Source organism: Pseudomassariella vexata (assembly GCF_002105095.1).
Source record: "Pseudomassariella vexata strain CBS 129021 chromosome Unknown BCR38scaffold_7, whole genome shotgun sequence".
Classification (NCBI taxonomy): Eukaryota; Fungi; Ascomycota; class Sordariomycetes; order Amphisphaeriales; family Pseudomassariaceae; genus Pseudomassariella; species Pseudomassariella vexata.
This window is the reverse complement of record NW_024467962.1, coordinates 1,770,340-1,892,235: the sequence shown is the minus strand read 5'-3', so window position 1 is coordinate 1,892,235 and position 121,896 is coordinate 1,770,340. Positions and strand designations below refer to the sequence as shown.

At 49.6% G+C, this 121,896-nt stretch overlaps 28 protein-coding genes and 2 non-coding genes across 30 annotated transcripts; 12 read left to right on the top strand and 18 right to left on the bottom strand.

Annotated features, from left to right (window-relative positions):
- Positions 1-372: 372 nt before the first annotated feature.
- Positions 373-1,762, bottom strand: BCR38DRAFT_485475 (endonuclease/Exonuclease/phosphatase; the record flags this gene model as incomplete). Its single annotated transcript, XM_040863887.1, has 2 exons — positions 373-1,473; positions 1,541-1,762. 2 exons carry the CDS (start codon positions 1,760-1,762, stop codon positions 373-375), a joined length of 1,323 nt encoding a protein of 440 aa, XP_040715728.1.
- Positions 1,763-3,906: 2,144 nt separating this feature from the next.
- Positions 3,907-4,627, bottom strand: BCR38DRAFT_434792 (uncharacterized protein). The gene has a single exon (XM_040860319.1). The coding sequence runs from the start codon at positions 4,454-4,456 to the stop codon at positions 4,124-4,126; it is 333 nt and encodes a 110-aa protein (XP_040715727.1). The 5' UTR covers positions 4,457-4,627; the 3' UTR covers positions 3,907-4,123.
- A 10,839-nt stretch (positions 4,628-15,466) lies between these two features.
- BCR38DRAFT_434785 (CipA protein) lies at positions 15,467-17,206 on the bottom strand. Its single transcript, XM_040860318.1, has 5 exons — positions 17,136-17,206; positions 16,739-17,068; positions 16,393-16,670; positions 16,016-16,244; positions 15,467-15,948 (listed from the first exon to the last, which is right to left on the bottom strand). The coding sequence occupies exons 2-5, from the start codon at positions 16,781-16,783 to the stop codon at positions 15,526-15,528; spliced, it is 975 nt and encodes a 324-aa protein (XP_040715726.1). The 5' UTR covers positions 16,784-17,068; positions 17,136-17,206; the 3' UTR covers positions 15,467-15,525.
- Positions 17,207-22,925: 5,719 nt separating this feature from the next.
- Positions 22,926-27,473, bottom strand: BCR38DRAFT_392971 (uncharacterized protein; the record flags this gene model as incomplete). The annotated part of the gene is made up of 3 exons (XM_040857589.1): positions 26,751-27,473; positions 23,688-26,683; positions 22,926-23,618 (listed from the first exon to the last, which is right to left on the bottom strand). The coding sequence occupies exons 1-3, from the start codon at positions 27,019-27,021 to the stop codon at positions 22,926-22,928; spliced, it is 3,960 nt and encodes a 1,319-aa protein (XP_040715725.1). The 5' UTR covers positions 27,022-27,473.
- Positions 27,474-27,603: 130 nt separating this feature from the next.
- Positions 27,604-29,181, top strand: BCR38DRAFT_434742 (UbiA prenyltransferase family-domain-containing protein). The gene has a single exon (XM_040860317.1). It carries the CDS (start codon positions 27,895-27,897, stop codon positions 29,107-29,109), a length of 1,215 nt encoding a protein of 404 aa, XP_040715724.1. The 5' UTR covers positions 27,604-27,894; the 3' UTR covers positions 29,110-29,181.
- Positions 29,182-30,394, bottom strand: BCR38DRAFT_434741 (40S ribosomal protein S23-like protein). The gene is made up of 3 exons (XM_040860316.1): positions 30,230-30,394; positions 29,803-30,067; positions 29,182-29,626 (listed from the first exon to the last, which is right to left on the bottom strand). Exons 2-3 carry the CDS (start codon positions 30,059-30,061, stop codon positions 29,448-29,450), a joined length of 438 nt encoding a protein of 145 aa, XP_040715723.1. The 5' UTR covers positions 30,062-30,067; positions 30,230-30,394; the 3' UTR covers positions 29,182-29,447.
- Positions 30,395-30,475: 81 nt separating this feature from the next.
- Positions 30,476-31,778, top strand: BCR38DRAFT_211701 (uncharacterized protein). Its single transcript, XM_040854162.1, has 2 exons — positions 30,476-30,509; positions 30,569-31,778. The coding sequence occupies exon 2, from the start codon at positions 30,652-30,654 to the stop codon at positions 31,543-31,545; it is 894 nt and encodes a 297-aa protein (XP_040715722.1). The 5' UTR covers positions 30,476-30,509; positions 30,569-30,651; the 3' UTR covers positions 31,546-31,778.
- Positions 31,779-34,438: 2,660 nt separating this feature from the next.
- On the bottom strand, positions 34,439-36,864 carry BCR38DRAFT_434732 (uncharacterized protein). The gene is made up of 5 exons (XM_040860315.1): positions 36,734-36,864; positions 36,481-36,665; positions 35,707-36,419; positions 35,387-35,650; positions 34,439-35,331 (listed from the first exon to the last, which is right to left on the bottom strand). The coding sequence occupies exons 1-5, from the start codon at positions 36,787-36,789 to the stop codon at positions 34,531-34,533; spliced, it is 2,019 nt and encodes a 672-aa protein (XP_040715721.1). The 5' UTR covers positions 36,790-36,864; the 3' UTR covers positions 34,439-34,530.
- Positions 36,865-41,014: 4,150 nt separating this feature from the next.
- Positions 41,015-43,220, bottom strand: BCR38DRAFT_458027 (uncharacterized protein; the record flags this gene model as incomplete). Its single annotated transcript, XM_040862112.1, has 2 exons — positions 41,015-42,922; positions 43,209-43,220. The coding sequence occupies 2 exons, from the start codon at positions 43,218-43,220 to the stop codon at positions 41,015-41,017; spliced, it is 1,920 nt and encodes a 639-aa protein (XP_040715720.1).
- A 723-nt stretch (positions 43,221-43,943) lies between these two features.
- BCR38DRAFT_211548 (cfem domain-containing protein) lies at positions 43,944-46,262 on the top strand. Its single transcript, XM_040854160.1, has 6 exons — positions 43,944-44,515; positions 44,580-44,712; positions 44,770-44,954; positions 45,008-45,112; positions 45,163-45,545; positions 45,618-46,262. The coding sequence occupies exons 1-6, from the start codon at positions 44,408-44,410 to the stop codon at positions 46,048-46,050; spliced, it is 1,347 nt and encodes a 448-aa protein (XP_040715719.1). The 5' UTR covers positions 43,944-44,407; the 3' UTR covers positions 46,051-46,262.
- Positions 46,263-48,415: 2,153 nt separating this feature from the next.
- BCR38DRAFT_458026 (uncharacterized protein) lies at positions 48,416-49,791 on the bottom strand (the record flags this gene model as incomplete). The annotated part of the gene is made up of 2 exons (XM_040862111.1): positions 48,416-49,382; positions 49,451-49,791. The coding sequence occupies 2 exons, from the start codon at positions 49,789-49,791 to the stop codon at positions 48,416-48,418; spliced, it is 1,308 nt and encodes a 435-aa protein (XP_040715718.1).
- A 236-nt stretch (positions 49,792-50,027) lies between these two features.
- BCR38DRAFT_524383 (uncharacterized protein) lies at positions 50,028-50,717 on the bottom strand (the record flags this gene model as incomplete). Its single annotated transcript, XM_040865295.1, has 2 exons — positions 50,028-50,460; positions 50,664-50,717. 2 exons carry the CDS (start codon positions 50,715-50,717, stop codon positions 50,116-50,118), a joined length of 399 nt encoding a protein of 132 aa, XP_040715717.1. The 3' UTR covers positions 50,028-50,115.
- A 2,913-nt stretch (positions 50,718-53,630) lies between these two features.
- BCR38DRAFT_369865 (uncharacterized protein) lies at positions 53,631-54,892 on the top strand. The gene is made up of 2 exons (XM_040857269.1): positions 53,631-54,259; positions 54,325-54,892. The coding sequence occupies exons 1-2, from the start codon at positions 53,842-53,844 to the stop codon at positions 54,810-54,812; spliced, it is 906 nt and encodes a 301-aa protein (XP_040715716.1). The 5' UTR covers positions 53,631-53,841; the 3' UTR covers positions 54,813-54,892.
- A 4,960-nt stretch (positions 54,893-59,852) lies between these two features.
- On the top strand, positions 59,853-63,230 carry BCR38DRAFT_409677 (uncharacterized protein; the record flags this gene model as incomplete). The annotated part of the gene is made up of 1 exon (XM_040858394.1): positions 59,853-63,230. One exon carries the CDS (start codon positions 59,853-59,855, stop codon positions 63,228-63,230), a length of 3,378 nt encoding a protein of 1,125 aa, XP_040715715.1.
- A 1,851-nt stretch (positions 63,231-65,081) lies between these two features.
- BCR38DRAFT_485459 (uncharacterized protein) lies at positions 65,082-65,648 on the bottom strand (the record flags this gene model as incomplete). The annotated part of the gene is made up of 1 exon (XM_040863886.1): positions 65,082-65,648. The coding sequence occupies one exon, from the start codon at positions 65,646-65,648 to the stop codon at positions 65,082-65,084; it is 567 nt and encodes a 188-aa protein (XP_040715714.1).
- A 4,256-nt stretch (positions 65,649-69,904) lies between these two features.
- Positions 69,905-72,009, top strand: BCR38DRAFT_434699 (uncharacterized protein). Its single transcript, XM_040860314.1, has one exon. It carries the CDS (start codon positions 69,929-69,931, stop codon positions 71,777-71,779), a length of 1,851 nt encoding a protein of 616 aa, XP_040715713.1. The 5' UTR covers positions 69,905-69,928; the 3' UTR covers positions 71,780-72,009.
- A 709-nt stretch (positions 72,010-72,718) lies between these two features.
- On the top strand, positions 72,719-74,275 carry BCR38DRAFT_392949 (uncharacterized protein; the record flags this gene model as incomplete). The annotated part of the gene is made up of 1 exon (XM_040857588.1): positions 72,719-74,275. The coding sequence occupies one exon, from the start codon at positions 72,719-72,721 to the stop codon at positions 74,273-74,275; it is 1,557 nt and encodes a 518-aa protein (XP_040715712.1).
- Positions 74,276-75,068: 793 nt separating this feature from the next.
- On the bottom strand, positions 75,069-75,911 carry BCR38DRAFT_409673 (uncharacterized protein; the record flags this gene model as incomplete). Its single annotated transcript, XM_040858393.1, has 3 exons — positions 75,069-75,149; positions 75,262-75,444; positions 75,648-75,911. The coding sequence occupies 3 exons, from the start codon at positions 75,909-75,911 to the stop codon at positions 75,069-75,071; spliced, it is 528 nt and encodes a 175-aa protein (XP_040715711.1).
- A 592-nt stretch (positions 75,912-76,503) lies between these two features.
- On the top strand, positions 76,504-77,710 carry BCR38DRAFT_458024 (putative endo-1,3(4)-beta-glucanase; the record flags this gene model as incomplete). Its single annotated transcript, XM_040862110.1, has 3 exons — positions 76,504-77,278; positions 77,333-77,406; positions 77,576-77,710. The coding sequence occupies 3 exons, from the start codon at positions 76,504-76,506 to the stop codon at positions 77,708-77,710; spliced, it is 984 nt and encodes a 327-aa protein (XP_040715710.1).
- Positions 77,711-78,061: 351 nt separating this feature from the next.
- BCR38DRAFT_474793 (homoserine O-acetyltransferase) lies at positions 78,062-79,268 on the top strand (the record flags this gene model as incomplete). Its single annotated transcript, XM_040862983.1, has 1 exon — positions 78,062-79,268. Exon 1 carries the CDS (start codon positions 78,138-78,140, stop codon positions 79,266-79,268), a length of 1,131 nt encoding a protein of 376 aa, XP_040715709.1. The 5' UTR covers positions 78,062-78,137.
- Positions 79,227-80,741, bottom strand: BCR38DRAFT_434695 (phosphoglycerate mutase family protein). Its single transcript, XM_040860313.1, has 2 exons — positions 80,257-80,741; positions 79,227-80,206 (listed from the first exon to the last, which is right to left on the bottom strand). The coding sequence occupies exons 1-2, from the start codon at positions 80,455-80,457 to the stop codon at positions 79,610-79,612; spliced, it is 798 nt and encodes a 265-aa protein (XP_040715708.1). The 5' UTR covers positions 80,458-80,741; the 3' UTR covers positions 79,227-79,609.
- A 2,577-nt stretch (positions 80,742-83,318) lies between these two features.
- Positions 83,319-83,421, bottom strand: BCR38DRAFT_t180. The gene has a single exon. It is a non-coding gene; the product is annotated as a tRNA-Thr (tRNA).
- Positions 83,422-88,243: 4,822 nt separating this feature from the next.
- BCR38DRAFT_458021 (coproporphyrinogen III oxidase) lies at positions 88,244-89,498 on the top strand (the record flags this gene model as incomplete). Its single annotated transcript, XM_040862109.1, has 2 exons — positions 88,244-88,420; positions 88,482-89,498. The coding sequence occupies 2 exons, from the start codon at positions 88,244-88,246 to the stop codon at positions 89,496-89,498; spliced, it is 1,194 nt and encodes a 397-aa protein (XP_040715707.1).
- Positions 89,499-90,011: 513 nt separating this feature from the next.
- BCR38DRAFT_211414 (uncharacterized protein) lies at positions 90,012-91,147 on the top strand. Its single transcript, XM_040854159.1, has one exon. The coding sequence runs from the start codon at positions 90,186-90,188 to the stop codon at positions 91,071-91,073; it is 888 nt and encodes a 295-aa protein (XP_040715706.1). The 5' UTR covers positions 90,012-90,185; the 3' UTR covers positions 91,074-91,147.
- Positions 91,148-91,744: 597 nt separating this feature from the next.
- On the bottom strand, positions 91,745-92,853 carry BCR38DRAFT_343274 (putative proteasome regulatory particle subunit; the record flags this gene model as incomplete). Its single annotated transcript, XM_040856019.1, has 2 exons — positions 91,745-92,338; positions 92,398-92,853. 2 exons carry the CDS (start codon positions 92,851-92,853, stop codon positions 91,745-91,747), a joined length of 1,050 nt encoding a protein of 349 aa, XP_040715705.1.
- An 834-nt stretch (positions 92,854-93,687) lies between these two features.
- BCR38DRAFT_211274 (adenylate kinase-domain-containing protein) lies at positions 93,688-95,264 on the top strand. The gene is made up of 4 exons (XM_040854158.1): positions 93,688-94,190; positions 94,293-94,345; positions 94,403-94,557; positions 94,670-95,264. The coding sequence occupies exons 1-4, from the start codon at positions 94,043-94,045 to the stop codon at positions 95,115-95,117; spliced, it is 804 nt and encodes a 267-aa protein (XP_040715704.1). The 5' UTR covers positions 93,688-94,042; the 3' UTR covers positions 95,118-95,264.
- Positions 95,265-96,119: 855 nt separating this feature from the next.
- On the bottom strand, positions 96,120-98,967 carry BCR38DRAFT_343864 (uncharacterized protein; the record flags this gene model as incomplete). The annotated part of the gene is made up of 5 exons (XM_040856068.1): positions 96,120-96,314; positions 96,547-96,633; positions 96,870-97,180; positions 97,239-97,375; positions 97,451-98,967. The coding sequence occupies 5 exons, from the start codon at positions 98,965-98,967 to the stop codon at positions 96,120-96,122; spliced, it is 2,247 nt and encodes a 748-aa protein (XP_040715703.1).
- Positions 98,968-102,173: 3,206 nt separating this feature from the next.
- Positions 102,174-103,236, bottom strand: BCR38DRAFT_434661 (uncharacterized protein). The gene is made up of 2 exons (XM_040860312.1): positions 102,803-103,236; positions 102,174-102,722 (listed from the first exon to the last, which is right to left on the bottom strand). Exons 1-2 carry the CDS (start codon positions 102,982-102,984, stop codon positions 102,605-102,607), a joined length of 300 nt encoding a protein of 99 aa, XP_040715702.1. The 5' UTR covers positions 102,985-103,236; the 3' UTR covers positions 102,174-102,604.
- A 784-nt stretch (positions 103,237-104,020) lies between these two features.
- On the bottom strand, positions 104,021-106,626 carry BCR38DRAFT_474787 (P-loop containing nucleoside triphosphate hydrolase protein). The gene is made up of 8 exons (XM_040862982.1): positions 105,951-106,626; positions 105,788-105,883; positions 105,294-105,728; positions 105,103-105,163; positions 104,866-104,946; positions 104,707-104,799; positions 104,471-104,649; positions 104,021-104,419 (listed from the first exon to the last, which is right to left on the bottom strand). The coding sequence occupies exons 1-8, from the start codon at positions 106,569-106,571 to the stop codon at positions 104,141-104,143; spliced, it is 1,845 nt and encodes a 614-aa protein (XP_040715701.1). The 5' UTR covers positions 106,572-106,626; the 3' UTR covers positions 104,021-104,140.
- Positions 106,627-119,022: 12,396 nt separating this feature from the next.
- BCR38DRAFT_t179 lies at positions 119,023-119,125 on the bottom strand. Its single transcript has one exon. It is a non-coding gene; the product is annotated as a tRNA-Thr (tRNA).
- Between the last annotated feature and the right edge of the window lie 2,771 nt (positions 119,126-121,896).

Genomic DNA, 121,896 nt, shown 5'->3' with positions numbered 1-121,896 from the left:
GGGGCCGGCCGCTCCTGTATTGGTTTCTGCTGAGAACGGAAACAAAAAGACAATTACAGATTTGAGACATGCAATCTTCATCAGCATGTAGCGTACATGACAACCAGCCCAAGGAGTGTAGACATCCTCTAAAGCTTACGTCCTGACCAATGGTCGTCCGAAACCGTCGAACGCAGCTACTAATGCAACTAAATTGGCTGCGTGTTGTGCACCCTGCAGTCCGCCAAGATGCAGTAGCGCGGGGTGATCCCCTGAGGTGTCCCTATCTTGGGACCTGCCAAATATTCCCACTGGACGCCACATCTCTCTCGGATATTACGATCCCATTCTCATTATGTTGAAGTACTTTAGTTGCGTATTGAACTATCCATATCATTGTGGCGCATACACAAACGCCAATTGATCCATCTCGTCACCATCTTGGCCCACAAAGCCGACGATCTGCCACCCGCTCGGCGCCGTGAAGGTAGCGCAGTCGGAGGTCGCCGTGCCAGAGCTCAACGTCTTGCCACTGCTGGTAGTGGCTAAAATGTAAAAGTTACGGGTCTGGTCGTTGTACGAACCCTGGCAAAGCTTCGCGCTCGTCCAGTATTCGCTGCTACCCAGCGTGAGCGTGGCTACATTGCCACCAGTGCCGCCGTGCGTGAAAGTGGTGCCGTCGGTAAGCTTCACGCCAACACTGTCGAGACGGTTTGCGCCGCTGAACGTGAGCACGGAGGCTTTGGGCTTGGAAATGCTGGCGAGAGCGGGCACATCGCTGAACCAAGTGCCGTGGGGACCGCCCAAAAAGTTCGACTGACGAAGCGAACTGCTGGACGACCATGTGAAGTTGACAGTGATGGGGTTATGATCCGAGAGGATGTTCCCGTCGGCTTGCAAGAACTTGGTGCTCTCGTAATTGAAGTAGGTGGCCTCGAGGTTGACGACAGGGCTACCCCTGTAGAAGACCTTGTCAACAGTTTCGCAGTACGTGTTGTTGCTGGGGTTATCGCATAGCGTTTCGACGGTGGGGACGACACCGTCTCGAATGAGCTCGACCCATGGATCTGTCAAGCCGTTCTGGTTGGCGAAAACGGTGATGTTGTCAAGGACACGAGTATACCGGCTGTTGGTATCGCCGAAGACGAGAACAGCATTGCCGATACTCCAAGTGTCTATGTACGAAGCCACCTGCTCTAGGTTGGAGTTGCGAGCCGTCTCGTCCTCGGCTTCGGTCCCGGCATCGGCGTGCAGGTTGTAGCAATCCACATAGACGCCATCATCAATACGGGTGCGCATGAACGTGAAGCCCTTTGGGGTCAAGCAGTCGGACGACGAGGCATCACTGCAGACGTCCCACTTCACCCGGGTGAAGTCGACCCAGTCAAAGTTGGCCAAGGAATTCAAACCTGAGCCGAATGGAACTCCGCCAGAGGTTGCCGTGCGATATGCGTGGTCGTCCGTCGCATATATGTACGCATGGTAGTTGAAGTCCTGGCAACAAAGCATGTGTTAGCAGTTGGCGCGTCATTTTCGGCCCAGCATTCGACATTCGTCTCACCTCTTGAACGTGGATAATGTCATATCCATATTCGACGAACTTGCTCCCAATTGTTCCTGCGTTGGTCGCCTTGTCGCCTGGAACTTCGTTGGATTGCAATATGGCGGGCAATCCTGCGACATTCATTGATAGGACGTTGAAGTCTCCACTTGTCGCCGCCGAGGCCTTCCCCACCAGCAGTCCAGCGGGGATCATGGCAAACTTTCGCATCGAGAACTTCATCTTGCGATATGGAGAAGAACTGCGCAACCGAATTCGCAACCTCCACTCGTTCAAAAATCTAAGTCTTCCGGTCCCCCGTGTGCTTTATGTACAGCCCAGCATCCACTACGTCGAACACTTTCTCATTGTGATTATGCCTATCAACGGATCATGCGTTGTTAATTACTTGCTGTGGTCCTTGTTCTTAACAAGATTGTCTATTCATTTAATTTGGCGATCCAATGGCGTGGAATTGAATTTACCTGCTGTCCTGCCGCAACTGGAACAATTGCCGGGCATCCATCGATCTCCATCCCCGGCCGATGTCACCTAGCCGGAGCCTTCGTCCGGAGAAATTCCATTACGAGGCCGACGGGGTCAGTTCAGGGCCAAACCGACTGTCCTTATTGGCTATGCAAGTAGGAAAAGTTTAGGAAAAGTGGATGGATGGGTTTTCTTTGAGTTCGGACACTCCCTTCGGACACTCCCGGATATCGGTTGCAGGGGCGTATCGCCGTAAGATTGCTTGCTTAACTCAAAGTCACACACGGATATTTGGATGAACTTTGGGTCGTAAGGTCGCATTTCTTCGATGGCTAAGATGAGCAAAGAATTTACGAAAGCTTCTTCTGACATGTTGCAAAGCCGGCGAAGACCTTTTTCACCGCCTGCACTCCTACTACAGGTAATGCTACCTACGAAATCCACCGCCGCTGTGAAGCAGTCTTCGCGAAGTAGAGACACTCCATCAATAGCTAGAACAATCCGCAAAATATTGCGCAATGCACCGTCCATATAGGCAGTGGATGGTGGTTGCATCGCTGCAGAACCGCGTTTCTGAGCAGATTTCCAGGGTCTAGGCAGACCCCCTTTTTAAACCGTTGATTCACGCGCGCTGGGCCCTCACGATGGTTCATGATGACTTACAGACGGGCCACGTCAATTTGCAGAGCAGTTGCAGAGCAGTTGCAGAGCCGGTATGAAAGACTGCCGGTCGCGCTGTTGAACTCAACCTGGCGCCATGCGATACTTCAACGTCAAACTCATGCGACCCATCTCCTTGGGACGCATTTGACACATAGCTAGCGCATGCAAGTGGTTATTTTGGGCCCTCGGTCGTGGTGCCGTTGCGATTAAGGATCTGCATCGTCGTCTTGGACCCGAAATTGCATCTCGATCGTCTATCGTGGAGTGGCCACGCGACTCAGTTTTATGCTCAAGCCATCATTCCAAGTTGCAGCAGCCCTCTCAGCTCTGGGCGACCATGGCATTTGTCTCTCCACCCAGAGCACCGGAGCTAAATGATGACCGTACCATTACCCCACCAAACCCTTCAGTTCCAGGAAACAGCAGGTGTCAGTTCCGGGCAACAGCAGGTGGTTTTCACAATCACGATATTCGCTGTTGGCGATCGGTCACCGGCGCAAAAGTTAGCCCAGCTTTCCAGAAATGGGCGTCAAACATGATCCAACAAACACTCTACCGGTCTCGCATTCTGATAGTCTGGTCGTGGCTGAGGTTCTGTAGGAAGAAAGAAGCCTCTCGAGCACCGGTTATCCTACGACAGGGCAGGGCCGGCAGGGTCATTCATCATCACTCTATCTCGAGGATTTTCGAGTCGTCATTGCCACTGATGTCGACTGTCATCCCGCAATCTTTTTCACTACGTATCTAGTTACTTACGCATAGCACCATTTCAGAGATCCTTCAACAAGGCTCAAGGTCTACCACCACTGGTTGTCAGACCGTTCCTGTTTCAACTGTTCAACGTTCCCCCACGCGCTCTCGCCGCGCCGAGCTCTCACACAACTCGTGCTCTTGGAGATCAGCCGGCAAACTGGAGATCCGGGTCTCATATTAAGGTGACCAAGCTGCTATGCCCTCGTGGAAATGAAAGAATAAGCAAACAATCCAAAACGTGGTAAGGCACGAAGGGGGCCGAACAGTTGCGGCGAAACATCAACACCCGTATCCTTGGCAGCCATCCTCATTCGTCAATCCTCGGTGGTTATCAATCAGGGAAGCTTCTGACGTGACAAAAATAGCGAGCCCTGCAGGTGACACTGGATCAAGGTTTCCAGGCAACCAGGGCGCCCCCTACGGCTAACTACAATCGTAATGGTACCTCAATATTCATAAACCTGCCCAAGAGACATCTGGAGAAAAAACTCTGTGGCTCTGCATCACTTCATTGCTGTGATCCAGTACGGCAGTCTGGATTTATCGACATCATATTAACCTTGTTTCTTTGAGCCTCGGCGAAGCTACCTTGATTGTGACGGCAATGTCCTAGCTGCCTTGCCGGCTGCCGCCTTGACCTCGTTCTTCCGCATCACAGATCATATCTACTTCATTAAGTAGCTCGCCATGAGGGGGCTGGAATCATCTTCCGAATTCCCCGCGATGCTTGATCCCAGTAGATGGGGACCGGTTGTGAGCAGCCCCTCCATGCGGGCGACACAATAAACCGCATGTCACGATTGGGATGATACGAGGTAGTCTGGTAATCCGGTGTGATCGACCGGTAATGCAAACACTACGAGACTTGGTGATTCCATTGCAAGTGCACCAACTACCATATCCTTCACCTGCCGTCATATCATTATGAGAAACAGTTAACTTTTCGAGGAATAAGTTTGCATTTGACATGGAGACTACTAGCATTGCATGAACACGATCAACACATACAGGCAAGGGCGACGACCACCGTCTCATTGTTCAGTTTGCCGTCAAGAACTCTCGTGCCGCATCGAACCTTCCAAACCATCTCGAAGACGGCGCTTGGGGATTTCCTAGAGGCTGTTGTATTTGAATTTGATGTCACTTATGTCAAGATTAACTTATCGCTTGAACTCTGATCTTTTCCACTGCCAGCTCTATTCCGGCCTCACTGGCGACCATCAACAGTCTAGCTCGTGCAGTACTCTTTGAAGAAACTCGCATGCAATCACCCGATCAACTCTCACATAACAGTATGATAAGAGCCCGCTTATACAATACTGCATTATGTCCCTCAACTACAAGTCACCACTAAGTGGTTTCACCAGGAAAGAGTCGACGTAGTGCATCCCTGACAGCCGCTGAGTCCTCCTTGCAGCAGCATCTTCCCAGCCCGACTACCTCCCTGTGCCCTGACAATATGATATCTAGGGTATTTTGAGGGGTACTCCCTGTAAAGCACCCTGGCTCCTTAAATTCCATGTGGGTACATCACACAGCTACATGGTACGTAAACGTCCACGCAGGTACGCCAACAACGCGTACCCCAGCAATACCGAAGCTCTTCGCCATGGCCACTAGGCCAAGATGTGGAGAAGCTTTGATGAGGAATTGCGCTGGCCGATTCATGTGCGTTGTAATCATGATAGAGGCGATACCGTCAGCTCTTGATTGCTGAACCTCAATGCGCAAACTCGATAACACAGGGCAGATCTGCTCTCATTCGGTCTTGGCTCTTGTAACGGCGTTATTCCACATTTCATCACCATTTGAGCAGAGACCAAATTGCCAGGAGATCCTATTACAGTGACAGCCTTGGCAAGACAATCTGATATAGCCCAGGGTGAGGAACATTGGGGAGGCGTGTGTACAGTATGGAGGGGGCGGGCAAACAGGTAGTCAGTCATGATCTACCACCAGTAGTTCTGTGGTTGAAACTTAGCCCCATCAGGATGGGTCCCGGACGGTTTCCATATTGTACCCTAAGGCAGTGATGCAGAACAGCATTACTGGAGTAATGAGTAAGTCGAGTTGTTAGTCAAACTAGATGCGACTCTGCAGATGGAATGTGATAAGACATTTACCATGGCCATTGCGACTATGATGCTTTAAGCTGACGGACCTGGGTGCCCGAGATTTGCTTCTCAATGTCGCAGAGATCTGATGCACACGACATGATGACAAATCTAGCAAAAAGAAAAAAACAAACTTTCCGGGCACGTGGAAGCTCAAGCATGAAGGTTCGGTCCCCGGAAAAACGGACTCAGTAGACTTCGTGCTGCGGTAAAGCCAGTCTCCACGCACACGCAAGGACAATATGATGAGTAAGGATCTCCTGGCCATAAAGCTAGGTTTAGAGTTCTGACGGGACGGTTTTGGTCGGCACCAAGGTCTGGGCATTCATTGCTGCTAATCATTGGGTTATGCGACATGGACGACGATGAACAAGGTTTGCCTTACTCGTCTATACAGTTGTTCGAGGCTCGTCATAGCTCTTGTCTCGAAGCGAGCCAATCCTGGCTTGTCGTTGAACTACCCTCGACGACATCAGCAGATTGTGTGAGTGACGGGAATCGCCTGGCAGAACTGACAAGCTTGGAAGAATGTAGTGTTATCGTGAGTGCACGATCCTCCTCTCAACTATTGCTGCTATGTGTTTCCCGACGAAGTTTCACGACAGTTGAGCATGGGAAATCACAGCACTTGAAGCAAGATTCCTTATTTCCGATTCAAGTATTGAACTTATTGGTGTAGTAATAAGAATTTTGTTGAAGTGAACTGGGCTATAAGGGCCTGAAATACAGATAGTGATGCAATCAGCCCATGAAGTAGGAACACGCGGGGCCAAGGTCTTGGTGGCTTGTCTTCAAGCCACGTACCACCGTACATTGAGTCGGATGAGGCAGCACTTGGCCCCAAATAATCGAAAATCCGGCTATTTGGCTGTGAAGGTCTAACATCAAGCAAAGTACGTTGACTATAGAAAGACATGATCTACTCTATAGTAGAAATGATATTATTATTAATGTGGATCGAGGTTACATTGCACATTATACAGTTAAGTTAGTGACATACTTGATGGCTCGAATATAGGATGAAGTAGTCTATCATTACCTGCGTCACTTGTACAAATCTATTTCGAAATATTGTGCATCTAGTATAGAGCTAGTGAAGATTTATCGGTGATGACCATTACAAGTCGTATATTCCACTAAAGTGGACTCAAATAATATATGGTCAAGTAGATACCTCATAAGAATAGCTCTATATACCCCTATAACAGTTTAGACTGGCTATGGTTCGTTGACACGCCACCTAGGACGAGCTGGCTATATCGCTTTCCCGTCGTTAGGTCTCTACTACAACCTACATGAAAAATCGATTGCATGTAACTGGACGTCGCATTGCTTTGATTCGGTGAGGATATTTTCCCCCTCAACAGACAGCGAACACGCCTCACTGGATGCGTTGAAGGTATCAACTTTGACTTAGCGGTTCAAACTAGCTAATGACACCTTCATCAAGTACCACTCTTCCGCCATCGCAATTCTCATCTTGGATTAGACTCACCCAAGAAATCAATCCAGTAAGCAGTACATTGCATATATGCAGCTTGGCCTAGTACAAACTTTGTGTGTCACTCTTTGTGGGCAATGCAGGCAAGAGAGTTGCATTGGTGATGATGATGATGATCAGACCAACTCCCAGGAATCTGCAACTACGGAAGGACGATCTATGGGCAGTTGGCTCAAATGCTGCACTCAGTAATCAACCGGTATGCCTGGGGCACGCAACGCTTTTTTGTAAAAACGCATATACCTTAAAGGTTTATCCAGTTATCAAATTTACTGCCAGAGTATTACATCATTCCACTCTGACGGATTTCGCCGCCAGGGTTGCAAATGAGTCGGCTCCATCTCATAACGCAATCTCATCATATCGTTTATCCTCTCGAGGTGAATGGCATGTCTAAGCTCGAAAGTCTCTATGTGATTGAAGAGATCTCTATGAGCCGATTATTACCAGAGTTTTGAACGTCGAAGCTTGCAGGATTTTATGAGTGTTATAAGTGTTTTTCCACCTTGTTATTGAAGTTGTCTACAAGCATGAAAGAATTTGCTAAGAGACTTCATGCCAATATACGTAGGATCTGGTAGTTAGGTCGTCGTTTACTTAACCTTTGCCAAGTTATTGATGTACGGAAATCTGCAGGGTGTTGTCGGTGTGTTCAATGTGGCAGTGTATTAGTGAATCTGTTGGTGTCGGTGAGGCCCTTCCAAATGCTTGGCCGTTTTTTTCCAATGTAAATACCGAACCTTTTACACCATTTCAGGCTTGCTTCTGAGTCTCCTTCAGTCTTCTAAGACTGAACAGGCAATTCGATATCCTCCAAGCCTTTACATATTTCGAACTTGCAGTGTCTCAGTAAATATTCGGCGCCTGGAGTTGTTCTGTCATATGGGATGTGGTAGTAAACTAGTTTGAGCGTCGAAGGCTCCCATGAAGGGTTTGCTCTGGAGGTCTTGAAATGCCGGTCGGGCAGTAGAGGCAAGCCATAAGTTTATTACCTGTTCCTTTCTTCTACATTATAGCTCTTCTTTAGGGAGAGTAAAGACGTAAGACGCAATTCGATATTCAATAGCATCGACCTATTCGGTAGCCCTGCTAGAAGTGACATTAATATAAGGCTGAGTACTACGTTTCCCGGGGTTACAATCATCAGCCTTTAACAATGTCGGGTTTATAGTTTCTCTTGGACTCACTAGGACTATCATAGATCCTATATTATCTCTTATTAATACTTTAAAGATTGCAATAATAGAATCGCCGATTCTTTGAGACTTTAGTCCATTAGCTTTCCATACTTGGCTAGTCGGCTTGAACCCCATCAAGTGAGCGCTCGGCCATGTTGCGTAGATCACACCTCGAAGTACTTAACTATCATTATACCTATGAGAACTGAATTTTGAATTTGATGCTGAAGCTTTTGTATACATAGTAAATCCATCTATAGTCTTGATTTCAGGTTAACCTATTCAGCTACCCTATCAGAACAAGCTGGTGGTGGTTAATATCAGAGATTATCTAACTGACTAAAATTCATAATGAATAACCATGTAAAGAATCGACGGACTGATATTAAGGAAAAGAAAGTTCCCTAGCACAATCTGGTCACAGTATGCGGGAGATATAACTGTGGTTCTATCGTCGCTATCTGGACAGTTATCAGATGCTAAAACTTAAGAAAGTGCTGTCTTAATACGGAGGTAGTGAAAGCGGAAGACACAGATGAAATGTTTGGTAAATCTGAAGTTCTCAACGGAGTAAGCGGACTTTCATATCCCTCTGCTCTATATAACTCTCCGTACTTTTCAACGCAGCCTACCTTAGCTGAATCCGGCAGTGCCCTCACTCATTTACACTATGAAATGTCCCATCTGACTCATTCCCGAGGCGGTCCTAGACATGATGGAATTAAAGTGTTACGATAGGGTTGCCGTGGGACGTATTATGTCAGATTGCTGGAGATTCTTGCCGTCTATGTGATCACTATGTAGGCTATGACTATAATGCCCGCTTCCATTGTTCAATGAGGTGTAGCACCTCAATTAGAAGTGGCGAACAGTCTGTTCCAAAGTCAACACGTAACCACTGCTCAACTGTGTACAAGACGGTAATTTGCTTCTGTCTCTGTAGTCTGGTTTGGGGGGGGGGGAGGGGGGGGCACACCTAACGGTGGGAATCAGATACAGCCTCGCTCGGCTTATACGGCTTTTGTGCAATCACGGTGACGCAACGTCAATTCAATAGTTTACTGGTCATGCCAATTTGATCGAACCGGCCAGACTCGTGTGGACATCTCACCGCAAAGTAAGAATTGTTGCATTGCATGAAGATAACTCACGAATCGCGATTCATTGGATGATGCTCTGCATAATTGATTGCAAGCAAACTCGGTTGCAATTGCATAAATACTTGATACATTCACCTGGGCATCGTACCTGACGAGAATGAACCCACTCCGTACGGCCCGGTCTCGATTGTAAACTCCGACACATGCCTGGCTTGGTGTGGCTTGGCTTCTCTGCATGTGTTCGATATGGGAGAACATATTCCGCAGTACTTGCGACGACAGGTTAAATATAGACTTGAGTGTAAACGAGTCACAAACAGCGGCCAGCAAAGCCACGATCGCGTGCCAAAATTTGAGGCTGCATAATGACTGTAGGTGCGGATCGTTCGATCGAGAGAACACAACAGCATCGGCGGGTGAGTGAAAAGTAAGAGGCAAGGGAACCCGTTGTGCTGGCACCCAAGAATGGCAGTGTTCGAAGCCGGCTGGACGGGACAGGAAAGACCTCTTGGTCAGACGCCGATGCGGATTGGTATGAATATGCAACGTGATTATGCAAGTCAGTTTTGGACAGATGCCATAATGTAACGCTATGTCCCAATGCTCGCCGTTTAGGGGCCGTAATAAAATACGTGATTGGCTCGTTGGGATAGTTGACTAAATACGGTGACATCTCCGAGACCACCACTAACAAACGTAGCCTTACGTATGGCTCCGCCACGACAGGATTTAGATAGTGCATTTTATGCGTATACAAGGCAAGGGCAGGGGGACACTATGGTGCTTATCCCAGTGTGGCCCAACTGCCTCCTGGCGACAGAGTGGTGTATTTTACCGGTTCATTGAATTGTAGTCGCAATCCTCCGGCCATCACTGTATTTTATCCTCTCGTTCTCTCTCTCGTTATCTGCGCAGACTCGATCATTTTTCGCTGTATGGCTTTGGAGATTTATCGTCGCCAGAATTTCAGCATGAAAAGCCAGCGAAGGATATAGCGGAAGGAGAGCCAAATCCTTGCATGATGCATCGTGCGCCAATGCAGTACGGAAGCGGAAGCCGGGGTGGGGGATTTGCCCCTCTGGTACAGAGTGATACTGACCGTGGTGTCACATTGATCGAAGACGAAGACAACAACGAAGAACAGAAAGAACAGAAAGAACAGAAAGAACAGAAAGAACAGAAAGAACAGAAAGAACAGAAAGAACAGAAAGAACAGAAAGAACAGAAAGAACAGAAAGAACAGAAAGAACAGAAAGAACAGAAAGAACAGGAGCAGCATCAGCAGCGGGAAGCATTGATAACTGCGAGGGAACGATTTCAGAGCGGAGTACGGCATATCCTGAGCCGAGTGTCAATAGTACACGAGGAAGACGAGGAAGACGAAGATGACTCCGCCGCAATCCTGCGAGATCTGTATCATCCGAGCTATCAGAGAGTCTCAAATATCGAGGCCAATACCGTCTTTCCGGCGAACCAGTCCGAAGAGTTGGACATTTCGGAACTTGCAGGCGCCCATGTCGAGTACTACGCACCAGACTATGGACGGGCGCCGTCATCACTCAGCCAAGTCAGCGATCTGAGATCCGAGACGACGTATCTGACTTCGAATAAGGGGACGACATATGTGGGCTACCAGCATGAAGATAAATACCTCTACTGTGCCCCTAAGGTCTCCACCTTGGAGGTGGTCGATCAAGTGGAGGCGAAAAAGACGTCGAATTCAGATCACAACTACAAGCCCTTCGTCTTGAAGCTGAGATTCCTCATTATGCTTTTGATGACTCTTGTGGTGGCGCTGAGCCTCACTGAGCTTGCTGTCCACATTCTTCCCAATGGGTCATCCGAAGGCATGCCGGAGCTTCGCAATCGGCACAACGAAACCGCGGCTAAAGTGCGAATTCGCAACCGACATTTACTGGTGACTGGCTTCCGGCCACATCTGGGTCGCTGGAGTGTGTTCCCTGGAAAAGGGCTTCGTTCATCTGGGCAAGAGCTTCAAAAGCGTCAGTACTCCACCGAGACGAGTAAACCGGATCTGGTCCAAACGTCCGATGCGACCACCCCTGAGCAGACTTCGACTGAGATCTCAAGTGTGCCTGCGACACCAACGCAAGTTTATCAGCCGGCGCCCACCACAGCCGCAACTCCAAACTCGCAGTTGAAACCCACGACTGTCTTGCCGGATGAGCCATTTTCGACATCCACAACATCCATAGTTGCCCCAACCTCAAGCGCTGCGACTCGTACTGAGGAGGGGAGTTCCACCACAGAGCCCGCGGAACCTCCACAAACAACTCATAATACGAAGCCCCCACCAGTCACCCATACTAAGGAGAAAGACAGTACAACAAGTCAACCCTCTGCAACACGCAAGCAAGAGACACAACCGCCCCAACCAACGACCCAGCCAGAAGAAACCACGAAAATCGACCCTATCACAACAAAGGCCCCTGAAGATGGCGGACAGGATACGACACATGTGGACTCCACGACGATTCATATTCCAACACACACAGATCCGCCTCCTCAAGAGACTGTGACGTCAGTTGCGCTACCTCAAAACACTCCAACAAGCATCCCGCCGCCTCAAGATACGGAGACAGCAGTTTTACCACCTCAAGATACTGGTACAAAAGTTCTACCGCCTCAAGACAGCACAACAAGAATTCCATCACAAGGCACCGCAACAGAAGTTCCGCCGCCCCAAGACACTAGCACGACAAAACAGCCACCTCCAGATACCAGAACAAAAGTTCTGCCGCCTCAAGACACTAGCAGTACAAACCAGCCGTCTCCAGATACTACAACGGAAGTGCCTCCCCCTGAAGATACTACAAAGACAATCCCGCCGCCTCAAGATACTACTACAAATATGCCACCGCCAGAAGATACGACAAAGACAGTTCTGCCGCCCCAAGACACTAGCACGACAAGCCAGCCGCCTCCAGATACTACAGCGGAAGTGCCACCACCAGAAGATACTACAAAGACAGTTCTGCCGCCTCAGGATACTACTACAAATGTGCCACCGCCAAAAGATACCACAAAGACAATACCACCGCCTCAGGATACTACTACAAGTTTGACACTGCCTGAAGATACGACAAAAACAATACCGCTGCCTCAGGATACTACTACAAATGTGCCACCGCCAAAAGATACCACAAAGACAATACCACCGCCTCAGGATACTACTACGAGTTTGACACCGCCTGAAGATACGACAAAAACAATACCGCTGCCTCAGGATACTACTACAAATGTGCCACCGCCAAAAGATACCACGAAGACAATACCGCTGCCTCAGGACACCACTACAAATGTGCCACCGCCTGAAGATACGACAAAGACAATACCGTTGCCTCAGGATACCACTACAAATGTGCCACCACCTGGAGAAACGACAAAGACAATCCCGCCGCCTCAACAAACGTCAACAACGCGGCTACCCTCTGATCAGACTGCAACGATTTATCCGTCACCGCCAACTGTTACTGAGCCAAGTAGGCCGCCGCAAACCAGCGGGGGCAGGACCATCGTTGTCTCGCCTCCAAATACGTCTACAGGTACGGTCGCCCCCGGGGATTCTATTACATCCAATACGTTCATAAAAGGACCAGACCCCACCCTACCGGTGTCAACGACCAAACGCCCTCCCACCAGTCCAACTATAGTTTTAATTCCTTCTGGTTCGTCTTCCAGGCCTGCCAAACCGCCAGTTTCCAGCACAGACAAAAGACCAACGAAACCGCCGGGGCAGGGCCCGACTACCACATCTGACAGTGGACATGATACAATTTCTCCAGGAGATTCAACATTGATTCAAACGCATCCAGGGGATTCTACGGCTCCAGGTCATCAAGCAACTGAGCCACCCAATAAAGCTACGAAAAATCCTGGCCAAGAAACGAGTCCTCCTAATCAAGTGACGGGACCACCTGATCAAGCGACTGGAACCCCAAACCAGGCAACGGGATGGCCAGGGCAAGACACGCAATCGGCAGGATCTATCACAGCCCCGCCAGTAATCTCGGAAACACACATCATAGAAGAATCAACAATGACGTCTACATCCACCGCCGATGACGGAGGGGCAATCTTTGTTGAAATCACCACGTCAATTGACCTCTTCGACAGTCATGAAAAATCTCAGTCGTATGCAATCGAAACCCTAGCGACGGGCACGGGGGATCAATACCTCGTACCATCAACTAGCGTCCTTACAAACGCTGACGGGGTCCCTACCGCCACGACCATTGTAACAAAGCTAGCAGTCAGGACGACTCGCACCATGTATGATTTGGCTATGCACCCAACGAAAACTGCAGTCGAATGGGTGGTGAAGGGATCAATACCGACCGTCATTACCGACGCCAACGGGAAACCCGTCTCTACAAAATTATTTTACCTCGTGGCTTCCACCCTCACAATGACGGACCAGTTTGGTAGTCCTACATCCACCATGATCACGCTCATCACCGAAACTCCCAGGGCGATGACATACTATGATTCCAATGGAGTCGCCACCAAAACTTCGATTCTTATGTATCCAGAAACGCAAACAGAAACAGTCGTCATCCGTCCCACGGGCAAAGCCCGCCCTTCCGGAGATATGACGGCTGCCCCTAAGCTTTTAAATGTGTACTACATCTCTTCAGCCGAATACTTCGTCGGCATCATGCTGCCCATACTTCTCGCCACAGCACTATCAATACCATTCCGCATTTTGGACCAAACAGCCAAAATGTACCAACCTTTCCACGCACTGACAGTGCCATGGGGTGCAGCGACTGTGGATTCACTTTGCCTCCAGCCCGGCGGTCCCAAGGGTGCATGGACTCGATTTACATCACTACTCAGGGGCAACGGTCTTCTGGCCCTGACGGGGTTCCTGGTATTGGCAAGCGCATTATTAATACCGCTGAGCGCGGAAGCCGTACGCATTCTCCTACCGGTGTGTTCATCTGGAGACACATTCTGTGCCGTGACTCTCGGTGTGAACCTCGGCCCAGCCCGAGCCATCGTCGGGCTCCTCGCCATCATGACGCTACTCCTCGTTATCGCTGGAATTGTGCTCTGGAGATGGAAGACGGGCGTGGACTCTAACCCCTGGAACATGGCTCAAATGTTGCGTCTGGCCACCCACGACGACATGTGTTCGCTGCTGAAAAGGATGAAGCCTAAACACGGGAAGATCAAGAACAAGGAAGCCATCAGGGCGTTTGGAGATAGGAGGTTCGGCCTCGTGATTTGGAAGAATAGTGAGGGCCATAAGTATGGCGTAATCGTAATGAATGATGCGGGAAACCTCCTTCCGAAGGATCGGAGAAGTGTAGATTTTGCCAGTCGGCGGAGAAGCAAGCAAAAGGCGATGCCATTCTTTGCCCTCAGCACGACTGGTAGACTGGCGTTCTTGGCGCTTTTGTGCACTACTCTCGTCGTCACGGTGGTGTATAACGGCACTACAGCGAGCACCAAGTTTGGACAGTTCATGGAGCGCGATTCATTTGGAGTACGGTTCCTTTTCACTGGCGTTGGGGTTGTCATTTCTCTGTGGTGGGGATCCTTCTTCAGCGGTATGTATCGAGAAAATAAATGCTAACTCGAAACCATTAAACTAACACTGTCACCAGGAACCGCCTTCGTAAGTCCGTACAAGCTGATAGTCCCGAAACGTGCGATAACAAGGGAGACCGTCTATCTAAACCCACCAACGAATGCGTTTTCGGGATTTTGGTCGGCATTTACGAGGCATCAGCCAGACCCCTATCTGGGCGTGGTGGCCTTCACGACAATCACCTCCTACTTCCTCCCTGCTCTGGTAGCCAACGTCCCGGACAAGTCCATGCAGACATGCGTCGCACACGAGGTATGCACTTGGGTGGGTGTCACCCTGTTGTCTATAATGATCATGGTCGTGGCGGCGTCGTTCCTTATCAGGTGGCCTCATCTGCCTATAGATCCGAGTACCATTGCGGGGGCCATGTACTATGCCTCGAATCTTCAAACGTGTCGGAGGGGAGCGTCGGGAGATCTCACAAACAGCAGGTCGAGTATGGTCTGAGAATCTAACAGGGGGTGCATAATGCATGAGAATACTTTACATAGATATGCATCCACAAACTTATTCAAATAATCAGTTATGTTAAGCCAAGCCAGGCTGAATTACTGCTCCCTTGCTAGGCACTTGCAAGGCACTCTTTGCTTTCAATTACTCCCCATAATCCAAGTCAGACTTAGCCAGCTGGATCGCAGCGATGGTGAATTGGTCCAAGTCTTCCTCGGGGAGACCCAAAGCCCCATTATCCAATCCCTTGGTGGCCTCATAATTCCCCAGTCCATCCTTGAAGAAGACCCTGGAGTACAACACCTGCCTGAAACCCAACGGGTTTCCGCTCCGCATTTCCTTCTTGCCATCCTCGAACCTTTTGGTTGAATCCTCGTAGTTTATCGTCCAATCCTCGTTCTTGGTACCTGTAACCCGTAGTACCGAGTTGAACATGTCCTTCTGGCTCACACAAAAGGATGAGACGTAAATAAATTTGTTCTTGTACTTGGACAAGCTGGGACCGTTCTCAGAATTGATGGGGAGAGCCAGCAAGTTGGCAACAGCCCGGCCACTCTGAGGAAATGTCTTCAAAGTTTGTAAGCACCATTGATCATTTGATTTCTTTTTTTCGCACTGGGGTAGGAAAGCTCACGATAGTGTTGATCTTGGTCTCGCCGTCATCAAAGAAGGTCATGCTACGGCCCTTATAATCAAGACCGTACATTGCAGGCCCTCCTCCGAGGCTGAACTCGTACCAGAAGCTCGAGATGATGGCCATCCACGAACTCTTTCCCAAGTCCTCGATATTCTTCCGAGTTGCTCGCTCTGCGGGACCAAGGAATATATCGTTACCAAACTCTTCATTGGTCATGTCCGGACACCTTTAATCATTTAATATCATATTTTCCATCTCATTATTGCCTTTGAAGGTACAAAAAATGTCGCTGGGGTGAAGCTTGCTTTTCGCAGATTTTTAGGACCCTCGAAACAGTCCAGCAACGAAGATCAAAAATGGCAAGAGCAGCTTACCAATCGCTGGGCAGGACGTAAGGCACATTCGCCACGGCCGCAGCTTCTACGAGCTTGTCCTGCGTGTCCTTAGGGGCGCGAACAGACATGGTGATGATGAGGGCTTCCTGACCCTGCAGCGCATCGACCAAGGTGGACGGGTTGTTGTAGTCCACCTTGGCGACCTTGACACCTGCGGGCATAGTGCTCGAACCATCGACACGCGTAATCGCCGTCACTTCATGATTGCCCGCCTTCAGGAGCTCCTCGACGATGAACTTGCCGACGGTTCCAGTTGCCTGATTGTGCATGTCAGCCAGGAGTTACTTTTGAAAGGAACCCCTGAATACGCGAATGGAAGACTTACGCCGACGATGGCCACTTTATTGATGTAGTTGCCACTAGAAGACATTGTATTTGAATGCTTTGCAAGTATTGGTTATGCCACAAGATGGTAGCAATAAAGATGGGGTGATATTTGAGAGTGCCTTGATTCCCAGGGGTGGCGTTTAGAGTTTGGTATAAGTACTTACTTCATCACAGGGTGAACATTTCTATCCCTCTATGGGTGTTCTTGTTGTATTAATAAGAAAAGCACATTGAAGCTTTCTAGATTCACCAAGTCGGCCATCCCACTCCGAGCCGAACGGTCTCAGCCGGGCCAAGCAGTGGATGGCGACGGATGAAGCGGAGATAACCGTGTCGGTGTTAGCAAACTTCCTAGATGGGCTCAATGACGTGAGGGCTTTTAGATAGTTGCATACCCCGAGGAAGCGCAGAGCTCTTGGGACTTCCGCAATTAAACCGGAGATATGGGACGTATTTCTGTTAGTACATTGAGTCCTTAACCCCGAGCAATAAAACTCCGAATAGATCATCTTGACATAGTCATTGTGAGCCTGGTTTGCCTTCAAGCCCCTTTCACGTACCTCCGTACCTCTTATTGTAACATTTCTATGAACCAATCCTCACTCTCGCTAAATTCAGGTGCCACAGTACACATGTGAAGCGATGTCTTATGCTGTGGACTGTGAAATAAAAAAGTGTAGGATTGCTTGCTACCAAGGAGATGTAATTTAGGACAGTAGAGGAAATGGCAGAAAATATAAAATACATGATTGATATTATTTTAGTGTACGTTGTGGGACCGTATTGGTACTGGTGTTCCGGCTATATAGGAAGGTGAAAGGAGGTACAGCCGGGAGAGAGAGGGGGTGATGACGGGGTTTCTAACCCGCACAATGGCACTAAAGTCTCTCGGGTGTACCTCATCATGACCTCAGGCCACCAATTCCACATATGTCGTCCTGGTTTGATGCTCAGATGAAAGGTTGCTGATTGCAGACCTGTACATATACTAACCGCATTGACCACCTTTTTGCATACACCCCCATTTTGCAGGGTCTAACTGAATCAACCTAAATACTTCGTCCATAGTATTTATATACAGAACATACTTAATTTAAGTGTCCGAAGACTTAGATATATTCTTTCGAGCCCTATTTTTAGGAGGGACCTTTCCTTCGAGAAAAGTATCAATTTATAACTGCTTATCCGGTAAAATAGGCCGTATTCGCTTATTTCGCTTGTCCTGGGCTGTTCGGATCGCTGATAAGTTAACGAATACTTTATTCGGGTCTGGCTCGACGGGCTGGCGTATATCTGGAGCGTATTTATCGAGTTCTTTATATAGTTGCTCGTTTTCGATACGTAATTTGGCATTCTCGGCGGCCTGGAGTGTAAGGGCCTTGCCCGCCTTGCCTACTAGGGTACGAATCTTACGAGATACCCCGCCCTCGGCTTTCTCTATCGACTGTAGTTGGCTAGATAGTTACTGCGCTTTCTGAGGAGTAAAAGCAACTAAAGGTGGTGATATATGAGGCGGAGGATCACAAGATACGTCGACTAGTCCTTCGGAGCCTAGGGGCCATATACCAGTCTTCCGCCAGCCAGATTTAATATTTTCCGTAGTAAAGGCTCTCTCCGAGGCACGTAGATATGCTTCTAGCATACGTTGCTTGTAAATTGGGCTGTAGCCTTGTAGGAAGCGTAAGCCCTGAGCTCTTGGCGGTAGTAGGTCTTCAAAGGTGAGAACGGCCCGACATCGCACGGCTGGAGATCGTCACTGCAGTCTGAGGGTAAATACAGCACGGCGACTCTATTAGAGTAGGCTTTCCACATAAATTCGGCATGAATATGTGTCTGGTGGCCGTCGAGGATAAGGAGTCGCCATTCGGTACCCCTAGGCTTCGTCTCGGGGAGAAAAACCTGATCTAACCACCTATTTGCGATAACTTTATTACTCCAGCCCTTACTCGTCGCGGTGTATTCCCACTCAGGGATATTTTGGTCTGGGAACCACTGTGCTTGGACTCTCTTGCCGGAAAATACGCAGACAGGTGTACCCCGTTGGGTATGCGAAATGTACTCTAACCAGGAGCACCACGACGAAGCGTCCGACTTTGATACGCGTACCCGGCGTGAATTAGACGTCCCAATAACCGTACCATTCCCAGATTCCCCTCTTGGACACCTGTCTCATCCACACTATACTCGTTGTCGGGTTTGATACGATACTTCGTACGTAAGCGTTCGAGGAGGGTGTAGAAGTCTCGGATCTTGTTCGAATCGGACGCTCTAACTCGGCTAGCATCTACGACGCGCCCAATTTTGGTACGTATCTGTGGATGGCGGCTAACGAAGTGATCCACCCAGTGTTGGCCGAGTGTATTGTTATCCCTTTGAGCAAGGAGGATTTCGGCAGCGAAGTCGGCCACATAACGCTTGCTAGGAGCCCGTCCACACACTTCTTCGTGTAGGATCCAGTTCACGATAACCTCCTCTTGCTCTGGAGTCAACTTTTGTTGCCTGGAGGCCGCGTCGCGATGCGAATTACCGTGACGAATACGGTAGGACAGTGTAGTCCCCTTGATACCGTACCGATGAGCTGCTACGGCCTGGGAAAAGCCCTGACGGACAAGCTCTTTAGCGCGTTCGATTCGCTGCTCAAAATCGTCCAGACTATTCTCCACTGGATTAGCCATTTTGTACGTAGATAGGGAGCAATTGCGAGGTAAATTGAGAGATGTCGTGTTGTTGAGGCGTAGAAATTCCCTGCAAAATGGGGGTGCATGCAAAAAGGTGGTCAATGCGGTTAGAGGATATTAAAAGATGACCTGAAAATGGAAGGACCATACCCCTAGGCCAATAGACCAAAAGATCTTCAATATTAGTGGATCACTGACATTTGGTCCGACTAACTGCTATATACAGTACTATGTGGCTATGTAATCGCCAGCACTATGACCTATCTATTTAAAAATAAAGAGGTTCTTTGTTCTTTTGGGAATTTAAATAATAAGGAATAAAGACTTCCCTTATTCTATTGAGGAATTTCGAAAGTAATAGGGAAAACAGTTAGTAGAGTTAACGTAGTCCACAAGCGAACGGGTCACCCAACCGAACGGGTCACGCCAACTAGCAAAACATGGAATTCAACACGATTTCGCAACGACAACGCCGTAAATCAATTAAAACTACTCAGAATACTCTTGCCCATTCTATCTCTACCTGACAGGTTCGCGCATTATGCCCGGTCTTCCCGCATACGCCACAGCGCCGTTGCCGTGGCTGGCCACGATTTGATCCAGCGCTATTTCCACGCATTTCCTGCTGTACTTGCTGCGCAACGTCCTTTTGATTTTGAAGATCTTGTACGTCTTGTGAATTAAGTTGTCAGAGAACAGAATGCCATAGGCACCAGTGGGTGTCAGGACACTGAACGCAGGACACCGGCGGGCCGCCGGAGGGGTGTTTCGGACAAAAGACTCCCGAATCATGATTACAATCTATGTGAAGCTTTGGGATGACGAGAGTCAAGATCCTTGGCATCGCCGACCCTGCTGTTATGCCGGGTCCAAGCGGCGGCCTAGCTATCTATATAACGACCATCTCGAAGTAGGATAGGGAAGGAGTTGTCAGAGCCACAAGTGTCATCCGAGGCGGGCCGGCTTCCACCAGGTAGGAAGCCGTTTGTGGCGGCTAGAGAGCCGCTTGTGGCGAATGAGAGCCGTTGAAGCCGTTTGCAACGGATAGGGAATCGCTTGGTTGCAGATAAGGAGCCGCTGTCCAAGATATTGGCCGAAGTCGGAGGAACACAGACATACGGAAGCAAACATCCAGAATCCAAGAGAGAACCTCGGCTGGCTATAAGTAAGGAGTCGAGACGGAGGAAGATAGAGAGGGCAGAGATCAATGCATCACCGTGGGCACCCCTACCTGAGACCGCCAGTGACCACCCGGTATTACGTAGGAGGGACGCCCGTTACTCCCCATCACTCTGTACTATTGCCTTCGGCCTAGCCGTACCCTGACATAAGTGATCCTCCAAGCCGTACTCGTGTTTTTTGGCCCTGCGCCGCTTGCTAATTAGAGCATTTGCCTCTCGAAGTTCGGCGACCTCAGCTTGGAGTAAAGCCATCTTATGCATAATACTCCGCGCTCCTTTCAAAAACTGATCGATAGCATCGTAAATTGACGTCGGGGGGCTATTTTGATGCCTGGCAATTCGAGATTTAATAAATTCGGATTGCGAAGTAGCCTCGGTTGGGCTGTTTGGCGTCCGAGAAGCCCAAGGAAGGGTTTCCCGCGTAGGGGGCCGGGAGGACGTTGGAGTCTGTAATTTCACATCCAGCTTCTCAATAACAATATCTGGGCTTAAAGGCACAAGCCCAGCCCCTTGAAAGCCTGCAAGAATATTGCTTTCGGTCAGGCTCTTCTTGAACGGGTCGCAAAATGCCGGAAGAAAGTCCTCCTTTGTGATATGCGAAATCCGGGCTCGGACGAGCTTCTCGATTTGCGAGCCGTAGGCCTTTTTTAACGGCGCAAAACATGCCACATCTAGTGGCTGGAGGATATGGGAAGAGTGGGCAGGCATACAAAGTGTAATAATCTTGTTCTCTTTGCAATATTGCTCAAAGGCGTCGGAATGGTGGCTTTCGTGGCCGTCCAGGATAAGAAGGCGATATACACCCGATTTCCGGCCTTTGGTGTATTGTCAAAGTGTTTTAGCCAATCTGCGGTCAATTCGTTCGTATTTCAACCATTTGGGCTCACGGTGATCCTCCAGTCCTTCGGCAACGCGTCGTTTTCGTACCAGGAAGAGAGGTGGTATTGGCCTTTGACAATGATGTATGGCGGGACCGTCCAGCCTTGGGAATTGACGCCCTGGATCACCGTAGCTCATTCCCGATTGCCAGGCTGGGCTAGCTTAGGCTTGCCTTTCCTTTCAGAGCTCGTAACAACCATCGATGCGGTAATCTGACCTATCATAAAGCCGGTCTCGTCGAAATTGTAGATTTCGGCATCGACGATCCCATATTTCGCAATTGTATTGCGCACAAGGTCAAACCAGCCTTGAATAAGCTCTGGATCTTCGCATAAGGCCCGAGAATAGTCGTATTTACGGCTGAATACCGTCTTGAGCTGTGGTTGTCGCTTAACGAAGTTGGAGGCCCAGTTCTTGCCGACGCGTAACGCGTCGCGGTCGCGTAGCAGTCGGTTTGCCATATCTTCAACAGCACTTAGCCGGGGAGGAAATGCTTGCGAATCTAGCTCAATTATCCTTTGAATAATCGTATTTTCTTCTAGTTTTGTTAAATTCCGACCGTTGGCTTCGATATTGCGACGTGATTGACGTTTTTGAAGACGCGCCTGGAGAGTAGTATTCGAGACTTTGTAGATTGTTGCAGCACGTCGGATACTAAGTGTTGAGTCATTTCTGATAGCCTGAGTTGCAAGGAGTAATTGAGATTCTTTTTGAGCAGAATCCATCGAGAATTAGTTGCGTGGTAAAGTTAGGAAGTTTAGTTCTATTTTTTGCTATGGGCGTGACCCATTCGGTTGGGTGACCCGTTCGCTTGTGGACTACGTTAGGCGTCCTACTAAAAGAATCTATAGCCCTATACCGATATTAAACTTCATCGCGACACTGGCACGGAGGCGTAACACGTGCCGAAGCCTACCGCAAGTACCAGAGATGATCAAATTTCCATGCGAGCTTCGTTACCAACTAGATTCTCTACAAGGAACTCTGTAGGCGGGCTCTTTCCAAAAGACTCATTACAAGCTTCGCCTAGGGGACACTTGAGGCTTTTATGACCCTGACGCTTTCAAATCCTGTATTTTGAGTGGGTCGTCTCGGGCATGGGACTTCTATTTTGGACCCGCTATAATTCTTGCCACAGTGCACATTCGCATCGTTTGTCCCCGAGCTCTGGAGCACTCCGAGTGTATGCCATCCCAGGTTTCCATGCCCTTGTTTCTGCAATGTTAGGCTTTTAGATCAGTTGGTACTTGAGCAGTACTGCAGAGCGATTGCGATGTGTCCGTCATGCCAATATTGATAGAGTTCACTCTAAGAGCCTGGCCCCTATTGGCCTTCCTGTGGCAGGGGCATACATATCCTTGGGTATCCATCGTGAATATCTCGAACTGCGGCGTAGAATACTACCATTCATACACAGATTAGCCTTGTATCTAAGTGCATCCAACTGTCACGCAACCCCCGACGTGTTACCCCGCCCTCTGCCGCGACCTCGCCCTCGTCCCCGACCCCTGCCGCCCCCACGAACGGCAAAGTGCCGTTGTGCTGGAATTTCATCTGAGTCATCAGAATCACTGACACTGTCGCTGTTCGAAGTACTATTGTCATCCGAATAGTCTAATCTCACAATCGTGGGACCTGATTTTTGCACGGGCCGCACAGCAAATACAGGCTGCTTTTCTGGCGTCGAACTCGCCTCCGAAGACCCGGCCTCGGGCTCCGGTGCCTTCAAGTCATTATCCACCGATTCGCTACGGCCAAGGCCACGCTTAGTGGCCGATTCGGACGGAACCTCATCAGCATCTGCCACAGGTGTGTCCTCTGACTCCGTTGGCGGGACTGGGCCATGGACGGACGCATGGGCGTTAGGCTGATTAGTTGGGAAATTACTCTCGCCGTTTCTGGATTTGGCGCGAATCTTTATCTTCTTCCCACGGGCTGCCATGCGTTCCGCCATGGACATCATTTCACCCTTAGGAGGTCGGACGAGTTTGAGCTCGAATTCTGATTCTGATTCTGAAACAGGAGCCGGTTCAGGTGCTGACCGCGGCGCTGCCAGTCCCAGGGACCCCTTTGGTGGTCGACCTCGTCCTCTTTTGATGGGAGCACTAGCTGGAGAATTGGTGTCTGTCTTGTCCTGGTTCTTGTCCGTCTTGGGTGGGCGGGCCGGGCGGGCCAGCTCAGCCTTAATCCCAACCTGGAGATCTTCCACTGTAACTTGATTGTTCTGTTCGACATCGCTGCCATCCAGCATTGCAGGGTTCTCATTCCTGTCGACGTTACTCAAGCTGGACGGACGAGGTTTATTGCGAGACCCGGGTGGGCGACCTGCCCTTTTCTTGCCACTCTCAGGCAATGAGCTCCCTGATTTCGGGGGTCTACCTCGTCTCTTGGGCCCTTGCTGGGGTGTGTCATTTTGGCCACCGTCACCATCCATTTGGGAGAGCGCACGGACGGCATCTGCAGCCAGATCAATTGGATTCTTGCTCGAATTTCCGTCCTCCTTCTCTTTATTTTCTCTCGAGGGCATAGTGAAAGCCGGGATAATGTCATCAGGGTCATCTGCTGGCTCTTCGGCTTCTGCATACGATTGCACCGGCCTGGCATGGCGCAGTGTCGGATTCAGAGGTTCTACCGGAAGAGGAGGTCGAGCCGGCTTCAGCCGAGGTAGAGGCGTGACAAACTCACTCTGTTGACCGTTTTCAGTAGCAGTTGCTTCTCTAGACCCATCTTGGGCATCCGGTCGAATGGGTGTGCTTGTACTGCTATCTTGACCCAGAGAACCAAGCAAAGCCGGATCTAGATTGACTAGTTGATCAATGTTGCCTGTCTTTGGCTTCTTGCGATGGTGAATTTTCGGACCTTGGAAGTCCGGATCATCGTCATTCTCAAGTCTTGCTTTCCGCTTGGCAAGCCGTAGCGTCTTCTTGACGAACTCCGACATCTCCGGCTCGTTGTTGAGTGCATCCGTGGAAGGTATTTGAAAAGCATCGAAAAGAATCTTATCGGCGCTATCATCCTGCTCATAGAAGCCCATGCCCATCATACGAGTACCCATTGTGGGGTCAGGGTACGAAGACGGCTCGGGATATATCGAATTGCTCTCCTCGTTCGGCATGCCAGACATGTCGGCCACTTCAACACGGCTTCCGCCCTCTTCCGTTGTGGGATCGCGATGCGCATTCGAGGACTCGCCATTATATATCGGCATACCACCGAGACCCAAGGCTTGACTTTGATCTCCATAACCGTTTGTGGAAGTGTCGTGCATAGCTGAGTCCATCTCGTGCGAAGCGTCTTGCGCAGACAACGAAGCCAGAGGATCCTTGGCTTTCTCAGCATCTGCCTGTTCACGTAGTCTCTGCATGCGTTTGGTGTCCTTACTTCGCGTCTCTTCACCAGCACCCTTCAGCCAGTTAAGGTTATGAACACGGAAGTCGACGATAGACTCAACACTGCGGTCATCGGCGATGTGCCGCGTGTCATGACCGAGGAGAGTATTTTTGGGTACATAGGGATTCATTTTTCCCGTTCTCCGACAGGCACCACAATTGCAGATGCCGAGACACCTCGGACATTGCCAGTTTTCCTGTTCCATAGCAGATTGCGGCATAGTGTCGAATGCTCTCCAGAGCACACCATAGCAGTATGCCTCTTGGCATGTGGTGCAGTAGTTGAGCTTGAACGTATAGTCCTTGTGGCAACAAACGTGACAACGATGAATCTCGCCCTGCTTTGTCTTGCGCTTATATTTGAGCTTCTTTTTGACACGACCTTCATCGTCAACTTCGGGTTCTGGTTCTGACCCCTCCGGAGGAGCTTGCTCGGCTGCCTTGGTGATGTCGTTCCACGGACGTCTTCGAAGCTGTTCCTGACAAATCTGCGCTACAGACTTCTTCCCAGACTTCTTGCGCGCAAGCTCAAGCGGTTGAGGGGAGTGCTCGATATCCACAAAGCCATCTTGTTTGATGACCATGGCGCGCCATTGTTCGTGTTTTTCAACGAGATCGGACCAACGCCATTGCTCGCACCACTGCAGCCCCGATATACAGACGCAGGAGCGGCCCATCACGTAGCATTCCAAGCAGATGTCATAAGTGTCCTCATCTCCATTGATAAGCTGACGTACACAGCATTTGCAGGTCAAGAATCGGTTGAAGATATTGGATCTGCAATATGAGCACGTGATGTTGGAGTCGAATTTGATGAGCTCAACATCAGTGTGTTTGGGGCCAAACATCTCATCCACCAAAATCTCGGTGAAGAGGCCGAATAGCCGCCGGAAATCGTTGGCCATTTGCCTCAGGCGGGGCGAATTTTGCGTCAACTCTTGGCCGAGACCCAGGAGGCCGACTTCAACGTTCTTCTCAGCACCTTCTAGCTTGTTGTAGTACTTTTCAAGCGCAAAGTAAATGATAGCCTTATTCTTGTACTGTTCATCTCTGCAGACAAGTCGCGCTCTAGGCAGAGCTTCGTGAAGAGCCAGATCTAATGTCTCAACAGTCGTCCGATTCCAAGCCACTTTCACTGTCCGTGTTCCTCGATTCCATACCTGATGAGGTGCCAACGGGGGAATGAGAATGAAATCTCCGACCTTTTGCTCGACGATATAAACGGGGAAATTTGCCTTCTTCCAAGCATTAATCTGTGCAAAGTGCTTCTCAATCTCGATGTCGTGGCCAAGCATGGAAAGGAAGTACTCGCGCACTACCTCCCGGTCTTTGGTTTCAGTCATAAACCAAATGGAGCTACCGGGTTTTTCTCCTTTCTCATCTCCCGAGGCGTTAACCATAATGTTCTGCCCCAAACTAGCGCACATTTCCTTGTGGGCTGGCGTATACGTTCCTTCGTGACCGATGTAACACATAAGATTCTGAGCACGCATGTCCTCGGCCAAACAACTCATCAAATCACCAGCGACGGCAGCTGTTGGTTCTGCGGCGCCAAAAATATCGTCGTTACGCAAACTCTCGGCCGGGTTCTCGCTTACGTTCTCGTTCATGTAGAAGACGTTTGGAGGAATCACCTTCTTCAAATGTTCATACCATTCCGTGGGGCAGTCGATATCCTTCAAGTACAGTCTTTGGCGTCGCTCATCTCGGAAGTTGTTTGGGGTCCACTGGTTTGTCAGTTGTCGCATTGATCGAAGATAATGGCCCATCGTCATGGGAATGTCCGTCTGGTGGTTGATGTCGCGAACGTTTTCCTCTGCATCGCGCGTCAGTACATATAGCGCGAAACAGCTAGGTACAGCCTTTGATGTATGAGCATTCACGTGTCTTGTCATGTGTCTTCTCCAGCCATTTGGCGCTGAACAGAGATTCAGGCAGAACCTTATTCCAACCTTCAATAACTAAAGGCTTGCCGCTTTCAATGACATGGAGCTGTACGAGCTTTTCGAAGCCGGATGGGCCGAGTCGCCGGATCTGAGCTGTAGAGATTCGAACGACCCAGTCGAAATTGGAACTTCGGTCGACGAGACCGTGTAGATCCAAGTCCGGGGGGATTGGATCAAATTTAGCCTGGGGGTGCATTGCAGTCGGCATGTTGACGGTTGTGGGAAAGTCAACGCTGTGCAAGCGAAGTAACGATAGCCCAAGAAATTAGGCGGACCGAACGGCCGTGGTGGTTGCTCGTGAGGGCCGGATGAGACGCGCTTGTTATGCGGCGGGTCGTGACGACTGCCTCAATCACGGAGTACAAGCCTCTTGATAGGGCCGAGAACCAGGTCACATGTTGGACAGGCTTGCAGTAGGCCGATCGAAAAAGGCATAAATATCCGCGTTCGTAGCTTCCCTCTCCTGAGAGACGTTGAAGTGGAAGAGGGTAAGAGGAAGATAACTGTCCGATCGTCGAGCTGTGACGATGTGACGCAGGGTTGCCAAGCTCATAGAATTTGGGGAAGGTGTGATCGCGGCGCATTGAGCGTTGGTGCACTGACCACATGAAACTCTAAGTAGCCCTCTTCCTGGCACTTGCATTGGACGTGCCAATTTTGATGGCTGCGATATTCAGTGTTGTACTATGTACGCCTAGGTAAACGGAAAGAAAATAGAGGAGCGGCTTGGAGTTGTTTTGAATTCTTTTTTGTGAAGTGGTAGACTAAGCTTGGAGGGATAGCTCAAGCAGATGTGTGTAAAGGGGTCTAAAGGTGGGTTGTTTTTGGTCATCTCACTGATCTTGAAGAAGCGTCCTGGATGAGAAGCACCAATGCGACAGTGAGGCTCAAGTGAGTTTATATCTGAACAAGATCCTGAACTTTTCTTGAACCAACATGTCCACTGGGTTGGATTGCAGAGAAAGGTGCTAGTCTGATACTAGGAAAACCCGATCGCTTTTAATTCACGCATGACGACGCATATGCCCCAGAGCCACAATTTGCTAACTCAAACCAAGCATTATCTCACTCATCGGCCACAATGTTGGCGGTTACAAGATGGCCCGGCCGTAGGGTCATCACACAGAGATCTCGGAATTCCTCAATGCAGTTGCATAATTTCGTGAGGGCCATTCAAGGCAACTCGACTTCACAATTGGGTAGCACGTCAAAGTTCGCCGCTCTATCACCCCGGCCCTTCCATTTTTCGTCACAACATCGTACAACGACCATCGAATCACCTTCATCACCTTCATCACCAGCAGCCCCCCAAATCTACTCACCGCCGACCACAGGGCTACTCTCCCGCCTTCCACCATCATGGGTTCCCTATGCCGAGCTCGTCCGGCTCGACAAGCCCGCCGGAACGTACTACCTCTTCTTCCCGTGTCTCTTCAGCACTCTCCTCGCGGCCCCCCTGGCGGAACCGATTGCGTCCCCTCTCACCGTCATCGGCACTAGCGCGCTTTTCTTCTCCGGAGCTCTCATCATGCGCGGCGCCGGATGCTCCATCAATGATCTCTGGGACCGGAACCTCGACCCGAAGGTATCGCGAACTCGGCTGCGGCCTATTGCGCGTGGAGCCATCACACCATTCAATGCCCTGGCATATACGGGAGTCCAACTGTTAGCTGGGCTTGGCATATTACTTCAATTTCCATTCAGTTGCCTATTCTACGGCGTGCCGTCACTACTCCTAGTAGCTATGTATCCACTGGCCAAACGTGTGACGTATTATCCGCAGTTCGTACTGGGCTTGACATTCTCTTGGGGCGCCATGATGGGGTTCCCTGCTCTGGGCGTGGATCTGTTGTCGAACAGTTCAGCATTGGCAGCCGCTGGATTTCTGTACGCAAGCAACGTGGCATGGACAATGTTGTACGACATGATATACGCGCATATGGACATCCGGGACGACGCGAAGGCGGGAATCAAGAGCATCGCGCTCAAGTATGACAACGAGACAAAGAAAGTCCTTAGCGGGCTGGCAATCGTGAAAATTGGGTTGCTGGGTGCCACAGGATGGGCTGCTGGTGCTGGGCCAGCTTTCTTTATTGGAAGCTGTGGAGGAGCTGCGGTGACTTTGGGATGGATGATTAAGAGGGTCAACTTGAAAAGCGTGAAGGATTGCTGGTGGTGGTTCGTCAATGGCTGTTGGATTACAGGTGGTACCATCAGTTTGGGACTTGGAGCTGATTATCTGGTCAGAGATCTTGAAGACCGCCAGCGCGAGACCGAGGTCGACGAGACGAAATGACAACCGGGAATGTACAACAGGGGAATATGCACAAAACCGCCCTTCAATATGTTAATAGATGAGTCAAACTATCCTGTAAAATACCGAAGTAGGCATTTGGATACCAACAACAGTGTCACATATCCATGCACCATCACCTGTCAACAATAACCCAGGGCAATTTGTGTAGTGTAGCGAAGTGGGATCTCTATTTTCGGATCTCATCCACCTATGGGTGTGTATCATGGCCCGACCCTTTGATGCCGATGGGAAAACACAAGCAAGCCATATCGACTCCAGATTGCCCTAATGATTTTCAGTCCATTTTCGTATCGTCGTCCCCAAATGCGATTAGCCCTTTAAGAGCGGGGCTTCTCCTTCTTCTCCTTCCACAGAGCCAACAGACCGACACCCGAAACCTTGACGACCTTGAATCGCACACCAGGGATATCACCCTTTGCCTTGCCCTTACGACCGAAACCAGCGAGGAGGACTTCGTCGTTCTCGTCCACGAAGTTCAAGCAACCGTCATTGGGAACTGCGTGGCATTGGTGTTAGCACGTGCTTCCTTGGGTTTGTGATAAGACCGTTCCTCCTTCCATCTGCGACCGAGCTCCCAATCGTACGAGCTCCCCATTGCACGAACATGCCATGCCTATGCGCCATCATGCACCTTCCAATTCGACAAACAAGCAAGAATGTTGATGAACATACCGAAAGCTGTGACCTTCTTGCCGTTCTTGATGAGTTGGACTCTCACGCACTTTCGGATGGCCGAGTTGGGCTGCTTGGCTTCGACACCAACCTTCTCGAGCACAATGCCCTTGGCGTGCGAAGAGCCACCGAATGGAGAAGACTTGAAGGCGGTTCCAAGAGCGCGCTTCTTGTAGGAGAGATCGGCCCACTTCTGGTCCTTGCGGTTCATGCGCAGCTTGCGCGCCGCGTTCAATCCTCTCGGCTTGCCCTTACCCATCTTGCGCTATGAAGAACGTTGTTAGCGGTTTGCGATTCGTGACAGTCGTGGGTGAAATCGAAGGTGATTGTTCGAGCGAAATTTGCGGTGGGGTCGGTCGAGAGATTCGAGAGATTTTCGAATCGGGCAAGTGCTTCACAGTCTATTCTTGGACAAGAGAGAACCTACCGATTTGACAGTTGTACCGCTTCAAAATGGCTGTGTTGAGGTTGGGTGGAATGTCTTCGTGAAAGTGAAGTTGATTTGACTCGGGGTTTGGGAAAAAAGCGGCCGTGGGCTCGAAAACCCTTTAGCGACTTTTCGTGTGTTCCGTGGCTCGTGCGGGGGGAAGGGGGTGGAGGGGTTTCGGTCTCTGAATTTGAGCTAAGCCACATCTTGACAGCCTCGGGGACTGCTTAAGCCACTTATTATATACACCAATCACACATTGAGGATAAGTTACACCTAGGTGAGCTTGTACATACAATCGCTTTCAAATTGAAGCAGTCAAGCTCAAGGTTCAGCCAGCACCAGATTCCAGTCGTCCCCACCACTAGCTGTTAGCCCGTTGACGTCGCGTCAATATGTAGTAGGGCGCGCCAGTAGGAGCAATGTCTCAGCTGAAATCCAAGCCAAGCGCCGCCTCCAAGACGCGCGACCCTCCGCCATCGCTTTTCTTACATCCCTCACCAGGCGCCTCACATGTCTCCCTTCCGGGCATGCTGGCCGGCGGCGCGGCGGTTCCTTCAGCTCCCGTCTCGAACTCGACCTCGAACGTGCACACCCTAGCTACTGCATCGGCACAAACAGCCGTGCCTCCATCTCTGGCGCGACAGAATTCTCTACTGAATCCCCGGGGCCGAAACGTTGTATCCGGTCCAGTTCTGAGGTTGCAGACTGGCGATTCGTCCCGTACCGTCGATAGGACCGATGCGCTGTGGGCTGAGATGCAGGCTACATTGGAGGAGGTTGAGCTCTCGGCATCGGGAGGAACACATGTCTTTGGCCCAGAGCACGACCGGAAGCTCACAGAACTCCGCGCCGCTCAGATTGCACTAGCCCAGGCATGGGCGCGCAGCGAGGCAGATGACTCTATGGAGATGATGGAGGGAACGGGTACGGAAGAAGTACGAGATCTCAAGGGCACCCTAGGCCATATGGGTCTGGCTGGTGCAACTGGCACTGGGCCGGGTGTGGCAGGCAAAGTCATCGGCGACAGCACCGAGCCCGGGAAAAGTACTGTGGGCTCGGGGAGCGCAAGGCCTCCGAGCAGTGGGCGTGGTGGCGAAAAACTAGGTGGTACGCTGGAAGAGGAAACCGAACGCGATATCCTGTTGGCGCGGAGAAGACGCCAGAACAACGATCGATACTTCTCAAGAGTCGACCAAGGCGTTCGCGATGTTGTCAACAAACTGGAAGCAGTTGCAGTTGCCATGAAGGCGGTTGAGCAGGAGAGTCGGGATATTTGGGGCGAAGAGAGCCTGCCGGGTGTTGACAAAGCTTGATGGAGGCGGTCATTGTATAAGAATAGGAGATTGAATGACTGAGTCCAGAGCATTGGATGGTGTTATACAGGTGTTCGAGTATATGGCCCTCGTAATGATGGAAAGGGTCGGGCATCACACCTTTATGCTCACGTATGACACTTGTCTTCTCTGGAACCAAAAAACATGCCCAAGGCTGTACATGGCGTGGACAGCTGTGTTAGTGCCAGACCTTGATGGGAAATTGCAACATCGTTATCGGAAGGGACCTTGGTGTGTGCTGGGAATACGTGGGTTTCTTGAGTAGGTAGCTTCTACTTGAGACACAAACCCCATCTTCACAGAACAGAATTTTGCACGAGCGGTAACACTACGCTTCAAGAAGCATTTGCATTAGATCTAGGAATTGCATGGGTCTTAAGGAGGGTGGTACGAAATAAAAATATCCCAGTACTAGTTATTTTGGCCTGTGTAGTCTTCAACAGGCTAAACATTACGTGGCAATTTTATAAGATACTTCTGAGATAATAAGGGATAGAAATTCCTGCATTTAAGCTGTATATAGTAGGTAATGATTACAAAACTACGACAGGTGCCGACAATTCCGAAAATATATATATCAAGCTCACTTACACGGATTTCCCTTGATTTTAGACCTTAGTTAAAGCGCATTTACGTGCGATAACCAGGTAAGTATTGCTCACGCTCTACAATACTAAGCACCTGGAATATACTCGTAACATGGTCCGTCTGAGAGTGTGTAGTAGATTTTATTCACTATTTGTAAGTATAGTTTAGTTTGGTTATAATCCCATGTTGAATTTATGCTCAAGAATACTTGCATTTTACCAATATTACATACAACGCACACACTTGACAGTGTGCTTCGGTAACTCCAAACTCTCCATGCACAGAAGCCATGAACGATTGTATTCCCCCAATGCACAGCACAGCCAGTCATTTCCACCGTTCGCATAAGTATATCACCTCCCATGCCGAAACTATTTCTATGCATTCCGTGTCCTGAAGACCGCTTGTGTGTCTTCTCAGGTTGCATTAACTCCTTCCATGCCCGACTACATCCAGTTCCCGTGGGATTACACAACCGTGACCAGGAAGCTCTGTAAAGACTTGAGTCGACCACTCGTTTATGAGGCGTGCCAGAGGAGTTTGAGCGTTATTTATTAATCCTTGACCCACTCAACGATTGATCATGGACATGCTCTCGCACAAAGATAATCAGAACTACCGTTGTTATTTCCGTATTTCATCATCCATCTCCACCGAAGAAAATAGTATGACACAGCAAATGAAGCGCGACTTCTCCAACAACGGCGCCAGTTATAGTACCGATATACATTCCTGGGCTTGATTCGGATGCGGATGTTGACGAGCGGTGCCTAATGCTGCTGGGGTTTCTACGGACGCCATTGCGGTCGACGTGGACGTTCTCGATGTGGTCAAACTGCTCGAGGCTGTCAAACTGCGCGATGTTGCTGCACTGGTCAATGGGAGAGAAGAAGAGGAAAATGATGCAGTAACAGCAAAGAGGCCCTTATACTCAATCTCGCAGCGAAGCGAACAAAGTCGAGGCTGGCTTCTGTCAAAGCGCACCTTGTCAAGCGAGGTCAGTGCATGACACAGCGTTATCAGGTTCGCAAGTCGAAGGCTGACTACATAATAGTTATCTGTGGCGGTACTCTTGGATGGAAATTGTAAGCTAATCGGTTCAAAGAAAGGGGGTAAATGGTAATTCCTCATTTTTAACGCAACACCATCCTTTACAGTGGAACTGGTGACAGGGACGGTTACTCCGAGTCTAACAATTTACCTTAAAGTTGATTCAGCACTGAAATTTATGGAAGGGGACCGAGTTTTCAGCCATGCAGATTTACAACACAGTGTCCTGCTTGGAGCACAGATTGAGTTGCCCCTTCTCCGAGGGTTCCCGAACAAGGATCTCTTTTCAACAGGAGGACGTGTGATTCTTCCAACGTGTCAGCACCTGTCTCATCCAGAGCGAGATTTTTGGATGTTGTAACTTGCGCTGCAGGCTACCAAGGGAGAATGCAGCACTCAATACTTATCCAAAACTCGTCGCCTCTCCGGTTTGATCAGCTTAGCCTCTGATCCTTCTCATCGCAGTCAACATCCCATGATAAATGCATACCAGAAAAAGGCGCGGTTCAACAAAAGTGCTCAAGGCCTACCACGAGCAGTCAAACGACGAATCTTAATTGTCATACAAAGTTACGGCCACTCCCTTCAACAAAGTCATAGCCAACCTTCGTTGTTCTGTTCCAGCATATCCTCTACCCAGGTTCCAAGCTTGACTTGACAGTGCTCAATCAATATGTTAAAGCATCAATTTGCGGGTCGGACAACAGCGACCTCCTTGATGCTCATCCTCCTATTCATACTCGTGACATTTCACTGTCGTGAAAACTTCCGCCTGATTCTAACTACTCCTTCAGTCGCATCATCCGCTTAAGTACAACATGCCCCTCAGGTTGCTCCAGCCCCCTTCCCCCTCTCGCGAAAAAAGTTGGCAGTGACTAGCATGGCGAAAGATGATACCTCGATTTACAATCTCACGTTCGAGCTGCAAATTGATAAGTCGCATCTGATATTTAGCGAGTCTGATGGGATGGCAGTTGAGAGAAGTCACGTCACTGACTGACTGCATACGCAGTACCGGTATTCTAGATGACCTGTAATGTCGGCATTTCGTATCGAACATAGAGTTAGATTTGGATATACACATACATAGTTGTCGAAGATGAATTGTGTGCGCAGCATGTTGTCAAACTCACCGCCACTTTTTTCATCAATATCCCTATTTGAGTCACTGCAGTTTATGCTAGCACGTCCATCGGGGAAGCTGTTCTCGGCGGTAAGGTAATAAAAGCATGTTGACGGATACACAATTAGTCATTACTATTGATACTGATAGGTTACATGATCATATCCCTATTTATACATGCCTTGATTAATTACTCTAAATCATCAGCAGTACTGGCCACAAGTCCCATTGGCAGCAGCAATGATGACTTCGCTCGCCTTGGTACTCATCATATACAATGGAAGGGCGATATAGAACCCGGGTATCTTAGGAAAAGATGACGCATCAACCACACGGAGACCATTCACGCCGCGGACCTTGAAGTCTGAGTCTAAGACGGCCATCTCATCGCCATCGGGGCCTATTGGGCATGTACACGAGGCATGGTGACCCCAAGTTTCGTCGCGGATAAATTGCTTGAGCTCCTCCTCGTCGGTCATATCCGGTCCAGGCCAGGTCTCGTTGAATTCACCGTAAACGGGAATATAGTCATTTAGTGCTTTGCGGGCAAGTTTGAACCCCTCGTACATGGCCTGGACATCATCGTCGCCACCCTCGGCAAACGAGTTGAAGGTGATGTTGGGCGTGTCGCGGGGGTCAGTCGACGTAAGGGTCACAGTGCCCTTGGTGTTACGGGTGTGGGCTTTCAGTAGAATCCATGACCAGTGCCTCTTGTCGCTGAAGGCGTAGGTGCCATACCCGGGGAAGTACCCCTTGAATGGGCCCGGTGCGCCGATCATAACCATGTCGGGCTCGCCGGTCGATACGGAGGTCTTGATGGTGGTCATGACGGCACCGCCATTGGTAGCGTAGACGCCACGCTCGATTTGGGTCTCACCGGCCTCCCACTCCTCCAGACAGGGGTCAGGGGACGAGAGGGCAAAGGTGCATTCCTTGGTCAAGGCGTAGTCCTCGTCAGTAGCGGTGACTATGGCGTTCTCATAGCGATCTTGCATGTTGGTGCCCTGTAGAACTGTCAGCAACGGAACATGGACCTGCTGTTGGGACAAGACTACGAACAACGCCAGGGAGGTCAAGGACGACAGGAATGCCCAAGGCTTCAAGCTCTGCAGAGGGTCCGACACCACTGAGCTTCAGAAGCTGAGGTGTGTTGAAAGCGCCAGCTGACACGATGACTTCACGAGAGGCATTGACAGCGCCGGATCCAGTGACGGTCGCAGAACCCGAACGGCTATGGGCACGGTAAAGGTCGGCGCCCTCCAAATACTCAACACCGACGGCGCGGGGAGTGGATGCGGACTGATCAAAGACGACCTTGGAGACCTGCAAAAGACTCAGTCAATAATTAATGAAGATTGAAAAAGTTATCGATGGCATACCAGCGTGTTCAGCTTGACATCCAGGTGGTACTTGCGTGAGCCGTCTGGGTTGAGTGCATGCGCGACGTCCAGAATAAATTCTCGCGGCGACGCACGAACACCATCCTTCATGGCAATAGGGACCTGGTATGCGCCGGGGATAGACGCGACACCGGGCGCATTAATGTCGAGCGCGAGAGCTTGAGCCAAGCCGGCTATGGTGGTGACGACGCTGGTGAAAACATTGTCGCCCACGGCCGAGATGCCCGAGAGGACCAAAGCAAGGAACTTCAAATCCTTCAGCACAAGACCGAGGTACGTGACCGAAGTGGTGAGCCAACCGTTGAAACCGTGACCAACGATGCTGTTAGGGACATAGTTGTTGCTCTCGAGCTTCTCGAAGTAGCGGCGCATTTTACTGGCCTCCCACGAGTCGTCGCCCGTCAGCTCCGCGATGTAGTTCCAGTCGCTGTCGTGTGGGTAGATGGTGAAGAGGGCATTATGCCGTGAACATCCTCCCAAAGCCCCTGCACGGGGGTACAAGATGCCGAGGGGCTCTGCGTTCGCGGGGGGGTCGAGACCGATGTACTGTGAGCCATTGGAAGTTCGATAGATCATCTTGCTATCCTTCTTCTGCTGGTCGAAGCTACTGTAATGGTTCGTGAAGTAGCTCCATGACGTCTCCTCGAATTCCGAAGAAAGGAAGTGTAGCGCAGGAACGGCTTCTTCGGTAGCTATGCCACATGTCAGCATGTTGAAGTCTGGCTACTTACTTTACGGATGAAAGGGCCTTACCCGTGCCATGATCACTGCCAGCGTCAATCAGCAGGACCTTGAAGCCGGCCATGGCGAGGTTCGCCGCCAGAGGGCCACCGCCAGGACCAGAGCCAACTACGATGTACTCATACTCGGCCGTCCCATTGTCGGCACGCTTCAAGTTGCGGATGAAGGGATCGTGCCGACGAGTATGGCCGTGGGTGCTGTAAGAACAGTCAGAAACGGGAACCGAAAGTCATCAATCGACAATCACTGGCTGCACGTTACTTACAGACACAAAGTTACGTCGGCGAACAGAGCCAATGTCAAGGCGTAGAAGGACCGCATCACGCAACGACTTGAAGTTGATGAGCTTCGTGAAGCCAGCCGATGGAACTCAACCACGGAAAGACCGAGGTGGTAACAACAACGTTTGAATCTCGTCAAATCCGTCCGTTAGCCAAGTTATCACTGCTCCACGCGGATCACGGCCATTCCCAGTATAGGCTAGTCAGCCGATGAGCCACCAGGGTCGCATCGTGTCGAACAGGGAATCCAATCGTGTTGGCTGGGTCCGATGCATAAACGGACCAATGCCAGCCGGGCACGAGTGGATTAATATCCCCACCTGGAGAGATGAGCAGTGTTTGAGACCTTTTCGAGATTGGCTTGCCAATTTCTCGGCCGGTGCATTGTTGCAGTTTTCCATTGGATCGTCAGATCATAGAGAATCGCCACATACTTAGTAGTGTACACTAGAAGCAACTTGGATGCTTGGGAGAGATGTGATGGGAGTGGTGGATCTTCACCAGAGCACTACCCGACAAGTTGACAACAGTTATCAGTCATATTTCTCATATTTTATAATGCTCGACGAGCAAATACAACAGTGAAAGAAAATGAAAATAAAAAACCTAGAAGCCTAGAACATCTTGTTAAGATATCAACTACCATGTACGGAGTAGTATACCGAGAGACCTTGACACGTCCAGAAAGCCGGGAGATCACCTCACGAGACTGCGCTTCTAACATGTATGTCAAATACCAGTGACTCAGAGATTAGGAGAGTTAAAGCCATTCCTCTCCGCCTTACATACGATATCCGCCTGCCCGACTGTCGTGTCAATGAGTTCCAGGTCGTATGTCGTTCACATCCACAATTTCTCATCATGAGGTCGGAGCATACACATCTGCCGAGGCCACAAGTTAGGTCGATTCGATCTTGCATTGAATAATGGGATGCTTATCCCCTCCACACCCAGCGTCGAGCTGAAAATTGCGAGCCACACTTCCACCGTCACGTTCCGAAACAGGCAGCTCGAGAAGACTCTTTTCGCTACGCAAGAGGCGCTAGATACGGAGCTTCTGGCCAAAGTTTTTGGACTGGCAGGGGCCCTTCCCACAGTACCTTCTGATTATATGGGTGGAAGTTCGGCTCTTAGCGGTACCCACACCTATTGATAATATATTCTTCGGCCGCTTTCTTAAAGAGGGCTTCAATGTATTCTTTAGATCATTTCCGGCTACTATAAGGTAGCTAGGTTCCTTACATTCGTTATCGCCGTTTGGCTTAATAATTTAACATGATTATGGATTCGCTTAACGTAGCGTTATAGCTATTTCTAGGAGGAGTTGTCCTAAGTAGTCTACTTTAATATAGCTATCTTATCTAGTATTATGAAGGTTTTTCCCTTTAAACGATATATTTCTACTAAGCTAGTATCTAGAATATAACCGGTAAGGCAAAGGCGTACCTAACTACTTTCTAGGTAGCTTTAAGCGGCTTTACACTATGAATTCTTCTCTTTTATTATAATGTAGTACTGACCGTCTCGATATTTTCTTACTAGGCATTAAGCTATTACATTCGTAGTAATTATTTAGGCCGAGTACTCGCTCGTTACATTATTTTTAGTAAAGATTCCTTTAACCTAGAAGGCCGGCTCTCTACGTAGTACTATTAGCGCGCCTAAGCGGGTTAGTACTAACGTGAACTATAAGTTATTTTCGTATATAAGTTACTTTCGTACTTTTCTTAGTACCTTTAAGTAATTTAGTAATATCCTATATATAACCCGTATTTTATCCTTTAAATTACTTAACTAAGCTAAATTAAAAGCTTAAAATATTTGAAAAAGTGCGAAAGTAACTTATATATAAAAATAACTTAAAGATTACGTTACGCTATAAAATTTCAGGGTTACGCTTTTTAGCTTAGATAACTAGCTAAAGATCGGCTTCTTTAGATTTACGAGATATATTATAGGAAGGAAGAAAAATATAAGCTAAGTTAAAAGGTTAAAATATTTGAAAAAGTGCGAAAGTGACTTATATACGAAAATAACTTATAGATCACGTTAGTATTATTAAAATTAAGATCGATTAGGCTGCTAACTATAGTATTAGCGTTCTCTACACTATATTCCGATTCGCTTTCCTAGTCTACGGTATCTTTCTTATGGAGCTATAAAGTTAGTGTCGATCTTAAATATTACACTAAAAACACACTAGAACTAAGCTAAATCGGCAATAGGTAGTTAGAGCTTGCCAAGACGTCACAGCCTACCGGAAGCACTGTTATGATTCAGGGCTGAGACTCTATTAATACGGTGGCAGGGGCCCTTGCCAGTCTGAAAAGTTTTGGCCAGAAGCTCCGTATTGGCGTCGTTTAATCAAGTTTTCCTCTCTAAATCCCGAAAGGGAAGTTGTCACCCCATACCTTACCAGGTTCAAGCTTGCCAATATTCTGGGCCAGCAGGACTCAGCCCCAGGTTGCTTCATTTGATTTGAATTGATCTGCTATCTGCTGTGTCGTGGCCGCCGTCAACCAGTAGACTGAAAAACCGGCTCACCATCTTATGTCAGGACAATTCCAGCACAACTGACAAATTCATAATTCTAGAAATACAGGATAGCTCTACTATCTACACTTGATGATTGATGCAATCATTACTCTTAAGCAACTCAGTTTGCGGGCTAGACATCATATTTATCACGTTCGTTGTTACCTAGCTGCTACAGAGTTTAGCAGGGGCAAGCCGTTTGTCTTGTCCACAGTTTGGCAGTCGTGTCAGCTCGACTTTGCGCTTGGCCTAATACAATCGACATATCAGGGGTAAAGTGGGCCGCTCGGGTTCCATAGGCCAAGATTGTGAGATGAAAATCTGCAGGTTCCTGGCTGGGCCGTCGTACTCAACTCATAATGATAAGTCATCATTGGCTCAAAAATGAACTGCACGCGACCGGAAAGGACGATACCATGCGACTGGGCAGTGGAATCTGATCGAGAGCTATACCCCTGTAGATATGGCCTTTTGGGACCATCGGATTGGAGCTGTTCTTCAAAGAAAATCCGTGATGTCCAGCGATGGATGGCTCGATGTGTCAAAGACTTGATTGCCTACGTCATCAGAGGCACTCAAACTCCTGGGTATGAAGGATTTAGCATAATAATAAAATAATAAAAATAATATTAAATACGCCGTAGGTGTTAACCCTCGGTACCTCTACAAGTACTCCCTTAAGGGGCTATATATGATATAGCGGGCCCTTAAGCCGCGTAGGGCGGTTATACAGGTAAACTTGTAGCCAAACGACTACTAAACCTCCTGTCCCTCCCTAAGTCTGTGCTACAACCCCTGCCTGAACTACCGATAAATGTGGTAATGTGGCACTTAAATTCGTCCTCAGGGGTGGGATGCTGCTGATGTGCAGAAGATGCTCGACTATTTTTTTGTCGCGACAAGTCGTAGTATCTGCTAATTGGGGTTCTCGTCGAGCGTATACATCTCAACCATACGCTCAAGTGGATAGACCGTAACGTGGTCAGACGCTCGCAAGAATCGCGGCGAGAGGGCGTGCTGCGCGCCTTCTATCGTGAGGGGACGGGTTCGCCGACGAGCGTTATCGGATAGGCGAGGTCCGATAAGGGGTCGGATTAACGATTCGAATTCTGGACCGGCTGTCGAGTTATATTCCGCCGACGTAGTGCTTGACGGTCGACTGGCTAGGATGCTCGTAATCCTAAACTGCACCAATCTCCCTATTATCGCTAGGTAGGCAAAGTCAACAAGGTAAACAACAGGTTAACTAAACCCCCTTATGTATCAGCTGCGGGATTCGGACCCACGACTCATTACCGACCCAAGTGGGCAAGACTCAAATCAGGGCTTATCTACCAGCGAAATAACCAACTACACCAGCCGACATTAGCATAATAAATACTTGATGAAGGGGCCATTTTCAAAATAAGGGCTGAGAACACAATAGTGCCAAAATAGCTCCCCGTTCTACTGCTCCACCGGACTTTTTGATCTGAACTTGTCCATACATGAATGAATGCACAGCCCAGACGTACTAAATGTCCCCATGGCATATCCATCAGGTATAATGATCTGAATATAGACGAGCATGGAACCAAGAAGAATGTTACGGTGGCAATGTCAAACCTTATCCGCCGTTAACGGCTACCCACAATAAAAGATGATTCCCAGTTCAAGATGAAACTGACGTTGAGTGAGTTAGCAATTATATTCATGCATTAGATGTAGTAACAGCTGTCCTAGATGATGCTTCACTCCAATCCTTGAATAATGGAATCCGCAATCTTCTCAGCTAGGGCATAAATCAGCGCCTGCGGGTGCCCTGGAGGCAGAAGGGCCAGGGCACTGGCATCGACAACACGTAGTCCATCCACGCCAATAACACGGGCCAAGTTGTCGATCACGGCAGTGTCCTCATCTTTGCGACCCATCCTGCACGTGCAGGATGCGTGCATGACAGCCATGACTGATGTCCGCAAGTTAGCGATAACCTCCTCGTCCGTCTCAACGTCCGCGCCGGGCCAGAATTCGCCCGTGGCGCTGGGGTCGACGCGAACACTCTTGACTGCTTCAGTGTTGAAAATGTCACGTACGCGACGGTAGATAGAGATGGCCACCTCAACGTCGCCTTGGTCGGAGAGCCAGTTGGGGTTGAATAGGGGCTTGACTGCGGCGCTAGCACTGGCAAGAGAGACGTTTCCGCGCGAGAGAGGCATGGCAATGGCGGCGATGATGGAGGCATACTGCTTTCCATCTTTGGGTTGGTCAAGCCAGGGTATGTTGAATTCGCCAATGTAGCCTGCCGCTGGGAAATATTCGATCTGCGGCCAGTCTTCAGGGTACTTGGCGAGGGCATCCCATGTCGACTGTGATAAATTGGTCGATGCGGGAAGACGCTCCCAGGCGAGGAGATCGGCGACTTGGTTGGTCAAGGGTCCCGTCTGCGTGGCGGCGTACTCGGCCACGCTCTCAGCTAGAATCAGGGGGTTTCCAAGTACTGCATCCAGGGTGTCGAAGGTGACCTCGTACGTAGGACCGAAGAGCACATGGTCTGTCAGGTTCTGCCCAACGCCGGGCCGGTCTGCGATCACATCGATGCCGAACTGGCTGAGTTGGTCAGCAGGTCCGACACCTGACAACATGAGCAGCTGCGGCGAGTGCAGCGCGCCAGCGGATACGATGACCTCCTTTGTTGCGTTGATTTTGTAGGTGAGCAGGTCGAGGCCTGCCACTTCAACAGCGGTTGCCTTCTTGTTTTCGTCAAAAACGATCTTGTTGGCCCGGGTTTGCAGATAGACGGTGAGCCTATCGCTCAACTCCTCCTCATCACGCGCCTTGTAGATGAAGTCGGCAGAGGTGAAGCGCACTTGCGAGTCGGGGTGCATGGTCGTCTGCGCATAGTGCCATCCGTTCAAAACCCCTTCATTGTACTCTGATGTAGCGACAATTCCGAGCGCCTCCAAGCCCTTAACGGCCCACGTGGACCAAACCGGTGTCCAATTAGGATAAGTGACCTGGATTGGCCCTCCCTCGCCTTCGGCCGCGAAGTCACTATGTTGGTACAAGGTGGTAGCGTTGGCAAGCCGTGTCTCATTGTTGGGTGGTGTGAATGTGTAGCTCTTCTTGAAGTAAGGAAGCATCGAGTCGAAAGTGTAGCTGTCATCGCCGACAGCTTCAGCCCACGCATCCAGGGCGCCTCGGTTGGGTCGGTGGTGGATTAAGAAGTTGAGACCCGACGTACCACCCAGACACTTCCCCTGCGCATAATGCATCTCACGCCCTCCTGCGCCAGGCTGTGCCGTCGTCTTGAAGCCATAGTCGACGGTTATTATGGAATCAAGCGGGTTAGATCCGACCCCAATGATGTCTCCAAGCGGCGCTGCGCCCACGATCGGCTTCCCGAGTTCATATGAGAGCCCTGCCTCAATGACTGCTACTGAAAAACCTGCCTCTACCAATCGGTAGGCAATTGTGTTGCCAGCAGTTCCGCCGCCAACAACAACGTAGTCGTACGACTTCTCCACGCCGAGAGTCCCCTCGACTGCGCCAAGTGCGACTTCAACCAGTCCGTCGAGAGTCGTCCAAATGCTATCCGTAATGGGGTCAAGAAGAGATGGCACAAAGGATGGCGCCGCGAAAGTGGATCGCAGCAGCAGGAGCTGTAGAAGAGCAGAATGCGTGGGCAGTCGCATCTTTCGAAAATAGCAAAGAGTGACGGAAAAATGTCTCGGTTATCTTCTGCTCGTCAATCTAGCAACTGAGAGGATGCACTGTAGAGCGAGCGCCGAGCGTTCCACTTGATCGTCGCAGGTCCATTACTCAACTTGCCCACAAGAGCTTGCCAAATTTGTAGTTTCATCGTCGGTATCCTTCTTTCTTCTCCGCGATCTTTCCCTCCAACTGATGATTCTGGGTCAAGCACCGCCTATTTGGACAGTAATTTGCGTTTGGCTTCATGTTGGCTTGCAGATCACTTCCTGTTGAAAATCGACATGTGCAGGAACAGCGTAACTACATTTCCGCATGCTACCCAGGACCGACACTGCTGAATCCTGGGCCAATTAATATCCACCGAGCCGTTTTTTTCGACTCCTGGCTCATGCTTCGGGAGCCCCTCTACACTCGGGGCAGGTGGGTCGCGGTCTGAAGACCTGAGATTGCTGATTCGCTCTACCTAAGAACCAACGAATACCCACAGCATTCTTCCTAAGTATCGAACCCCAGAATCCCCAAGAACTTGACAGATGATGTATGAACCGAAATTCGAGCCATCTGGAGGTTATCGAGAACCAGCCAGGGCAGACATGCTGACGTGCTCGAGACCACACGGCTCTCGGTATTAACTTACACGCTGTGACGAACCTGCGCAGACTTAGACTCAGCACCCGTGTATCTATATGTAAGTACACAACTGCCAGGCACACTTAGGTTCCATTGACCTGTTTGCTGATCACAATGAAAATTCAGTACCTGCATTAATCACATACGCTATCGGACTTGCTGCATCCCGAGCCGCGTTTGACAAGTCATACTAATGCATTGGCTACTTCGTATGCTTGGCCACTTCGTATGCTTGGCCACTGCCGGCTCTCGCCAAGGTCCCCTGTCTCCCCGCTCATGATGATCCATTATTCAGACACTACCTTCTGCTTGCAGCGGCTCTCGCGATCATTTGCTGTCTTGATCCCATCGTTGGAACCGTTCGATGGTAGTGAATCCTGGAAAGAAAACCTTGGAAGCCAAGTCAATGGTTCCCGCCTGGTTCCTCCAGTGGTTCTTGCCGTCTCTGGAGAAGACTTGGCTCACTTAAGTAGAATTCATCGCCCAAGCCCGCAGCGCGGAACACCATGTCGATCCGGAAAAAGATATCTCTGGGGCTATCAAGCCATTTCTGCCTCGGTTAGCAGCCATTCGTGTACGAGTGTTGTCAGGAATTGCGGCATGCAGATCACCCTGTTAGACAATGGCTTAATACTGAACACACTTTCATTTTAAATTCCGGTTATAATCTGTGAATACGATACGATGCGAGCGACCCTCGCCTTTGTCCTACCATCGTCGCACAACTACATTTCAAGGTCTGGTCCTCGGGCCAACGTGCCCCTTCCTGATCCTTTATTCGGCGCCTATCTTGACCATTGGAAATGTTAGTCTTGTCGTTATCCGCTTGGACGTTTGGAGCCCTGGGAATGGGAGTCCTTGCTGCCATTGATGTTTCGAGCCTCAACTTAACGGCGCTTCCCGACTGCGGTGTACGTTCTCATGCTGCCTCTATATTTCTTTTATTGGTAGGTATCGTGACTAACCTTATAGCAGCTCGCGTGCCTCTCCGAAGTGATTCTAGCGTCGCAATGTGGTCTCGACTTCGACTGCGTCTGCGCCAACACGACCATAGCGGCTGACGTTGAAGCATGTCTGCGTGACGGATGTTCCGTTCGAGATGCTTTGAGTAAGACCCGCCTGCATCCATAGACCCCGACTACTTGAGGCTGATATGCTCCTTAAGTTTCGGGGAAGTGGTCCAAGGACAGTTGCGGAATAGCTCCTCATGACAAATCTTTGGTCGTGTGGCTAGTTCCCCTCGTCGCCGTTATTCTGAGCACCATCTTCTATGCCTTGAGTATAGCATCTAGGCTTGTGGTGAGGACCAAAGGTATCGATCTCGGCGATATAATTATGGGAGGATGCGTGGTGAGTTGTCGTGCTGTTCGTCCTCCAGGTAACAATTCCGCTAACCCTTGCAGCTTTGCACTGTTCCATTTCTTTGGACTGCATTTCAACTCGCCGAAGATGGACTTGGCAAGGACTTGTGGAACATCCCCTACGACAACATACCATCAATTCTGAATGTAAACGTCGAGCCCCAACCATAGTCAGAATCACGAGCTGACCTCGAAAGCTATATTGGTGGGACGAGCTCTTCTATGCTGCCATTCTTCCGTGGACGAAAATTTCAATCCTCTTATTTTATTTAAAGGTTTTCCCATCGGGTCTGATCATCGTGGGCAGTCACGCTCTCATCTTATCGAATTTCGCATACTTTATCGCCTTTGAATTCGCAACCATATTCCAGTGCTTCCCCATTGATGGTGCATGGCGAAATTGGGATGGCTCCTACGATGCGTACTGCGGCAACATTCATGCCCAGAGCTGGGCATCCGCTGGTATCAACATCTTCCTTGATATAGCAGTCATTGTGTTGCCTTTGCCTGAACTGGCAAAACTATCCATCTCTTTACGGAAAAAGATACAGATAATGGGAATGTTCTCTCTAGGATTCTTGTGAGTCAACCAATGGTCGTGTGCAACCCAGTTTTAGATCGCATCTTACTGACTTGAGCTCAATACCACCAGCATCACGATTATCAGTATAATCCGCTTGAAGAGTCTAGTTGTCTTCGCCAACACGACTAATGCGACGTACGACTACGTTGAGCCAGGCTTGTTGAGTATCATGGAAGCAGCGGCGGGTATTGTTTGTAGTTGCCTGCCAGCGGTGCGCGCCCTGTTTAGCAAACTTGTGCCCTCGCTTCTTGGCACAACGAACAATGCCTCCACGCACTTATATAGTAACAGCGCCTCATCTCATCACCATTTCAGTCGTATCGAACCGACAGGCAACCGGAGTAGGCAAGCCCCAGCTGAGACGGAGTGGACGGTGCACAACACGACATTCAAGGCCTCGGCTCCCGTCGAGCTTAGACCTGTAGAGAACACGTCTCTTTCCTGGGTGGATCTCAATTATGGCAAGGAACCAACGAGGATGCAAATACACAACACAGTATAGCGTTAGCTAGGTAGAGGACGAGTATCGATTCCCACATATCAGGTCCGCGTTCTCACACATTACATCTCTATGATCTGCTTTACACTATTGGGGAAGGCTTGGTTTCACGACACCAAGGTGCCAAGGTGGAAAAAAACAAGATGCCTCAAAATAACAGCAAAGCACGGTTAGGCTCTGCCCTAGCCATGTCCAAGCAACAGGACTGCCACATATGAGGTGGCCAGACCACTAAAAATTTACCTCTGGCTCATATATTGTAGTTAGGGGCAGGGAGGACGTTTCTTTTCTTCACTTTAAGAAGTACGCAGGGACGGATCATCTTGATGATTTCTTCACCATCTTCAATTCTACCATCTTCTTCTTCACCTTCGTTTCTAGTCAGTTAGTCAGTTTTTAGTTTATTCAGTTCACCTGTATGTGCATTCAGACATAGCTTTCAAGAATCCATTTTTTTGCCTTTATCTTAGCCTTGAAAACTACAGGAGGCTTCATCTTGCCCTGATCAGACCAATCCAGTGCCAGTGACAGCTTCAATTCGACTCTCAGAGGCAGGCGTCCTATTCTGAGAATTGTCCTGTCGCAAATTACAGAGACACATTCGACCAACTTGCGCACAAGACCTGTAGGAGCTTCGCTATTACAACCAGCACTACGAGCTTCGTCTGATCAGACCTCAGATGGAATTCGTTTCTGCTGGAGCCGTCTTATCAGTGTGTTAGGTGGTGGGTATATCCTACTGACCGCCTGACCCCGTTTCAATATGTGTCCTGCATAAAGCATTCAACGTGCGCCTCCACAACACCTCGGCTATGCCTACTTATACGGATATACCAACCACATTGACCACCTTTTTGTATGCTGCCCTGTTTTCCAGGGTTCTACGGAACTGCCAGTGGTACTTCATTCTCAATTATTATATAAAAAACACACATAGTTTAAGGATTCAAAGGCTTACACACGTTCTTTCAAGCCCTCTTTTAGGAGGGCCCGTCTTTCGAAGAAAAAATCCAATTTCTAACTGTATTTTCTTATTTCGTTTACCCTGGGCTATTCGGATAGCTGATAGGTTAAGAAAACCTTTTGTGAAGTTGGCTTAACGGGTCTAGGCCGTATTTATCGAATTCTTCATGTGACTAGCCGTCTTCTATAAATAAGTCTGCTACCTCGGTGGCCTAAATAATAATAGGAAACTTCTTCTCCTTTGTTTTTACCCTCCTATACAGAAATCGGCGAAATCAAGCCTAAATCGGACGGGTTTACCACCGTTTGGAAGCTGTTAAAAGCTCTATAACATATCAAATTTGCAGTTAGACGCATTTACCCGCTACAGTGCAATGCCGCCCGCTTCGAACGGCATACCCCCGACCTGTCCGGCGTTCCTTGAAGAAGTCGAATACACTAGCGCCTACGCGATTACTGAAGTAGAATAGGTAGCATAGGCGAAGAAAGGGCCTATCAGTCTATATTAGGCATCTATCCCGTTAAATAAATAGGTTTCAATAACAAATCGTGGGTTAGTTACATAAACTCGCCTACGATGTCCATTCCTACCCCCGCCTTAGCATTCTGCTACGCGAAGTCTAGCAAGAAGCTATCGGCGGCGCCCCTACCACCACCAACCGGGCGTAACGACCAGTCTAGCCGATTTGTGATAATACCACGCATGAGCTCTCACTTCCTCGCATCATTGCATCATCATAGGCATGCTAGCTGAGTGTCCATGTGGTTCACAAGTGTTACATGCATCGGGCCACTCGTCCCGTTTAACTACGGTAACTGGCGTTGTTCAACCCTGTTCCTGTTGTCGTATACAAACGTCCTCCATCGCGATATCGAGAATTGTCATCACTACTCGTTGCTAATCCATGCATCTGCGCGGTATTGCGCGTACCCTTTTCGTGTACGTGATTCAGGATAGAAGCAGATAATCCTTTGTGGCGGCTCTAGCTGCCGGGAGCTGATGACAGCTGTCCTTAGCAGTCTATTTGACTTCGCCGGCATTAAAGGCCGTGAAGTAATATATGCCAAGAAAAAGGATAGCGCATTTACCAAATAAAGCTTCAAAAATCAGGAACAGAAACTGTCTTAAGATCGGGATCACAACAGCATAGTCATTGGTATTGTATCTCGATAAAGTTAGCGTCTTGATGCGAGTGCATATGGGGCGTGAATTGCTGTATTGGGAAAGGTTCTATAAATTGGGAAGAGTTAGCCAGGTCAGCTATTCTGGCCTGGCAGAGCTTATTTATAGCCCTTATCATGTATATTAGATAAGTTGATCTACATGATGTGTGAGGTCCCCCAATCGTCACGTATCACGTCTGAACAAATATCGTCCAAAGAAAGGCTATCGTCAATGCTCGTACTACTCCTGTCGCCCTAGCATATCTCTCAATGCCCTTGGCAAAGCCTCATACTGGGGTAGGACAACTGTGTCGTGGGTTGTCTCTGGTACCACCTCGCTCTCGTAGAGCAGATAACTATGCTCGTTTCCGTCGCCGCTAGATCCCACATTGGTCTCGGAAAAACGCTCAAAGCATTTATTGAAGTATTTTTCGCCTTTTTTCTCAATCATCTGGTCCTTCTCCGCCCAGAATGCTTTGATCACGAAGGGATTGTTAGTTAGTGCCAAGTTACTTTGGCCCGTCTCCCGGCTCGTACCTCCCCCTATTTCCCGGGAGAATTCTCGCATCTTGGCTTCCAGAGCGTTAGGGTACGTCTCATAATCATCGCACACACCCCATTCTCCGGCGACCCCTTTCCGTAGTGAGAGTAGGGCTTCGTGATTAGCAGCGCGTGTGCTCTCTTCAAACATTGCGTGCATAAGTTCTTTGGACCTAGCCGAGTATTCTGCAGCCGAAACTCCACAATACTCGCGGCAGGTCTCATCGCGCTCATGTCTCGGCAGGGGCTTTGTCCTGCCACTGTCTCCCGAGCCACCACCCTCCTGGTCGGCCGTGGAAGACACCGGCAGCGCGCTAGATACTATACCCGAGAAATGCACAGCAGGCATCATGGTGGAGTTGACGAAGCGGACGATGTTGTCGAACTGGTTGATGAGAGGTGAGGGCAGATACGAAGAGATGGACAACATCGTCATGCCCGAGTGCTCTAGGCTGACCCAAGGTGAGAAGAGATACAGCTTACGATTGGACGGGGGCAAGATCCATGGCAACTCGTATATGGTGTTGAGCGCATAGATGACACCACAGCTGTGAGCAGCAATGGACACGTGCTGTGCATTGATGGTGCGCATAAGAAGGGGCACTGTTTCGAGCCAAACCGACAAGCGGAGCCCTACATCGACTATTGTCGAACCACCCATTCCCGGCCTACGCAAGCCGTGATAGTTAGAGAACCGGTTCCCTCTTGAAAAGTTGCTTCTGGGTCCCGCTCTTACCTATCGATCACAACAATTCTCATCCCAAGACTCTGCCCTACATGGTCGGTCATGCTGACAAGCAATCTCCCACCGTACATGCCACCAATAAACAGCACAGTCGGCGCAGTGTCGCTGTCCACGCCGCCGACGGCATAGGTCACGGTTAGCTCATCATGAGCGTCTGTCGCAGGAAGCGTGAATCTGCGATTGAATTTTTCTTGTGCGATATATTCTCTGGCGCGAGACTCTAGTTCTTGCTTTGTTGGTGCGGGTGCGGGGGCTGTCGCTGACGTATCTGGTGCTGGTGCCAATCCTGCCTCGGCGACCAAGTCTGGCGTGGTGGTTCTTGCGGCAGCCATTGTAGACTGAAGGAAAATAGATGAGATAGTTTTGGAGCGAGACTATTGGGCGGGGATTTGCTGATCTTAACTTCACATTCACAGATTCAGATACTGGTAGTAGACAAATACATCATTGCTTACTGGCCCGGGATGCCTCCATCCTCCGGGAACAACGGAAGGCCTCAGCACGTGACGCGCGAAAATTTATGGACTAATGAGGCTGCAACCTTTTGGTATGCCTGGATAAGACACTGCCTATAAGTAGGTACGTTAATAAGTATCGATTCTGCTATGGCCGTCCGTGCATCAAATCCCAAATATATTGCTTTCCGCTCCTAAACTCTACGATTCGTAATCGTATACAAGCCGTGCGGTTTCTCTAATAGCCCCCTTAGTAAACGCAACACCACCCGTCCATCGTCCATGTTGGATACCCCAAACCTGCTCGTTGCGCCAGGGCTCCGACTCATCAGGATTCACGCTCCACATGCTCAAGCGGACTACGTACGTCTTTCCGGCATCGTAGCCCTCCCAGCCCTGCTTAAGGAAATCGTCAGTCTGGACGATGCCTTCACCGTCGTTTGTGGTAGTGCTGCTGCCGCCCTTGACGCCGTTGAGTATCTCTTCAAGCAGACACAGCCATATGTGGCTTTTCGACTTGCCGATGACGGGCTCGGTTTTCTCCACCTCGTTTGTCCCATGTATGATATTAAGAAAAGCAAGGTTAGGAAGGTAGGGAAGTTTGTGGTTACTAGAGGTTGTTTTCCTTACAAGACCTTGGATTCGTTCTTGGGAGTGACTCTGCGCTGTTCTTTTATTCAAACTTATGTCAGGTGATTGCTCCTTTGCTGTTTGTGGCGTCGAGATTCGGGTGCAAGAAAAAAATCGACCAGCGAGAAGTTGCCGTTGAAGTGCGGCAGCGCCAGATGTTCTGGGACGGCCATGGTGTAAGGTACGTCACAGAGCCAGGTAAGATGAACTACGTCAACAAGCCACCAGTAAAATGGCAGGTAGTATTCGCTGGTTGATGAGGAAAAAAGAACTGTACAATTGGAGGGCCCTGCCTCCCTGACTTTGTATAGGGAGCATTGTCGTTTTGGAAACGACTTTAAAGACAAAGACGTATTTCGCTGAAGTACAGTAGTGTCCAGCCAAAGAGGAGGTCTCGGATGTTCCCACTTAACTTAGATTCCGCAAGAATCAGCCTTGCAATATACACCCGTATTATTAGCACATCATCAGTCGCTTTTTACATTACCTGACTATTATCGTGAGGCGTGTGGTATCCTCGTTGCACTAGGAGAGATCATAAGGGGCATAGGCCTCTACTGTTTTTTTTTCCAGATATAGTAGCTAGTCTACTTCACTGCCTTTATAAACGGTAGACTTCTATAAGGCAGTATAATAAACAAAACTTCAAAAAACAAATGATAGGCTATAGCCGATCCGTTCACTACATACGAAGGGTTAAGAAATATACCAATGTTATCCCTAAAGTGAGAAACACCCTATGTAGAACGCTGTCGATAATCCGAAAGTGAAGCCAAAGCTAGTCTACCCAACAGTTAGTCTAACACCACAGTTAGTATCTTAGTTGTCGCAAGGGAGGACCAAGCTCCTAGGCTAATAGACCAAAATATCTTAAATGTTTGACGCGAGTGTATATGGGGTGTGAATTGTTGTATTAGGAAAGGATGGCCAGGTCAGCTGTTCTGGCCTGGCAGAGCTATTTTATAGCTCTTATCTTATCTTATCTATACGGTGGGTGGCAATAAATTTGCTACCCTGTCAGGTACTAAAGTGTCACAAGAGGAGGACCAAGCCCCTAGGCCAATAGACCAAAAGATCTAGAAATGTCAGTGTTACTGACATTTGGTCCCACTAACTGCTATATACAGCACTATGTGGCTCTGTAATCGCCAGCGCTGTGACATAGTAGTTAGATATAAAGAAGGAAACTTGCCCCTCTAAATTTCCTTAGTACTTAAAGTACTATTTAAGGGGCCGCGTGTAACGAAACCTCTAATAGTCTAGCTGCGTAAACCACTAAAGAGTCTGTAAGGGTTTGTGCTAGTAAGTAAGTCCTGCTGCGGAGTCCTCAAGCAATAATATCGGGGTCTGACGTATGGAGTATAGTGCTTTGGGTAACTGAAGTATTCAAGTAGGGTAGTCGGGAATAGAGTCGGCAAGGCAGTTTGCTTCACCAATGGGTTAGATTGATGCTTAGATTGATCACTGAAGTAGAGACTGTCTATCTATGAAACTCCTGGGAGTCCTGTCCCTTATATATCCATCTCTCCTTCACTGATCTCGTTGGATCACTTGGATCACGTCGCTCCTGGTGATCCCTATCACGTGACCTTTTCTTTTAGTCGGGGGCCTAGTTGTTCCTTTCCATCCTTATGGGGCCTTGTTCCTGCGTGTCAGGGTACGGCTAGGCCGAAGGCAATAGTACAGAGTGATGGGGAGTAACGGGCGTCCCTCCTACGTAGCACCGGGTGGTCACTGGCGGTCTCAGGTAGGGGTGCCCACGGTGATGCATTGATCTCTGCTCCTTCCCTATCCTACTTCGAGATGGTCCTTATATAGATAGCTAGGCCGCCGCTTGGACCCGGCATAACAGCAGGGTCGGCGATGCCAAGGATCTTGACTCTCGTCATCCCAAAGCTTCACATAGATTGTAATCATGACTCGGGAGTCTTTTGTCCGAAACACCCCTCCGGCGCCCCACCGGTGTCTTGCGTTCAGTGTCCTGACACCCACTGGTGCCTATGGCATTCTGTTCTCTGACACTGCGGGGTTCCGTCATGGCCTATTGTAGGGCCTGTCGGGTTGGTTTTGGCCAGGTTAGAACCAACGGTTCGTAACAAGTGGGGACGCCTATTACTCTCCTTTACTCTGTACCATTGCCTTACGGCCTAGCCGTTGCTGACAGCTAAAAAAGGCCTCCCAAATATAAAGATTTGAGAAACTTGGTTAATTCTGTTAATTGTATCCGAATATCATATTTTGGTCTTTAAATTTATAGCTCATAAATGTTAGACATGAAAGAATGAATAACCGCTTGGTGTATTCATTCTATGACGGGGACGGTCTATGGTTAAATAGAGAGGGCCAAATTATGTCGAGATCATACAGACCGGCTAATAGGTCACTTCCAAGAACCCAACTTGAGGCCTTTTGAAGCTGATTGCAAGGGTTTCGCCCCATAACCATAACATTGATAACAACTGAAGTGATGACTTAGTTGGGATAATTAATGCGGGGTCCGGAAGGTTATGACCTGTTCAGTAATTTTGACTTCCTCTTCGCTACTCTCAGAGGGGCTACTCCACGATTGGACCCCCTAAGGTGTGTGCAGGTCATACGTGATAATGGCTGCTCGTCATGTCTCTAGTAATCATGCAGATATCTATCTATGTGTGAGTATATTATGGATAAGCATCTCGGTAATGCTATATTTCCGAATTGAGCTACACACGTTGCTGGGCGTCCTGTAGCAATCCGTTAATATTACAGCGACGCTATGTATCGCGCTATTGGTGTGGGTAGATAATTACCATCAGACTTTTTATCGGGAACGAATTTCCGCTCCATGCCTGCAAATCCCCCGGGTTCCTCGAAAGTTTCATCATCTACCGCTGTCAGAATGCTTAACCCACCTCCACTTAAGCCCTAGACCCGCAATATGGTATGGAGATCGGCAGTAGAACCTGGTAAGCAACCAACAACAGCGGCCCCAGTTACCAAAAGGGGCATTTTGCAGCGGAAATGCCTCCTCTTAGAGAATCATGGATCCTTCTGACGGCTCTTTCAAGGCCTAGACGGTTCTTAAAATCTGCATTGTTCGGGGGGCGCTCATCTAAAGACGCCGTACCAGATATTTGGATCCACTGAAAGGGTATTGTTGATCGAATGCTGCGACATCGATTGCAGATTGCAGATTGTTCTATCAGGCTATAAGCACAATCCAGCCCTACCTCCATCGCTGCCGGCGGATGTCTGCGTTCTTTTGAGTTGAGTCGCGTCCAGTCTTCTCCTCTAGATACCTACACGCGCAAAGTCATCATGAAAGTATACGGTTTAGCTTCTCTGGCGGCCTTGGTTGGCTATGCCGCAAGCCAGGAGTACATCAACAACTCAACAGAGCCAGTTGTCCACGAGGAAGCACCTTGGACTCTTCATGGCACCGTCTACTCCATCACATTAGTCCTCCCTCCAACCGACCTGCCGACCAAGGCCTACTCCCCGCTTGAGCGAGCCGACGTAAATGCCACGGCAGGAGACTACCTGGGCCTTTTGGGCATGATCCAAATCATCCGCTACACTGACAGCCCGGTCGGCCCCTACGACGAACTGCTCATCGTGCCTGGATACTTCTCATACCCTCGTGAGCGAGATGGCGGCATTCTCGACGAGGAAACGAAAGTACGCGTGTCACGGATCTACGTGAGCCAGAAGTATACATGCTGGAATGGCAGAATGAGTACGTATCAAGACCGTCCGCTCATCTAGGCCAGGGGTCTAGTCATAACTAACGAGTGCCTTCAGACTGGAATATCCCAAAGCATCTTGCCAAATTCGACTGGACCGAGAAGGACGGGAAGACCACAGTCAAGGTCTATCCTTATGACACGACTGGCAACTCCGAAGAGGCTTATCCAGCCGAGCTGCCTTTCTTCCAGACCACCTGGAAGGCGCAGCTCCTCGACAATATCCCGTTTAGCACGGAGCTGTACAAGTGGATCGGCATCAATGCTACTCTCGCCCAGCCACCTTTGCCGGCCGGAAACGGAAGCTATGGCGAACTACCGGGGACCAACCACTGGGCGGCAACAGTGCCGGGTCAGGCAACGGATCACGCGACGTTGGGAGTGTTTGACATGGACCAGGGAGCAGGCGATGCAGTGGCTGATGATGTGAACGCTGTGGGTGATGAGTACTACGAAAACTTCTGGCCTGGTCTTCTGCGGTTTAATCTGGGTATCAAGTTGGACAATGCTACGATTACGTTTAGCGCTCCCGAGATCTGGGGCTGATGGGGCCTCGGCTGCTGAAATGGGGTCGGAATACTACCTTATTGCAGTAGATAAAAGTTGAAATGATGACACGCTTCCAATGAACAATTGGTAGTCTCTGTGAAAGCTATGTTTCGTCGTAATCTGGATTCCCCCACAGGACCTTTTTACTTGCAAGAAGTCAGAAGCAAAATGGGCGATGAGAACGTTTAGTATAATATCATCGAGCACACGACATACTATTGAACATGGGAAATTGAGACCTGCATAAAAAGATCCCCGTTGCAGGCCGCAAAAAAGGTTACAGATGAGCCTTTTCAGTGCTTGAGTTTGATCCAGAGCCACCAGCAAGTGTTGGGAAGTGTTGCTTCAAAGTGCCCCTTCACCCCAGAAGATCTGACGTCTGTATACTATGTAGTCCTAGTACAAAATGTGGATGAAAGCCCAAGGCAACCTCACCAAGTCAACCTGGTTGGCGAAAAAACCACAGCCCACCAAATCTCCGGAGGTGGGAAGGTACGGCCAAGTACAGGGCTACAAAACCCCGCCTCAAACCAGAAGTAACCATCATAGAGAAAGAAAAAAATATCTTTTTTTGGCCTTCATATATAAATCTTCCGGATCCTGGTTGCCGAGCCATAGCAATTTGGAGACTTGGTTGGTGACGTTGGTTGAACTATGGTTGCTATAGCTGTGGGCCCCTATACACGCCAACCAATAAAGTCACCAACCCAATTCACTGTAGATGGCCGGTGGGTCAATCCAACGACCATCTTGCTTACTAATCTGATCTCCAACCCAACGGAAGGGATGGTGAGGTTGGTGAGGTTGCCTAAAGCATTGTGCGGATGGTATATGTTTGGCGCATGCGCCAGAATATGGATGGGATCAGCAGTACATGGAATGAGTTGTCAAAATGCGCCGCAGCCCCAATCCGGGGCTAGGTGTCTCGGTTACAAATGCATCGGGCATCTAGCAACGCGTTCCGCGCCACTGCCTCAATGCCATTCAGACTATATATCGCCAAGGATTTAGTGAGGTCGAAGTGACAAATATAATTTATGTTTGTTTTCCCATTGAGGTAATTGCGTTGACCCAGTAGCATAGGAGCTCGTGAAGCGCCTAGTGTTGTAGCGAGATATAGTAGGGATCAGACCTAATATTATCGAATAGAGTTCTGACATTGTACTTGAGAGACCACCAGGAGTTACACTGGGTTCCTCGAGTAATTGGGATATATCTGCCGGTAGCCGGCTATGGCTCAATCTGCATAAGAAACATCCACAGCCGAGAGGTGATGCACACCCGTCAGAACTTGGATTGCAATTTTCTCATGTGTGAATTGTTCGTTTTTAAAGATAAATCAACATTCCAAACATTCTATTGCCAATATACTAAACATGCGTTTCTCCCAAACAATCGTGGCTACGGTCGTGAGCACCGTAAATGTTCAGCGCCCAGCCAACGCCTCTATCTGTGGCTACTACATCACGGCCCTGTTGAAAGAAACGATGCCCAACTTGCAAACAACACTCTTCAACACAGGGCATTTCAGGCCCTACACATATCTAAAACACACATAACCCCCATTATCTTCTTGATTCTGATTCTACACAGAATCTCTGTCCTTTTTGATCCTCCAAACAACACCGCTGCAAAAAAGTTTGTTCTTTTGGCCAATTCCATGTGATTAGTTGACTGACCTGTTGTATAATACTTTTAGCTTGAGGCATCAGGAGATATCCTGACTGCGCTTCCAGAAGCTCGCATTGATTCAACCAACAACATGGAAATAAACACGTTCGAATTGGTGTCCATTTGGGGTAAAGGGACTGGTGTCGTGGCTCATGTCAATATTTAAAAGGGCATACGGATTTTTTGCAAGAAGCCCCTTTTCACAGTCTAGAATATGGCAGCAGAGCTTCTCGAAAAAGGCTTGGCTTCAAAGCTCAAGGGTCTTCCTGAGGAAAAGCAGTATCAGTTTCTCTCCACAACAACTACCCCGGAAAGAACCCGTTCTCCGGGATCACCAAGATCAATGCGCTAACCTGCGGCTCTGGTTCGACTACCAGGGGGGGTCTACCCAAACATCTGCCGCGTCAATCACAGTTGTCTTCCCAGTTCCCACAAACTGGAACGGAGACAGCGCGACTGAAACAAGTCACGCTATCGGGCCATCCTCGCCGGGGAGGAGATCACCATTGACTATACTGAGGGTGGCCCATTTACCACACGACAAACAAAGCTGAATTACGCATTCGGATTCGAATGCGCCTGCGACACATTTTCACTTGACGCTTCCGCTAGACAGGCCAGCGACACCCGACGCACCAAGATACAGAGTCTTGACGAGGCGGCCGGCAATCCATCCGGCATGGTGAACAACCCTGCTGCCAGTCTAGCTGATTACCACTCTCTTGTTCAGCTTCTAGAAGAGGAATATCCCAGCACCGCCACCGCCTTGGCCCTAGACTCTACTACGACGCCTTCCAGATCAGCGCCACCCACGGCGACCAGGCTCGTGCGGCTGTGTTCTGTTCGCGAGTATTCATCTTTGGGCAAGCCCGTAGGATTCGATACGACATTGGCTCAGAGACAAAGTCCACGCACGACGAAAGGCAGATTGGTGTTATCGCGTTATAGAAAAGATTTTCTCGCCGGCGCACAATGGCTGCCAGTGTAGTACCCGTTATAGGTTGCGTAGAGGATGTAGGTGTTTTCTTATACCCCATTTCCCCCAAGGAGGTTGACAACGTCTTCGACTATGTCGTCAACGGCCTGAAGTGCTTGGATCCGAGCTGTCAATTGTCTATCCGCGAAACCGATCATAATATCATCCATGTAACGAAGGTGGTTTATCAAGCTGCCTTTTGCCCCTGTGCTCATTGCTCTCAGGATTCCAGTTACCATCCATTCATGAATTTGCCAATCTATTCAGCATCGTACCCAGCCTTAACTAACCAGTATGAGAGGTAATCATCGTTTTCCGCAGCAATAAGTCATTTCTCTTAGTTACCTCCTGGGTGTCTCACGTTGATGATGTTGACTTAATGTACTGCTTGTCCTCCGAACAGCGACGCTCTGCTTGGACGACACTGTGCGACCGTGGCATAGAGATTGGTGAAGGAGGTGCCTTTGGCCAAGATCTCTTTTTGGACAACTGACTGTGTCTCTAGAAACCCAAGATGAACAATTTGGTCAGCGAAAATAAAATCGTTTTATGCCTGGCAAGACAGTGCTGCCGCTGTTAGAGATATGCGAGCCTTTGCAATACCAAGGAGAGAGAGCCGAGTTTGAAACATTGCGGAATGATATGAGAGAAATTCTGAAAAGCGACTAAGCAACAGCCCAGTCCCCCTTAAGACGAATCATGCTCCTGGAATAAGCAGTGCTTGGCCGACAGGCCATTTGAATGTGACGTGAAGGGTCGTTGTACCAGTGAGGCCGGCCGCTAGCGTTGGGTTATTCTATTTTCACTGACCACGAACTGAACGTCAACTGAAGCTCTGAGTAACTGAAGGCACCGCCTGAAGCTGAGGCACGTAGTTTGCCACAATACACTGGCAGTCGAACTGCTCGGTTAAAAAGACGGTCGTCAAGGTGAAAGATGGGGTTCAAGCCAGCTGTCCATCGAGAAACCTCGTTTGAGCCATGGTTGCTATCCACTTGAGATAGATGACATGAAAGAACAGGGCACAGCGAGACAAACCCAAGAAACTCGTGATTGGAAGCTCGTTGATCTTCCACACCGCCTGAAGAGAGAATGGAAAGGATGAGGCTGAGGACTAGAACGCTGTCATAACACCACTCGACCGCAAAGTCCGACACTGCATTGCACCAACCCAACCCTGTGTTCGTAGTTCTTATTATATCACTGTACGTACGTTAAGAGACACAAAGACAAGGAGTAAAAGCCCTGCCAAGTGGATAACGCACAGCATCCTGTCGTTCGGAGAGCTGACATATGCTTAGGACAGATGTAAGAAGACTTGGATGGAAGACGACAGACTGGCTTGCGATCCGGGCAGTATGAGAGGTTAGCGCTGCTCGCTGCTCGAAGTAGCTCACAACGATAACGTGCTCATGCCCATATCCTGGAAGCTCGAGAATATGCTCTTGGCATGAGAGATATGGCGCCCTTCGCACTCGCACTCGTACTCGCATTGGTTCAAGTCGTGACGAGCTTGGAACATGAGAACTCTAACTAGCGCGGCTACGCTTGACAATTGATTGATTTTGACATTATGAAAGTCTGCATGGAGGGTCGAACAATTGGCCGAGTTTGCCGCAATGAAAGACGCACGTGGCTACAATAGAAATTGGGAGGGGATACCAAGTTGCAGTTCAAAGCTCAAGCAAGGGCTCCATGATTGCGAACATCTGGCGCTGGGGGACTGCACGGGCCAAGATCCATATAATTGCCGAGCTCGAGACGAACTGCTTTAGTTATTTTAGAGTGCTCCAAATGACGGGTAACAACGTAGTCGCGGGTCCACATGCTGCTCACAGCCTGAGAGTGGTGCAGCCTTGGAACCTTAGGCACCTTCTAGACTTATCCAAGGCTTGTAACTGCCAACGGACACCTAAAATAGGTAAGGGCAACAACAATTGAATTGTCACAGGACTTTTCGAGACTCGGGCTTGGCGACGAATTCGTATCAGCCTTCGTATCCTTCTCAGAACCTCCGACGACACGAGTTGGCAGTTTCTTGCGCACTGGACAGGCACCCGCTTACTTTCGTTGCAGTTCCCCCTCAGCCAATCCCACGTTCACACTAGGTTCATCACCCAGCGACGACGCCCGTCTCGATATGCTTCCCAAGCACCCATGTATATCGTCTGGAGCCTAGAAAGACTACTTGCGAAGGATTGCGAGATGTTCCCGCGATTCCTCGAATGACGGCGCGAATTTTTCCACAAGACGGCCACAAGACGGCACCAAGCGTTGCGCGCAACGGGATCCCCGACGCTACGGCGCAGCGTATACGGTGCTGACTCGCGACACACGCGCGACTTCAGACATCGAACATTCCAGCCCGAGGCCCCGAGCCGTACGCAGGAATGCTTTCACACCTCCGCTTCCACCGACGCGCGCCGTCTACCCCCACTTCTCCAATCCCAGAGAACGGTCTGTGGGATTCGTCGGCGATTCAACCGCCACAGTTGATTCCCGATGAAGGCGTGCCGTCTCCAGACATCGAACCGAGAGTCTCGATAGGCGTACCTCTCACCGGCCACGGGAAGCCACAGTCGCAACAACAGCAGCAGCAGCAACGGCAGTCTCAACTCGCTCCGACCTTACCTCCAATTAGACGAGTCAGCTCAGCCGATGACGAGTCCGCCATCGATCTGAAAGCGTCTGAGTCACGGCCACAGGCTAGGACACATCACAATGACGACTTGGGCTTCCTAGGGGGACTTGCCCTGCAGAACTATCGCAACGGGCAAGATGCTATGAGGCCGGGCCCGACGGATTACCAGGACGGCCAGTCGTACAAGCCAGATTCCTCTGTGACGAGTCCTGCAAGTCGACCACCTATGTGGCCCAACAAGTCCTTTGTTGCTCCGACCGATCTCCGAGTTGGCTCAGCAGGAAAGCGACAGCCTGGCGCTGGTATCCATACGGAATTGCAAGGAATGCCTGTTCACAGCATGGCACAGGAACCCTCCAGGGGCCGGAAGAGTCTTCCCTTCCTCAAGAATCCCATGTCAACTTTACTTATGAGGAGGAAGACAAGTCAAAACGTCCCGGATCTGTCGCTAGAGTTACGTAAGGAGCCTTCATATGAACCTATTCGAGGCACACGTGTCCATGACTTCAGTGCGCCGCGTCCAAGAAGAATTGTGTCAAGCATCGAAGTGAGCAACAAAGGAACAGGGAAGGCACTGGTGAAGACATTCTCGTCGCCTGTTGCAGAAGTACCCGAACCTCCAGCGCCACCAGTGCCTCCCAAGGACGAACCCGCTCCCTTGGCACCATCCATACAGTCATCCTTGTCCACTGCCGCCTCAGCAGATTCGACATCATTCACGAAGCCCTTTGATGAAACCTCACAGGCCGCTTCTGATGGCCTGTCTGGTAAAAGCTCTAGACGCGACAAGGACGTCAATCGGAGGAAGAGCTCGATTCCGGCGTCAATATCCTCGTTGTCGAGAAAGAGTTCGACAATGTCAGGCAGGGATGCTTTCTCATCTCTTCCCAAGCACATGAAGAGCACTTCTTCCAGATTCAGCTTTGATATGATAGGAGCAGCCAAGGCGGAGAAGCTGCTTGAGGAAAGCTATCGCCGAAAACAACAAGACAAGAGGCCAAATTCCTTTGTCCAGCGGGACTCTCGCTTTGATGACTTTGATGAAGATGCGTTCGACTACGATGCGATGGACTACGATGATGGCTTGGAGGAAAGAATACCAGGAGTAAACGCTGACTACGACGACGAAGAAGATTTTGAGACAGAACTGGATCCCGATAATGACCAAGAGAACTTTGCGGGCTTCGTTTTCCAAAGATCCGAGTCGATGTCTGCTCAGCCCTCTTCTGCGGTGCAGCCTATTCCACAAGACGCCGCCGGCGATGTCATCGGCCGTGCTACCACTGGTGAGGCAGCCGATGCCCGCGGTCCCGAAATCGATTCCCTAGATTTGCCGGGATTAACCTCTCTAGCGAAATCACCTACGTGGTCCCCAGCGCAAGATAGTCCAACTGGTCTCGGGATTCAAGGGCTTGATGAGACCATAGAGAACCCGAGCCAACTGTCGCCCACTAATGGACAGGAAGAGACTGGTTCTGGCTTGCCGAATAAGGGCGATGAGATCGCTCCCACCCTGCCAACTAAGGACGACGAGCTGTACTTTGGAAATCACGAGTTCGAGGGCGAAGGAGACGGTACGGCCTTTGACGAGTCGTTATTCGATCTTGACGATACGGATCAGTACGGCAGACCGATTCCTGGCATGTTTGCCAATGCCTTGGCGCAAAGGATGGCTGCCCAGGAGCTGGAGAAACGCAACTCGGACGATGTCACTTCAAGATTGTCCGCTCAATCCGGCTTTTCTCAGTCTACGGCCCGTACATCACTGCTGAGTCTGGGGAAAACTCAGAAAGACTTGGCTTCGCCCAAGGAACCAGTACCGCCGGTCCCTGCATTTCCTGCCCCCGAAGAGGATAACATGGCGGCTTATCAGGCGGCTTTGGCCGCTGCCGCTCACAAAGCCGCCGCAACTGGCAAGTTTCGAAGAGACTCAGATCTGCAGCCTCCAGCGGATGTGACTATCACATCACCTACAACCAGTGGTTCCGATATGTCCCAGAACAATATCGACTCGGCCGATGATTATGAGTTCGACGGTGGCTTTTCCACGGGACTGGATGATTATGAATTGGATGACGACGCTATCATTGCCGAAGCCAATGCCAGCGCCCTCGCCAATGACTCAGACGGCTGGTACGGCCAAGAGTTTGGCTTCTATTCGGCACCGGCGCCGCAACATCAACCACATCATGGGCCGGAACCTCTCAGTGAGCAGAATCTTTTCCATTACTCAAACGGTGGCTACTTCGGCCCTAGCGGCGTCGCTCGAACCAAATCTGGACATCTCGTGTCTAGAGAGCCTAATCTTACTCCTATCACCGAGCGCTCTGAGTATTCCAACCGCAACTCCATCATGAGTTTTACGTTGCCAAATGGCGGCAACCGGGATGCATCGCTTCAGAGTCCAGGGCTAGCTCAACTCGCAATGATGGCTGATGACGACAACATGTCTCTGTCCGCCTTAATACGACTGCGATCCAAAGCCTGGGGTGGTTCTCAGGTGTCGCTTGCGAGCTCGCGCGAGGGTTCACCAAGTGATAAAAATGGAGCGGCTAGCCCACTCGCATGTGGTCAGGAGTCTAGGGAATTGCTCGGTGTCGCGGGGCCCCCCAATCATGGCCGGAAGAACTCGGCCTTCTCCTTATGGAGCCAAGACTCTGGGGCCGGCAGCGGCTCTGGAAGTCCGACACTGACCATGTCGACGGCGGCAATCCCCAATAATGCCATTCTTCCACCACTGAACGCGTCATCGAGCTCAACTTCCAATTCCGGAACATCGCCGGTCCCCGCACCGCTCTTCTCGCCACCGCCACCTTCAGCTGCTTCCTTCCCACCTGTCATTGAAGACGAGGAGTCGGATACGGTAGAGATGAGCACGAGTATGTCCAATTCGGACATGTGGACCAAGTACTCATCTTCGTCTGATCCCATGAGTCCCGTCGTCGGAGTACCCTCGCAAAAGCGACCGGGTATGGGGCATCGACACAAGGGCAGTGCAGACAGTGTCTCGTACACTAAAGAAGAGGACAGCGGGGAAACACGTTGGGTTATGGAGCGTCGTCGTACGGCAGAATCAGGCGAAATTGAGATCTTGGGTAGAGAGGTTTTAGAAGGAGGCAGGATCTAGGATATCTTTGCTTGTCTTCCATATGGCTGGGGTTGGAGCGACCGCCGTGGGTACAACTCTACGCGCCAGTGAATGGGATGCCGCACCTTCTTTACGCGGACGCAGTGACTTACCTTTATACCTCACACCATCGTGTGTATTTTCCATGACGCTTGGGTCTACAGGGATAGACATGGATTCTCACAGAGATCCAGGGCGGGTGCATAGAGCGGGATCGGGAGTACTTAAGAGGAGGAGAGGGACATAATGGAACCTTTCGGATGCTTCTACGAGACATAGGAAGCGAGACGTCATGGGGCGGCCTAGCTGTATTTTACACCCGGCGGTAATGTGAACAAGAGACATGCGAGATGATACCTGGCATTTACACTACATTTAATGATATTTGATACTAGGACCCCCCACAACAGCTTTTCATGAGAGTTCTCGAGGTTTTCAAGATCAGTCAACCTTTTTATGTAGTCGATCTGCCTCAAAGAATGGTCAAGTCAACTCCTATTTGAGGGACAAGCTCATCGCCCCGGCAGGATATGGCTTTAAAATACGTAGTGATGGCATAGCCACTTGTCGACTTTCGAGGTCATACAGCACCTCGCACCCCAATCGTGTCCAACGCCGTCAACCATAAACTGCTTCAGCACATTTCAGTATTCTTACCACCTAGGATGCCCGCCCAAACTCCGTCAATGAAAATGCGTCCAGACCAGCCGCAATCGTAAGCGCACCTGCAACTTCAGGTTTTTTCCCGTTGAATTCACTACGGAGGCCATTCCCAGTCGTGTCCCTGCGTGCCTCAATCCAGTGGAAGTACGAGCCTGCTCTGAAGACTCCGATCAAGGGATTGAGCTACACGTGGTAGGACAACAGTAAATAATGCGCTAGAGAGAATTGGTGAAAGCTCGGAGGTGGACGAGAGTATCTCTGGGTTTGTGTGTAGTCAGGTCACGGATTGAAGTTTTGCTTGGAGTGACTGGCAACAGATTATCGACTTGCAGATAAAAGAGCTGTGCTTGCTGAGCACTGGGAAATTCTTCCACAAACTGAGCCATGGCCTCTCCGATGGTGGGCTATATTGCCAATAGTCAGCTCTACGTTCTGATAGAGAAGGAATTGCACTTTCCCGAGAAGTGATTTGCAAATTGTAATCGTTGACTTCTGTATCGCCTATTCAGGCACCAATGTCAAATCGCTTGGGGCCTCGTTCGTTCCAGGTTACTACCCGCCAGCATCGCTCATAGCGTAGATAGTCTGATAGCGTGCGAGCCGCTGGCAGATCGCAGTTGCCTCCCATTTGACCGTAAGTAACCAGGAGAAGTCCGTCTCTTCGGAGCTTCAACGTTGCCTGGATCCTCTACTCTTCTTTTTTGACCGTTCCGGTGTCCCTTGAAGGCCCTTGACCCATTTGAATGAATCATGAAGGGCTATTTGTTGCCTTGAACTCTGAGACATTAGATGAAGAGTTGAATATACGTGGTGGGTGAGGTCGAAGGGTGCTCAGAGGCGAGAGAGTAGCCACAAGTGCCACAGCACTGCCTTTAGTGAGAAAACAGTTGGCTTCACCGTTTCTCGCGGTAAAAGTCTCGCCACCTGTTATCGAGCAAGGAATGGGCAGCTCATAATAAGGGGCTACCTCTAGGGGTCAGGCAAACACAACCGCTACCAAGTTACATACGTCAGACCGCATATCGAGGAATGGGATCAGTCACCAATTTCAGCTTAAGTTATGAGGTTCTCTGGGGATTGTGCATAGTGGATTGTGAAAGCCCCTACTCATCGTATCAGGATATAATGCTCACCATCCTATCTTCGTGACCCCAAGTGCCCAACAAATGACGCTATCCTAGAAGATGTTCACTTTTCGCGTATATCGTTCGCAATCAGCCCCAGTCCAGTCTCTATATGTGCACCAACCATTCCAATGATCCGCCCGGCACGTTTTCCAGGGCCATGGTAACCAGCTGCGCTTGAGATGGTTTCTTCGACACCCCGTGATATGACACCTATCGCGTCCCCAACCGTCTGGACAACATTGCCCGCAGTGTTAGCGACTCTAACTCTAGGTGACGATGCGGTGTTCTTATTGACATCACCCAAGTCCTCAAGTTCATATTCACCAGCAGTCTCTGTACTGGTCCCGATGTTGGTGGTTTTCTGGTGTGGATTGCCGCGCTGCGAACCCTCCGCCCTGTAGCACACTCTCGGGCGACCAGCCACAGGTCTGTCATTTGGGGGCTTGGCAGGTCCAGACATATCGTGCTCATGATCAGTCTTCTCAAAGCTGTCCGTGATGCCGGTAGTCTGAGACAAAGAGCCGGATGATTGGTGGTCGTAGCTTGCGGTGCTATAGTTGGTGCTCGCACTCTGGTCTACTTCTTCGCTGTATACACTGTGGTAGCTTGGAGGGTAGCTAACGGACATAATGACAATTGACAGCCTGATACGTGTGATTTGGTGAAAGACAGGGCTATTGGATGTTCTTCACAATAATGACAAGCGTGATATCCACCGAAACCTCATGCTAATTTATATACAACCCGCAAGAGGGATGGCCTCGGTAAAAGATGTAACCTGAGATGTTCTTCATATGAAACTCGTCGTCATAGTTGCCATAAGAAGCAATCATCGGTTTTGCTATCTTGAGCTTATGCAAAATGGCTTGAATATTGGCAGAGGATCTGATGAGTTGCTAATAATAGTGTTTGAAATATCGTCCCAAGACTCTATTGTGAAACTAGTTTGCGTATTTGCACTATCAACTGAACCTAGATACGAATTGGGCCTAGGCACCCCCTACCCTCCCGAAAAACTGTACCATGTGAACATGCACTCTTCTTCATCATCGCCTTATTACTTTCAGAATAACTCAAGTAGAGACGGGGTGCTGGACCACGGCTGACCTTATGATCTTCAGGCCGTTTTCCAAACCCCGCACACTGTTACTTTATATTACACGATGCAAACAAACCTGTTCAGTGCGAAAGCAAAGCAAGGCAGCCGCGCTTTACGATGCAGTTCCACACTACCATGAGATGCCCCGGTAGAGGTTCATAATGACCCTCATGTAGAGTGAGCTATTATGCCACTAATACCATCATACCCTCAAGAGCTAACCGCATTGACCACCTTTTTGCATGCACCCCCATTTTGCAGGGAATTTCTACGCCTCAACAACACGACGGCTCTCAATTTACCTCGCAATTGCTCCCTATCTACGTACAAAATGGCTAATCCAGTGGAGAATAGTCTGGACAATTTTGAGCAGCGAATCGAACGCGCTAAAGAGCTTGTCCGTCAGGGCTCTTCCCAGGCCGTAGAAGCTCATCGGTACGGTATCAAGGGGACTACACTGTCCTACCGTATTCGTCACGGTAATTCGCATCGCGACGCGGCCTCCAGGCAACAAAAGTTGACTCCAGAGCAAGAGGAGGTTATCGTGAACTGGATCCTACACGAAGAAGTGTGTGGACGGGCTCCTAGCAAGCGTTATGTGGCCGACTTCGCTGCCGAAATCCTCCTTGCTCAAAGGGATAACAATACACTCGGCCAACACTGGGTGGATCACTTCGTTAGCCGCCATCCACAGATACGTACCAAAATTGGGCGCGTCGTAGATGCTAGCCGAGTTAGAGCGTCCGATTCGAACAAGATCCGAGACTTCTACACCCTCCTCGAACGCTTACGTACGAAGTATCGTATCAAACCCGACAACGAGTATAATATGGATGAGACAGGTGTCCAAGAGGGGGAATCTGGGCATGGTACGGTTATTGGGACGTCTAATTCACGCCGGGTACGCGTATCAAAGTCGGACGCTTCGTCGTGGTGCCCCTGGTTAGAGTACATTTCGCATACCCAACGGGGTACACCTGTCTGCGTATTTTCCGGCAAGAGAGTCCAAGCACAGTGGTTCCCAGACCAAAATATCCCTGAGTGGGAATACACCGCGACGAGTAAGGGCTGGAGTAATAAAGTTATCGCAAATAGGTGGTTAGATCAGGTTTTTCTCCCCGAGACGAAGCCTAGGGGTACCGAATGGCGACTCCTTATCCTCGACGGCCACCAGACACATATTCATGCCGAATTTATGTGGAAAGCCTACTCTAATAGAGTCGCCGTGCTGTATTTACCCTCAGACTGCAGTGACGATCTCCAGCCGTGCGATGTCGGGCCGTTCTCACCTTTGAAGACCTACTACCGCCAAGAGCTCAGGGCTTACGCTTCCTACAAGGCTACAGCCCCAATTTACAAGCAACGTATGCTAGAAGCATATCTACGTGCCTCGGAGAGAGCCTTTACTACGGAAAATATTATTATTATTATTATTAAATACGCCGTAGGCTCGAAGCCCCCGGTACCTCTACTAGTACTCCCGTATGTCAAACCGTGCCCTAATGGCTGGACTAAATACATACGCTGCGTCGTCGGTTCGCCCTATTGGCGACTGCGTTACGTCCACTACCATACTACGTTGGTTCTCAACCTACCAACAAAGTCCCCCCTGAGAAGATCGATGCTATCTGGGCCTTGAAGCTGTCCGACCCGTCCCTAGCAGCCACCTTACAATAGTCCCACTAACTACTGGTTCTCCTGTTGCCGTTGCGAGGTCTCTGCGAGAGTATAGTGGCCGTGGTGCGATGGCGGCCCGTAATCGTTCCCTCGGTCCTTCCAACAGCCCGCAAAAGAGGATTACGTGCTCTGCCGTCTCAGGGGCGTCGCCACAGCGGCATAGCGGCGAGTACACGCCAAAACCCCCTGTCTTGAATAAGAAGGCTGCTAGTCCTATTTTTTCCGTCCTGATCTGGCACAGCGTAGACGCTTCCAGTCGGTTCAGGCCGAAATACTTGCCCCCTTTCGGTATCTGCGTCGAAGGGCCCTCCGGTTCCTCAGCGATGGCGCGTCGCTGGCGATCGTGATGCTCTGCTCCGGTGAGCCATCTCTTCCTCCAGTGGCCGAGGAGGGCAGCCGGGACCTCCTTTTCCTCACTCATCCACTCGGAGCCCCGGGCCTCCTTCTCCATAGTGTACCCTGCCGGTCGGAGTAGCTGCGACGCCTGCTTCCTCTTCGCCGGCCTATCCTGCCGGCGTATATAAATAATATGGACGAAGTATTTAGGTTGATTCAGTTAGACCCTGCAAAATGGGGGTGCATGCAAAAAGGTGGTCAATGCGGTTAAATGCGAAGACCTGGAGGATATCAAACGTAGTCTATAGGTAACTGCGCAAAAGTAGAGAGCGTGGCCCATTGAGGTGACAAACGTTATTATATTCTTGCTAGGGAAAGACGTATTATTCGTAACGGGTGCTGCCTGTAATAAAGAAAGCACCTGATTCTGTCAAGTATACACAAAAATACTAATATTAACAGCAATCGACATGGCTCTACATTATAACCGACTTAACTCGGACGGTACCCTGGAAAGGTTTCAGTGGCTGCTGCATAGCCAGGGTCAAATAGAAAATGACTCGATAGATTATAGCCAAATATTCAGATATGATCAACATAGCTACGGAAGGGCTATCGTGGACAATTATCCCAAGCGCTGCACCCAGCACACAGGCGGAGTGCCTGGGGCACGCAACAGGACTTGAGATGCTGGGATACAATAGGGGTGTTTGTACTTCACGTGTTAATTGGCGTTCTGTCAACTCATCTCTGAACAAGTTGCAAATGGGATTTAAGCCAAAGGCGAGACATAGCTGAGGCAACATGCAAAAGCCACATAATAACATTATTGGAATCTCGGCCATGGGAGCAACATGCATTTTCACATCCGCAGGTCTTGTATCTGGCGCGTGGAATGCCGATGCATCTCCTTAGATCATTGCGATCCGCAACGCTGGCATCCATACTTTTCCCTACATTGTTAATGCTGGTATTCTGACCAGTGCGTGGTCTGCGAGCAATGCTTTTCTCTACATGTCGAGCCAGTATCTGTACTCTGTTTCCATTTCCGGAAACTCTCCCATGATCTTCGCCCAATGCAACTGGGGTCCGCGATTTACGCAGCCCTGGCCAGGAGCTGCTGTGCCCTCTTATGGTACCTTTGTGTTGGTTCTCAAGCCGGAATTGTCTTCAACCTTTCTTAGCTAGATTCCTTAATTAGTAATATGGGTTTTCTATTTAAACCAAATATTCTTACTTTTGTTTCTTAGACTCTCAACAGAATAAAGGCATTGTTTATTCCCGCATTCATAATGAAGTGCTTTCTCCTGTTTTCGAGAGGAACTTTTTGTTATCTGTAATTCCAGGCTAACACTGTTCATATACAGCCCAGGCTGCTACCAAGGAAATGGAATTTGTGACGAAGTAGCAGCGAATAGGTTGTTTAGTGGAAATGATCGTATATGTACAAATGATCAGATCTGGAAAATTGTCCTTTATCTTATGATGACCTTAGCATAGAAGATGTACTAAACCTGAATCCGTATCGGTTTTGATCTACGAAGATCCCGGAAAATATATCCGGGGTGGCATACACCCCAAAAGTATGCTTAGTATTAAAGCTAGGATACCTACCCCATCTGGTCTGAACTAGCCCACCTAAGTCAATATTGGTTAGTTGGGCATCGCCCAAGGCATGCGGGGAGCCAGGGATATGCTGTGCCGTCGCGGGGTACATGATTCACCCAGGATCCAAGAATCTTACCGTCCTATTTAAGTTCATGGATAACTTTACAAAAAAGACGACCAAGCCAGCCATGTTAAAATCATTTTTCAAGCATTTGCGTCGACCGACATCTACTCGACCACCCACCTCGACAAAGGTAGCCACAGGTTGGGCAACTTCTTTAGCGGCCGATATGGTCAGCCATCTGCCGCTAGAGCTGCACATGATGCTCCTAGAGTATCTTGAGCCTGATGATGTGACAGCTGGCCTCAACGTCTGTCATAGCTGGCGCCATATCTGGCTCAGCGATCAGATATGGCCCGGACTTGCCAGTCGCTGGTTTCCTGGTCTGTCAGATCATATTCGAACGACAAGCGGTGGGAAAGGCATGGGTGAACATTTTCGGCGTCATCTGCACAATTATTGCTGGAGAGTGGCCGGCAGGTTCGCCTCGGCGCTTCATCACGGCATGTTGCTTCAAGATGACCGATTCTTCGAACTGAGCAAAGGCGTCCCCGCTGTCCAGGGCGGCATTCATTCGTACCAGGGCCCGTTGGATCTGGGACCAGACGAGGGCTTTCCCCGTTTCATGATGTACAACCATGAGCGAATTGCATGGTGGCCTGAAGCCTATGGTCTGCCATATTTTGCTGTTGTGGACAATCTGCGCACCAGAGAACGACGGGCCTATGTGTTTCCTGACAACCAGGGCGAGAAGCTGGGATACAAGACGGCCATGAGCGACAAGCTGCTGCTCATGGGTCGAGACAGACTTTTGCATGCATGGCACTTTGAACAGGACAGGTTGCAGTCTGTCGAGATACCAGAGACGTTTAAGCGATGTGTCGTCGAAGGGGACAACGTCTTGCTCGTTTCCATCTATGCGAATATATACCTCTGGAGATTCGGTCATCCATTGCGCCACGTCGACATGCACGACTTCCCGTGTTACATCCCGGGGCCAGTCATCATTGCTGACGTGCCACAATTCCCGCCCAGCACCAATCACGTCGGCGCGCACCGCGTTGCTTTACGTCTGGAAGAGAGCGGGTTGCTCCTCGACTTCTTCATCCACCCGACTGCCCCCGACGTCTTCTTCGTTGTCACCTATCGCAAGCAACAAATCATCTACCACAGTGACGGACATTTCACGGTACGCGAAGCGCAATTGGTTGTCCATGAATATGCCCACGACCGAGTGATAGCATCTTACAGCCTAGGGAAAAGTGCCGATTTAGGAAATCATGTGTTATCTGGCAGAACACTCGGGAATCGTGACCACTTGCGCTGGGAGAAGTGCGACTCCTTTGGTGGATACTCGTTGCTTGCAGCCTACGGGACTTGCCGAAGCTGGCCAGTTGGGGATCCGCTCGACTCCGACGGGTCTTTGGACAGGACCGAGTTCTCCGAAACCGACACGATGCCCCCCACGGCCCACTTGTCTGTCTGTTTCAACATCTACACCAAGTCCTTCAACATTCTCTGTCACCATCGGCAGGACAATATCGGAGCAATCGCAGCATACCATGTGTGGAACGGTCGGTTGGCCACGAGCTACGTGAACGGGGTTTCCAGGACCATCGTTTCGGTGAACGATTGTGTAGATAGTCGGCATCATCCCACGCCTGATCGCATACCTCCGCGTTACACAACTACAACGAGGCATGGTGATCATCATATCATAACTCGACGCCATCGGAATATCGACCGTGAACTCACATCCACGACCTGTAGCCTGCAGACAAGGAAACTACTGAGCACTGTAGACTTCGAGTTGGACGCCAGCCGAAGATACGCAAGCCAAAGGCAGAGTATCTCACCACAGCCACATGGAGTTCAGAGGCTGCTGGGTGATGATGACTTTTTGGTTTATGTCGATGATCAGGCTTACACGGTTTGGAGCTTTTCCAACAAGATGACAACGCAGTTGCGACGGCGATAATGCCAAACCACTGTATCTCTTGTTTCTTGCTTTCATCTTGGTCCTAACATTCAACAACATCAATGTGGTGGCGTATGGTATGTCCATGTGTTGGAACCTGTGCCTGACAGCGAGCGGACTATACAGTTTTCTGGTTTAATGAAACTTCGGCATCTAATTCCACGCATGATTTCGCAACGGAACCCCGTGACACAAACCCCTTAATATGCTCTACTTGGATGATATACGCAGGACTGTTGCCAAGGCAGACGAATCAAATGTGCACAGTCCATGGAAACCTAATTAAAGAAGACCCATCATATATTATGGTTAACCCGTTAGGCATACCCCATAAAACAGGCCCCGCCTAGACTACCTACATAATACTATAATAGACATTGGACGGCTCGCAAGGTACACACAAACCCACCATTTCAAGGATTCCAGCATGAAGCAGGTCGAGGCAAAATTCCCCTTCAAGGAATTATTCGGTACGTCGTTATTTGAGAGTCCAACCAAAGACCAAAACCAAACGGCCGAGATTCGCGGTGTGGTCATGACTCGGGTCTGGCCGTACGTGCGACATAGCGCATCTATTATACTTTCGCAACCCGTGCTCCATAAACCAATTACTTGGCGGTCCAATTTATTTCAAGCAACAAGCAGTCATCAAGGGGCATTCCACACTATCGGGTCAGAGGCGCAGGCGTGGAAAAAACCCCTTGGCGTTTACATTAAGTGAGTCTAGTTATTAATCAACTCCGGCTCATACCGGTGCATGAAGCCTTGGACTGCATCCAAACGCTATTTCTAGCATCTCCGCATCTCCCGAATCTGGCCCTGGTGTCCACTGGCAAGGCTACAATCATTAATGTTAAAAGAGAACGATGCCCATCTGAATATCGGTTGTTGTTTTGCTCAGAGGCCTACACGTTCTTTACACAACTTTCGCTTCACACCATGACGGTCCCTTGGTCTTCAGATCGTAACTTCCCGCTTCTTGTGGCGGCGTTCGCCCTTCTTTTTGCATCATGTTCGTTGGCCTTCGCCCCTCACCACGAGTTCGACAGTACGGCTTTGCTGAGACGGCAAAACTCTACACTGGAAGGATGCCTCGGCGCTGCGGGGATAGAAACTTCTCTCCCTTCCAGTGCTGACTGGGTCAACGACACGCTGGCCTGGAATTCTCGACTCAGTCCAGTTCCTGCTGCGGTCGTGTTTCCAAAGAGCGAGGCCGAGGTGACAACCATCCTCAAATGCGCGAGCGACGCCAACGTCAAAGTTACCACGCTGGGAGGCAACCGATCCTTTGCCAGTATGGGATTCGGCCGCAACGATGGCGCCTTGATCATCAACCTGCGCAACATGAAGGTTCTGTCTTTCGACACCAACACCCAACAGGTCACACTCGGCGGTCCCGTCATGATCTCCGAGGCAGCAGGGTTTCTTTGGAACAGCTATTCCCGTGCACTGCCTCACGGACGCTGCCCTGATGTTGGTATGACAGGAGTTGGTATGGGCGGAGGCTTCGGCACGCTCTCGCGCAAGTCTGGGACCGTGCTAGATAACATCGTGGCTATGAGGGTGGCACTGGCAAACGGGACTATCGTTGACACCAGTCTGACAGAGAATACGGACCTCTTCTGGGGACTGCGAGGAGCAGGAAACTCGCTGGGAGTTGTTCTCACCATGAGCATCCAAACTCTATCCCCGGCAACCACAGTCACCAACTACACTATTTCCTTCCCATCTGGGATAACGCCTACCATCGAACAGAATGCCGCTGCCTTGTTCGGCGCTCAGAATTGGGCCCAGAGTGTCGATAACGACGATGACTTGTCCATCCGCTTTGCCCTCCGTACAAGTTCGACGCTGGCCGGTTTCTACTACGGCGATCAATCCAATTTCCAAGCTGTGGCTGAATCGCTGCTGAGCTACCTGCCCAACATGACGGTGAAATCCAACCAATTCAACTTTTGGGATTCGGAGGACATCACAACCCCTGGTATAATAGCGCAAACCATCACTGCACGCCGCTACTTCTACATTACATCCGTCACCATCCCCAGCTCGAAGCCCCTGACTCAGGAGCTCGCCATCGAGCTCTTCAACAAGACCGTTTACCAAACCAAGCCTACCGATGCCTCCGTCTCGGGCTTCGTCGATATCTGGGGCGGTGACTACACCAACGCCGTGCAAGCCGCCGACTCAGCCTGGAAGCACGATGGCAACCTGCTTCTAGTGCGCTGGGATATACGTACATCTAGCTTCGACACGGCCTTCTCGACCGAAACCCTAGACACGGTTCGTGGCAGCTTTTACGAGTTTGTTGAAACTTACAAAGCAGCTGGGGGTGTGCCGGGAGGCTTCCCGAACTATCGGGACGCGAACTGGAACATCAACGAGACGGCAGAGTACTTGTATGGAAGCAACTGGGACAAGTTGCTCGAGGTGAAGAAGGAGTATGATCCCGCCGGGCTGTTGAACACGGATCCCCAGGCGGTTCCTGTCTATTAAATCTGCATTGTGAGCCAGGGAAAAACCAAGACTTGTGAGAGCTCGGTATATTTAGCAGAAGGCGCAGTCAGTCATGGGAGTGGAGGAGATACCACATCTCAAAGAAATTCATATATAACAGCACTTAAAATCTAAGTCTTGGTATGTCACCAGTGAAATTAAGTTGCGCGATAAAATATTTAAAGTTCATGCTGATGTGTTGCGGGCTCTGATCACATCCTCCATGCAGAAACTCACTGGGAGACTAACCACAGATTTCTTCACCAAAGTAATCCTGTGAGTGTAAGGCCTAAAAGATCAGGTGGAAGAGATGCGAACTTCGGCCAGCTGCGCATATCTATCATCACTTTTCCGGAATTGGTCAATGTACCATGCGAAACATGGAAGGTATTTATAGTAGCATAGTCATGGTATCGAGTTTTGCCAGGCGTATGTCTTGCAAGTGACCCGGGAAGATCTTTTTTTTAATGAAAAAAACCTTGCAGCGGCACATCACAACGAAATTCCAACCACAGTGCTAGGGTTCTTATTAAGAGACCATAGGACAAGCCAAGTCTTATCACATTTGGATCGTCTCTTGAAACAGCTGGGGTTTCTTAGCAAATATTGATTCTCCAACGACGCATGGAAAACAGCATCAATAATGAGCGGGGAATCGCTGACTAGTTCATAATACACATGGCAGTGTATATGCAGCATATCTGACGCGTGAAGGAGAATGCTCATGTATTGGTTAAGGAGCAAGCAAATATACGATAGCCACAGAACAACTTGCATCATGATAAAAAATAAATCACGTGGCTTTAAACTGAATGCGTTTTCCGTATATGTGGAGAGTGTGACGAATCACCAAACTGCTATCTTCGGCATGTGCCTGCGTCGGGTGTCAAAAGCAAACGTGGGGAGTGAGACAATGGTCATGCAAGCTAACCATCAACTACTGTGCCACCCCAATTTTCACAAAGTCTGCTAGACTTTCAAAATACCATGTCCCTCGTGGGTTGGTTGGTCTCGTAGTGAGGACGTGGCAGATTGGCTTGCAAAATGGAACCTTGCTGAGATCCTACCATTAGACAATCGACCAGATGAACGAGTTGATTTAGGTAGTAAAAGCCGTGGGTAGGCATGCAAAAGAAATACCCCGGAAGACCCCATACTACCCCAGGAGTCTAGACCAGCTATCTAGCGTCGATCTACCTTCCATATCTAGCCACTTAAGGGGAACGCAAGCAGCATCTCTAATATCACATTTGATCTGTATTATATGCTTGTACTGGTCCAATTTAATGTATCGCTTCCCACTGAAACCTGAATCACTCCCACAAGCCGGGTTTTACACTCCATGTGCATCAAGACAAGGCGACTGACTGACCTGGGGGATGTCAACCTTCTCCAGCCAGTGGTACGCTAATCGAGTACTCCCCAGGATAATCATTTCTGAAGCAAGTTTAAGCGTTGACCAATGACGGCGGTCACCGCAGGTCATTAAACCTGCGGCCATCAAATGACAATGTCGGCCAATAGGGCATGGAATTTCTTGGTCATGGCTTGGACCGACTTCGGGGGTGTTTCCCGCGCGTGCTGTGTCCATGAGGTTTTCACGTTTCAATCCGGGCCATGAAAAGCCTTGTCGCATGCTTCGAGGCTTTTCACTCCAATGTATTAAGAGGCTCAATATCCGCGGAACGGCCGAATCGCAGTGCAGGCTCGCTAGTCACGATACAACTGCAACACAAGCAGTGGTGTTAGGAAATGTGTCTCTTGCCCAAGTCATTGTGGACGCTCATGTGCGCCGTTCAACCAGTTCTTTACCTGTGCTTCTTGAGATGTTAGACAATGTTACTCTATGCAGGGCAGGAGTATGCGAGGCCGTCTTCTCTCCTACTTATATAGTGAAGCACTCTCGCCGATCTTCTCCAAGTGGTATAAGTCAATCTGAAAACCCCTGTTCGAAGGAATTCCAAACCGCAACCCCTTTTAGGCCTTATGCTACTCCCATATTACTCTTCTAGTCTATTCTTTGATATGCTCTTGTTATACTAAGCTTTACCCATTTGTTTGTTGTCGTCTATTAATCATACGTACAGTAAGTCCGAGTGGTCCCTATGTATACTAAAACACCACGACATGATCCCGAAGAATACAGTGCTTTTAGAGACCATTAATAACATCAACGCAGTATTTTCACATTCCTGCTGGCAATCACACTACTTATACCATACTTTACAATGCGGCCTTCATTCACTTTATCGTTCCTTCCTTTCACTCCATTAGTAGCCGCTTGGGCACCGCCAAGCTACAGCGGCTACATTCTGGAGTGGTACTCCGGGTTTGAAGGTGCGAGTGGCTCCGCCCCTGACATTTCGAACTGGAATATCATCACAGGTCACCTGGGCGTCAACAATGAACTGGAGACGTATACCTCATCCGCGGCAAATCTGCAGCGCTCAGGGGGTTCTACGTTGCAGATCGTGCCGTGGCGAGACTCGTCAGTAGCTGGCGGTTGGTCTTCCGGCCGCATCGAAAGCAAGTACACAGTCACGCCCGCGGCTGGAACAGTTACTCGTGCCGAGGCCCTGATCCGATTCGGAGGAAATTCCGTTTCGAACAAAGCCGGTTTGTGGCCTGCCTTCTGGATGTTGGGAAACTCAATCCGGAATGGGACCCCCTGGCCAGCATGCGGCGAGCTCGATGTTATGGAGACGGTGAACGGCGCTCTGACGGGCTATGGCACAATACACTGTGATGTATTCCCCGGGGGGATCTGCAATGAAGGCACTGGCATCGGTGCATCCACACGGATTGCAGATCAAGGATGGCATACCTGGACACTAGAGTGGAACCGCAGGCCTGGGAACTGGCAAAGCGAGACTATTATCTGGTATATAGACGGTATTGCTTTCCAGTCCATTACCGGAGACCGCATCAACAACCAAGCCGTTTGGGACAGCTTGGCACATAGCCCCATGTACTTCATTCTCAATATGGCCGTGGGCGGAAGTTGTGAGTATTCACATTTTGCTGAGGCTTGCTTCGAGGAAACTAACTAGTAGATAGGGCCAGGTAACCCTAATAGCGCGACGCTTGATGGCTACGGTAGCATGATGGAGGTTGCGTATGTCGCGCATTATGTATCGTCCTCATCTGCGAAGGTGGCAAGCCAATCTTGGACCAATACAACAAATACGGAACGCCACAATGGTACAGTGTGGAGGGCTTAGATGGGTCAATAAGGCATGTTTTCGCTGCGTATATGCATTCTTATTTCATTCAAGCTGATATTTGCAATATCTCGTAAAGGGGTTGGCTAAGTCGTGTCGTCGCGCCTACGTAAAAGCGCCTATCCTCCAAGTCGCCAACGGTCTTGCAAGAACTATATCACCTCGGGTCAGATTAGGTGTATCGGGAGCCTCAAAAGTAGCCATACCAGCCTAAGCACTATATATGTATGTGTGGTCGTGAACATGACATTTCAGCTAAGCACATGAACCATGACCCTGGCTCTGCCAAAGTGTAAACCATGCGTCATCCCTTGTTACACTAAATCAGACTTAGTCGGAAATTCTAAGCATGATTGAGAGGGCTGCGAGATAGCGCGGTATTGGTCTACCGTATTCACGATATAGGCTAAATCTGGAATTAAGATAGAGTGTCGGGACGCCCGACATCCGGCTTCAACAGGCGGGGTCCAAAAGTGTCTTCCATGACCTCAAGCATGGCATAGTTGAGACTGTTGAACGAGGATGTTTGATAAACTTTGTTATTCGCCATTTAGCTTAGATAGTACCTCGTTCTATCACCATTCCTAAGTGGTGCGTTTGGACCTGCTTGTAAGAACTATTCCTATCGGCTTTTCTTCACCATGGCTTACGCTGCCTACTATAAAAACCTGGGTTTGGACTACTACAGCATCCCAAATTTCGCTTTTGCCTGTGGAACAACACTACAAGATGTACGTATTGCGTACCGTATCATCAACCACTCCGCTGCCCGCGGCACTGTACTTATCCCAACGTGCTATGGGGGCCTCATCAACACGACGCTGAACTTCACCACGGCACCAAACGATTGCCTCAAGGCCTACCGCGTCATAGTGACCGCTATGTTGGGCAACGGCGAGTCAGCCAGCCCGTCCAATACGCCCGGATTCCCAGAATCCGGCGAGCTGCGGTACCAGGACGTAGTAAATGCGCAATACCGACTACTGACCAAGCACCTCGGCGTGCAGCAACTCGAGGCCATCATCGGATTTTCTATGGGCGGGCAACAGGCGTACCATTGGGCCGTCATGTTTCCCGATTTTGCGCGACGTATTGTGCCTATTTGTTCGAGTGCGCGTACGAGTCCGCATAACTATGCCTTTCTCGAGGGACCCATGGCAGCCCTGACGAGTAGTGCTGACTACTTGGTATACCGGGCAACTAAGATTAAAGTGGTGATGGGAGAGATCAAGCTGGCAGATTTGCGACAGGTCCAGCCGGCGAGCGGGAAGAAGGCATTTGCCAGGGCATATGCGGCATGGTTGACGAGCAGCCACTGGTTCCGTGAGCGCTGGTGGGGGACAAGAGACGGGGGCCAGGGATTTGAGTCTATTGAGGCCTGGATGCAGGATAGGGAGACGGCATATTTGGACTGGGATGCGGATGACATGCTGGCTTTGGCGAGTATGTGGCAGATGGGAGATGTTAGTACGGTAATTCCGGGACAAGAGGTACTGAGCCAACGAGGTGGCAAGCAGGGGGATGACGGCGGCTACCACGAGGCTCTGACTAGCATCAAGGCCCGTGTTCTCGTCATGCCGTGTCAGACTGATCAGTACTTCCCACCCGAGGATGGGGAGACTGAGTGCAAGCATCTGGCTAGGGGGACTTTCGCCCCTATTCCCAGTGTCTGGGGCCACGTCGCCGGTGGTGGTATGGATTTGGAAGCCGTCGCATGGATGAATAAAAATGTTGGGAGGTTCATGGATGAAGAATTATACTCGGGAAAATAGAGGGCATCATTGCGGCCCCGTCACAATCCGCCTTCGTTACACTGATCGTACTCCAAAAGAACCTTCCTCTTTCCCCCGATATGAATAATACAATGCGAAGCGAGATTCAAAAATCACGGTAGTTCTTGTTCCAGTTCCGTCGTAAATGATAACTCTATTGTCAATTGGTCTCTGCCAAAGCCGTTAGTTGCGTTATCTTGCGTGCGTTTGGCCACTGGCTTTCAGTTCCCTTAGTGGAACATGTCCTAGTCAATGGTGAGATAGGAATCATCACTTTTAGTGCGAAAACCGCACCCCTGATCAAGTCGAGGAGATATCTGCAGTCAATATTGACAACACGGTCACACCGAAGTTGTCGAATATGTGGAGGGCAACTGTGCCTTCACTAAGAAGGCCACGGTTGCTCCCGGCGCCATCCGGAATGGCTCATGGCCAATGACTTGCATGAGAGCTCGGGATGCTAAGGAGTGCATCGTGAAAGAAACGAACGAGCTTGGCTCGTTGGTGAAGATATCCTCAAGCAATATCCGCATCCTCTTCATGACGTGATCCTCGGTCTCTCGGGAATTAGGGTCAAACAACTCGTCCTTCTCCGAGAATCCCGACTCGATTTGATAATCTGGATAGTTTATTTCGATCCAGCTTTTTGTGTTTCGACGGTCACAAGTGTGCCGCCCGGTCCGTTCGCGGAGTAGCTCCTTCACGACTGGCCGAAAGCTCTGCCCCTCTTTGGATGCAATGTCTGCAAATACTAAGCGTGTCGTCCTAAGACAGCGCTGCAGAGGGCTGGTATATAGTTGAGGCCATGGCATCTTCCCTTCGATGATTAGTCTGCTCCACATGGTGCGGGTGTCGACAGCTTGCTGAACACCCTCATCTGTAAGGTTGGCGTCGGCCCAGGTGCTTGTACAATCGCCATCCAACAGCGCCCATTTGGTCTGTGTCATGTATAAGTATGGATTCCACATGAAGGGGGAAACCGATTTACCTCCCAAGCCAGAGTCCCAACTTTCGCTTCCATAATGTTATGGAACCCTTGGCCATGACGTGTGACGAAGAGCACCTTGTAGGTCTCACCCACCGAAGCATTCAGATTCCGAATGTGTGCCTCAAGCCTTTGCCAAGGTCGCAGACTGCTATCCTTGATCGGGATGGAATCTGTTACCAGGCCCAATTCACAATGCGTCATCTGTTGAGGTTATCATGAGGAATACACCTTGCCATCTCCGGCGAAGCTATTTGAGAAAGTGCTTACCGCACGGTAGTCTGCATCGACGTCAAGACAAGAATGATTTTCGAAGAAGCCTAAGATGCTTTGGAACCGAAAGGGGACGTGAGAATCAGCCGTGATCGCTTCCATTGCGATCAGTACAGCTGACAAAGTAAAGATAGATGTGCTGGATTTTTATACGGTCTTTGACAAGGTAGATTTTGATTTTTTTGGCATTCACACCGAACAATGAAGCTTTGACGTCGAAACGTCCAAGTTGCTGCTTGTAGCTGTGGCAGCCACAAGTGCATTCAGCCACCGCGTGGCGCATGTTCTTTGTCCCAGCAACTTTGACAGACCAGTGGTAATTTGTTGATCAAGACTGCATATGTTGACTCACCTAATAGTCAAGCATTTTTTATTATATAGGTCACTAGTCATGGTTAAACCCCAGGGAAGATCAGTGATATGTGGTCACTATAGATCTTGCCTGAAGCAGGTGGAACTATTTCCAGCTTCTGTAAGTCTTCCTGTTGATTGCTTGGGGCAGGGCCTCTGTATTTTCATGTGCGTTTTGCACTCGCAACTTCAGCGTCAAGAAAGTCTATCCAGTAGACTAAGTCGTCCAAGGAAAGCATGATGAGGCCGGCTTTAGAATCATAGTCGGGGGTACAATACACTTCAACATAGGCTGTTATTGCCCTTCTGTATTATTCAACCCTCGAGATAACGCAACCACTTCAACCTGGTTGCCAAGGGTTGGCCTCAACCAGCTAACCCAACCCACCAATTCTCCAGATTTTAGTTACCAAGCTGTGTCAATTTAGAGACTTAGTAAGTGACTTAGTTGCTAAGTGGTTGCTAAGGGCTCACTATTTTTTAGTAATTTGCACGTGCTAGAGGCCCCTACTAGCCCTGTAGAAATCCTCGCTATTATCTCAGCGGTCCCCTAGCGCTGAAGTTACTTCCCTAATACTTGTCAGAGCACTGAATGCAGGTCACCGGTGGGGCTCTGGTAGAGGGTTCACGAGTCAGTATTCTAATCTATTGAAGTATCGGGATGCCGAGGAACTGGGCACTCGGCATCGCCGGACCGGTACTCACGCCGGTTTGAAGCGGTATTCTAGCTATCTATATAATGTATATCGTGAAGTAGGATAGAAGGACGGTAGAGATCAATGAACTATTCCGGGCACCCCTACCTGAGACCGCTAGTTGTTACGAACCGTTGGCCCTGAACCAACATTACAGGCCCGTCGGCAGGCCAGGTGGATACAGACGCTAGGATCACGGGACCCCGCATCGGAGGAAGGAAAGGACCGATAGGTCACGTGACCTACAGGGGTGGATATGTTGGACAACCAACATATCCAAATGATCCAGAAGAAATAAGAGGGAATGGATATGTTGGACAGCCAACATATCCAAGTGATCCAAGAAGGATAAGAAGGAATGGATATGTTGGATATGTTGGACAACCAACATATCCAAGTGGGGATCAGTGAAGGAGAGATGGGCATATAAGGGACAGGACTCCCAGGCATTTCATAGATAGACAGTCTCTACTTCAGTGATCAATCTAAGCATCAATCTAACCCATTGGTGAGGCAAACTGCCTTGACGACTCTATTCCCAGTTACCCTACTCGAATACTTCAGTTACCCAGAGCCCGATACTCCATACGTCAGACCCCGATATTATTGCTAAAGGACTCCGCAGCAGGACTTACTTACTAGCACAAACCCCTACAGACTCTTTAGTGGTTTACGCAGCTAGACTATTAGAGGTTTCGTTACACTAGTGACCGCCCGGTGCTCAGCAGGAGGAAAGCCTATTACTCCCTATCACTCTGTACTATCGACTCCGGCTAAGCCGTACCCTGACACGTTGATCTCTCTACCCGTTTCCGGACGTACGGACCGTTAGCGAGAAAATAGCGATACGAAGAGCCCTAATCCGAAGCTAAACTATAGCCGTAGGGATACTAGATAACTTCGGAGGAAACATACTGAATACTATAATAATAATAGTACCGACGATAGCGACGTAAATAAGTAGTAGCACTATCGACGATACGACTACCACGGCGACAATCAGGTAGCTAAGCCGTTACCTATTAGAGGAGCTCGAGTTAGAAGAACTTAACCGTCTAATAGCGGAAGAAGGACTAAGGAAGAAAAAATAATAAATAATATAATATTAAATACGCCGTAGGTGTTAACCCTCGGTACCTCTACAAGTACTCCCTTAAGGGGCTATAGATGATATAGCGGGCCCTTAAGCCGCGTCGGGCGGTTATACAGGTAAACTTGTAGCCAAATGACTACTAAACCTCCTGTCCCTCCCTAAGTCTGTGCTACAACCCCTGCCTGAACTACCGATAAGTGTGGTAATGTGGCACTTAAATTCGTCCTCAGGGGTGGGATGCTGCTGATGTGCAGAAGATGCTCGACTATTTTTTTGTCGCGACAAGTCGTAGTATCTGCTAATTGGGGTTCTCGTCGAGCGTATACATCTCAACCATACGCTCAAGTGGATAGACCGTAACGTGGTCAGACGCTCGCAAGAATCGCGGCGAGAGGGCGTGCTGCGCGCCTTCTATCGTGAGGGGACGGGTTCGCCGACGAGCGTTATCGGAAAGGCGAGGTCCGATAAGGGGTCGGATTAACGATTCGAATTCTGGACCGGCTGTCGAGTTATATTCCGCCGACGTAGTGCTTGACGGTCGACTGGCTAGGATGCTCGTAATCCTAAACTGCACCAATCTCCCTATTATCGCTAGGTAGGCGAAGTCAACAAGGTGGGCAGCGCGCCGTAAGGGTTGACTAAACCCCCTTGTGTGTCAGCTGCGGGATTCGAACCCGCGACTCGTCACCGACCCAAGTGGGCGAGGCTCAAATCGGGACTTATCTACCAGCGAAGTGACCAACTACACCAGCCGACAGAAAAAATAATAAAAGATCGAATAGTTAGAAGCTGTAAGGGAATAGAGAGCTATAAGCAGGGTTAAGCCTTGTGAAGGTCAACCCTCGCAGACTCACTACAACCAGGTGACTTACAGCTGGAACACCTGCCGTGGCAGTGTCAGATGGGAAGCCAATCATAACCCTTGTAGGAGCCCCGCCAAGCGTGGATGACTTAGTCGCGCTCCCTCAAACCTAAGTTGTGATCTTCTTTCCTTCGCTCCTTAGAGTAGAATCTTCGTCGATAGCACCTAATCGAGGTCTATACCAATGCGATGCAACCCAGGTCGTGACAAGCCTCAGTTCTGTCACTAAGTGAAAAGCTACTTCACCGTCGACGAAGAAGCTAAAATATCGCAACCCCTTTAATACTAATAGCCGATCGACTTCCTCCCCTACTACAGGACCCTACTATAGAGTCGACGGCGATAAATACGCTATTTGGTATACTAGTAACTATAAGCGAGGGCTAGACTACTTTAACCCTATTAACTATTAGTATAATCGCAGTTTCAAGTACCCACGGCTCTTATTAATAGTACTTGATGTAACGAAACCTCTAATAGTCTAGCTGCGTAAACCACTAAAGAGTCTGTAAGGGTTTGTGCTAGTAAGTAAGTCCTGCTGCGGAGTCCTTTAGCAATAATATCGGGGAACGACGTATAGATTATAGTGCTCTGGGTAACTGAAGTATTCAAGTAGGGGAACGGGGTATTGAGTCGTTAAGGCAGTTTGCCTCACCAATAACGTCACCCACAGGTCAATGCCCCACACGGGTCTTTGCCCGACTTTTCACGACCTCCCAACCTTTAATCTTAGATAGATCAACAACAACCCCTATTCATCCAAGAAATTAATCAGAATTATTTTCATTATCTGTTTCTACATCTGCCTGACAAGTTCGCGCATTATGTCCAGTTCCTCCGCAAATGCCACAGCGCCTAGCACCCGTTGCCCTCCTCCTTGTAGGACGACTACTTTCACCCTCTTCCTCACTTTCCAAACCCGTATCATCCCTAATAGCCCGTAGAACTTGTGCATCTTCTATATTAAGTGGCCCACCATACTGGATTTGCTTGTTTTGGGTTCTGCGACGTTTGCTTAGCACATGGTTAGTCTCACGAAGCTCTTCGTTCTCGCGACGCAAGATAACATTCTCTTGCATCATTGCATGCGTAGCCTTTGCAATCGAGTCAATTGAATGAATAATATGCGTCGGAGAGCTGTCTTGATGCCTCTGAACGCTATTCTTAATCAACGTTGACTGCGATTCGGCTTCAAGGGTGGTAGTAGGTGTCTTAGAAGTCCAAATAGGGGGTAGGAGTTCTGGGTCGGTAGAGGGTGTACGCGCGACTTCTGCGACATCCAGGGCAGATATAACCCTGTCGGGGTCAAAAGGGACAATTCCAGCTGCTTCGAAACCAGATCTGATGTTTTGTTCAGTAAAAGCAGCGCCAAACGCCTCCAAAAAACCGGCAAGGAAATCCTCCTTCGCAACGTGGGTATGATGCCGTCGCATCAAACCCTCAACAAACACACCGTACGCCCGTTTCAAAACACTAAAAGGCACCAAGTCGAGAGGCTGGAGCTTATGGGACGAGTGGGCAGGCATAGGAAGGGTAATGATGCCATGGTCCTTGCAGTATTGTTCGAAATCCATCGAGTGATGGCTTTCGTGGCCGTCAAGGATCAGGAGGCGTTTGACACCCTTCGTACGATCGCGTGTGTGCAGATCGAAGTGAGCTGCCCAGCTGAGACCGATATCATTCGTTGTCCATCCGTTGTGGGATAGATCAACGACCCAATTGCCCGGTAATGTGGTGTCGCGATACCACGAAGCGAGGTGAACTTTGGCCGCGAAGATGATGTACGGCGGCACCGCCCAGCCTTGGGAATTGGCCGCCTGAATGACAGTAACCCATTCCCTATTGCCTTGCTGGGCTTGCCTAGGCCTTCCACGTCTTTCGGTACTCGTAACGACCATGCCGGTTGAGATCATGCCCATTAAAAAGCCCGTCTCGTCAAAGTTGTAGATATCCTCCGGCTGGATGCCGTGCTTCGCTATTGTGTCCGCAACACGCTTAAAATAACCGCGATACGCGACAGGATCTTCGCAGAATGCCCGCTGGTAATCGATTCGACGATTTAAACGCGTCCGGAGGTCTGGTTGTCGCCGTACGAAGCTCGAGGCCCAGTTCTTGCCGACGGGTGACGCGTCGCGGTCGCGTCGGAGGATATTCGCCATTTCTTCAACGTATCGAAGCCGGGGAGGAAAAGTTCGCGAATATAGCTCAATTACGCGTCGGGTAATCGTATTCTCTTCGGTTTCGGTCATTTTCCGTTTGGACATGTTAGTAATGTGTAATGGTTGTACGCCTTCGTAACGGCGCTTCAATGTCTTATGGTCGACTTTGAAGATTTTACCAAGCTTGTTCCAACTTAGGTGAGGATCGCGTCGTTTAGTTTGGATGGCTAATTGAAGATTAGCTTCACTAGATTTGCGTGCCATGTTGTGGAAGGGAAGAATTGTATAAGTAAAGATGGAAAGTCAAGATTTCTTGAAAAGTTGGGCAAAGACCCGTGTGGGGCAATGACCTGTGGGTGACGTTAGGTTAGATTGATGCTTAGATTGATCACTGAAGTAGAGACTGTCTATCTATGAAATGCCTGGGAGTCCTGTCCCTTATATACCCATCTCTCCTTCACTGATCCCCACTTGGATATGTTCTGTGCCAACATATCCTGTTGGTTGGATATGTTGGATATGTAGCGATCCACATATCCGCCCTTGTAAGTCGCGTGACCCGGTCGGTTCTTTCCTTTCTCCGATGCGGGGTCCCGTGATCATAATGCTTGTATCCACCTGGCCTGCCAACGGGCCTGTAATGTTGGTCTAGGGCCAACGGCTCGTAACACTTGACTTCCTTATAATATAGGCTATATTAGCCGAATACGAGCGATTATTTTTATCTATAGGTAGGATAATAACTTCAAAGCGGTCTAGCCTTAACGCTAACCTCGTAGGTATATGCTAGATACTACGAAGTTAGTATAGGGCCGGCTTAGTAAGCTTAGTGGACCCTCTTTTAGGGACTATAGCGGCTAAGACGGATACAAAAACATACTAGCTAAGTGAATGTAACGAAACCTCTAATAGTCTAGCTGCGTAAACCACTAAAGAGTCTGTAGGGGTTTGTGCTAGTAAGTAAGTCCTGCTGCGGAGTCCTTTAGCAATAATATCGGGGTCTGACGTATGGAGTATCGGGCTCTGGGTAACTGAAGTATTCGAGTAGGGTAACTGGGAATAGAGTCGTCAAGGCAGTTTGCCTCACCAATGGGTTAGATTGATGCTTAGATTGATCACTGAAGTAGAGACTGTCTATCTATGAAATGCCTGGGAGTCCTGTCCCTTATATGCCCATCTCTCCTTCACTGATCCCCACTTGGATATGTTGGTTGTCCAACATATACACCCCTGTTATTTCTTCTAGATCATTTGGATATGTTGGCTGTCCCACATATCCAACATATCCAACATATCCACCCCTGTAGATCACGTGACCTATCGGTCCTTTCCTTCCTCCGATGTGGGGTCCCGTGATCCTAGCGTCTGTATCCACCTAGCCTGCCGACGGGCCTGTAATGTTGGTTCAGGGCCAACGGTTCGTAACAGTGAACCGGATAAGCCTACAGGGGAGGCCGCTACGGAAGCCGCCGGCATACTAGTAGGGTATAGCGCCGCTGAGGTTAGCGATACTCTCATTTCCGGCTAGTTATAGCAACCACCTTAGCAACCAGTCAACCCAACGGTTATTTTGCTTACTAATCAGATTGTCAACCCAACGGAAGGGGGTGGTGAGGTTAGTTGGATTGCCTCGAGGGCTGGTATTATTTAATTGGGCAACAGAAGAGTGTCAGTATTCAACATAAGGGCTATACCTGAACCTGCTATTAAGTACGTTGATAACGGTATCCCGTATGCGTAATTTAGCTGAGACGCCTATAATGGTATGTAGGCCTGAAGTTCAAGAATAGATGGGTAAGTTTTCTTAATAATTGGACGTGTGGTTATGCGGTTATACAGAAAATAGCAGTGGAGATGCATATAGTCGCGTCGCGTCATGGAGTGGGCCATGGAGTGGGCCGTTGAAGGGAGTGGCCGCAGATGGGGTTGGTTGACTTATATGGCACATGCGTTAGATATACTTTACATGATGTCAGTTGACATGCTGCAATGTGAGACAATACTCTGTTATAATACACGGAGAAAAAGATGAGGGCCTTACATTGTCCGTGTAACATCAACATATATACTGGCATTCACGTAATGAGTCTGTACTATTAGACACCTCAATCAACCCCCTCCACAAACACATACACACGCACAAAACGAATAGTCCTATACACACCATGCATAGAATTTTTTCAAGCCGAATAAGCAATTTCAAGACATTTCAGTCACATTGATACGCGACGTTGTCGTTCCTCATAATAACCTGACATATCTACTTTTGGGGGGTAACAACTACCAGCTCCCTGCTTGTAGCCAGCTTCACAGTGCTGTGGTTGACAGTAACACGAGGGGCCGATGGTGCCGGCAGTGGGGCTCGAGTACTTGTACAATATCGGCTAGTGCCGCTGTTGGGAAGCTGAGCTCCAGCAGAGCCGTTTGTTCGTGGAACCATTCAAGCAACATCTGATGCTCAGATGTGCGAGTCAGCCGAGTAAAGGTAGCCGCCTTAAACACTTTATTTAGGCCGCTGTTACCTCCTTTGATCCCGTCGTGCCAATTACTCAGAAGAATGTCTAAAAGGCGTGTATCCCAATTATTGACGCTGCGGTCTCGGCTGCCAGCTGCCCCGCGATGCCAGGCGAGGCCCTTCACATCCGCTGCAAGAAGCAGCAGCGCGCGTCTTACGAATGGGGTTCTCTTGGCGGCTGCTGGAGCTGCTACAGTGTCGGTTCTGACATGTGCTGTGGTGTGTAATCTGCTGCATAGCTTCTGAAACCAAGAAACTCGATTGCTCACTCTGGTCACAGGCAAACCAGAAGCCCCTAAAGCTCGACTCCCGCTCCCTCGCCGATAAGGACGAACGCACGAAGCGCGAAGACGGCGTCACCGAAGAATCGCCAATGCGTCTGCGCATGGAAGAGTTCATTCGCGAGAAACAAAAGGAAATCGTTTTTGCGCTAGAGCAGATCGACGGCAAAGCCTTCCGCTTGGATGAGTGGCAACGGCCCAACGGCGGTGGCGGGCTGTCGTGCGTCTTGCAAGACGGTAGCGTCTTTGAGAAGGCGGGCGTCAATATCAGTGTTGTCTACGGCACGTTGCCCAAGGCTGCAATCGACAAAATGCGCGTCAACCACAAGAACCTGCCTGACGAGGAGCAATTGGACTTCTACGCCCTAGGCTTGAGTATGGTGCTGCACCCGCATAACCCCATGGCGCCCACCGTGCACTTGAACTGCCGATACTTTGAGACCATGAAGCCAGATGGCACATCGCAGGCGTGGTGGTTTGGCGGCGGCAGTGACTTAACCCCAAGCTACCTGTTTGACGAGGATGCAATACACTTCCACAAAACATTGAAGGACGCCTGCGACAAGCATGACAAGGACTATTACCCCAGATTTAAAAAGTGGTGCGACGAATATTTCTGCAACAAACACCGGGGCGAGGCTCGAGGCATCGGCGGGATCTTCTTCGACGACCTGGATGAGACGGTGGTAGATGCTGAAAATGGATTTGCCTTTATCAAAGAAGTCTTGAACAGCTTCTTGCCCTCTTACCTGCCCATCATCGAGAAGCGTAAGGATATGCCATTCACACCTACGGAGAAGGAGTGGCAGCAAATAAGGAGAGGCCGGTATGTTGAGTTCAACTTGGTCCACGACAGAGGCACAGCTTTTGGGCTCAATGTGCCGGGGTCGAGAGTCGAGAGCATCCTTATTAGCTTGCCTCTTACGGCTCAATGGAGATATATGCATGAAGCCGACCCCAAGAGTCGAGAACAGAGACTTGTCGAAGTTCTACAGAACCCCAAGGAATGGGTGTAAAAACGGAATGCCGTGTAGCGTAACGTGTAAAACGAAAGAAGAAAAAGAATAGCGTATGGATTGGAAAAGAAAACTTACAAATCATTATATCAACGTCAATCCCTTACATTCACGGTCTTGCTGAAAATCAACTTGAACATCGGAGCAAGTGTCAGAATGGAAAGAACTACCTTTAGCAACAACATGCAGTCTGCAAAACAGGGAGTCAGTAATCATAACTGCCGCAGGAAATGGCACATAGTTGCCTGTAACGTACGTCGGGGAAAGACGTAATTTCCTATAACGGCGACCAAAGATTTTGGCTCGACGCGAAAAGAGCTTCAGAACTCTTCGTTGCATCAGTCAACTCGAACATGCCAATCGATATTCTGCGGTCCCCACACGACTTTTGTTACACCCATGTAGACCTTGACCAAACAAGCCTTGTATTCCCATTTACTATGATCATTCTAGCCTGGCTTAAAATAGATCGACGAACCCTCACGGGTCGTCTCTGGGTGGCAGTATTTGTCTATTCACTGGCCAAAATGTTGATTCTCCAGCACTTTGACATGAGTAACTCATCGATTGCGACTGACAGATTGACCAGTGCCTGGAATCCGGATGTCGAGCAGCCCACCAAAAGCATTCTACTGTCGGTCGGTCTTGTGGGCTTCTGGCTCTCTACCATCTACCAATGGGGCGTGAATGTGTTCGATCCGAGAGCCTGGCGAGGACTGTGACAGTTTCCTCATCCGGCTACAGTGTGGTCACACGAATTCACACTTTTATGAACTATCCTCATCCATGCGAAGACAGCCTACCAAACAACCACGCGACATCCAACACTCTAGGGTTCCAGAACTTGAAACATCTGAAGGCAGCATAACCCCAATGGCAGACCCTCTTCTAACGTCAAGAGAACTCCTGACTAGTCTTCTCAGCATCTTGTCACAATCTGTCATGATTCCCACACCGGCATCCACAACCCCCCCAACAAGCTCCCTCAAACTCCTGCCGCCTTCAGCCAGACCCGTTCTGTCAACTCTTCATGTTATTTATCCCAGTCTCATTCTACCCGCCCTCGACCTCTTGGATCGTCACCTGGTGACGCGGGTTCTCGTGCTCGACCCTCCCTCCGCGTCGGATGAAGCAGCGCAGGCCCAACTGGATGCCTCCGCAGCTACTTTCCATCTCGTGCGCTCAGCACGACAACGGCGGCGTGGCCGCGACAGTAACCGCGAGGAAATAGCAGGTCCAACCTACGTGGTCCGAACCGTGGCTTGGAACTGTTCATGCGCAGCCTTTGCATTCTCTGCATTCACCTCTGAGTCGAACCATGGGGGTTACGTGATCCAGGGCAAAGACGACGTCATATCCGGCACAGGGCTGTGTGAGACGGGATGGGAGTTTGGAGGTTTGAGTTCTGACGGACAAAATGAAAAACTGCAAGGCGGGAAGGGCAGCGCCGGGGTGCCTTGCTGTAAGCATCTGCTGGCTTGTGTCCTAGCGGAGCGATGGGGTGTCCTCGGGCAGCATGTCGACGAAAGGCACGTTAGTAAAGAAGAGGGTGGCGGATTTATTGCAGGTGTTTGATCAGCGAGTACTGGAAACGCAGCGCACTTCAATACCAGGTGGTCTTATGAGCATGAGAGTGGACTCTCGATCATCGACTATTTCATCAGAATCGATACTCGTACATACCTGTTTCTATCTTCACGATACAATTTGCAGGCAGATACTCTAGGAAACACAAACTGACCCGCAACAGGTTATGGTGATGCTGCGCCGCCTCAGATACCGTTTATGCTTATTTTGACGTTCGAAGGATGGGAGGTAGAGCGCACAATCAACATTCTCCTCCGCTACCACGTTGGTTGCCATAGACGTGCCGGTGTGTGAGCAGGTATACTGCGTTGCCAGGAGCAGATGTGGCATAATAGTGACGCTATTGCACTACCAACAAATGGAAAAAGGAGCTGGAAATCATCCTGATGCGCATGTCAATGTCTCGTAAAGCCGCATAGTGAGCTAGTTGTAGTAATCGGGTCAACAAGAGAACAAGACTTGGGAGGATCACGAACAAATAAAGCACGCAGTCATAAATCGACGCTCAAAACGAAGCTCGTAGCTTAAGAACGGCCAACGTCTATCAAGTTTTAGCGCGATGCCCTGCCTGACCCGTAATGTGGTATCAGGATATTGTACAATGTCATTAGACGCCAACTCGGGTCCAAACGCCGCGCCTCCGCCCATCATGATAACTACTATTTCTTCTTTTCCTTGTCGCCACCCTTCTCAGACGGCTCGCCATTAACCCCATTGACGCTGGTCTCCTTCTTGTCCTTTTCCTTATCTGCTGCTGCCGCCGCCGCCGCTTCCTCTTTCTTGGCCTCCTTCTCCTCTTGTTGTTGCCGGTTCTGGATCTTGTTCTCGATCAGGTCGTGGAATGCTGTGATGGCACGGATCAGACTGCTGAGGTAGATGGCCAGCAGCTGGTCGTTGGTCTTCACGCTCATGGCATATGACAGCTCGCCTGTGTTGCCGGCCTTGCCGTCGCTTCCAGGTTTGGGCGTTGAGAGGTTGGGGAGTAGGTTGAAGATGTCTTGGAGGTTACCGAGCACGGCGTGGTTGACAGGTAGTTGGCCATCTTGGACCTTCTGGAGGTAGGTTTGGATTTCACGCAAACGTAAGTGTAGGCCTTGTAGAGACTGGAGCTGGTTTGTAATACGAGTGGATAGAGTACCGATGGCGACGTCGCGGATGTCGCGAAGTAGGTGCTCGACTCCGATCTCTTCGGCCTCCTCTGCCTCAATCGTGGACGGGGTATGTACGAAGGTCTTGGATGTTGTGGTGCCGTCCTATGAAGTAGCATGGTTAGTAATGCGTTATGCTGATTGCCATGACGCAGCCCACTCACATCCTTGATCTCCTCTACTGCGAAGTAAGCGTCGGTGGGCACACCCGACTCCTTGGGCTGCACATCAATAATGACTAGCAGAGGATTCGGGGTGTAGCGCTTGAATAGCTCGTTGATCTCGAGATCGGAGGCGCGCAACTTGGGGCCGGAGTGATACCAGCCTATTAACTTCTCGCGGGCGTTGACCTTCTTGAACATGTCGTTCATGTTCTCGACGTAGTTGTGGTCGAGGAACCAGACGGACGGGTCATCGTTGTCCTCCTCAAACGGCACCGCAAAGCTGTTGGATACCCGCACGTTGTTGCCATCATTCTGGCCCAGAAGTACACCGACAACGCGCTTCCTTGTGCCCTTTGCGGCGCGGTTGTAGTGGTCTACGACAGAGAGGAGGACGAGGGGTGCGACGGTGACATTTCTCGAGACGAAAGACAAGGTTTCGGCGGTCGTGGCAGGCATCGTGTTATCGTCCTTCGTCGCAATGTCAATATGAGCTGTGGGTATATTGTATGGTGGTAGCTTGACAACGAAAGGAAGGAACGGAGTTGGCGATGGTACGTTTAAGGTGGGTGAGAGACGGGAAGGCTGATTGTCAACCTTGGAATCCAGCGCCGTTGCAACTGTCGTAGGTGAGGCTGCCTTCTGCGAAATCGACAGGGGTCTACACATCTTTAGTGCCTGATTGGTCTAGCTTGGCTTGGAAGCACGGGCATTGAGGCTCCAAGGGTCTTGAACGGACATGCAATTTTGATTGTTCACTGCTTGACAATTCACACTTGCGAACATTATTAAATACTTTGTTTGTGTTAGCAAGAGGCCAGGTCACTTGATTAAACCTGAGAGGTTCCTTAAAAGCGTCGTACTCTCTCATTAACTCATGCGAATTTCCTGGGCTGGGAGAGAATTTCAGCATCTAGAATGAAGTTTATAGCCAGTGTACATTGAACATACAAGTATGCGATTCTTACAGCTCTAGGTTATCTTGTTCACCACTACACCTTAGAGAACCTCTTATTTCGAGATAAATACTGAAGATACTTGAGTGGCCAACTTGGAAGACTTGTCAACTCGATCGGATGGCTCTGCCAGGTCAATTGCCGGAGCTCGAGGAGAGCGGCAAACGCGATAGCTAGAGTACCTTCACGTGCGTAGTCCATAATCTCAGCGTTCCCTACAGGCCTTATTTCTGTGAAATACATTGGGAATTACTACGACCTCAAGAATTTGTAATCCTTCAGATCTCCAGGACTTAATACAGACCATATTCGGCCGCGTTCCATTCCAAATACCTCTAACCAAATAAGCCAGGTACTTGACCAAGCCAGCAATAAATGCTCGAATAAGCGTTGAATTGTTAGCCGAGCTCCGACCGGGCTTGGCTTTTTTTTCCCAACGTAAGTTACAAGGTACGAAGGTGCAAGCTGCTGCTCTGTAACTCGACGGTTCCCTGCACAAGCATCCAACTGCGCGCTGGCCTCCGCCAAACTTCGGAACTCCCAGTCCAAACTTCGGAGCTCCCAAGTTTCTCAATTGCTCTTGTGAATTTCTACCTCTCTTCCCGCGCCATTTTCTCTCCTACTCCCTTTCGCCCTCCCCAAATCCTTCCCTTGGTCAGGTGTTGTCTTCCAACTCTCAAAAAATCCACACCATGGGTGTTCTTGACCACGAAGTACAAAGGCTACAGGACATCGTGTCCGGGCTGGAGCACCGCATAGAGAAACTCGAGCAGCGCCAAACGGGCGAGACCAAGCCCACTGAAGGCGTGCGCATGATCCTCATGGGGCCTCCCGGTGCCGGTACGTACAGGGGGGCAGCTTCAGGGCATCAATTGGTCCAGACAATCCCAACAGTTCACGACCAAGAGGAAGCAGTGTGCTAACTTGGAGTGCCCAATCTAGGAAAGGGAACACAAGCGCCCAAGATCAAGGACAAGTTCTCATGCTGCCATTTGGTATGTGTCCGAAGCGCAAGCACCGTTGCGACGAAAACTCACTGACTAGATGCACAGGCGACGGGTGACATGCTCCGATCTCAGATAGCCAAGAAGACGACCCTCGGTCGTGAAGCTAAGAAGATCATGGATGCTGGAGGCCTGGTCAGCGACGACATTGTTATTGGCATGATCAAGGAGGAGCTCGAAAACAACAAGGAGTGCAAGGGCGGGTACGTGTCACCACCAAACCACCTGGCACCAAACACAGGGGCCACTGTCTATGAGCTTGCCATATGTCATTATTTGTCTTGGCCTGTAACCAAGCTAATCAAACGGCAACAGCTTCATTCTCGACGGTTTCCCCCGCACCATCCCTCAAGCCGAGGCCCTAGATAAGATGCTTGAGGCCAAGAACTCGAAACTGCAGCACGCAGTTGAGTTGCAGATCGACGACGCCCTCCTCGTTGCGCGTATCACTGGCCGCCTGATCCACCCGGCGTCCGGCCGCAGCTACCACAGCACTTTCAACCCCCCCAAGGACTACATGAAAGACGATGTGACGGGCGAGCCGCTCATCCAGCGGTCTGATGATAATGCCGAGGCTCTCAAGAAGCGCCTTCTCACCTACCACGCCCAGACCAGTCCCGTCGTCGGATACTACAAGAATACAGGCATCTGGAAGGGTATCGATGCCAGCCAGGAGCCCGGCCAGGTGTGGAAGAGCCTGTTGAACATTTTCGATGGCGACAAGAAGAAGAGCAGCATTTTGAGCAAACTGACTGGCCAATGATCCCCGCCACAGCAACTCCAGGAAATATGTCTTGGACTACTTCCGGGCAACCGGTATGATATCGGTCAGCGATTGATACGGATTCTGGAAGGGCAGGTGTCTGGCGAATTCCGCCTGGGCGCCCTAGAGGAAAAGGATGAATCCTAGATGAATGAATCAATGAGCTATCTGTATCATACGAAATTGTTCAAGGCCCCTTGTATTTACAATGTCACTAATTAGGCCTCCAAAAAGTTTGAATTTAGTGTGGCATTGCCCCTATAACCCATAGGTATTCAGTTAGCAGTCCCTCCGTAATAAGTATGCTGACTCATCACATTTACATCAGCGTTGTCCAACAAATTGTCTGGATGTGGGTATTATACAAGTTGACCCAGATGTTGCTGAGATTGGCCATGGAAGGACACCACAAGATTGTGTCAACAGAAAGCACTCGAATGTTGACATACGCGCAGATAGGTGCCAGCCCTATACTATGGACTGTTGATCGCATACAGAAAACAAAATACCTCCCAAGCAGAAAGGGGTATAAGTCTAAGGGCGTCCTTCTCCCACTAAACTTGGTCAAGACACCCAAGTAACTTTGCCTCCTCCCATGCTCACCTGATACCAGGCTCCATAATCACTCTATTTGGTTAGCCGGCTTTATCCTCCTCAATACGTCATGTCGTACGTCATTGTGTTGGGTTTGTAGGGTATATAAAGATGTTCGCTCTACAGTTAAAGCATAAAGCGCCAGTAAGACCGTGAATGGTGCAAGAAGCAAAAAGCCACCTGAAAACCTGGTAAGATGGTCCCGCCACTACGCACCCGCTAGGTCTCTCATTCAAGTTGCCCGCGCTTGCGGATACACCAGTTCCTTGTTGTTGATTCGATAGTAGGTTGTGGGGCAGTCCCGCCGATGTCAAGCCTGAAGTTCCTACCTTCTTGGCGTAGCTACCAAGTTCATGCTCGGTCAGTACTTTTCGCCCAACATGAGCAAAGATAAGGAGCCACTTTGGGTCAGTGTTGCCAAAGGAGCGGGTGGATCTCACCGTTGACCATTTGCCTCTGTTTGTTGAGCCAGCTCTTAGGCGCATCGTTCCGCCTCTGCAGCACGACGTGGTTGCTCTGCAGCCGGTTTGACAAATCATACCAAGCACTCGCGATCATCGCGTTCTCGCGCTGGAGATTCTTGATGATTTGATCTTGATGTATCTATTTTCGAGGTGTTGTCAGCTTCTCGTACGAGGTCATTGCGCCCAAAATGGCCAGTCATCAAAAGGAGTGAGCACACATATCCGTGTGTTCATCCTGCATGTTAATGTAACATGAAAATAATATGAGCATCTAGGAGAAGGCATGCCTTGTTGGGGTGAGAATAAAACTTTTCGGGCACCGAAGGTCGGTTGATCTCAAGACAGCGAGAAGTTGAACAAACATGACATACTTTCTGTGCATCACCGGCAGTACCGTCACGAACGGCCTTGAGCATTTTGTCGAGCTCGTGGCGACTCTGTTCGGATTTTTCCAGTTGCTGTTCGGGTTCAAGTTAGTTAGTTAACCACTCCCAAACATAGGTCTGGCGAAATATAAAATGAAGTGCTAGAAGAGCGTGATGCGGATCATGTCCTAGCCGTAAACCAGTTGACCTAGCCGGCTTAGATTCTGACGCCATTGCATAAGACCGGCCAGTCTTGGGTTCCGGGATCCTGAGGAGCATGGCGACGCAATGATATTCGTGGGACTCAATGATATAAAGGAACCACTCACCTCACTCAGCTTCTTGTAACGAGCGCGCAGCTTCTCCATCTTCTCGGTAGTCTTGACCACATTCGGGTCGACGTACTGGCCATCTGCAGCCTTCTGCAGCTCCGCAGTGGCTGTCTCATTGTCCTTACGCAACTTATCCTTTTCGATGAAGGCCGTAACCAACTGCTCTAGCTTAGAGTCGAAGTTGGACTTTAGGTCCTTATAGCTACGGCGCAGTGCGTCAAGCTCGGAGCGCAACGAGACAGCCAGCATGCCGTCCGCCTGTTTGAGCTCGGCAAGGACGTCTTGTCCGCCTTTCGTGAGAGCTTCGACTGTCCTCAACGTCAACATCATCTTCACGGAGTGCTTAGTTCGAGTACAAAATCTTACGGTCGCTACGAGCTTCGAGCACGTCACGCTCTTTGTCCTTGATCTCAGCCTGGGCGGCTTCAAGTTCACGTGCTAGCTGGTTGGCGCGGTTCTCCTCAGTAAGCATCTGCTTCTGCATATTGGAGTAGGCATCGTTCCTGATAAAAGCCGGTGTTGTCAGTACGTTTGACTCGCTATTGACATGGAAAGGAGCTTGAAGAGATTTGACCAACCCTTCATCACTCATGTTGTTAATGAGTGCACTCAAAGAATGTTCCCCGACTGTGTGCTTCTCGAAGAGCTCGTTGAATTTGTCCTGCAAAGCCCTGCGCGACTCCCGTTCGTTCTCGATTTCTTGGAGGAGTTGGCCCTTCTCCGTCTCGGTGCCGATACTGCTCTTGAGAAGCGCGATCTCGGCTTGGAGGCGGGATACCTCGAGATCTTTTAAGGACGGCTCATTCGTGTCGCGGAGCTCGTCCTCGAGACTTAGAGTCTGGTGCGCAGGAGCCGAGGGCGTACCTGGCGCGGACAGCAAGTTCTTCTCCTGTAGCTCTCTGATGAGCTCCTCGTCGTGTTTGGCCCTCACATCCAAGGATTCGATCTGCCTCTGCAACCTCTGGTTCTCCAGCGTCCAGGCAGTCTTCTGATCGCGGTACTCATGTACCTGAACCTCGTAGGCATGTATTTTCTGCGCATACGAGTCACTCTCGGCCCTGTATTGCGCGATGACCTTCTCTGCATTAATGAACTGCATCTGTGACTCGTAAAACTCGTTCTTCTCCTTTCGGAGATCAACGATCTCTTTTTCCAGGCCGGTGAGTTTCTCCAGCTTTTGCTTGAGATGAGCGGCAGCGTTTGCCTTCTTGCTCAGAACATCGTTCTGCATCCTCAATTCCTGGTTCTCGTCCTTGAGTATGGTGAGCTCATTTACTTCGGCCTCGAGCTTTACTGCCACCTGTTTGACTCGATGCAGTTCTAGGTTGGTGTCGTGCAGTTGTGCCTCGAGTTGGTCAATGAGGTCGATCTTCTCCTTCAACTCCTTTCTCAGACCAGCTTGTTGCTCGGAGCCAAGCATGCTACTTTCCACCAATGTTGCTAGATCATCCTTCTCTTGTTGCAGCATGCGCTGGCGTTCAACAAGCTCGGCATGGTTTTCGAGCAGGCGGTCATACTGAGTCTTGTAGTCGGCGCCCTGCCGTTTGACGTGTTCATATTCGCGACGAAGCCGGACGATCTCTGCCTCCCTGGCAAGCTCGTCATCGTGCCCGCTGGATGCTTGATTAGACTCGGACGGTGTATCTTTGGCACGTGTAATCTTATCCTGGGCCTCTTTCAGGATTGACCACAAATGATGAATGGTCTGAGCATCTTGGGGTGCTGACTGCATGTGTTGCAGTAAGCTCCTAGACAGGTCCTTGTCTGCCAAATTGACGCTCGCTACGAGGAAAGCGGCCAGGATCTGTGACATGCCCTCATTCTGGGGCTCTTTGTCCAGGGCTTGGAAATTGATGTCGTTGATCAACATCTCGACGTCGGCGCAATGGGTCCGCACCAGGCTTCTCAGGGCTAAATGAATAACGTGCAGGTTCCGCCTCCTATTCTCGACAGGCCGAGTGTTTGCGAGGTTTGCTTGCAGCTCAGAGGGGTTGTACTGATCGTCGAGGATCTCGAGGAGGTCGGAGAAGACGGCGCCGTCGTAAAGGTCCTCGGTTCGCTCGGGGCCTGGCCTTTGCTTCCCGTCTGCGATCATTCGCCTGGCCCAGACCAGCAAGGCATCTTGCCGCTCCTTGGGAAATTTAATGCGTGGCATCCTCAGAGTGAGATGTCGCAATGGCTGATGGCTGGTAGATGTAGGACGTGTGTAGGCGAAGGACTGCTATGTATCCGTAGGTTTGGTACGCAAGTGGATCCACAATCTGAGCATCGACAAGATCAATAACCACGGAGTCTTGGACCGTTGGAGCAAGAGGGCGAGAGGGTGGTAGTTCGTTATACGTCAGAGGAGGGGGTCTGTGTGTTGACGGTGATAAGTTCGTGATCTTTTGATACATGGGGTGGAAATAACTGAAATGACATCCTCCTAGAAAGTTATCGCTAGACTTGGGCGATGATAGCAAGGCTACAGGACGCCTTGTAACTCCATTGTGGGCATGAATGGAGATTGTCGAGTCAAGCATGAAGCCTTAGTTATCCCGAAGCTCCAGTCCTGTGATCGTCTTTTCATTCAATGCTTCATAATTGAAGCGAGGACGAGCATGCATTCAATTGGAGCTACTACCAATACAAGACCGCCGACACGGGTCCTTATCGATCAAGTCGAAACCTAGCATCTACAGGGGTTGGTCGCCCAAGCTTGCTGCAGCATTTTCAAATTTAGCGTCCCCTTTGTACCACTAGGGGCCCCGAAATGTGATAGTACTCTTCAAGGTTCTGACGGTATTTAAGTATCGTCACCAATATCACAAATACTGACATCTTCAACAACACACAACGTTACAAAAAGTAAATGTAAAAACCATATTCCAAGCCTCAAGGTGCTCTCGCGTCCCCCCTTACCCTCCCTACCCCTGAACTAACCCTTCTGTTTTAAGATCAACTTTATGCAGTACTTCTTTACTACTAAACTTCACGTGTAGCCTACCTAAATAGGTTTAAGTACCGTCAGAATCCACCGCATTCTATGACGTTCTCCATTTCATGAGTCCTCGGCAGGCTTTAGAGACCAAACAAGTAGCCTCAGGCTTTAAATTGGAAACCACCTAAGGGGCCACGTTGTATAGCGGTATGTCGCTGATCTCAACTCGAACTGCATCCTTTTCTTATTAGATTATCTAGGCCCTCTGCCGAGTCTGTGCGGAGTTTCCGAATACACCTTCCACCAAGATCGGCTGGCTCATGCTCCTTTCTAATTTATGATAAAACGTTGTTTGGAGGACGCATCAGCAATTCGCTTATCCTGGCGAAGGATCGTCCGTGTCGCTATTCCCAATGATTACTAATCGCAAGGGAGTCGTCACTGTGCAGTATGTAAGCACACAGTGGTCTTGGCTTTTATTACACAACACAGCTGGTTAAATGACTAATATCACGGCTTGTTGTTTCACTTCAATTGTCCAGAGTTTCCATTCTGGCCAGGTCTTCAGCAGCAACTTGACTGCTTGAAGTTCCCCTTTGGCACTCGAGCATTCTGTGCTTTGACCTCTTCGGTTAGAAGAGTTCATCAGACCGCTATTGCAGCATAACCGCCAGATCCCGAAAGACCCACGGTAGCCACTGTCGAACAGTCCTGCAATATTCGACATATCCACATTTATGTGTCTGTCGAATCATTCCCGTTGTTTGCATGCCATCGCAAGCTGTCAGCAGGGACAACCCGCAGCCAGGGGCTGCAGCCTCATGCCTTGCTCCGCCATATCTCCTCGTGGCTGTACTTTCGGTGCTCCAAGCTTGAAGCTCCAAAGCTCTGGGATGGGTTGCAAGTTAATATGCTCAAGCCGATGCGGATATGCTTGAGAGTCTGAACAAGGCGACAACGTGCTGGCGGGTATCCAATGCGCACACAGAGGTTACGTGATCTAAAACTGTGTCCCCAGATTGCCCTGCCATCCCTTGGACTACATCAACAACAATGGAATCGATCAGGAATGCAGATGCACCCGACAGGGAGCTGCGAATTGTGTTTGGTACTTAAGTTAACCTTGTTAGGTTCTATGATTGAAGCTACTTATCACGAACAACCAATGAAATTCCGAGAACAAGTACATTCCAACCCCAGCCGAATTCGAAGTAGATTCGGGGCTTGAGCACCATTGTAGAACCTGTAGCGTTGAGAAGATAATACAATTGCTCCACAGTTAGACTTCCTTCATTGTGCCAAGCTACTATTATATGTAAGATACTTAAGGCTAGGCCAGTCACCATCGGTTGCAGCCAATATAGCTTCTATAAGTCTGGGGGCCTAACTGGGCATTACTTATCAAAAGCCCATCAAATCCACATTTATAAACGATGAAAGAGAGGCTCTTGCTAGACGACCACCTACCCTGCCACTTAAAGGTATCACCTTAGACACGGTATTACGGATGCGCAGGATACAGATAGCCCTTCATCACTTCTCGTCTTAGTCTAACAACTTGAGAGCTTCCCAATGTCACTTTGGCTGGAGCTCGTGGTTCTATCCCTGGAGGTATTGGTGTTCTGTCCTGAGGACAATGATGAGAATTGGCTGGAGATGCCAGTTTACTTTGTACTTGAAGATGTTTATTTCCTTAGGGATTCCCATAAGTCCACTTCAGCATCCTCTAAGTGTAATCATTACCAAGATACGCCCTTCCACGATTGCTTGCATCACAGAATGGGTGCCAAACTACCAGATTGATTTCATTGCGGAAAACATTTCGTGGTCCCCTCGGCACTCCCCTTTTCATGCATTCAAGTCCTACGATTTGCAAAGCTGACCATGATAGCCCATAATGTGAAATCACTCACCTATCCAGCAATGTATCATGGGTTATGCCCTTGGTCGGCCGTTGTACTAACAACCCGACTATAATAGTTCTTGTCGTGGTGCAGATTCACGTCTTCATGATTGATTGGCAATCTTATCTATGACTACAGGGCACTTAAATTGGTGGGATTAGGTATGAAAACGTGGATGTTCATGGAGTCTGGGGCTTGGGTGAAACCCCAGAATTCGCAACTGCATCATGAATCTGTAATCGACATCCGAAACTCCAACAGCATCCATCCCCAAGTTATTCTGCCATGAATAGAAGACTCTAGACAAATTGACAACCACCCGAGTGGTGAATGGGCATCACTCATCAATGTCGGCTCTTGTAACTTCTGGGTCCAGTCTGACGGAAATCCTACGAGCTGGGTTGCGAGCAAGTCTCGGCAACCTCCTGCGAATGACAGTCTAGAGGAAGCCGTGATCACACGTGTTGATACTGGCCGCTACGAGCTGTTCTTCCATCTTCGTAGTATCTGCCAAGCACTAGCATCAATTGGGGATATTATCCCTGTCTATCCCGCAGCACCTTGACGATCTGCCGCCCATCTGTAAAGTGGCTCGGGCAGAACAGGTCCATTTTGTATGCGCCTCATAGCACCGTATTCCATTTTCTGTAATAAACAGACTATATTTATATTCTAAACACTGTGTCCTATCCAGCCAAACCCCAAAGCCTCCTAACACCAAAATCAATCCGCAAGAAGGCTGTTTCTGCGGCCCATATTCGAAAGCATCGCCTCAAGCGATGGTATTTATCCTTCGTTTCCATCATGGTTTGTGAAGGGGTTCGTACAAATCGCTTATCTTTCCTCTGTATCGTTGGCCCAGAGAGAAGAAGGTGCGATTCGTTGTTGGCAGGAACCAAGAAGATTTCCTAGGAGATGTCGTTGGAAATCTTGACCATGTTGTCCTCTTCAATCACGGCATTGTATTCAGCGCTCCATGCCGTCACCGACTCGACCACCTTTTGCGGTGCCTTGGCTGCGAAAGCCCTGAGAACAGTCAGTATCCTGATATTCAACGTTTATCGCAAGCGAAGCTCCAATGTCGCTGTAGGCGAAAGGGATCGTACTTGATAAGCTGGTATTCGTGCGTGATCATGCCACCCGCCTTGCGAATATCGACCATAGCACGGTTGACAATGTCATCGGCCGTTCCCGATGGGAATGTGATGATAATATCTTTTTGAATATCTACGGCGAAAGCGCCGTGGGCAGCAGCGAGGACTGCGACAACGGTCGTGAAGAAGCGCATCTTAAGGTTGGTTTGGCTGGGAGGTGTGTTTGGCTGACAGCTGCGGTCTAAGACTGCGGGTGCGGACTTCGAGGCGTTGTTGAATTGTTCGTTGGTTTCGCTCGCAAAAACCTTGCGTCTCTAGAGGCCAAATGTTTCTGCTACTTGAAAATATAGAGGGAGGATGTGTTCGTGTGATGGACCAAGACGTGAATGCGGGATGAAGGATTTACGTGTGTTTTCTTGGCTGGAACCTCTGGGATGTTTGGCCTCCCGCCGATCGCTGAAATTCCCCGGCGCAGCCCGGTGGACCCTTCTCAGCTTCCCCAAAGGGAAGGTGCCTAGTGTCGGTCGCTCACATTTTAAGCAACTCAAATCGGATGTTTCTGCCTCAGGTCATCACCACGGGAGGAATTTCAGACTTCGGATGGCAGACGCTAATAACATGGCAATCAATCCCTCTCTTTGCGAGTCACGGTTCAAGCCATTCCATGTGCGAGCCATGACCGGCTTTTTCGGCAGTTAGGACCATATACGGTCACGTTACAAGGATTTGGGTTGGGCTGTGTATTATTATGTTTCAGAAGCCCAAAATCCCTCAGCCTGAATGATTAAGACCATCTCTCCAGTGGAAATGGAATGCTGGCTCTGAGCGTTGGGAAGAGGACCGTTAGCTTCTACGGCAAGTTGCTTCTCATCTGTCACTACTTATACAGACCGACGTTTCCAAAATTGCGAGCGAAGCTTGAGGTAGGGACGGGGTGGATATGGGTAGGCAAAAGAGGTCATAATCTAGAAGTTGGCCCACACATCCGTGAAAGCGACAGCCTCCCACCGACATGGTTCTTGTTACTGATGGCATTAGAGGATGCCCATGACAGTAGACTGAATTGAACGGAGTAGGGGTTGCAAGATGGCTACCATTTATAGTATCACATTGTCTTACTTCTTCATATACACAGCTGGAGCAGCGCTGGAGCAATAATCGACCATCAGTTCAGTTTGACAACCAGCAAAGTATTACTCAGTTGTTCATGGTGCGCTTGGAAAGAACTTGCACAATGGATTTGCAGGGTTCAATTGTCAATTCATTGTTTTGTTTAGCAAACGCCAGTGGGCATATCCGACCATGGAATCAATGTAATACAACTCATGCCATCGCTCAACACCCCGCATCTCATCGCTGGTTGTAGCTTTGCCGCGAGGGTTGTTTCGGTTGGCTGCCGTAGCCTCGTCGTCCTTGAGCCTTCTTGTCCTTACTCATACTGGCCCCCAACTGGATGTCAATCCTCGGCGGGGCATTGAATCCAAAGCTCTTGGCTACTTTGGCCAAATCCAGCTTGTTGATATCGAAGACAGTCCGCAGACTATGGCTGGAATACGCGTGAATGTATGATCTGAAGCCCTCTTTCGCAGACTTGTTCAGGTAGTAGTTCTGAGAAACGAGCTTCTCCAACTGTTTGTAGGTTAGCATTTGTAAATTCCACCAGGCGTCTAAAGAACATACCTGTGACTGAACATTGACAATCTTGTTCTTGGGGAAGTCGAATTCAACTACAGGCACTCGCGCCGTCTTGAGGTGTGATAGAAACCCGGATTCACTGGGCTGGAGGAACATAAGGGAGCGACCCTTGGTGTTTGAGCCACGGGCAGTGCGCCCCACGCGATGGATGTAGTCTCGAGGATCTGCTCGTAGGTTAGGTATTTGATGAACGAAACAAGGGTCATCACGCGTTGACTTACCATCAGGAGGGTCAAACTGGATGATCCAGTCTACAGCGGGAATGTCAAGGCCTCGAGCAGCCACGTCGGTGCAAATGAGGGTACCTTGCTTTGCTAAATATAAAGTAGTCAGCACTAGATCGTCACCAATATCGAAGAGAACAAGGATGTTTGACGTACCGTTGCAAAACTCAAAGAAAGTATTCGTTCTTTTCTGTTGCTTCTGTTTTCCATGCAAATCCAAAACTGGAAGATCGATATCTGCAACGAAGTAATCAGCCAATTGTTTCTGCTAGCGTATCTTTGGGGCTCGTAAGAAAAAACAACATCGTATTTTACAGTCCCAGTGAGCTCCGTGAAGCATTCTGCTAATGGCAAGCCAGGAAAGTAATATAGGCGCTCAGGAGGGTTGCTTACAGTTCAAGAGCTCAGCATAGTACTTAACGCAATTGCAACTGGAGCAAAAGACAATGACCTTCTGTTGCGTGATTGGGTAGTCAGTAAAACTTGAAAGAATACCTGGGGCAAGCATCTAGAAGGAACCAATGTTCCAAGACGCCTCAGTTGGGCATAATCTACTCCTCGAGCAGACGAAGAGTGGGACTTACCTTCTTCATATTTCTCTTCAGGAAAGAGAACAGTAACAGGAAGCGTTTGTCTGCTTCACACAAAACGTAACCCTGTTCCAGTCCCTCCACTGTACTAAATTGCGCTGTATCGTCGACATTGATGTACAGAGGACCAGCTCGAAGAGAAATTCGTGCCAAATCCTCAACTTTAGTGGTCTGAGTTGCGCTGAAGAGCATTGTTTGCCTATCCTTCTCCCCTGAGTTCAGGATCTTGATGATCTGGCGCATTTCGTCTTCAAATCCAATTTCCAAAATCCGATCGGCCTCATCAATTACGAGGGATTTGAGGTTCTTGAAGACAAAACCTGGGGTGTTTTGCAAGTGATCCAATAGCCTTCCGGGCGTCGCCACAATAAGGTTGACACCTTTGGAGAGCTTTTCGGCTTCGGCCCTTCGATTCGCTCCACCAATGACCTAAACTACCAATTTAGCAACTACCTCAAATGCCTTGACAGCCAGTACGAGTTGCTTACAATGCCATACGTCTGGGAATGGTTCGCCATAAGCTCTCTTGCGACTCCGAAGATCTGAAGTGCTAATTCCCTGGTGGGTGACACCACGATCACGCCCTAGTTGTGTATCAGCCAACGGTTGCTTCAAGCAGCAACGCGTGATACGTTGCTTAAGAACACTCACGGTACCATTTCTCGGCTTGAAACGAAGAGCACTCAACATTTCCACGGCCGGGATCAAAAAGGCCAACGTCTTTCCTGAACCTGTCTTGGCCGCACCCAGAACGTCTCGTCCTGCTAACAGTGCCGGGATCGCCTTGCGCTGAATTTCTGTCATTGATGTGAAGCCCATGTCCTTGATGGCGTTCATGGTCATTTCGGTAAGCTTCAGGTCGGAGAAGTTTTGTGCGTTCTCGTTGACCGTTGTTGGCAAGGAAAGACTGCTTCCATCGGGCAAACCGGCAACTTTGGCGACGGCATCGTCACCATCCTCGACATTCACCGAGGTAATCCGCTTGTTCAGTTCGTTATCCTCATATGCTGCCGAGTCCTCTTCCTCGCTCTCTGCTGCGTCAATTTCTGGCTCATCGTCTGCCTCCTCTTCGTCTGCTTCGACCTCTTCGTCGTCGTCTTCTTCGCTTGTGAATGCCTCACGGATGTCGATCTCTGGTTTGGCACGCTTCAACTTTTTCGCCTTGGGGGTAGGTGGAGTTTGAGCTGAGACAATCGTCTGTTTGGTAACCAATTTTTTGGAGCCATTGGCGTCCTTGAACTTCCTCTTCTTGCTGTGAGCAACCGACTCCATTTTCAAATGCTGCTGCCACTGTGAAACTTGAAGCAATTGGAGTTGCGAGGTTGAGAGGTGGAAATATTTTTGGCTCTTATCGGTCCAAAAAGTTGCGATAAGGCCGTTATAAGTGGGTCTATACTAGTGGGTCGTGCACCTGCAGCGGGGAGGTTCGCGAACGGGGGTTCCAGTTAATTCACAGGTTACTTTCAACCTACGCTTCTTCCCAGCCTTGAACGCTTGGTTGGCATCTATGTCGTTGCTACTTTCAAGTTTTTCTTTTCTGCCACACCTCTCAACAAGAATATTAGGTCAATATGGATGCTCTAGTGGCAGAAAGAGAAGGTCCAGTTGACCGTATCTAGGTTATCGCCAGTGCACACTTAAAGCCCCCTTCTACCTTGAGTTTGTACGACCGCTCTCCAAGTAAGCGGTCGAGCCTCATACAGTCCATGATCCATCCTCACTCTATTTGTTTACCAACTTAGAGAATCTTATGGCAGTGCACGTTATTCATGGGAGATTTGGGAGCTACTTGCATTGCTTGTCTGGAAGATTTCCCACATTTTTACCCCAAGCATACGAGCAGGCTCAAATTGTCACTTATTGCTCGGTTGCATATTCTCTCGACTTCTCAAGGCCAGCATCCAGATCTGTTTTTCCTTTTTGATTCTGGAGGTGACCACTACTCTTCATCTTATGCGAAGAACAGCCGATGTTGTGCAAATGTTTCACAGTACGGATTCTAGGGTCTGAACGATCAGCTTCGCTTAACCACTCTCCCGGCTTCGGTGTCGTATTTCAACGGCACTATTTATGTCTCCCAGCAGAACATCTTTGAAAGTAACTTGGTGGCGAAGATTGAGTTTATGAACTTGGCCAATAACTCTAGGAAGTTGTGGCCTCAGGCGTGGAAGGGTAGAGGCAGGCAGGCACGCGTTGCAGTATTTAGGGATCCCTCAAGGCCAACCTGGGATTAGTCCCTCACACCTTCATAGTACCAATGCAGCCCCTAGTACTTGGATTCCGACAGTAACGAACTAACAGCACTTCGACATGTTCTGTAGCACAAATTCCAGCTTTAATCAGACCTGTCACCTCAGCTACACCCTAGGAGCCATTACCTGTCGGCCTTATTTATGACAGTGCCCCAAGAATAGATGTCTTGCTATTTACCAAGGAAAAAGTTGCTATTTCAGTAGATTTTAATCTGTCAAAACTATGACTACCTCTATGGATGAATTCAATCACAAAAATAATAAGTCTCATTTCCTCATCCGGTTGTGCATACATTGCCCGGCTCTGGGATTTTAGCGGGACTTTTATCATCTTCCTTCATTCTTCTATTTTTTATTCTTCAACCTTCAGGTGACTATGACCGGCATGGTGGGTCAAACCAATACAAGATAGAAGACTATGATTTCGATCGACGAATGTACACCCTAAGATGCATTGTACCATTCAGCATATAAGTAATGCCTGTAAGGAGAAACAAATGCACCTATCAGTGACGTGTAAATTTCTGATGCCATCCTCTTCCAGAAGCAACTGCAGTGGCTTGCCCATCTATTCACAAGCAGCAGAGGATACAATTATTACAGTTCCTGGCTAGGGGTAGTTGGTTTTCTAAACCCCGGATGTCGACCAACGTAGACCACAGTTTTCATTAAAGCGCTCCAGCCGAAGAAAACCACGTCAGACTGCTGTGCTCATACTTTAAGATTGTTTGACAGGGTAAATAACGGATAAAGTCGACCTGCATGTCCTAGTTCCCGGTGTAGCCTGAGTCTTGTAATCGTATTAACCACCTTGTTGCACGCACCCCATTTTGCAGGGAAATTATACGCCTTTATAATAGTGTGTCTCTTATTTACTACGTAATAGCTCTCCAACTACATACAAATTAGCTAATCTAGTGGAATACAATTCGGACGAATTTAAGTAGCGAATCGAACGCAATAAAGCTTATCTATTAGAGCTAACGTACCCCACAAGCAAGTTGGCCACTTTTTCTTGGCACCGTACGAACAACCTTTTAATTAATCTTTACACATACCAAGATGGGATCGAATTGGAAAGAAAGCGACATGATTCTAGCGTGTCAGGCGCTTCAATCGAAACCCGAATTAAGCATCCAAAGCGCTGCCCAACTCTACAATGTCCCTCGTACAACTCTAGCTAACCGAAAACGCGGACTACTATCTCGACGCGATACTCGACAATCTAGTCATAAGCTTACGGAATCAGAAGAGTTAGCGGTCGTACAATACATACTTGACCTAGATTCGCGATCATTTCCTCCCCGGCTCCATGGTGTTGAAGCTATGGCTAACCGACTGCTCCGTGACCGTGGCGCTGGACGCGTCGGCGTCAACTGTGTCACGACCTGGGTTGCATCGCATTGGTAGAGACCTCAATTAGGTGCTATCGACGAAGATTCTACTCTAAGGAGCGAAGGAAAGAAGATCACAAACTTAGGTTTGAGGGAGCGCGACTAAGTCGTCCACGCTCCTGCAGGGGTTATGATTGGCTTCCCATCTGGCACTGCCATGGCAGGTGTTCCAGCTGTAAGTCACCTGGTTGTAGTGAGTCTGCGAGGGTTGACCTTCACAAACTGGGCCTCGAACTTCGTACAAAGACAACCAGACCTTCGGACGCGTTTTAATCGAAGAATCGACTACCAACGAGCCTATTGCGAAGATCCTGACGCGTATCGCGCGTGGTTTACGCTCGTACGAAATACAATTGCGAAATATGGTATCCAAGAGGCGGATATCTATAACTTCGACGAGATAGGGTTCGCGATAGGCTTAATCTCATCCGAGATGTGTCAGAGCCACAAGTGCATCCGAGGCGGGCCGGCTTCCACCAGGTAGGAAGCCGTTTGTGGCGGCTAGAGAGCCGCTTGTGGCGAATGAGAGCCGTCGAAGCCGTTTGCAGCGGATAGGGAATCGCTTGGTTGCAGATAAGGAGCCGCTATCCAAGATATTGGCCGAAGTCGGAGGAACACAGACATACGGAAGCAAACATCCAGAATCCAAGAGAGAACCTCGGCTGGCTATAAGTAAGGAGTCGAGACGGAGGAAGATAGAGAGGGCAGAGATCAATGAACTACTGTGAACACCCCTACTGTAACGAGGCAGAGGCACATAGGTACGAATCAAGGTTGCATATCAGTGCATCTCTATTGTTGAATACTAAACTAGGGAAGAAAGAGAAGGAAAGGGTTACAAGTATATCTGGCCGTTCTCCTATTATAAGGGGAACGCGCTCGTCCAGATCAGGGCAGGCCATGTCAGGATGTCCCTGCTTATCGTCCATGTGTCAGTCGTCACATCACCCCCCCCTCGAAGAGGGTCGCCCGCGAGCCTCTTCCGTTTCCCGCATTCTCACTTATTCGATCTTCGCCGACGCTGTCGGTCGATTCCCCCTTGTAGAGGTTTATCATCCTCGGGGTGATCAGGGTCGTCGTACCCCGTTTCTAAGGCCTTCTGCCACTGTGCTAGCCGTGCTGGTGGTCCAGCGTTCTCTGGGTATTCCGTATGGAACTCACGGAGTTTTGATACGGCATTCTTGAACCCCCTGGCATTATACCATATATCATACGGGTCCGCCCCTAGCCAATCTACCATGTACTGGAGTTTGCCCCGATGGATTCGTGACGAAATGATCTTCGGCACGTACCACTCGTGTTCCCCATTAACTACTACTGGTAACGGCGGCTGTCGGCGTTGGCCGGGAACCGGGTTATCTGGATCCTTCCGGAGACGGTCTGCTGGGAACTGGTTATGGACCTTGAGCCGATCAGGCAACTTTAGCTTGTAGGAATGCCCTATCCGAGCCTCTACCTCGAAAGGACCATCATTCGGGAAATCTAGCTTGTCAGATGGTCGATCCGTATTCCAGCCTTTCTTAGATAGCCAGACTCGATCACCAATGTCCCAATCAGGCTCCCGCCGTTTCTTGTTTGCCTGTCGGGCTTGACGTTCCTGGGCTTTGGCCATTGCTCGTTTCGCAAACTCCCATCCTTCATGCATGCGCCCTGCCATCGCAGCCGCTTCGTTACGAGTAAGGCGCTCTTTAGGCTTCATCTTGCTTTGATCTAGCCTAGCCGTTACATCGAAATGCATTCGCGGTTCATATCCTAGTTCCAGTCGGAACGGGGAGAGTCCCGTTGACTCGTGTGGCATTGTTGCCTGGGCCAAATCCAGTGCCGGCAACATACGGGCCCAGTTGTCTTGGTACCTATTCACATACGGCCTCAGACGCTGATCGATGTATTCGTTCATAATCTCTACCTGTCCCGATGTCTGACCATGGTAGGCTGATGCTAAGTGGTGCTTTACGCCGGCCAGGCGACAAAGCTCATCCCAAAAGGCCGATATGAACTGGGGCCCTCGATCAGATGTAATCGAGTCGGGCCAGGCATAGATTCGCCACACATGGTCGTAATACAGTAAGGCTGTCTCCGTGGCTGTTACCGTTCGGTGGCACGGTAATGAGAAGGCCTTTTTGCCTAGGCGGTCTATTACCACAAAGACGTTGTCAAATCCATCCTGATCAGGGGGAAACTCCTTGAAATCCATTACGACATGTTGCCACGGCCGATCTGGTATAGGGAGGGGGCGTAGCAACCCCGGCGTCTTGTGGCGAGGGACCTTACTGGCTCAGCAGGTCCAACAATTCGCACAGAACCGATCCACGAATCCATGGAGCCCCGGCCAATAGTACTGTCTGGCGAGTAGGCGGCGGACCTTGTTCTGGCCCGGGTGTGCCATGACTAAGGGGTCGTGGTGTTCCGATACTAGACAAGTTCGTAAGTCGTCCTTGTCGGGAACGAAAATACGGTTCTGGTACGTTAGGTACCCATCTTGTAGTCTCCAATCCTTGTCGTTGTCCTGATCAGACCGAGCCCGTATCCTCCAGGTTTCCAGCTCTGGCAGAGTCCGGTTATATTGCAAGATCTTCTCGACCACCTCGTATCCTTGTGGTCCTCCTACTCCGTCGCTGGTCGTCTCGTCGCGGTCCAAGGCGTTAATCCATAGCCGTCTTATAGGACCAATCGGGCATATAGGGGTAAACAATGCCCTATGGCGGTCTGCTTCCTTTATAGCCTGTGCTGTGCGAAGGTCTTCCGCTTTTCGTGATAAGCCATCTGCGGCTTGATTCAATCGTCCCGGCCGATAGATCAGGTTGAAGTCAAATTTGGACATCAGGTCTACCCATCCTATTTGCCGGAAGTTCAACATCCTTTTCGTACTAAAGTATTCGAGGGCCTCGTGGTCGGTTACGATCAGGAACTTCTGCGGTAAGAGCATGTACTCCCACTGCCGCAGAGCCTCCATAACCGCCAGTAGCTCCTTGTCGTGAATCGGGTATCGGGTCTCCGTATCCGTCATAGTCTTCGAGTAGTAGGTTACGGGGTGGAATTCGCCCGTCTCCGGGTTCTTCTGGGATAGTACCCCAGCTAGGACCCCGTCAGAGGAGTCCGTCTCGACCTGGGTTTCCCAGCCTTCATGGTAATGGGCCAGGACGGGCGCCGAGAGCAATGCCTCCTTTAGACTTTGGAAAGCTGCTTGGCACTCTTCGGTCCATTTCCAGCTTTGACCCTTTCGGGTCAATCGGGTCAAGGGTCGGGCTAGACGGCCGAAGTCCCGAATAAACTTTCGGTAAAAGTTGCAGAATCCGAGAAAAGATTGGACGCCCTTTATCCCGTCTGGTGGTTCCCAATCTTCTACAGCCCGTACCTTCTCCGGGTCTACCGCTATCCCCTTCGTACTGATAATAAAGCCCAAAAACTTTGTTTCCGTCACATAGAATTCGCACTTCTTGATGTCTGCCTGGAGTCCATGCTCCCGTAGTCGTTGTAAGACCTTATTGACGTGGATCTCGTGTTCTAGTTCGTTATCCGAATAGATAAGGATATCATCGATATAGGCTGAGCAGAAATCGCCGAGGTAGTCGATAAGTGCGTCATTAATGTACCTCTGGAAGGTAGAAGGTCCATTGGTCAATCCGAATGGCACTACCTTGTATTTGTAGGATCCAAAACGGGTGCGGAATGTCGTCAGGTCTTCCGCACCGGGGTCCATGCGAATGCGGTGGAAGGCCTGTCGGATATCGATCTTCGTAAAGACTCGAGCGCGACTAACCCGAGCTAATGTTTCCTCGATCAGGGGTAAGGGGTACCGATCTTTCTTCGTAATAGCGTTCAGCTTCCGGTAGTCCACGCAGAAGCGAAGTCCCCCATTTGATTTGGGTACAAAGAGTACAGGCGACGCCCATGGGGCCGAACTAGGGGTAATAAACCCCTTTTTCAGATTGTCCATAAGGTATTCATGAACCGCTTCGAGCTGTTTGGAGGTCATATGATATAACGGGCTAAAAGATAGTTTGTGATCGGACTCAAGTTCGATATTCATGTCGACTCCAGGGCGGTTTGGGGCCAGGGTATCCGATTCGATCTTCGAAAACACTCCTCGTTCGTGTTGGTGTTGTCGTGGGACTATTTCATCTACTAGGCGGCGCAGTGTCTCGTCGTCGTACTTCAAGGGGTCTTCGTCAATTCCTTCTTCGCGCCGTTTTTCCTGAATTGCGCGTTCGATTCCGTAAATACTAGTTACACCGACTTGATCAGGTAATCGCCTAGACCAGGTGGTGAAAGTCACGGCGTTCACGATGGCCATATCCATGCCCATCTCCTCCTTTCGGGGGGTTCCCTCCTTGTCCTTCTTCCGTGGCAGAGAGGACGGGAGGGGTCGAGGGTAAAGCTGCCTGTCCATCCGTTCTAAGTTCCGGCGTTGACCCTTCCCTATAACCTTGTCGCGGTTTGGGGATGGGTGGTGTAGTTCAGGGGGGTTCGGTCGGGGACGGGCTGGACTTGCAGGAAAGGTCGTTTCTGAATGCTTCGTCTCCTCGAGCCGAACCGTCTTTCCCTGATCAGGCCTAGGCGCATGCGTTGTAGGGTCAGGGCTGTCTCCCAACGGCACCTCGTCGTCCCGGGGTAGGTTCTCTGGCCACCGCAGTTCGTGTCGGCGGCAATCGGGGAGGATATCGTGTTCTGCCAACCAATTGCGGCCTAGAATAACTTCGTGCGTGCCTCCCGTCTTGATCAGGAGAAACACTGTATCTGGGAAGTTCCGACCGTCTAGCTCGAGCGTAGTTACTAGGGCGGTAGTTATCCATTGGGTCGGAATGCCATCAAACCCCCCACAAGGCACCGGTTCAAAGTCGTCAATAATTTCGGCCTTAAGAGTCCTATAGGCTCGTCGTGCTGTCTTCAAATCCATAAAGGCGTAGCCGCCTGCTCCAGTGTCGATCAAAGAAGATATAGAAAGAGCAATTCCATTTTTTGTAAGCTTACACGGTAGTGAAAGGGACCTGCCCCCTAATAGGGGCACCAAATCCAGTGCAGCAACAGAAAATCCATATCGTTCGATGGTCAACACCTTACTCCAGATGGAGACATCTTTCCTGGAGTATAATCTTTTCCCGAGTCCTCAGACTCTTCGTCGTCCGTGTCTATCTCGACAACCCGTCGGGCGCGTGGTCGAGGCGGGGGCGCACCCAACATCTTACCCGTCGGAGTCATGGCAGCAACCGCTGCAGCGAGAGATTGTTGTACGATAGCCTGGATTGAAGCTTGGAGCTCTTGACTCGAGCCCTGATCGGTGCAGTCGGACGCAAGGTGTCCAGTCTTCTTGCATTTGAAACATGCTCCGATTCTCATCAACCGCTGTCGTTCCTCCCCACCTATGCCCTCGGTTACGCCATGGTTCGTTGAAGTGCGTCTTCTGCATCTTCTAGGTGTCTTCTCGGCCTGATCAGGGGCAGTCGACGTGGCTCCGCCTGTTTCCCGGCCGTCCTTCTTCGTAGGTTCCCTCCTTCGGCCTCGTTCCCGCTCTTCGTAGATTCGTTTCTGTGCACTCGCCTGCTTGGCTGCGATCCCAACGAATTGCATAAAGTCAATGCTTGAATCGTCGTAGTCTCGGATCATCTGAAGCTTAATGCGAGAACAGAGGCGTAGGTTAAACTCGTATTTGTACGAGTCAGCGGGCACGAGGGATTGCCCTGCGAGGCGCATAAACCTCGTTTTGAACAAGTGAAACTCGTCCTTGTCGTTCATGCGAAGTCCCCGGAATTCGGCGCGGGCAGATTCTATTTGGTCTTCGTCGTGGTAGGTGGTGTAGAGGTGGTCCAGCAGCCCCTGCCAATGCGTAATGCGGTAGGCGTTGTTTTCGTGTAGGTATGACATCAAGTCCCTCGATGCCGCTCCGCCCAGGCGTTGGGTCACCAGGAGCATCTTATCCTGATCAGAGGGCCATCTGGTTGGGTATTGCTCTAGGGACTTGGTCAGATTGTAGTACCAAGGGTCGAAATAAACCTTCACTTTGCCGCTATCGTCGTCGGTAAAGATATCGGCATCGGAGGTGCGAATCGTGCCCCCGCCTTGGGCCGCAGGAGTCGTAGTCTGGGGGGAAACCCTCCGATTCAGCTGCACGATGTCCTCGTTTAGTCGGGCCTTTTCCTGGGCAAGCTCCCGAACTTGTTGTTCCAACAATGCGCAGCGCGTGGCTTCCTTTTCCCACAGTTCGGCAAGCTGGCCCTGGATCGTGTCTAGCCGATTCAGCAGGTCACATAACAGTCCGACCTGTTCTCGGTGTACCAGTTCTTTAACAGCGAGGTCTCGGACATGACAGGCGAGGTCCTCGGTCTGGTCAGACTCTACCAATGCTTCGATCGAGGAGGGGTCTGCGATAATGGCGTCTTGTCTTTGGTCTTCAGGGGTGTATAGTGCGAGCTTGGTACGGTTTCCAATTGAGGCGATACGGTCTCGTTCGTCCTGGAGAAGTTCATCCTCCGAAACGTGACAGCGAAAGGTATCCGGGTTTGTTCTGATCTGGTCGAGAGTTTCCCTGGTCAAGGCCAGATCCGTAATCCTAGTGGCGATTCGTCGTAGAAGGGCCTCTCGACCCAGGTTCACACTAGCTCCGCGAATTGGGGCCATTCTTGCTCTGATCAGACGTAGATCAGTTACGCTTGCCGGGAGGGCGCGCGTTCGTCTTCAATTTTCTTAAGATGATTTGAGTCTCTCCAGACTATAGGTTTGAGTTTAGTATTATGTAACGAGGCAGAGGCACATAGGTACGAATCAAGGTTGCATATCAGTGCATCTCTATTGTTGAATACTAAACTAGGGAAGAAAGAGAAGGAAAGGGTTACAAGTATGTCTGGCCGTTCTCCTATCATAAGGGGAACGCGCTCGTCCAGATCAGGGCAGGCCATGTCAGGATGTCCCTGCTTATCGTCCATGTGTCAGTCGTCACACCTACCTGCCATCACCAAGTGACCACCAGGGGGACACGCCTATTTCTCCCCTTCACTCTGTACTATCGCCTTCGGTCCAGGCCGTAACCTGACAAGATGGTAGTTATAAGTGCCGAACGACGCGGAAGGCCTCGTACAGTCCAACAAGGCAATCGAGAATAGGCTACAGTAATCCAGGGTATTAATTCGTCCGGCTGGGCTATCCCGCCGTATATTATTGTCGCGGGTCAAAACTACCTCGTATCCTGGTACGAGAATAGCCCATTCCCGTCCGATTAGGCAATCGCTATAACTAAAAACGGTTGGACAGCAAATAAGCGAGGCGTAGACTAGATTCAGCACTTTGATCGCTATACGAAGAATCGTACGAAAGGTGGTTATCGTCTTCTTATCCTCGACGGGTATAAGAGCCACCACTCGACTGACTTCGAGCTATATTGCAAAGAGCATACTATTATTACACTTAGTATGCCTGCTCATTCGTCACATAAGCTCCAGCCTCTCGATATAGGCTGTTTTAGGCCTTTGAAAAGGTCGTACGGCAAAGAAATTGAAGACCTAATACGGGCGCATATAACCTATATCTCGAAGGAGGATTTCTTTTCGGCATTCTATAGGGCGTATCGTACGACTATAACTAAGTCGAATATCCAGGCAGGTTTCAGGGGGACAGGACTTATTCCGTACGACCCGGAATATGTGATTTCACAGCTGGATATTAAGCTACATACGCCTACACCTCCTGGGAGCTCGTCTGGCGCCCCCTTAATCTGGGAATCAAAGACTCCAAATAACCTAACCGAGGCGCAATCCCAGTCTGAATACGTTAAAAACAGAATCGTACAGCATCAGAATAGCTCCCCGACGACAATACTTACGGCTATTAACCAATTTTCACGTAGTGCGACGGCTGTTATACATCGGTTAGTTTTACTTAAGGATAAGGTTACTACACTTCGGAAGGCCAATCAAGAGCTAAGCCGTCGTCGAAGGACTAAAAATCGACAGCTACAAGATGGAGGATCTCTTAGTTTACGAGACGCTCAGGATTTACAGTCTCAACGGGATATTGAACAGCAGCTACAGGATGATATACTGACGACGGGCAGTGAAACCACCCGCAGGTTCAAGGTGTTATGATGATGGCAACGGACAACAAGATCCTCAACAAGACCTTACTATCCGGGAGGTGGAAAGAATTAACAAGATCAAGAGCTCTTTGCCCTGATCGGAACGACAAGTACCTCAACAGGTACTAACAACTGGAGCCTCAGCAGGCTAGAGAAGAAAAGGAGCCTCAACAGGTGAAAGGTGGGAACAATGGCCTCAGCAGGCACAATCAGATCTATAGGGGCAACAAAAGTACCTCAACAGGTACATTAGACATTGAATGCCTGTCCAAGTAAAGAGAAATTGGTTCAGATTACTGTGGAAAAGGCCGCTTGAATTCCTATCTTTTTCTCAAGAGAGCGACTATATACACAAGGTCTTAAATACCCTTCAAGAACGCGCTTACATAATTCGTCTGAATGTCCAAAAAAAAACGAAAACGAGCACCCAAAACCCCTAACCCCACGTCAATACGTGTAAGTCGTTGTCGTATGAGACCGGCCGAACCACGCCGACGGCGCTGTAGGATCTGCGGAGAACCCGGACATAATGCTCGTACTTGTGAGAATGATAAAGATACGTACGAGGAAGAGGATTCCGATTAGTTTGAGTTATTATTTTTTAGTTTAGTTAAGTTATTGAAGTTATTCATACGGTGCCAAGAAAAAGTGGCCAACTTGCTTGTGGGGTACGTTAGAGGAAACTACTACTACTAAATAGACTTCCCCTTATATATTGTAAGTAGGGGTAGTATAGTACTATTCGTAGAGATATACTCTATAAGAGATATCTAAGCTCGAGATCTAGGCTATTTCTTTCTTATAGAATAAGTCTTAACGTGATCCACAAGTCATTTTCGCACACAAGTCACTTTCGCACTTTTTCAAATATTTCAACCTTTAAACTTAGCTTATACTTTTCTTCCCTCCCACAACATGCCTCGTAAATCTAAAGAAGCCGATCTTCAGCTAGCTATCCAAGCTAAAAAGCGCAACCCTGAAATTTCATGGCGTAAGCTTGGCCGTATCTACAACGTTTGCGACCGTACACTATGTCACGACCTGGGTTGCATCGCATTGGTAGAGACCTCGATTAGGTGCTATCGACGAAGATTCTACTCTAAGGAGCGAAGGAAAGAAGATGACAACTTAGGTTTGAGGGAGCGCGACTAAGTCATCCACGCTTGGCGGGGCTCCTACAAGGGTTATGATTGGCTTCCCATCTGACACTGCCATGGCAGGTGTTCCAGCTGTAAGTCACCTGGTTGTAGTGAGTCTGCGAGGGTTGACCTTCACATTAAATACGTCCTTAAAAAGAAATATACTATTATAGATAGACTATTACGTAAGCTTTCTAGTCTATCTAATTAGTTAAATAACTAAAAAAAAATATTAAATACGCCGTAGGTGTTAACCCTCGGTACCTCTACAAATACTCCCTTAAGGGGCTATAGATTATATAGCGGGCCCTTAAGCCGCGTTGGGCGGTTATACAGGTAAACTTGTAGCCAAACGACTACTAAACCTCCTGTCCCTCCCTAAGTCTGTGCTACAACCCCTGCCTGAACTACCGATAAGTGTGGTAATGTGGCACTTAAATTCGTCCTCAGGGGTGGGATGCTGCTGATGTGCAGAAGATGCTCGACTATTTTTTGTCGCGACAAGTCGTAGTATCTGCTAATTGGGGTTCTCGTCGAGCGTATACATCTCAATCATACGCTCAAGTGGATAGACCGTAACGTGGTCTAGACGCTCGCAAGAATCGCGGCGAGAGGGCGTGCTGCGCGCCTTCTATCGTGAGGGGACGGGTTCGCCGACGAGCGTTATCGGATAGGCGAGGTCCGATAAGGGGCCGGATTAACGATTCGAATTCTGGACCGGCTGTCGAGTTATATTCCGCCGACGTAGTGCTTGACGGTCGACTGGCTAGGATGCTCGTAATCCTAAACTGCACCAATCTCCCTATTATCGCTAGGTAGGCGAAGTCAACAAGGTGGGCAGCGCGCCGTAAGGGTTGACTAAACCCCCTTGTGTGTCAGCTGCGGGATTCGAACCCGCGACTCGTCACCGACCCAAGTGGGCGAGGCTCAAATCGGGACTTATCTACCAGCGAAGTGACCAACTACACCAGCCGACTAAATAACTAATAAAAGGGATAAATAGACGACTTTATTAATATCTAGTCCTATTTTTTCCGTCCTGATCTAGCACAGCGTAGACGCCTCCAGTCGGTTCAGGCCGAAATACTTGCCCCCTTTCGGTATCTGCATCGAAGGGCCCTCCGGTTCCTCAGCGATGGCGCGTCGCTGGCGATCGTGATGCTCTGCTCCGGTGAGCCATCTCTTCCTCCAGTGGCCGAGGAGGGCAGCCGGGACCTCCTTTTCCTCACTCATCCACTCGGAGCCCCGGGCCTCCTTCTCCATAGTGTACTCTGCCGGTCGGAGTAGCTGCGACGCCTGCTTCCTCTTCGCCGGCCTGTCCTGCCGGAGTATATGTGACTGATGCGTGCACCTAGGGGGGAGGATGCTATAATGCAGCAGTGCGCAACGTTATAGTATCTAATTGAATGGGATTCACCTAACCAGTGGGTCCCCCTACCTTTTCGTATCAAATGGTAGCATCTCTTCCGTTGTTTGGTCAAACGGTCGCATGGTCGATTTGGTAGGGTTTAGGATTCATGGCCACCAAGTCCGCACCGCATCCGGCGAATGGCTGTCGCGCCCTGACGAACAGACCACTATAGGGGTAGTACCGGGTTCTGTCGAATATCACGTGTGTCCAATCGAGTAGTCAGAAGTGCATAAGATTGTATTATGAATGAGGTGTGTTCTTGTCTGTGTCTTCTGTTCTCGCGAACTCCCGTTGCTCTGCCTTTTATAGATGCTTTAGAACATGTCGGTAACTTTGGTGTTACTTTTGAGAAGAGGGGTTCCTTTCGCCTTCTGAACTTTAAGTGACAATAGTCTTCTCTACTGCCATATTATTTCTGAACCTAGGAACCAGGTGCCCTATCTGACACACCCCTTCAGCATTGTCCGCAGGACCATGCTGACATACTGCCTTCCAGATCTCTAGGTCATTCTTCCTGTTCCAAACAATCCTATTATCAGTCAAGATGGAAGTCAACCTCTCCTCCCACAAGGTTATCTTCCATTCTGCTGAAGTCCTCAACTGTTAGTTCCCGCATCCGCCACTGCTGAATTTTCATAGCCACATCGGTGAGGCCTATCTGCCGGACGAAGGTCTTGTGTTTATCAGAAGCCAATGCTTTCGTCAGGCCGTCGGCGATCATAAGGTCGGTTGGGACGTAGACAACCTCAATATCTCCTGTAACTGCTGCCTGCCGCAGCCAGTGGTTGTGGATATCAACATGACGGAGCTTGGTCTTTAGTGCCATGAGATCACTATTGATCAGGCGTATAGTCTGCTTGTTATCACACTCCATCCTGACTGCAGTAGTGTCCAAGGACACCCCTAATTCCTTCAGAAGTCGGGACATGAATATCGTTTCTTTAGTGGCCTGCGCAAGCGACAGCAACTCCGCTTCAGTTGTTGAAGTAGTCACTGTGTCTTGCTTATTGGCTCGCCAGCCAATAGTGCCACCAAAGAGCTTCATAATGTATGCTTGAGAACTCTTCCTTTCCAGTGTATTGTCTGCGAATGAAGCATCGCTCGCGGTGTAAAATTCGTCAGATCCTCCAAATTGAAGGGCCAGAGTCCTGGTATTCTTCAGGTACTGAAGAACTCGGTCAGCTGCGGCGTGGTGTTTTGGTCCTGGATTAAGATTGAACCGCGCTAGCCGAGACGCCGCAAATGCGATATCTGGTCGTGTGGCAACTGCGATATACATAATTGATCCGACTTTACGCTGATAGAGGTTTATTGTGGCGTAGTCAGACCGCTCTTCGTAGGGTAAGAGCTCTTCGGTTGACATTGGCGTTTCGACGGATCGTTTCTCAGGTTCGGTAGCAAGATTCGAGATTTTGTCCGCATAGTCAGATTGACATAGCCAGATCAGCTTTTGTTCTCGGTCCCGTAGAACTTCGATGCCCAAGAACCACTGCAGGTCATCTCCGCCAGTCAGCTCGTAAGACTGTCGTAACCGTTCCACTGTAGAGAGTGCTACAGATCGATCCTTCTCATGGAATGCGACGACGATATCGTCCACGTAGAAGAAGATTAGTATATTCTTGCCAGTATAGCAGCAGGGCTCATGAGGGACTGGCTTGAAGCCATACTTAGCTAGAGTAGAGGTGAACTCTTCCTGCCAAAGTAGAGGTGACTCTCGCAGTCCGTAGAGTGCTTTGAGTAGCAAGAGTATCGTGCTTCTTTTTCTATAGCCAGGTGGCATTCTCATATATACTGGATGAGGCAGTTTGGCTTAACGAATGCATTGACTGCGTCTTACTGAAGTAATTCCAAATCAAACCTGGCTGCAATTGCGATAAGAGATCGAAATGACCTTCCAGCTAGAGTTGACGCATATGTATGTTCGTATACAGACTTAGCCTGCTGGTCACCACGTACCACGAGGCGCGCTTTACACTTGATAAACCAGCCATGCTTGTCAAACTTGTATACGTACACCCACATACAGTCAAGTACTGGCTGTCCCCTAGGGGTATCACTAGCGACTTCGCGCCATGTGCTCATCTCTCGATGGCTCGCGAGGTGCTGTCTTTCAGCTTCTTGGAACTCCCTCTTCATTGGATGTTCCTCGCGCTTCCCAGGCTGGCCAGTTAGGTCCTTGTGCGTTTTAGGCAAAGGAGGCATCTCACGCCTGTGTACCTTAACTCCAGCCTCTAGCTTCGCTCTGATTGCAGGCCTCTTCAGAGGAATAACTGGAGGACCTGAGGGATCACTGTTTTTCGAAGCAAAGGCTCGGTCCAGCATTCTGGTGACCCTTG

What these genes read in the sequence shown, in the direction of transcription:
- BCR38DRAFT_434741 (XM_040860316.1), bottom strand. Translation starts at nt 30,061, where the DNA reads ATGGGTAAGGGCAAGCCGAGAGGATTGAACGCGGCGCGCAAGCTGCGC. An exon ending in CAAGAAGGTCACAGCTTTCG is followed by an intron (nt 29,627 to 29,802) that starts GTATGTTCATCA and finishes AATGCCACGCAG; the next exon opens with TTCCCAATGACGGTTGCTTG.
- BCR38DRAFT_211548 (XM_040854160.1), top strand. Translation starts at nt 44,408, where the DNA reads ATGTTAGTCTTGTCGTTATCCGCTTGGACGTTTGGAGCCCTGGGAATG. An exon ending in CGGCGCTTCCCGACTGCGGT is followed by an intron (nt 44,516 to 44,579) that starts GTACGTTCTCAT and finishes ACCTTATAGCAG; the next exon opens with CTCGCGTGCCTCTCCGAAGT. An exon ending in ACATACCATCAATTCTGAAT is followed by an intron (nt 45,113 to 45,162) that starts GTAAACGTCGAG and finishes TGACCTCGAAAG; the next exon opens with CTATATTGGTGGGACGAGCT.
- BCR38DRAFT_434661 (XM_040860312.1), bottom strand. Translation starts at nt 102,984, where the DNA reads ATGCGCTTCTTCACGACCGTTGTCGCAGTCCTCGCTGCTGCCCACGGC. An exon ending in CACGAATACCAGCTTATCAA is followed by an intron (nt 102,723 to 102,802) that starts GTACGATCCCTT and finishes GACTGTTCTCAG; the next exon opens with GGCTTTCGCAGCCAAGGCAC.
- BCR38DRAFT_434742 (XM_040860317.1), top strand. Translation starts at nt 27,895, where the DNA reads ATGTTGGCGGTTACAAGATGGCCCGGCCGTAGGGTCATCACACAGAGA.
- BCR38DRAFT_434695 (XM_040860313.1), bottom strand. Translation starts at nt 80,457, where the DNA reads ATGACGCATTGTGAATTGGGCCTGGTAACAGATTCCATCCCGATCAAG. An exon ending in TTGGGACTCTGGCTTGGGAG is followed by an intron (nt 80,207 to 80,256) that starts GTAAATCGGTTT and finishes TACATGACACAG; the next exon opens with ACCAAATGGGCGCTGTTGGA.
- BCR38DRAFT_369865 (XM_040857269.1), top strand. Translation starts at nt 53,842, where the DNA reads ATGAAAGTATACGGTTTAGCTTCTCTGGCGGCCTTGGTTGGCTATGCC. An exon ending in ATGCTGGAATGGCAGAATGA is followed by an intron (nt 54,260 to 54,324) that starts GTACGTATCAAG and finishes GAGTGCCTTCAG; the next exon opens with ACTGGAATATCCCAAAGCAT.
- BCR38DRAFT_434792 (XM_040860319.1), bottom strand. Translation starts at nt 4,456, where the DNA reads ATGAGACGGTGGTCGTCGCCCTTGCCTGTATGTGTTGATCGTGTTCAT.
- BCR38DRAFT_211274 (XM_040854158.1), top strand. Translation starts at nt 94,043, where the DNA reads ATGGGTGTTCTTGACCACGAAGTACAAAGGCTACAGGACATCGTGTCC. An exon ending in CATGGGGCCTCCCGGTGCCG is followed by an intron (nt 94,191 to 94,292) that starts GTACGTACAGGG and finishes TGCCCAATCTAG; the next exon opens with GAAAGGGAACACAAGCGCCC. An exon ending in AGTTCTCATGCTGCCATTTG is followed by an intron (nt 94,346 to 94,402) that starts GTATGTGTCCGA and finishes CTAGATGCACAG; the next exon opens with GCGACGGGTGACATGCTCCG.
- BCR38DRAFT_211414 (XM_040854159.1), top strand. Translation starts at nt 90,186, where the DNA reads ATGTGTTCGATCCGAGAGCCTGGCGAGGACTGTGACAGTTTCCTCATC.
- BCR38DRAFT_474787 (XM_040862982.1), bottom strand. Translation starts at nt 106,571, where the DNA reads ATGGAGTCGGTTGCTCACAGCAAGAAGAGGAAGTTCAAGGACGCCAAT. An exon ending in CCAGTTTGACCCTCCTGATG is followed by an intron (nt 104,650 to 104,706) that starts GTAAGTCAACGC and finishes ACCTACGAGCAG; the next exon opens with ATCCTCGAGACTACATCCAT. An exon ending in TTGTCAATGTTCAGTCACAG is followed by an intron (nt 104,420 to 104,470) that starts GTATGTTCTTTA and finishes ACCTACAAACAG; the next exon opens with TTGGAGAAGCTCGTTTCTCA.
- BCR38DRAFT_434699 (XM_040860314.1), top strand. Translation starts at nt 69,929, where the DNA reads ATGTTAAAATCATTTTTCAAGCATTTGCGTCGACCGACATCTACTCGA.
- BCR38DRAFT_434732 (XM_040860315.1), bottom strand. Translation starts at nt 36,789, where the DNA reads ATGCGGTCCTTCTACGCCTTGACATTGGCTCTGTTCGCCGACGTAACT. An exon ending in ATGTCAAGCTGAACACGCTG is followed by an intron (nt 35,651 to 35,706) that starts GTATGCCATCGA and finishes AGTCTTTTGCAG; the next exon opens with GTCTCCAAGGTCGTCTTTGA. An exon ending in TCCTTGACCTCCCTGGCGTT is followed by an intron (nt 35,332 to 35,386) that starts GTTCGTAGTCTT and finishes ACAGTTCTACAG; the next exon opens with GGCACCAACATGCAAGATCG.
- BCR38DRAFT_434785 (XM_040860318.1), bottom strand. Translation starts at nt 16,783, where the DNA reads ATGTCTTCTAGTGGCAACTACATCAATAAAGTGGCCATCGTCGGC. An exon ending in TACGTCCTGCCCAGCGATTG is followed by an intron (nt 16,245 to 16,392) that starts GTAAGCTGCTCT and finishes AAATGATTAAAG; the next exon opens with GTGTCCGGACATGACCAATG. An exon ending in AGACCAAGATCAACACTATC is followed by an intron (nt 15,949 to 16,015) that starts GTGAGCTTTCCT and finishes CAAACTTTGAAG; the next exon opens with ACATTTCCTCAGAGTGGCCG.
- BCR38DRAFT_211701 (XM_040854162.1), top strand. Translation starts at nt 30,652, where the DNA reads ATGTCTCAGCTGAAATCCAAGCCAAGCGCCGCCTCCAAGACGCGCGAC.